This window comes from Gastrolobium bilobum, unplaced genomic scaffold (genome assembly GCF_033153095.1).
Source record: "Gastrolobium bilobum isolate Gb01-03AN ecotype WA unplaced genomic scaffold, APGP_CSIRO_Gbil_v1 utg27207, whole genome shotgun sequence".
In the NCBI taxonomy this organism is placed as follows: Eukaryota; Viridiplantae; Streptophyta; class Magnoliopsida; order Fabales; family Fabaceae; genus Gastrolobium; species Gastrolobium bilobum.
In genome coordinates, this window is record NW_026895489.1 from 18,251 (window position 1) to 162,429 (window position 144,179).

General features: G+C 39.3%; 1 protein-coding gene across 1 annotated transcript; it reads left to right on the forward strand.

The window, feature by feature from the left end:
- Positions 1-9,426: 9,426 nt before the first annotated feature.
- LOC133313818 (DNA replication ATP-dependent helicase/nuclease JHS1) lies at positions 9,427-71,170 on the forward strand. The gene is made up of 34 exons (XM_061515220.1): positions 9,427-9,843; positions 10,472-10,643; positions 10,736-10,944; positions 11,162-11,224; positions 11,880-12,062; positions 12,150-12,203; positions 12,284-12,345; positions 13,947-14,079; positions 15,902-16,012; positions 16,162-16,258; positions 16,399-16,481; positions 17,070-17,129; positions 21,775-21,930; positions 22,073-22,128; positions 22,215-22,272; positions 22,349-22,459; positions 22,534-22,590; positions 35,631-35,765; positions 35,888-36,130; positions 37,619-37,693; positions 37,867-37,982; positions 38,064-38,136; positions 38,241-38,345; positions 38,460-38,627; positions 43,539-43,608; positions 43,693-43,844; positions 49,624-49,701; positions 50,251-50,343; positions 50,440-50,577; positions 61,673-61,712; positions 61,804-61,877; positions 62,579-62,716; positions 62,952-63,071; positions 70,946-71,170. Exons 1-34 carry the CDS (start codon positions 9,427-9,429, stop codon positions 71,102-71,104), a joined length of 4,059 nt encoding a protein of 1,352 aa, XP_061371204.1. The 3' UTR covers positions 71,105-71,170.
- Positions 71,171-144,179: the final 73,009 nt, after the last annotated feature.

Below are 144,179 nucleotides of genomic sequence, written 5' to 3' on the forward strand. Positions count from 1 at the left end.
CACTAAATCCCTTGCTTTATCCCTTTTTGGTTGTTGTGATATATTGTTGATGTACATATGAGTAAGCCATTGGGCGGAGTAATCTCCAGAACCTCTGGGTTACTGAGATATATTCGTATATCTCACCCCATTTTGGGGACTTTATTTCAGGTAGTAGCAATGGGGCAGGAGCTGTGGGCAAGAGGCCCATAGGATGAGCACGTGGACATAGAGCCTATTTTACATTTTGAGGCCACTTGGCCTAGGCTAGACTGAGGGCATGAACATTTTATATTGATTTAGGATTATGCATATTGTCATCTTTGTTCATGCTATATTTTGTCTAAGTTTAGTTGATGATTTACCATGTTTATTTTGAGGATTCATTATGTTGTAATTGGAGATTTATTTGTACTATGTTTCATTGGAGGCTTATAATTGTAATATTGGACCTTGTGTATTATTGAAGATGATGTATGATGAAACGACATTAGGCCTATTTTAGTTGATGAATTATGTATATGTTTAAAGAATGCATGTAATTGGATCTAAGTGATTGAAATGTTTTAAGTTTTATAATTTGAGAAATAAAATATAAAGTGAGCAAATGGATATAAATTATGATGGATTGTAAGAGCACCAAGGCATTACTGGTCTTTAAGTGCCACTCGTGTCTATTAGGTACCCTTGATGATAGATAACACACTTTTACAAACAAAAGTGGGATATGTTGGAAAAACAAAGGAGATGCTGCCGAAATTTCTATAAAATCGCAGATTCTGGGTGAACTTTGGGAGAACATATCTCTCTCCACAGAAGTCCAATAGGGACGTGCCATACACCATTTTGAATATTAAGATGTCAACTATATTGTGTCAAAATTTGGGAACCATAAGAGTAGTACGCTAACCTGTAGAAACCATTGAACCATGACTGTCCAGAGATCCCCTGCACTTGGAGCTGTCGGGACCTATTTTTGGGAAATTTATTCCCATCTCAATTCTTGGTCAAATTAGGCCCATGACATGTCAAATTGAAGCTTGAGGTGTCTAGTTTACTGTATAAAATTTGAGAGTAATTGGTGGAGTGGTTTGTCGGGAATCATGGAAAGAGTGAGGACTGTTTGATGTCCTGTTTGAGGTTGGCTGGCAGTTTTGCTTGTCTAGCTTCAAACGGTGATAACCGGAGCAAACGAGAACTTTATGGAGTGTGTGATAGTTTGTTGGAAATATAATTAAGTATAGAATAACATACTAAAAGATGAGAGATTCATGACTCATGGATTTTCTGTAGTATCTAAAAGACTGAACCATATTTGGATAGGTAAAAATCGTAAAAGTGAGATTTATGCTAAGTGGGTTTATGGGCACCCCTTAGTGACTTGAGAGAAGTATTATATGATAGTTAGGCAATTAATATTATTATTCCACATTTAGTTTTCAGTTATGGTAACAACTTTTATTCATTGCGCTTTATTATTATTCTAAATGCTCGTGTAATGAAAATGAAAAAGTTTACTCGCATTTTTATAAATGAATTGCTTTGATTATAATTGCGCTTAATATCATAATCAATGTTAACAATACCGGTGTACAACGGGCTGTTACACAAGACTTATACAAAATGTGCATCATTAAGCTATAAACCACTCATTTTCATCATATCATGTAATTCTCTAAAAAGTATGATTACATTTACATCAAAACATTAACCAGTGCTATATGTTACACAGTTATTCTCCAACACCATCATTATTGGTACCTGAAATGTAATCCCCAACATGGGGTGAGTTAAAAATATTAGTAAACTAAGGGTCCTTAGAGGCTCACTCCACCCTATAGTTCACTTCATGTTTATCAGCAGTAAAATAAGTATAGCATATCATACATCATATCATCTCGACTCGTAGAGAAAACTTGCAAGTGAAACATATGTCTCTTTGGTATTTGACTATAAGGAGGTCATTATTGGGCTGCCTCCAAGGGAAGTTCCCATAATATGATCCTTTCATGAGAAACATATGTCTAATAGGCATTAAGCCTCAAAGAGTTCCTCAAGGGCTCACTCCAAAAAAAGTCCATACATACAATGTACTTTGAAGAGAAACCTCTGTCTCTTAGATATCTGATCTTAAGGAGTTCCTTAAGGGCTCACTGCAAGGAAAATAACTGCATCTATACATAATCTACTGGCCAGAGATATATCTCATACATACAACATCATTACTCAATCATTATTCATCATCAATCTCATAATGCATCATACCATGTTCTTATACTACAATGCACATTCATCACTTAATCATTACTTTAATGGAGCAAGGTAGAACAAAAGAGGGATTAACCCTAAGGTCCAGAAGTTTAGCCTTTTGTAGACTTTTGTCTCAAAATCTTCTCTACCTCAAGGAGAGAATCACCAAATTTTTATACCAGGATACCTATTCCAGACGTGTGCAGGTGATCATCAATACATATAACATATAAAACATTAAGTCAATGACTAAAATCTCCACATAAATACTCAATCATAATTTCACCCTTTTCTTTAGGGTTCAAGAGACTAAGTCTCAATTCGAAGATGATTCCAATGGATGTTCCTCTACTAAGATATCACTTGGCTCAGCTCTACATCATCAACAACACAAAACCAACCATCAAATCCATCCAAATCTCATGAATTTTGAAATCACTATTCATCAAAACTTAGATTTGTCAAAACTTCATGAAAACTTGAACAAAGTGGAATTTACTCACCACAAATCTCTTCACAAGGCTAAGAGAAGAACTTCACAAGCTCAAAGGAGTTAAAACACTCTTGAAACTCCAAGAACCAAGAATCTCTCAAAACATTGAAAAAGAAGAACTTCCTCTACAAAGCCTCTCTATCTTGAAACTATTTGGTGCGTTTTGATCCTAATGAATTCTAAGCAACTTTCACTCAAGAAGCTAAGTTTTTCATCCACTCTAGCTCACTCTAAGTTTTGAAGCTCACTAACCATGGAAGATATCGATTTGGTGAAGATGATTGTTAAAGGAGTTGTGATATTTGTGACTTAATGATATGATTAATTCACTTAAACATATGTTGACAAAGTCAACAAAACACATATGGTTAACTACCAAATTACACTTCCTTTCATATTTCTCTTTCTAACCATGACTTAACATTTTAAACATGTGATTACCTCATAAACATCATAAATTAATTTCTTACTAATTAATCTCAAAGTTTCATGTAACATTTGCATATTTGCCAAAAAAACTTACAGTAATTGCACTTTTATCTCATAATTAGATCTGTTAGCTAATTAATCTCTTTTTAATCATGGAAAATTCTTAATTACTCATTATACAGGTTCAAGTTATTATATAATACAAGCCAAATTATAAGATTGGTTTAACTTATTTTTTAAACATTACAAGGCTTGGCCTAGCCTATCAAGCCTATCAAACCTTCAAAAATGGCATATTGCACTCCGTAAAATATATGTTAAAATATTAAAAAAATTAAAAAATTAAAAGATATTATTTTATTAAAAAATATAGACTTGTGGCTTGATTTCTAAAGCCTTTGTAATGAGGTCAAGGTTGTACTATTTTAAAACGAGCCTAGCCAAGTCAGGCCAAAGGCAAACAAAGTTGTAGGTCCTTGATAAGCTGGTTGATCCATTTACACTCCTAATCTTTAGGGTGCAAATTGATCTAATTATAGCATGAATAGGCATCCATAAAAGAGAGAAGGCCAAAGTTTGAGGAGTTGTCAACAAGCTAGTCTATATTCGGAATATGATATTAGTCCTTTGGATAGACCTTGGTGTAATCTACACACTTGCGTCACTTTCTATTTGCTTTCTTCACCAGAACTATATTGGAGAGCCAAATAAAATACTAGATCTTTTGAATGAAGCCCACCTCTCAATATGCTTCACATTATCTTGTACTACCTAGCTATGATATGGGGAAATCTTCCTTTTATTCTAGGAAATTGGTCAAGCACTTCGATATATAGAAGGACGATGACTGTAAAAGTTTGAGCCTAAACCTGGTATATTTGCTACATGCAAATAGGTCCCTATTTCCCTTTAAAAATAAGATTAACCTCTCTTTGAGTCTGGGCTTTAGAGTTCCTCCAATCTTCGTGTGTTGTTCCTCTAGCAGGCTCATGTGTTTCGACTTTTTTTTTCCTTCAGAGTATGCCTCCAGCATAAATATGATTCTAAGTTAAAAAGAGAAAGAATCTTGATCAATCTTGAATAAAAAGTGCTATAATTGTTATTAAATTGATAAATCCCAATCAGATACCTTCTCATTGAATTTCTGTGATTTTTGTAGGAAAAAGTACTATAAAAAAAATGAATTTTAAGCACTGGAGAAAGCTGAAGACAGTGCTCCCGCGCTAGTAGCGCGGGAGAATTCCTACATACACAGTTTTACAGCGCTACAAGCGCGGGATCCGCGCTAGTAGCGCGGGATTCATATACCTTTGTTAATTGTGTCGCGCTAGTAGCGCGGGAAGCACGTGACAGTTTTTAATCAGGATTCAAAGTGTATCTAGAGGAGATTCTAAACAAAGATATGATCAAGATTTGGGACCAAGGAAACAAAGTCTATAAAAGGAAGACAGAGAACCCTTAGACAGACATCTTTGGCTGGAGAGAATTGTGAGAATCAGAGAATTCTTGGAGACTCACGCTGGAGATCAAGATTCAGACGGAGTTGAAGACTGAAGACCATTGATCCTTCATCTTCTTCTTCTTTTTCCTTCATGAACAATTTTTCTTATTTTAATTTGTTTAAGTCAGACATGAATATATCTGGCTAATTTCTTTTTGTAGTTGGGATCCTGGACCCAATGTGAATTCTTTATATTTCCTGTATTGTTTTTATAAGTTAATTAGTTACTTTGTTTTATTCTGCCTGTGTTAATTTTTTCATATCCTTATTAGAACTGATCACTCTAATTATAGGGATTTGAGGGTTAGGGCTCACAATAGACATATTGGAGTTTTAATCTGGACAAGGGTAGAATAACAATTTGTACATGACTTAGACATAGGCTTACATAGATTGCAAACTTTTAATTCATTTGCTTAATGCTTGATTCAAGAGGAATTACTAGGACACTAGGATTCTAATTGGGTTAAAGGGTTGAAATCACTAAGGCATTAGAGTTCAACTATTTTATAGGAAAATAATGAATTGTCTGAACAAACAAATTAGTTAATTATAAAATATAATATTGGAATATAATGGAGGACCGAAGGTGAAGTGCATCCTGGCTACAGTTTTGTTACAATTTTTACTCAATCTCATACTTTTTTGTCATTATTGATACTCTTGCATGTTTTTAAATATTATTGTTTTTAAAATTCTATTTTTAAATTTACAACAACCAATGACTTTCACAACCAAACCAATTTTATTTTCCAATTAAAAAGGAAATAGTTAAAATTAGTCATTGGTGCATTAATCCTCGACGGAACGATCTTTACTCATCACTTTTATTACTTGAAACAAACGGTATACTTGTCGATTTCGCAACAAGTTTTTGGCGCCGTTGCCGGGGATTAATTACGCCAATATTAATTTTAACTTTTGATCTTTGAGATTGGAATTTTTATTTTATTTTGTTACTAATTGATTTCTCTCTTTTATGCGAGGTAAAGCTAACATCGAACCTTTAAAGGTTGATCTAGAAATCGAAAAGACTGCAAAGAAGAACCAGAAGCTCACCAAGCTAAGGAAGCAAGAAGAATCCTCGAGTTCAGAGCCAAAAGCAGAACCCGAGATGGCAACACCTAATCCACCACCGTAGGAAGAATTGATGTATTTTTCTTGTTCACGTCATATTTTTATTTCCTAAGAATACTGATCATAATTTCGCGTTTAACGGTACAATTATACCGCGGTTTTTACACCGAAAAAGTCATTATTCATCAAATTTTCCGAAACTTGCCTATCCACTCAATTTTTCGTCCTGAATCCATTTCCGGCATTATTTTTGCCATTTGAGATCTTTTTGTTATAAAGATCTAAACATGTGTTTTTAATGCCGCTTAAACTACTAAACTCCAATTAATTCTTAGACTATTTAGAAACTCCAAATTTTAACATTCACTAATGTCCTTTAATTGCCCTTGAGTAGATGAATCCGGAGTTTTCCGGTTGTTCAGTGAAATTACAATTTTAAGCTGTTAAGTGCATTGTGGGAACGCTTCCCCAAAACCATAATTTCAATCAATTTTCATCAGAAATCATAATTCTTAGTCTTTTGTACCATTTATAACTTATTTCCAAGTCTAGAGCTTATAATTCATTCGGCGCGCTTTTCAGTGCAACTATACCGCTGTATTTTTACCCGGTAAAAAACTATTCATCAAATTTCCAGAAACTTGCCTAACCACTCAATTTTTCGTTTTGAATCCATTTCCAGGGTTATTTTTCCCATTTGAGACCTTCTATTCACATTTCATTTCCTAGGGTTACGTGTTTGGCAATTTACCGTTTTACCCTTTTTACGTATTTTGACTCCGAATTCAGGATTTTCACTAATCTTACCCTTAAATCCATATTTTAACTATAATTATAGTTTTTAGAATTACGAGGTGTTATATCCAACAAGGTCACAGATCTATTTTCATAATATTCTTACCATTAATAATCATATCCTAGCTTTTTAAGTCGAAAGGAACACTATTTCTTTTTTGTTTCGCGTACTGAAGGCTTCTTTCAAAGCTTCAAACACTACATACCCTAGATTCTTCTGACTTAGATTCATTTTACAAATGTTCCCAAAGTCCATTTAAGGGTTCTATAGCATTAGAATAGATTATGTCCAAGCAAAATGACATAAAACTTGAAATATGCAGAATATCCGGATATTCCTTGGGGATATATCCGGATATCAATATCCAGATATCTCGGATCCCATATCCGGATATCATATTCGGATACTTCGTGATAGAAATGCAGAAATACATCCTTCACAAAAAAATCCATCAAGGTTCCTCTTTTTCATATAACAGAAGTTCAAGGTCACGTTTTTAGGTATATTCATGCTAGTGGCTACCTAAGTTATCATACTTACTCATTTTACAAGTCCAAGACTCAATCTTTCTTAAAAATCCCTAGAACAAAGGTTGAAACATATACCCAAAGCTCAAAACATAATAAAAGAGGTGTCTTCAAGATGAAAAGCCCACCCTTTGCTACTGCCTCACAAGGTGTACGAATTAAACTCAATAAAATAGGGTCCTTGCTTCCTAAAGGTCACTCCTTGATGCTCCAAAGGTGTGAAAATGGTACCAACTTCGCATTACCAAGATGGCAACCCTAAACTCTCTTCAAAACAGAAGTAAAACTCTTCAAGAAATGGTCTTTCTCCCTCTCAAGGCTTGTTCTGAAGTATCTACAAGGTTGGGATGGAAGGAGGAAGAGGAAAGATGGAGTCTTGAGGGTTTCTTGAAACAAAAGTCGTGGGAGCTATGGTGAAGAGCAAATGGAAACCATGTAGTGTTTTGAAAGAGTGACTACGTGAGAGTTATAAAACCTAGGATTGAGTGCATACTTTAAGGTTATATAAGTGTGCTCACTTAACCTATCGATATTAGTTCCAACACCTATGTTAATTATTTTTCTTTCAAACTTTATAATATCAACGTAGTTATTTTTCTAGGAATATGCATTTTTTATTTCTATTTTTCGGGTCACTTCGCCGGTACACATTTATATAGCGAAATATACAGTATTTTCACTTTTCTTCCAAAAAGCAGATTTATAGTAATTATTATAATTTCACTATAAATTATCCAAGGTTAATTATGGAATATTTCCTAATCTCATGATTAAAGTATTAAGATTCATAATTTAGCAGTGCAGGTTCTTACATAACCTATTTGAGTTAGAGTATGGCTTGGTCTGGCTCATTTACACCCATACCAAAGATGATGAGAAGACTGACTTCATCACTAAGAAGGATAGTAATTGCTACACAGAGATTCCCTTCGAGCTCAAAAACACTGGAGCTACTACCAGTGGATGAAGAAAAAGATGTTTGAGAAATATATTAGCAATGTCATTGAAGTCTACGTTGATGTTCAAGAAATTAAGTATGTGTTCAAGGAATTCATGACAAGTAATGACAAGTTAGTTATGTAATTAACATGATAACATGGACAAGGATATAATTTATGCCAAACAAGTCAATTAGGACCCCAAATGTAATTATAAGAAAAGATTATGGGTCAAAGTCTATATATGGTAAAGTTGACCAATTTGTAAATAGACGAAACTTTGTCTAAACCTAATTTTAAAGTCAAATTAAGGAAGTTTAGGAAAATCTATTGGTTCAAAGTGATGACATTAGTGATTGACTGTGTTTTGATTTTAAGTTATTAAGTTAAGAAATTCAAAGGGACTCATTAGGCATTTTTAACAAAGTAGTCAAAATCAATGTTTCTCTGAACACTTAAGACACCTCACAAACCACTAAGTCGATCCATCCTTCTCCTTTCCCCTCTTCAACCAGCAGCTTTGATAACTCTCTAGTGGTGAGTTATTTTTAGGCTTTATTAACATGATTTAGTGCCATATTAATATTATATCATAATTCGCTTAGAATTGCATGATATTAGCATTAATCTTATCTCTTTATGATTTGATTAAGTAAAACATTTTATAAAACATTATACTACATATTATATAGGCTTAAATGTTTCTAAAGTGAATGCAGATAAGTTATTTACATTCGCTCCCAAAACGATGTTGTTTTGGTTGAAAAATTATAATGAAAAAGACTATTATAACCCTAATAAATTATAATTACAAAAATACCTTGATTTTTATCTAAAAATGACGTCATTTTGGGCCCAATGTAGATAAGTTATCTACGTTGATTGTAGAAAAAGTGAACCCTATTATATAATATTAAAAGTTTATCAGAAAGATTTCATATTATATGTTAGGGAATTACTTTTCTTATGTTGCATAAGAGAAGTATTATCTTCTACACTCATATTCTTTAAATGGGTTCCATATTTTTTTTCTTTCATCTCCAATTTTTTTCATATTTTTTTTTTCTTTCATCTCCAACTTTTTTTTCTCTTTTATTTATTGTTTGAATAAGAAATAATACTTCTCTTATGCAATATAAGAAAAGTGTTACCGTATATGTTATCGCACCATGTCAACTAAAAGGGGGGCCTTTGTTTGGTTATCAAAAAAAAAAAAAAAACGGGGGCCTTTGTTGTATATAAAAGAAAAAAGAAAAGAAAAGAAAAGAAGGGAAGCGGAGAAGCCCAATGACCGATACTGTTAAGGCGGGAAAACAAAGCATATAAATTCACTCTCTTATTTTTTTTTTCGTTTTTTATGTCATACCTTGTCTTGCAAAACTGGAACTGGAAGAAGCAGTGGAAGATCGAGTAAGTAGAAAAAGTAACAACCCTAAATGCCTCCGAGGAAGAAACCCAACTCTTCTGCTTCATCTTCTTCTTCGTCTAAGAAGCCGAATCTTCAACCTTCCAAGTTCGGCATCCAACACTTCTTCGATCGACACACCCTCCTCACCTCTCAGAAGCTCCAAGCCAACAATGCAAATCCCAATACACCCGTTGTCGGGGTTCCCACCTCCGAGGTTGTTTCCGGTACCTCCAAGGTTGTTTCTAATACCTCCGAGGTTGTTTCCGGTACCTCCGTTCCTCTCCGACGCGGAAAACCTAACGACGAAGAGGGTCCAAATTCGCAGAATACTCCGCCCGAGAATTCGGTGTCTTGGAGGACTAATGCGGCAGAGACTCTCTCCGAGGTGTCTCCAGAGATGTCCAAGTCTCTCTCGCTTAAGCGCTTCAAATTCTCACCTGGGATGGTAAACTTTCTTTTTGTGTGTTTTTTTTTTTTTTGAACCACAAGTTTGATTGAAAACGAATGACATGGGCGACTTCCATTTTGTAAAAAAAAGTTGAAGTGATGAACAATTTTTTTGCTTAGATGCCGTTCAAGCCTGGTCGTTTAGCATCAGTATTTACTATTCAGTGCACATATTGGCCATTTACGAGTTGTCTGGCATTAATGGAATCAGTTTAGTTTTCTTTTATTTTTTTGTCTGACTAATCCCGTTCGAGTAATGTTGAACCTATTCGGCTTTCCCAAGACTATTTTTTCTATTCTTGGGGCTCTCGAGACATTTGCTTAAGGGGAATAAGTTCTTTACCACTTGAACTAATGGATGTTGGTGGAATCACATAAATTTAACCGTGCCTGTGTTTAAACTACTTGATTAATGTACGTTTTTTACTTCACTATTACGTTTTTATTTTAACTCAAATTGCAAATTTTAGTCTTTATTTTGGCAAGTATTGAGTGGGTGTATTTGATAACTACATTTTTTATGCATGTGCTTGTGTGTGAATGGTTCTTTGTGCATTGTGTTATTTGTTTCTTCTTCCCTCCTATGTTTCTGAAATTAGCTTTGTGGACATATATTTTGGGGATAGTTTGTCAAGCAGAGCCAGGATGATGGGGTTGATGAGGTTACATGGAAGATATCCCCGATGAATGAAAGGCTCCAATCAGTTTCAAAACACATGCCTAATATAATCAAAGCTTTGGCTGACTCTTCCAGAATCAACTTTTTGCCAATTCGCAGCTGCTCAGAAGATAAGGCAAGTTTATGAGGAGCATGTTCTTTTAATTTGAGACTTATTAGTGAATAAGATTGTGGTAATAACGATGCATGGTGCAGACTTCTGTGGATAAAGATGGCAAAGTTGAAAAGTTTCTTACTTCACCAACTCCTAAGGCTTCTGCAAAATCTCTGGTGTCAACGAGTAAGTTAGGCTTGAAAAGAATAAACCCAGGCCAAGATGCTGATTTTAACGTCAATGCAACTATTGTGAGTAACTCTGGAGTAGCTGGTGGACAGAGTCCCTTCAGAACTCCACCATCTTTGTCTTATAGCCATGATAAGGTAATTTATCTTCTAGTTATTGGTCCTTACGTCCTGCTCATGGGTTGCTACTATTTGTTTTGTAGAAAAATGGACACTTAAGTGTTCCTTTTCCTTGGTTGAGTTGATTTATTAACTTCCTCCAACTCTTCAAAATTTGTTATCCTTCTCATATATCAAATTGCAAGCTTGAGTTTGTTTTCTTTTTACTTTTTTAATGTTGTGTTTGTCAGTGTAGCTTGCCAAAGATATTGAACATGGTGGACCAGCTGATCAGCTTTACTTAAGACAGCACAAAAAGGTTAGATCTCCCAGTTGATTTGTGTTATAGCAATTCATTTAGACCCAGCTGAACTACTGAGAGGTCCCCTATAATTACTACCAAATCAAATTGGTAATTTGCAACACCTTCTGGGAACAAAGTAGATATATTCCTTTTGATAAAGTAGAGATATAAGAAATAGTTGGATCGGGAAGAAGAAGAAAATGATTTAGTATTTACTTTGGAATAGAAATGATCTAATTTTAGTGAAACATAAGTCAAATGTGTGACATCCCAAACCATAAGGCACAATCCAAACCATGCCTAGAGAGGAAAAATTTGAACCCAAATTTTTTGGAAAAGCATTAAAATAAACAACCAGAATTAATTACTTTAGCACACAGTGGTGCGTTAGGATACATACCTTTTTAAGTTGTCAATTTTGTGTTGCTAAAGTTGTACAGGAAACTACTGTTAATATCACCATTCAATTAAAAGTAGTTTATTTGAATGTTTTCTTTCCCTTACAGCTTCAGGAAGGATACCTCTGAAGTATACATTGCCACACTTTTTTTGTGTGGGTTTCATAAAGGAGACTTGTGACCTATTGCTTATTATTCTATAAAATGATTAAACTTCAGTAGTTCCATTATAAGTGGAAGCTACATATTAATATAAATATTTATTTCTATAGGCATTGCTTGAACTGTTAGATCAAGTTGAAGATGCCATTTCTGTTGACAATGCTACAGTTTATAATAAAAGTACTTATTCCTCTAAATCTCAAAATGGAATTGCTGATAAGCTCCCTGTCCGAGCCAACCATGCGGGAGAAGTTGTTAGTGTTTTCTCCAATACTAATTATTTGGTTTTGGAGGTATGCTTTTTTGAATAAAGCTCTGTTTTACTGGTTCTTCGGAGCACAAAAAATGAATTCTCATTGGCTTTCTGCAATTTACTTTAGGTGTCTGATAAACGTAGGCCTGCTGAATCATCTGCTGCTCAATGCCCATACAAGGTCTAGTGAAGCTCATTGCTACAATTACTTACTGCTGCTAAGAATTTAAGAAATGATTTAGTTGATCCACTGCTTTCCAGGTGCTACGTTTACTAAATGAACAAACTGGAGAAGAGCGGGCTGTAAACTTGTGGGATGAGTGGTAAGCTGGTGTGCTCTAATGTACTTGAGCTTATATCAATGTGTCCATCCTTTATTTGTGGCATTTCTGTCCTATGTATTGGGAATATCGAAATGTTTTTTGATATTGTTTAAATAGTTGCTGTCATAGTTATAGTTATTGTTCTTTATTTTAGTTATTGTATATGCCTGTCAAACTTATACTTCGGGATGTACCATTGTACTCGACCTTGTTTTTATATATTTAATAGATGTAAGGTGCTAGACACTTGACTCCAACAAATTAATTGGTTTTTTTCTCTCTTGATCCTTTCTCTGTCTACCTTTACATTGACATAGTATCCGTCGTTAACGGGGGAAAACCCTAACTGCTAACTGTAACTCTCACCATAGGAGATTTTGTTTCTCTGCTTCCCTGCAGTAGCATGTTTCTCTCTGTTCTCTTGACTGTGCCTCTCTCCATCCCACAATTCAGTCTTCTTTTATCATCACATGCCACAGGATCAGCTTCAAGAGTCCTGATATGTCAGACACTGAAGTTGTATATTCTCCATCCTCTGCATGTGGCTGCCATCTACCGTTGTATTGTCCCTTATGATATGTGGAACAATATTGACCAGAAGCTACTACTGATTTTTGCCCTTATTAGACTTTTTGAGCACTCGGCTATGGTTTTATATATTAATGATGGTTAGTGTTGGTACAAGCATAGAAGATTTTATGCTGTAACCCTTAAAAGCTCTGCCATGAGTGTTTGTGAGTGGGGATGGGAAGATGTGCCCCACTTTGTCACGTCTAGTGCGATAACAGCCGCTCTGGCCACTATTGAGTATTCACTATCTTGCAAAGCATATATAGGTCGATTGTCATTCCATTCAGGAGAAGATATTGTAGGATGCATTGCTACTTGTTTTGTCAATTCTTCTAATCACCAACTAGCAGATGTATTTACTTAGTGTCTCTGTGGTACTTGGGTTGGCTACATTCTTAACTGGCTTGGTGCATTTTTTATGCTCTAGTTTGAGGGGGGAATGATGAAATAGTAGCTGTCATAATTATTGTAGTTATTGTATATAGCTGTACGCAGCCTCATTTAATACCATAGAGTTAAGGCACCAGACACTTACGTGACTCCAATTACAGTAATTGGGTTTTCTCTATACATCTTTTGTTTCTCTAGTTTTATGGTTATTTACTCAAGTTCTTATAATCAAAGCACCCTTAACTAAAGTTTTCGAGTTCTCAGTTTTGTTTTGTCCTGCCTGTTAATTTTTTTTTTTTCATAATCATATTTTGTTGAGATATATAAAACCATTAATGTAGCCTCACCCAACAGCTTAAGCTCTTGGGTTGAATTGGTTCTTTACATAGTATCAGAGCCTCGGTGTACCGGGTTCGATCCTCACCGCCCCTCCACTTTCTTTCTAGTGGAGTTTCTTTCTTCGCACAGGTAGGTGGGCCTGTGCATCGTCCACCCTTCAAGCCCAGTGAGCTCTCGTGTGAGGGGGAGTGTTGAGATATATAAAACTATTAATGTAGCCTCACCCAACAGCTTAAGCTTTTGGGTTGAATTGATTATTTACATATTTCTAACATCTCTAATTCCTTTTCTGAACTATGCAGGTCTTACAGTGTAATTGCACCTGGAGATACTGTGAACATAATCGGTCAATTTGACGAAGGGGGAAATTATGATATTAATCATGATAATAATTTTTTGATTATACACCCAGATATTCTGGTGTCTGGAACACGGGTAGATAGCTTTTTACTCTCTCAACCATATTACATATTTCTGTATGTGACTTCAGTTTCCTTAATTTACTACAAGAAATACAATTTAGGTGATTTGTCAGAATTTTATTTGTGAACAATTATTTCTTACACTCTAATTATGCAACTATATCTTATCAATTTTTCTTTGTAATAAGACTCTTGTCTATTCTACTGTGAATCTGCTTCAAATTGCGATGAACTTTATGTTTATGATTAGTCACATGCATTTTTGTTTTAAAATTCATGACTCGTTTACTTTCCTTGTCAATGGTTGGTAAGAAATATTAAAAGGTTTATATGTTTCTTCCTTTTCTAACTGGGGAACAGAGTTACTGTGCTTTACTGCACTTGTTTCTGGGTTTTTCCACATGTTTGAATAGAATGTTGGGCGTATTGTTACCTCATCATCCACTTTGCAGTCTCTCTTTGCTAGTCTGTTAATAATTTTAGCATTTTATTTAAAGGAAAGTAGAAAATAATGTAATGTTAAGTAATATTGAAGATACTACTTAGTTAAAAAGAAAAAAATTGTGACAAAAGTATGTGTCCTAAATACTCCACTTTAGTTAAACCAAAACTACATTTTTTATTTGATTTATAAAAAAATGGTGCAATTCCAACCAGACAGAACTTTGCGACCTCTTTTGTTGGCGATCACCTGATCATACCCCAAAAGATGGAGTTGCATAAGATGACAATGCACGCACTAGCTTATGGCCCACAAAATTGTAGCTTGTGCCACTATCAATTAGAACCAGCACATTTTGCCTTTAACTATACCCTAATGTTCATTGTCATGGGCTGTGTCAAATCACCAGCGAAGAATAGTGAGAACCCTAGCCACTGGAGATCCAAATTTGGAACAGATTCTGTGTTCCCTGCCTCCTGCACCATTGCATTTGGCCCACTGTTGTCGCCCCCACCTTCCGTTTTGCCCTCATCGAGGATGGTGAGCTGTGAACTTTTTGCTTGGCATTTGTGTCCAGGAAAGAAGGCAAGTCACATTGGAAACACCTTCCTTCATCTCACCTGAGTAAGAGGGATTTTTGTTCACTGAGGATTATGAATGAGTCACTTTACGACCCCTTGAGTGAGATACATTGGGTTTAGAAGAAGAATTGGCCCTTGTCCCATTTGGTCAACAGTATCCCCTTTGTAGACCCAGTACCGATACCTTCCCCCTCACTTTGGGTTGGTTCCTTTAAATTATCACCTTCATGAGAACCTGTATGTCTCCAAGATTTCGATTGGTTTTCCCGTTCCCTTGTTGCAAAGCCTCAATTGATCGTTCTAGAGCCTCCACCCTGGCCTAAATCATAGCCATTTCCCTCAAAAGAAATCTGGTCGGTTGGACCACTGTAGCACTAAGAAGTAGCATAAAAATGGCCACACAGCAACACCGTAAGAAAAGAATCTTTACTGAATTAAAGGTGAAAGATTAAAAGAGCCTAGCTCTTTACAAGGGATAACTGTCCCTTCACTCTGAGATCACCCTCTGTTCTAAACAGAAAAATGCTCGGAAGTCCCTCTACCAAAATACAACTCCCTATTTATACAATATCACCCATCACTAAACTAACTAACAAACTCGTAGGAATATACCCTCCAAGTAGCTGGCTGACCTCTTTGTGAAATACCAACCGTAACATACATTCATTGCCATTCATGGTCTGAACTGTAAGAACTACACTTTCTTCAGGCTGGATTGTCTGTGGTGAATGCCCTAATATGCAGTTCAATATATTATATGTGTTATATGCATGTGTGTGTTTATTTATTCCTATTACAAACGTATATTCCAGGTTGCTGCCAGTTTTAGTTGCCCAAGGAGAACAGTCTTAGATGAGAGGCTAAAATACAATGAGTACTCAATTCCAGCATTAACTGGAACCTTGCTTCACCAAATTTTCCAGGTCTCTAAAATTCATACTTTACTCTGTAAGACATTATATATATTCATATGCTTTCTCATACCTACAAATCAGGCATTAAGCTTCGGTTTCTTTTGCTTCATCATGCCTTTTTTTTTTTCTTTTTGATGCGTTTTGGTTTGTTGCTGCAGGCTGGGCTTACAAAAGATGATCCTACAGTAAACTTCTTGGAAGATTACACAGAAGTGGTAGTACAGAGAAACATTGAAAGTTTGTATGCATGTGGAGGTGTGGTATTGTGTCTTTATGTGTATCATGCATTTATATGTACATACATCTCATTTATAGTTTGGAACTTAATCAACAAAACTTTTTCTCTTTTGAGTGTTGACTGGAGCATTAATTTCTTCTGCATGTGAATATTGCAGTAAATGAAAATGATGTTCACAAAACCTTGATTGATGCTATCCCAAGAATATTGAGTTGGATCATGCTGTTCAAAAATTCGGAGGTGCGTCATATAATTTGTGCTTTCTTTTGAAACATTATTCATGATCATCTTTTGGAATGGAAGGAATTCCTTTGCTGTTTCCAAATGTAACTGTCATTTTGAATGTCATATGGTATTTCTTTTTACCTTTTCTAATACATATAGTTTAATATTTTGTTGAGTAGAAATTTTAATGGTTATAGAGCTTAGAATCGTATCCTAGACTTCGTGCTAATTATTTTAGATATGTTCAATATTGGAGAAAGAGATTTTATGCTATCGTCTGTCAGGATGAAAGAGGGTGGATGGAAAGTTAAGGCTGTTTTGAAACTAGCTTCTTGTAGGATATATTTTGGCAAGAAATTTTGAGTTGCAGATCCCATTTAGTGTTGCATGGATAAGCATTCATATAGTTGTTGCCTAAGTACTCAACAATAAGATGTGTAGCTGTCGTATCCCCAGCAAAATGTGCTACTCTTTTTTTGTGTTTTTTTTTTCTTTAATAATACTGGTTTTATAGGTTCAAATTTTATTTCTTAGTAAAATATTTAGTCATCAACACTTTTCCTTTTGTCAAATAGTGTGACTGATCACATAGGGTTTTGACAGGAAAGAAAAGACCCTAATGTTGGATTTGATGATGGGCGGAAGAAAGTTAGCATATCTGAGGCAAGCTCTAATCTGGTCTCGTGTTCGATTATCTGATCTTTCTTGGATTATTATGCAAATGTATATATACATGATACATCTTGTAGATGGAGTACAATATAACTAAACAAATTGCAAGGGAGCAGTTTATATTCCAATACTTAAGTGCTTATTTGTCACAGATATGCATCTGCCTTTTCAGTTTGGTTATTTTGGAGGATACCTTGTAGTTGTTTTAGTTGTACCTATTCTCTCTTCTATTTTGATATAATTTTTATCTGAAGTCAAAAGAAAGTCTAATTGCTTGTATTTTGCTTAAGCAGTCTCTGCTAGTTTTGAGCATAAATGTTTGATTGTGTATTGCATACATATCCATCCCAGATATGCTAAAAAATGCATGTTACAATGTCCTTGATATTGTATGTTCCATAAAATGAACTTTCTATATAATTTTAGAGGCATCTGTGAATAATGTATATTGAAAAAGGTTTTCAGTATATAGATTTTGAATAATTACATGAGGAATGAGGAGTATTTATACAAGAAAAAATAGTTAAGCATGACTCAGCTATGACTCACCAAACCTAATCACAATCATAAGAATGACTCAGCTATGACTCACTAAACCTAATCACAATTAATCCTAACTAATAGGAAATAAAAACAATCAATCCTAATTAATCTTAATTATTCCTAATAAATAAAAACGGAAAAATATTTGAATTTGAATTCTGATTTTCTACACTCCCCCTCAAGTTGGGAGGTAAATGTTGATCATTCCCAACTTGCCAATCAAGTCTTCAAAGGCTGGCCGGTGTAGGCCCTTAGTGAGAATATCTGCAATCTGCTCTTTGGTAGGAATATACACCATACATACACTTCCATCATCTATTTTTTCTTTGATAAAGTGGCGATCAACCTCCACATGTTTTGTTCTGTCATGGTGAACTGGATTTTGAGCAATACTGATAGCAGCCTTATTATCACAATACACTCTGACAGGTGGGGAAAAAGAGATCTTCAATTCCTCAAGGAGTCTTCTTAACCAAATTCCTTCACAAATGCCATGGGCTAGAGCCCGAAATTCTGCTTTTGCACTGCTTCGGGCAACAACTGTTTGTTTCTTACTTCTCCAGGTCACAAGATTTCCCCAAATATAGGTGCAATATCCTGAAGTGGATCTTCGGTCCAATGCAGAACCAGCCTAATCTGCATCTGTATATATTTCAATCATCCTCTTGTGTCCCCTTTTAAAGAACAATCCTCGACCAGGGGTGTTTTTGAGGTACTTCAGAATTCTATAAACTGCACTCAGGTGTTTTTCCTTAGGAGAATGCATGAATTGACTAACCATGCTAACTGCAAATGCAATATCAGGCCGAGTGTGAGATAAGTAGATCAACTTCTCCACCAATCTCTGATACTGCTCTTTGTCAACTTCTTTCCCATCTTCGATTCCCAATTTAATATTGGGTTCAACTGGAGTCTCCGCTGGCTTGCACCCAAGCATTCCTGTTTCTTGTAACAAGTCTAGAATATATTTCTTCTGAGTTAAAGAAATTCCTGCCTTACTTCGAGCAACTTCCATGCCTAGGAAATATTTGAGAGATCCAAGATCCTTCAGTTCAAACTGATTAGCTAAACATTTCTTCAAAGAGCTTATCTCCTCGCAATCATTACCTGTGACAATTATGTCATCAACATAAACAATGAGAATAGCAATTTTACCACCATTAGAGTGTTTTAAAAATAAAGTGTGATCAGTCTGAGCTTGGAGGAATCCTCTTCCCTTAACAGCTTGAGTAAACTTCTCAAACCACTCTCTAGGAGATTGTTTAAGACCATAGAGAGACTTTTTCAACTTGCATACTGAATCGTCTCCATTTTCAAAACCAGGTGGTGGATCCATATAAACTTCTTCATGTAGATCACCATTCAAGAAAGCATTCTTTACATATAATTGTTGCAAGGGCCAACCAAGATTTGCAGCAAGTGATAAAAGAACTCGGATAGTATTAAGCTTGGCAACAGGGGCAAATGTCTCTTGATAGTCTATCCCATGAGTTTGAGTAGTCTGGCCTTATACTTGTTGATGCTGTTATCTGCATTAAACTTTATTGTGAACACCCACTTGCAACCTACTGTTTTCTTTCCTCTGGGTAATGCTACAGACTCCCAAGTTCCATTTTTGTTGAGTGCATCCATTTCTTCAAAGACTGCATTCCTCCATTTTGGATCATCAAGTGCTTCTTGGATATTTTTTGGTATTTTTGTACTGTCTAACATAGTGTTGAAAGCACGAAAACTTAGGGACAACTTTTCATATGTGATATGATGAGAAATAGGATGAGCAGTACAAGATCTAGTACCTTTTCGGAGAGCAATAGGCACATCTAGGTTAGCTGTATCAGTGTTGCTGGAACTAAGACTCGAGTCAGAATCCTGACAGTCGTCTAGAGGCTCCTGAGGTGATTCTCGCCTGTTGTAAAACTTTCCCCATTTCCCGGGAGGATTTCCATTATCTGACACATTAACTCCCCCTGTCTTTTGCATAATGACTCCCCCTGTCTCCAACGGCAAAGGCAAAACAACAGAATCATTTGGTTTCCAAGACTTATCTTCATCAACCCCAATAGACTCCCCCTGAAGAGAAGTCGAAGGAAAAAAAGATTGTCTCTCATCAAATGTGACATCCACAGAAACAAAGACCTTACGAAGTGAAGATGAGTAACACTTGTAGCCCTTTTGGTTAGGAGGATATCCTATGAAGACACATTTAATGGACTTAGGATCGAGCTTGGACCTTTGATGGGGAGGAACATGTACAAAAGCCACACAACCAAACAACTTGGGAGGAAGGGAAGAATGAGCCCGGAAAGAAGGAAAGGTATGGGTAAGACAAGATAAAAGAGATTGAAAATTTAGGACACGAGAAGGCATCCGATTGATGAGGTATGCTGCAGTCAAGACAGCTTCCCCCCACAAATATTTAGGGACATGCATGGTAAACATAAGAGCTCGAGCAACTTCAAGGAGATGTCTATTTTTTCTTTCAGCCACCCCATTTTGTTGAGGGGTGTTAGGACAAGAACTTTGATGAAGAATACCATGCTGGCTGAGATAGTTTCCAAGAACAGAATTAAAATATTCAGTACCATTGTCAGTTCGAAGAATTTGGATAGAGGTCTGGAACTGAGTTTGAACCATAGCATGAAAGTTTTTAAAAATGGATGCAGCGTCAGACTTATCCTTTAGAAGGTATACCCAACATACCCTAGAGTGATCATCTATGAAAGTTATAAACCAACGAGCACCAGAGATATTTTTTTTCACGGGCTGGACCCCGTATATCACTATGAATCAAGGTAAATGGAGAAGAATCATGATGGACTCTAGGAGGATAAGAAACACGAGAATGTTTTGCAAGCTGACAAATATCACAAGAAAAAGAACTGAGATTTTTATTGATGAATAAGCTTGGGAACAACTTCTGAAGATAAATGAAATTTGGGTGTCCTAACCGACGATGCCACAACAAAACATCATTACAATCATCAGACAAACATACCGAGTGGTTCACAAAATTTTTTCCTTCACAAGAATCTTTTTTTAAATAATAAAGTCCTTCTTCCTCTCTAGCACTGCCAATCATCAGCCCCGAGTCCTGTTTCTGGAAAACACAAGTATTGATAGAAAACTTGGCAACACAATGTAACTCAGACGTAAGTTTGCTGATAGAGATAAGGTTACAAGTAAGAGAGGGAACATGAAGGATTGAGTTCAAAGTAATGTGTTCAGAAAGTTTAATGGATCCTTTTCCAGCAATAGTAGAGAAGCTGCCATCTGCTGTTCTTATTCGTGATCGTTGATAGTAAGGGATATAAGAACAAAATAAGGTTGCATTACCTGTCATATGATCTGAAGCCCCTGAATCAAGAATCCATCGACTACTATTATCAACATGGAACGCTATACCTTGTTGAGCAACATTGCTGGATGGAAATTTACTTTCAATCAACATGGCTGCGTGTGGTAACGCGTAGGGCGGACGCTCCGTCCTTTCTCTAGCGCGTGGCTCAGCAGAATCCGATGGTCCTTCTTGAAACATGTAGATCGGCTCCTTCTGTTTCGAATGGTGCGGATCTTGGTCGGAAATGTCGCCGGAAAAATTTTCCAACGACTGCTGACGACGGTGGAAAGCTGGGATTTTGCCTTCTACAGTGATTGGTAGCCTTACTTTGCTCTTGGGACTTTGTAGGAAGGGAAAATAACCTTAATAATGGTTGGAGGTTGAGTTTTCCGGCGTTGTGCCTCCGGTTTGAATGTGGTTGTGGTGGCTGAGTTTTCTCAGCACCAACCTGCTCTGATACCATATTGAAAAAGGTTTTCAGTATATAGATATTGAATAATTACATGAGGAATGAAGAGTATTTATACAAGAAAAAATAGTTAAGCATGACTCAGTTATGACTCACCAAACCTAATCACAATCATAAGAATGACTCAGCTATGACTCACTAAACCTAATCACAATTAATTCTAATTAATTACAATTAATCCTAACTAATAGGAAATAAAAACAATCAATCCTAATTAATCTTAATTATTCCTAATAAATAAAAACGGAAAAATATTTGAATTTGAATTCTGATTTTCTACAATGTAGGTAATTGATATTGAAGAGATGGCATGGGCTCCAAAATATGGTTTGAAAGGGATGATTGATGCTTCGGTGAGAGTGAAAGTTCAATCAAGAAAAGATGAACCGGAGGAAAAGATCATGCCGATAGAGTTCAAAACTGGAAAAACACCAAATAGCCAGGCAAGATTCTGGTCCTCGCTTCTATTCCACCATAAAAAGTGAGATCAGATAAATACTCCAATGAACACTTTTAAGACACTAGTAAGATTATTAATTATTTATGGTATTCTCCACTTACAACTCTTGCATGTCATATCTTCAGTCATCAGTAGAACATAGCGCCCAAGTGATTTTGTACACTCTCCTGATGTCTGAAAGGTGCAAACTGTTCATTTCTAACAGCATATATACTGAAGAAATTTTCTGAAAGAGTTCTTTTATTCATTTTGTGAATATGTTAATAGGTACCAGAAGGCTATTGATTCTGGTCTTCTATATTATCTCCAATCAGATCAGACACAGGTAAGATTATGTTGCTTTAAATTATCCGTTTCTCTTTGTTAAGAAGGTAATATGATTTTAATTGCTATGTACAAAGGGCATTATGGTTCAAAGATCTGACTTAGTTGGCTTAATAATGCGACGTAATGAGCTAGCAAGTGATATTCTTAAGGCATTAACCTTACAACAATTACCACCAATGTTACAGGTATGGTTTTTTCATAATGTATTTTTAACAAATATATCAGATTGTCTTTATAAGTCTTCATTTTGTGATTGTAGAGTCCTAGCATTTGCAGAGGTTGTCGCCATCTGAATGTTTGTAGCATTTATCATAAGGTACTTCTTTAACCTGGGAAGTGTAGCAATTTAGCATAAATTTATACTTGCTTTTGACATGGACCCTGGTGTGGCTGTATCAAAAATAATTGTTTTAAATTTCTAAATCATGATTGTTGGAAATAATATTAGTTTTATTATTATTAGTTTATTATTCTAGAAGGTTATTTGGGCTTAGCCCATTAGGTCATTTAACCTCTTTAAATAGAGGACTCTTGTATAGTTTCATACACAATTAAAAAAATACAATTTACCTTCATATTATTTAAGTTGGTACCAGAGCTTGTGTTCTGGGAAACCCTGCTTCCGCAAACCCTGCCGTGCATCATACCGGCAACCTTCTTTTCACTCCTAATCCCTATTTAGTCACCAACTTTTTGTTCTCAACCTCGTATCATCAGGAAAAACATCGTCAGCCTCCGTTCATCGCCGGAAACCACCATCAAACCACCGTCCGCTACTGTTCACCGCCGTCAGAGACCTTTTCCGACGACTTTTCCTGCCAACCACCACGCGATCAGAAGCGTCTCTGGCAGGCGACCTTGTCTGTGCAAGCCACGTGGTCATCGGAGAACCCACGCGCCTCCACGCGCCAGTGGACTGTTCCGGCGGCTGAAGCACTTTTCTGGCGCGTGAGCCACCGTCCGGCCACCTTTCCGGGACGGACAACCACCGTCTTGCTCGCCTCCTTGTCCTCTTTCTAGATCTGGTCTCCGTTCGTTGTGGGTCCCATCCGTTAGGAAGATATCGACGAAAAACCCGCTGTTTGGACGATTTTTTGGCACGTTTTTGCGCGATTTCTTGCTTTCTTGCGGTTCTTTGCTATTTTCTGGTCATCTCCTTCATTCTTTGTGATGGAGGGCTCAAGTAAAGCGCTCAACATCTCCGGTACTAACCCATCTCCATTCTTTTCTCGGGCTAGTGATTCCAATTGGAACAGTGGACGCGGTCTCGGACGTGGCCGCAGACAGAGGCCTCATTGCAGTTATTGCCAGAATCTTGGGCATTTTGAAGAACGCTGCTATAGGAAGTACTCTCATTTGAAGCCACCGACTGCCAACTTTGCTCAAACTAATGCTACACCACCTTCTACTGGATTAGTAACTCTTTCAAGTGCCGACTATGAGGCACTTCTCAAGAAGGTTTCTTCTCAGCATCCTACTCAAGACACTGGTAATCATGTTGCTTGTTTTTATCAATCATCTCTTGGACCCTGGATAATAGACTCAGGTGCTACTCATCATCTTTGTGGTAATAAAGATTTCTTCACTTCACTTTCTTATTCTAATAACCTACCCCCTGTCACTCTTGCTGATGGCACTAAGGCTCCTGCTCGTGGAATTGGGGAAGCCAACCCAACTCCCCTTTTAAGTTTGAGTTCTGTTTATTATATACCTGACATTCCTTTTAATTTAATCTCTGTTAGCCAGTTGATTCATTCTCTTTCATGTACTATTACCTTCTCTAAACAATCCTTTTCTATGCAGGATTCGGGTACGGGGAAGACGATTGAAGCAGGCATTGAGTCACGAGGTCTCTACTATCTGATTGCACCGCCTTCTCCAGTAGCCTGTTCTCTCACAGAGTCTCCTGAGCTAATTCACAGCCGTCTGGGTTATCCAAGCCTCTCCAAGCTTCAGCATATGGTTTCCTTTTTATCCAATCTTAAGTCTTTAAATTGTCATTCTTGTCAGCAAGGAAAGCACACTCGCTCCTCCATTGCTAATAGAGTCAATAAAAGAGCTGATGTTCCTTTTCCTATTGTTCATTCTGATATTTGGGGTTCGAGTCGAACAATGTCTGTTTTGGGTTTTCAGTATTTTGTCACCTTTATTGATGATTTCTCTCGTTGCACTTGGGTTTATTTAATGAAAAATCGTTCTGAATTATTTTCAATTTATCAAAAATTTTGTGCTGAGATAAATACTCATTTTGGTGCTTCTATTCAAATTTTGTGCAGTGATAATGCAAAAGAATATGTGTCTCTTGAGTTTTCTAATTTTTTAGAGAAACGTGGGACGTTACACCAGACCACTTGTCTACACACTCCACAACAAAATGGAGTGGCTGAACGTAAGAATCGACATCTGGTTGAAACTGCTCGTATCCTACTAATTCATATGAATGTTCCACTTCGTTTTTGGGCAGATGCTATAATCACCTCTTGCTTTCTCATCAATCGCATGCCCTCTTCCGTACTCAATAACGAAGATCCACAGTGTTTTATTTCCAGGAGCACCTTCCTATCCTCTACCTCCACATGTATTTGGATGTACCTGCTTTGTTCATGATCTTACTCTAGGAAAAGATAAATTAACATCCAAAGCCTTTAAGTGTATTTTCCTTGGATATACTCGTTTTCAAAAGAGGTATCGTTGCTACTCTCCTTATCCCAAGCTTTATATTGTCTCAGCTGATGTCACTTTCCTTGATCAACAATCTTTTCATTCTATCCCATCTCAGATAACACAAGTTGATCAAGTTCTTCCTGTTCCTTGTCTTGATTTGTCTTTACCAGTTGCAGGAGACTCTATCCCGGAAGAGCAACCCCTTGCCTCCATCTCTGAAGACTGTAACACCCCGTATATATCCGGCAATGTTATCATAATATCGTATTAAGCTGCGCTTAATAAAAAAAAATGCGGAATTACTTTTTCTTTTCAATTATGATGCCATTAACATTACCAGCTTGCTTAATAATCAATTAATAAAACATCGCCTGTATGTAATTACAAATAAACAGCTAACTGAAATATCTCATAACATAGATAATAAACGTGTGGCTCTAGTCACGGAACTACAACAACGTAGACCGGACCGTCTAATAGTTTATACAACTCCAAATCAAAAGCACTAACATAAAGTGTCATGGACAATCCCCATGCTCACTCAAATAAGGCAACATGCCCAACATCAGTCTCAACAACATCATATCATAAATAGCGGAAAACATAAACAGCATCCAAATCCAGTCATGCTAACAAATAAGCAGAAACAACAAAATCAGCTAAGCTCCGGCCTCCTGCCGCCTGAGGCATCAGTACCCATACTACCTGATCCTGAAATAAGCATTCCCCAAACGTGGGGTAAGATCTCTAATCTAGAAATCTCAGTAAGTCAGTGAGTCCTCAAGGATCTTCCACCCCAAGCTCACTTACATGTGCAATATAAGTTCAAAAGCAGTTTATCATCTCAAAAACAATGCAATGCAGCAGATAATCATGTCACGTGTGTCAATACTAATCTACTGGCCAGAGACAGTGCAGGTATACGTCTATCACCTACACACCGTGCAAGTACCACTTGCATTCACCCCGGTCCACCATCTTGTATGGCGTTACATACTCAGGCTTCCCGACAAGATGAAACAACACATGCATATTAAAAGCCATTACATGTAAAGTTCAATCAACATATCAAATATCCAAAAGCATGTACACAACATGCATAAACCATACCCCCATGGGACATGGTGGAACCACAACATGTACACGTCGTGGATGTTGGCCAGGTTCGGAGGCAAGGCAAGCCGGTAGGCAACAGGTCCTACTCTACCAAGAATCTGGTATGGCCCAATAAAACGCGGGCTCAGCTTCCTCACTCAGAGTGCCCGTCCAACACCCGTGACAGGTGAAAGTCTCACAAACACGTGCTCACCCTCTCTGAACTCCAGTGGTCGATGCTTGACATCGTAGTAGCTCTTTTGACGATTCTGCGCCTGCTTCAGCTTTTCCCTGATCATCTGGATCTGCAGGGTGGTATCTTGGACAAAATCCAAGCCAAACAACTCACGATCCCCAACCTCCGACCAGCAGGTAGGTGTACGACACCTCCTACCGTAGAGCGCCTCGTAGGGTGCCATGCCCAGGCTAGCATGGAAACTGTTGTTATACGAAAACTCCACCAAAGGAAGGTACCTATCCCATGCCGAGCCCTGCTCCAACGTGCAAGCCCGCAACATGTCCTCCAAGGTCTGGATAGTCCGCTCAGTCTGAGGGTGATAGGCAGTACTCAATCTCAACTGCGTACCAAAAGCTTCCTGCAGCGCCTCCCAGAACCGAGATGTGAACTTCGGGTCCCTATCACTGATGATACTCACGGGCACCCCGTGAAGCCTCACAATCTCGCGAACATACAATCTGGCCAACTGCTCTGTAGTGAAGCTCACCTTCACTGGAAGAAAATGGGCAGACTTCGTCAGTCTGTCCACAATGACCCATATCGAGTCACAGCCAACCTGAGTCTTCGGCAAACCCACAACGAAGTCCATGGAAATGCTCTCCCATTTCCACTCCGGAATCTCAAGAGGTTGAAGTTTACCAGACGACTTCTGGTGTTCAATCTTCACCTTCTGGCAAACCAAACACTTGGACACAAAGATAGCAACATCTTTCTTCATGCCTGGCCACCAGAAGTTCTTCTTCAAGTCTTGATACATCTTAGTAGCACCAGGGTGGATAGAAAACTGACCCTTATGGCCTTCTGCCATAACCTCTTCTGTCAACGGACCTCGAGGAACCACAATCCTCCGCTGGAACAAAAGCAATCCATCATCATTCCAAGACATACCGTCTTGGTTCTTCACATAATCCAGACACTCTCTCTGAACTTGTGCCTCTTTAATCTTTTCTAACAGCTCGTTGACGACATCTGATGCTTCCAACCCGAGAAGTACGCTCGCACACGGAGCGGTCACTGCCAAGTGGCGGAACTTCTCAACCACGTCGAAGTTACCAAGTAGCAAACTGGATGAACTACTGGATTTCCGACTCAAAGCATCGGCTACCACATTGGCCTTGCCAGGATGATACCTAAGCTCAAAGTCGTAGTCCTTTATGAACTCCATCCATCTCCTCTGCCTCATGTTCAACTCCTTCTGGTCGAACAGGTACTTCAAACTCTTGTGGTCACTGAACACCACAAACCTCAAACCAAAAAGACAATGCCTCCAAATCTTGAAAGCAAACACAATCGCAGCCAACTCCAAATCATGAGTCGGGTAGTTCTCCTCATGAGACTTCAACTGCCTCGAAGCAAAAGCAACAGCTCTACCAGACTGCATCAGCACACAGCCTAGCCCCTTTCCAGAAGCATCACAGTAAAGCTCAAACTGCTCCTCAGGATCAGGAAGGATCAACACTGGTGAAGAAATCAATCTTTCCTTCAACTCCTGGAAGCACGCCTCACACTCGTGAGTCCACACAAATGGAGTCTCCTTTCGGGTAAGGCGAGTCAAAGGGAGAACCATCGTGGAAAAACCCTTGATGAACCTCCGATAGTAACTTGCCAAACCTAAGAAGCTCCTCACCTCCGTAGCTGTCTTGGGTCTCTCCGAATCCAACACGGCCTCAATCTTGTTGGGATCAACTGCAACTGCATATGCTGAAATCACATGCCCCAGAAACTTGACTGATTTGAGCCAAAACTCACACTTGGAAGGTTTAACATAAAGCTTTTTCTCCTTCAGCACTTGCAGAACTATCCTCAGATGCTCCACATGCTCCTCCTCAGTCTTGGAGTAGATCAGAATATCATCAATGAAGACAATCACAAACTGATCCAGATACGGCTTGAAAATCCTGTTCATGTAATCCATGAACACTGCCGGCGCATTTGTGAGTCCAAACGGAATCACCAAATACTCAAAATGACCGTATCTCGAACGAAACGCGGTCTTCGGGACATCCTCCGGCTTCACCCGAATCTGATGGTATCCGGACCGGAGATCAATCTTGGAATACACACAAGCACCCCTGAGCTGATCCAACAGATCATCAATCCGAGGAAGAGGATACTTGTTCTTGATTGTCACCTTGTTCAACTGCCTGTAGTCGGTGCACAGTCGCATTGTCCCGTCCTTCTTCTTCACGAAGATGACCGGTGCTCCCCAAGGAGACACACTTGGTCTAATGAAATCTTTCGCCGAAAGATCCTCAATATGCTTCTTCAGCTCAGCCAACTCCGGTGGCGACATCCGATAAGGAGCTAAAGAAATCGGCCCCACACCGGGCAACAAGTCAATGAGAACTCTATCTCCCGCTGTGGCGGAAACTCAGGAATCTCCTCAGGAAACACCTCAAGGAACTCCCCCACCACAGGAATGCCAGTGATATCCTCCTGTGTCCCACTCACCAAACCACCCAACATGACATAACCCAATGCCCCTGCTCGCAGCGCTCTCCTGACCTGCAGCAGTGAAATGTATGGCGAGGAACTAGCTGTGGAATCACACGGAGACATCACCACGCGCTTTGCACAACAATCAATCAATGCACAGTTTCTAGACAACCAATCCATGCCCAGAATAATCTCAAGGTTGGCCATCGGCAACCCTATCAGATCTACCGAGAACTCACGGCCATCCCACTGAAACGCTACATCGCGATGTACAGTGGTAGAATCACAAATCTCTCCGGTGGCGGTAGTCACCCGCAACGGTGGAGAAAGCACAGCACTGGGCAACTCAAGCCCCAAAGCAATCGGGGTAGCAACAAACGAATGAGTAGCCCCGGAATCAAAGATAGCATCCACAAAAGAATCACCAATAGACACAGTACCTCTGACAAGGTTCGGAGCGCGGTCCGACTGCTGCCTATCTAGTGTATACACTCTCCCAACAGAATGTGGCACTGCAGGTGCCGAAGAAGATGCCATCGAAACCATCTGCAAAGGAACTTCCTGAACAGCTGCAGCTCTCGCCGTCGACGACGGACAATCTCTAGAGAAGTGGCCCTCCTTGCCACACTTGAAGCACAACAACTGCCCCGTAGCACAGCGTCCCACATGCTCCTTCCCACATCCCGAACATCTCGGAGTGGTAGGAAGCCTAGCAGAACTCCCCTGATGTGAAACAGCTCTCTTGAACTGACCAGGCGCCTGCCTAGTCGCTAACTGCTTTCCCTTCCCCTTATCAGCAAACCTCCTGTCCTTCCAAGAAGTAGGAGCAGGAGTGGAACCACCTTTTCCCTTGCTCTCCTCAACCTTGGCCCTCTTGGCCTTGCTTGCCACGCAAACATCCTCGATGTCCTTACACTGCTGAACCAGTGTACCAAAGTCCCTCGAAGCAGCACCAGCAAGATGCTCAGCAATCACCTCACTAAGTCCCCTGCGGAACTTAGCTGCCAGAAACAAAGGAGTAGGAGGAACCATCCGGAAGTGTGCAAACTTCACTAGCTCATTAAACTTAGCCAGATACTCATCAACAGACATCGAGCCCTGTACCAAACGATCAAACTCTCCCTGCTTCCTCTCCTGCGCATCATAGGGAAAGTATCGGCCCAGAAAGCACTCCTCAAAGAATGGCCACGTCATGACACGGCCCTGCCTCTCAAAAGCACGAGAGGTGTGCTTCCACCACTCATGGCATCGCCCTCCAGCATGTAAGTCGAGAACATCAACTTCTGTGGGTCTGTACACTGCATGACCCGAAAAATCTTGTCCAGCGACTCTAGCCATCTCGCAGCAGCAATAGGATCCAAAGACCCCTCAAACACAGGTGGCTTATGCTTCCTGAAAGCATTCAGCCGGCGATCGATCACATCACGTTCCTCAGCAATCCCCACAAGGGGCTCCCCCGTCTCAGCGGCATGAGTAGCACTGCCGATGTGACTATGGCTCTCCTCCTGAATACTAGGTGGAGGCGGTGGCGGTGGTGGTGGAGCATGGCCTACAGCAGGACCAACCCTCATCTCCTCCAACATGACTCTCATCATCGTCATGTTCGCCATCCTGTTCGCCTCGAGGACTTCCTCAGTGGTCCTCCGGTTCGCTTCACGAACCTCAGCTGCGGCTATCCGGTTCACCTCGCGAACAACTTCCATCATTGCCGCGTTGGCCACTCTAGCGGCCTCCTGATCGGCTAACCTAGCCGCCTGCATCTCAGCCAATGCAGTCAGGATGGGATCGGATTGATCCTCAGAAGTCTCTCATGTTCTCCCGGACCTTACTATGACTCTGCACAAGTTACACAAATTATGAGTTGATCAGGCCCACGCAATGTGATCACATATACATCATTATAACAAAATTCGACGGAGTAAACACCAAGACAGACACAACCAAACAACCTAGCAATTGCAATACATACAGGCTTTTCCCTCGAACCATTGCTCTGATACCATAAATGTAACACCCCGTATATATCCGGCAATGTTATCATAATATCGTATTAAGCTGCGCTTAATAAAAAAAAATGCGGAATTACTTTTTCTTTTGAATTATGATGCCATTAACATTACCAGCTTGCTTAATAATCAATTAATAAAACATCGCCTGTATGTAATTGCAAATAAACAGCTAACTGAAATATCTCATAACATAGATAATAAAAGTGTGGCTCTAGTCACGGAACTACAACAACGTAGACCGGACCATCTAATAGTTTATACAACTCCAAATCAAAAGCACTAACATAATGTGTCATGGACAATCCCATGCTCACTCAAATAAGGCAACATGCCCAACATCAGTCTCAACAACATCATATCATAAATAGCGGAAAACATAAACAACATCCAAATCCAGTCATGCTAACAAATAAGCAGAAACAACAAAATTAGCTAAGCTCCGGCCTCCTGCCGCTGAGGCATCAGTACCCATACTACCTGATCCTGAAATAAGCATTCCCCAAACGTGGGGTAAGATCTCTAATCTAGAAATCTCAGTAAGTCAGTGAGTCCTCAAGGATCTTCCACCCCAAGCTCACTTACATGTGCAATATAAGTTCAAAAGCAGTTTATCATTTCAAAAACAATGCAATGCAGCAGATAATCATGTCATGTGTGTCAATACTAATCTATTGGCCAGAGACAGTGCAGGTATACGTCTATCACCTACACACCGTGCAAGTACCACTTGCATTCACCCCGGTACACCATCTTGTATGGCGCTACATACTCAGGCTTCCCGTCAAGATGAAACAACACATGCATATTAAAAGCCATTACATGTAAAGTTCAATCAACATATCAAATATCCAAAAGCATGTACGCAGCATGCATAAACCATACCCCCATGGGACATGGTGGAACCACAACATGGCTAAACCGAGGACACGAAAGCTTACCTTGCAAGCTAACTCCAAAAGCCAAGAGTCCACAGCTCAAAGTCCAAACACAGCAGATTCACAATCTGTTATGGACCAACAATACATCAACAACATGCACCACAAGCATACAATATTAAGACAACGCCTTTTCATTACGTTTTCAAGTATTAAAGCTTCTAACAAAGCCACAAGCCCTTAATCCCATGATTCTGGCTTAGTCCATTAAATACAGAAGTTCAACTTCATCAATCTAGGGTCCACAAACCCCCAATAGCCTACTGTACACACAACACAGCTACTGTTCTACGAAATCCCAGAATATCCGGATATTCCTCGGGACCATATCCGGATATGCAATATCCGGATATCTCACTGGACATATCCGGATATGCAATATCCGGATATCCAGAATCCCATATCCGGATATCTAGTATCCAGATATCCCAAAACCCCATATCCGAATACACATATCCGGATATCATATCCAGATATCCCATATCCGGATATTCCACGGGCAGATATCCGGATATTTCACGACAGAATGCAGTTTCTGCATTTTCGTGAAGATATCCTTCCAAGGTTGGGTTTTTACCGATATTAAACACCTAAACATGCATTTCTAGGTGTGTTCAACATTACCCCACAACAAGCTATCATCTTTTGACCTTAACATGCATCAAGCTTTCATTTTTAAGCATTAAACTCAAGATCAAAGGTTGGTATACATACCAAAGGCTTAAAACAGAGAAGGAGATGCTCTTGGAGCTCAACACAGCCCCTCAAGTCTGACTCAAGAAAGATGCACGAAAATGGCTTCACAAGGGTTGGTTCTTCTCACCAAAGGTCACCACTTGGACCTCCAAAATGCCATAACTATGGCTTTCAGCAACCACACCACCCAAAACCAGCACTCTCACCCACACACAGAGGATGGAAACTCAGAATACACCCTCACACTTCCTCACCATGCATGTTCTTAAGTGTAAACAAGCTCAAAGAGGGAAGAAATCAAGTAAAGGTGACAACTTGAGTTCAAAAATGGTGAAAGGAGGCAATGGAACAGTAAACCACCCTCAGCCCACCAAGTGCCTCACGTAGGAATTCTGGTATGCCTAGGGTTATGTGCTAAAATGCATATATATAGCCACTTAGCCATAAAACACACAGTATTAACTTTAATTGCTACGCTTAGCATTTTAATCCCAAACTTTGGATTATGAAACTACATAATTTTCTAAGATTTATCATATTTTTCTTACAATTTTCTGAGCACTTTTCCGGTACGCGCTTTTCCAAGCCAGTACCGGTTTCCAGCACCAGTTCTCATTATCTGGACTTGAAACTCGTTTTACAAGTCCTACATATTATTCTAGTAATTATCATGCACTTACATTAGTTTTTCCGGGATACTTTTTCGGCACGCATTTATACCGACTAGCAGAACCGGTATCTGCACTTTTCTTCCGAAAAGCGACTTTCAGCATTATTACTCACTAACTATAATTATTAAAGCCTCATAATAATGATTAGAGTCAATTATGGAATCATTTCCTATTTTCTCGTAATTTATTAATTAAATACCTTAATTAACGGTGCGGGTTCTTACAAAGACCATCCTTTTCTCACCTATCAGCGTCGTCAGCCTGCGCCTCCAGCGGATTTGACCCTTACTGACTCACCGCCTGCTGCTGTCGACTCTTCCCCTCCGAATCCTCCATCAGAGATTACTCCCATTGCCCTTCGCAAAGGTATTCAATCCACTCGTAACCCTCATCCACTTTATAGTTTCTTGAGTTATGATAGACTTTCTTCACCACATTTTACTTTTGTTTCTAGTATCTCGTCTATTTCTATTCCTAAAACCACAGATGAAGCACTCTCTCATCCGGGTTGGCGTCAAGCAATGATTGATGAAATGCAAGCACTTCACTCCAATGGCACATGGGATCTTGTTCATGCTACTCCTTGAAAGTCAGTTGTCGGTTGTCGATGGGTATTCACTGTCAAAGTTTGTCCTGATGGCACTATTGATTGCCTCAAAGCTCGTTTGGTGGCCAAGGGATACACTCAGATATTTGGTCTTGACTATGGGGATACTTTTTCTCCTGTTGCCAAGATGGCATCTGTTCGCCTATTTCTTGCACTTGCTGCCATTCATCAATGGCCTCTTCTACAACTTGATATCAAAAATGCATTCTTACATGGTGACTTGCAAGAGGAAGTATATATGGAGCAACCACCAGTTTTTGTTGCTCAGGGGGAGAGTTCTGGCATGGTATGCAAGCTTCGTAAATCTTTATATGGCCTGAAGCAGTCTCCTCGGGCCTGGTTTAGTCGCTTCAGTTCCGCTGTTCAATCCTTCGGTTTAACCCGAAGTAAAGCGGATCATTCTGTCTTCTATCGACATAGCTCTTCTGGCCAGTGCATCTCTCTTGGTCTATGTTGATGACATCATTATTACTGGCAGCGATCAAGCTAGGATTGATCAGTTAAAGAAGTACTTATTCAATCAGTTTGAGACCAAAGATCTTGGCAGACTTCAATATTTATTTCTTAGGAATCGAAGTAGCACAGTCTAGGAAGGGCATTTCCATTTGTCAAAGGAAGTATGCACTGGATATATTAGATGAGACTGGTATGTTGGGATGTAAACCCATTGATACACCTATGGATCCTAATATTAAGTTATTACCTGGACAGGGGGAGCCATTGGCAGACCCTGGTCGTTACCGCCGACTAGTTGGAAAGTTGAACTATCTTAATGTGACAAGACCAGACATCTCTTTTTCAGTTAGTGTGGCAAGTCAATTCCTTGACTCTCCTTGTGACTCTCATTGGGATGCAGTTATCAAGATTCTTCGATATATCAAAAAGGCACCAGGAAGAGGTTTATTATACACTAATAAGGGAAATGCAGAAGTGTCTAGCTATTCAGATGCTGACTGGGCAGGTTCTCCTTCAGACAGACGATCCACCTCGGGGTATTGTGTTCTCCTCGGAGGAAATTTGATCTCTTGGAAGAGTAAGAAGCAAACTGTGGTTGCCAGATCAAGTGCAGAGGCAGAATATCGGGCCATGGGAAATGCGACCTGTGAGCTCATCTGGCTAAAGCAATTGCTTAAGGAATTACATCTCTGTGAACAACGGCCCATAAAACTCATTTGTGACAATCAAGCCGCATTGCACATATCCTCTAACCCAGTCTTTCATGAGAGGACTAAACATATAGAAATTGACTGTCACTTTGTTAGAGAGAAGATTCAGTCAGGCGAGATCGAGACATCATTTGTCAATTCCAGTGATCAACTTGCAGATGTTTTCACCAAGGCTCTTAGAAGTCCCCGAATAGATCATATATGTAACAAGCTGGGTGCTTATGATATATACGCACCAGCTTGAGGGGGAGTGTTAGAAATAATATTAGTTTTATTATTATTAGTTTATTATTCTTGAAGGTTATTTGGGCTTAGCCCATTAAGTCATTTAACCTCTTTAAATAGAGGACTCTTGTATAGTTTCATACACAATTAAAAAAATAGAATTTACCTTCATATTGATCTAGTTAGACATGTTTAAATGCATAGGGCCGTAGGGGACTAAGAAAAAATTTCCATAGTCGAATTTCTATATATAAATAAAAATGTACATTTTGGTAATTGCATTTGTACGTCTAAAGTTAAGAAACCTTACTTCAAATTGTACTATTTTAATAAATTCAACCATTAGCTAATTTCTATTGCTGCTTTGTTTCCCTTCCAGATCATGATTATTGAAAGTAATGTTTCTGTAATTTAGCGTCATCTAGCATAGACAGGCCATGATCACAAATATATTTGGCACTATGTTATATAATATGCACTGGAGTAATTGGGATACTAAAAACTGGAAACAATATATGGAGCTCGTCATATTAATTGCTTAATTTGAGTAAGGATCTACTCCAGATGATACATGTATTCATTTTTTTGTGGTGTCTTATAATAAAATGCTTTAGGCAGATGGTGGAAGCACAAAGAGCAGTGGATTGGGAGATATGTTTGATTCTCATACTAATCACCTGACATCTTCTCATTCTAAGTTTCTCTGCCATTGGGATCATCTGATTGACTTAGAAGCTAAAGAGACTGAGGTGCAATTTTTAAAATTTGTGTGTTTTAGGTTTTCTCCAGAGTTTATTCTTAATTAATTTGTCATGTTTTAAAAAAGCCTTCACCTCATTTTTTCTTTATTTCTCTCCCTGTACTGTATCAGCTTTTAAAGAAAGGGGTGTGGCGATCACATAGTTTAAAGGGTCTAAACAGTGGCGGCGTTTCTTCTGTTGTTCTTGATGCTTCACAAGGAATTCCTTATCAGAAATCTCTCAAAGATAATCGTTTCATTTATCGTTTTGTACAACAAGATACTTCTTGCCTCTCTGAAGTTTCTGATGGTGATCCTTCTAGTACTTCTTTGAAAAACAATTTAGATCTCACACTTCGAAGTGGAGACTATGTGGTATGAATAATTTTCCCTTATTTTTTTTGAAATAAGTGAATCTTGTTATGTGATGTCTGCATGCTTGACAAAATCAAAGTAGTTATTTTTGGAATGTGATGTGGAGCAGCCACACCTAAAAATGCTGTAGAAGCATAGCGGATCGTGGAGTAGTTGCTATGATTAACATTGCAGACTATGGAGTTCCTAAGTATGTTTAGGAAATGGAAAGAAAAACACTGGCTGTTCCAAAATATTTATGTAATAGATGGAGAACATAGAATCAGACCATAGACAAGTAAAACAGAATGAATTTGCCGTACAGAAATACAAAGAAAAGAGAACCACAGACAAGACATTTAAAGTTGTTGTTGGAACAAGGTAGATGTTAAGAGTAATGAATTAAGCACGGGTTTAGTGGGCTTGAGGGTAATTATTTCCTTTCGTTCTATCTTGTACTACGCCGTACTACTAGCCTAGTTTACTGTATATAAAATTATAAATACATGTCCCACATCCACATTCGGTACAATTTTCTCTTAATTCACATGTTATCACGAGCTCTGTAGTTTTTCTTTCCTGCTTTCCTTTTTCCCATTTCCCCCCTTTCTCACCCATAAAAAGGAATTAACAGCAGCATCGTTCGTGACTTCGATCAAAAACCAAGCTAAGGTAGCTGCTGCTGTGGTTTGAATTGCCTTGAACTTGGTTTTCCATGAAAGGAAAAAACTCATAGAAGCTGAATGCCACTTCATTTGGGAAAAGTACAGCAGGGACTTATATCCATTGGACATGTTAGGACTGGATAACATATTGTTGACATCCTCATGAAGGCACTAAATGGAAGTAGTGTTAACTATCTATGTATCAAGTTGGGCATGATTAACAGCTATGATCCTACTTGAGGAGAATTGTTAAGAGTAGTGTATTAAGCACTTGTTTAGTGTGCTTGAGGGTAATTATGTCCATCCATTACACTATGATGAAACCCAAACAATTCAACAGTTTATTTTACTCAAACAAATGGGATACAACCCTTTACAGACACCAATGCTCGATACCACTGTGATGACACTGGCTGAAACTAACCAATGACTGCCTATTCCAAGAACTGATCGTTACAGGGCTGTCTGCAGCACCTCTAAACCCAACCCCAAAATTCTCTCAGTACATGAATACCTCCCTGCATTCCCCCCTTTTCCTCTCATGTACACTTCACCACTGTCCCCAAGGCGTTATTCCAATAAATATTAGAAATTGGTATTACACTTAATACAATCATTTTTGTGTTACTTTGCTTGTTCCTTTCCGTCAAATGGAAACTTTTAATGCCTAAGCCCGTATGTCTGTCATGCAAACATTAATGGATAGAGATTATTGCTGCCTACCTTAAAATGGACACTAATAACTGCCTTTTCTGAAACGGTTGTGTTATGCATTTTATTTCAATCACTGCTTCATATTATTATCTTTTAATTAGTAACTTTTTTTTTTTAATATATATTTTAGATACTGAGCAATGAATCTAGCCATCAAACTATTGCAAAAGGGGTGATCTCAGATGTTTGTCAGACCCATGTATCTGTGAGTATAATAATGACTGTTCCCCTTCTGTTTGATGTTTACTGATTTGAACCTAAAGTTAGTATTTTACCTCCTATAACACAGCCAAAGACAAGGTTGCTTGATTTTTGGTTGGACAGTTTTGTCTTACTGAGTTCATACTTTCAAATAATTAATTTTTAAAATTCTTCTAGGTTTCCTTCTCTAAGCGCTTACGAATTCCTGGGAGGTCTTCCACTACACATGATCTCCTTCAACAGGTTTGGAGAATTGACAAGGATGAAGTTGTGACTTCATTTGCAATTATGAGGTGCTTCTTTGACTTATGCTTTATTCAAACATTAATTTGCAAGGTGTCTCCTGTGCTGGTATTAATAATTATTTTCTGAAGGTTTAATCTTGTCCAACTTTTTCTACAAAATGATCAAACTGCTCATCTGCGGAGGATGATTGTTGACCTTGAGGTGAATTACTTGCTACATTTCTGTATGCCTTCCCCTCTCCCAAAATTACCATCTTTACTAATCACTTGCTCCTTTTCTCTGTCCTAATGGCATGCTGGCTGTAGGCTCCTAGATTTGACAGTGGATCTATAGCTAGCCAGGATCCGGCAATATCCTATGTATGGTCAGAGAAGAGTTTGAATGATGATCAACGTAGAGCAATTCTCAAGGTTTGCAATGAAGCTTAAATTTCATGAATTCATTTCCTAAATTTATTCCGCAAGTTGGTTAAGTTTATCATTAAAATGATTTTTTTATGGCTCTTCTTTGTTACCAATTGTTAGATACTTACGGCAAAAGATTATGCGCTTATATTGGGGATGCCCGGAACAGGGAAGACATCCACCATGGTTCATGCTGTGAAAGCCTTGTTGATTAGAGGCACATCCATTTTGCTGACAGCCTATACAAACTCTGCTGTTGATAATTTACTCATCAAACTAAAAGCACAGGTATTAATGCTTGCAAATTATAACATCATCATATATCATATCCATTGATTAAATTGATTACTTGTTGCATGAAAAGCATGCACGCCATTTACTTGAATTGTCCTCTGTAAAATATTCTGCTCAGGGCTGAAGACGATATGATTGATTGATAAAATATGAAAACTGAGTACAATAAATAACACTAGAGGATGGAGATAAATAATAAATAACAACTATTCTGCAGTCATTTACTTCTATTCTAATTTTACTTGTATGCCATAATTCTTTTCTGTTAGAGATATAATATAAAATCATTCATGTGTCTTCATCTAATAACTTAAGCTTTTGTAAGAGTTGGTTCATGATATGATATCAGAGCTTTTATGATCAAGTGGTCTACAGATTGATCTTGGCCTTCATGATATGTTAAGTCAAGGAAAAACGAGAGACTTTGATGAAATCCTTGTGTCTCAACTACATAACGGGATAATTACCATAAGTACTTCATCCTGACTACCCTATTTACATAATTAGCAAGATACTATTTATATAAGCCTTTGGTCACACTAAAATCATTCATGTATCTTCAGTAATAACTCAAGCTTTTGTAATAGTTGATTCGTGATATGATGTTAGAGCCTTTATGATCAAGTAGTCTACAGTTTGATGCTTGCCTTCATGATATGTTGAGTCAGGAGAAAACAAGAGACATTAATGAAATCCTTGTGTCTCAAGTTCTCAACTACACAATGGGATCTGGATAATAAGTACATATACCACTAATATCCTAATTATTATAATTACTTGATTCTAACTACCCTATTTACACGATTAGCAAAAACTGTCATATGCTGGAAGTCGCTTGTGCCAATATGTTCATCACAATTGTTCCTAAATGTTTATGGGGAGAAGCTGTTTTGACAACATCTAATGTGATAAATAGTTTACCCTCCAATATTCTTAATTTCCTAGTACCTCTTAGTGTGCTTCTCGAGTTCTTTCCGAAAAGCAGATTGTTCACCTCCTTCCCACCCCTTGAATTTATAAGGATTTGGGTAAGGAAGGAAGAAGAGAGAATTGAAAGACTGAATAACAAGAAATTAATATTAATTTGATATGAAGGATATATATAATACTAATGGTAGACTTATATTCCTAATTAAATAAAGAAACAAATCATTAAGTATAAGGAAATATGGATATCAATCCTAAGATATATCTAAGATACTCTAAATGATTTTAAAGATATAGTTGAAAAAAGAGATGGTCTTATTGATAAAATTGTGTATTACATCTGTACAATTGCTCTCTATTTAAAGAGACTAAATAACCTAATGGGCTAAGCCCAAAGAAGATTCTAGAATAAAAATAAATAAACAAATACTATTATTTACAACACTCCCCCTCAAGCTGAGGAATAGATATTTATCATTCCCAGCTTGCTAGTAAGCTCTTGAAACCTTTCTGAGGGAAGTCCCTTTGTTAGAATATCAGCTAATTGACGTCCAGAAGGGATGTATGGAGTGGTGATCAACCCGCTATCAAGCTTCTCTTTGATAAAATGGCGGTCGACCTCAATGTGCTTAGTCCGATCATGTTGAACTGGATTATGAGCTATACAAATGGCGGACTTATTATCACAAAATAACTTCATAGGTCCTTCACATCTTATTTTAAGATCACCAAGTATAATTCTCAACCACAATAGTTCACAAACGCCTTGAGCCATAGCTCGAAATTCAGCCTCAGCACTCGATCTGGCAACCACGTCGTGCTTCTTACTCCTCCATGTCACTAGGTTACCACAAAGAAACATACAATAACCAGTTGTAGATCGACGATCAGTTACGGATCCAGCATAATCAGCATCAGTATAAACTTCTAAAGAGAGATTGCCATTACGCCGGAACAACAGTCCTTTACCAGGAGTGCCTTTAAGATATTGAAGAATTCTCTCCATTGCCTGCATGTGTTTTTCTTTTGGATTATACATGAACTGACTTACAACACTGACAACATAAGCAAGATCTGGTCTAGTATGAGCCAAATATATCAGTCTCCCAACTAACCGCTGATATTGCCCTTTATCAACTGGAGGACTCTCCTCTTCATAACCCATCTTGTGATTCTGCTCAATAGGAGTACTAGAGGGTTTACACCCAAGTTTTCCCGCTTCTTTAAGAAGATCAAAGACATATTTCCTCTGGCTGATAAAAATTCCTTCCTTTGAATGAGCTACCTCTATCCCTAGGAAATATTTCAATCTCCCAAGATCTTTAATTTCAAACTCAGAGGCTAGCCGTGCTTGTAGAAAATGTTTCTCAGCAATATCATCACCTGTTATAATAATATCATCAACATATACAAGGAGTACAGTTAGCTTCCCATTTTGGGAGTGCTTGAAGAATAGTGTGTGATCTCTTTGACTCTGTTTATATCCTAAGGTCAGCATAACCTTAGTAAATCTCCCAAACCAGGCACAAGGAGACTGTTTCAAACCATATAAAGCCTTTTTTAACCTGCAAACTTTATTTCCTCCATCCATAGAGCCAAAGCCAGGTGGGATTTCCATGTAGACTTCTTCTTCTAACTCACCATTAAGGAAAGCATTCTTCACATCAAATTGATTCATATCCCAGTTGTAATGGGCAGCAAGGGACAACAAAGCTCTCACAGTATTCATCTTTGCAACTGGGGCAAAAGTTTCTTCATAATCAATGCCATAGGTCTGAGTGTAACCCTTGGCAACTAACCGAGCCTTATATCTCTCAAGAGTACCATCAGAATTATATTTCAAGGTATAAACCCATCTGCACCCTACTGCTTTCTTTCTATCAGGTCTATCAACAACCTCCCATGTTTTATTTTTCTCCAAGGCATTCATCTCATCTTGCATGGCTCGAGTCTAATTCTCATCTTTTAATGCTTCATGTACTGATTTTGGGATTGAGATAGAATCTAGTGCTGAAATAAAGCTTTTGTGCTGCACGGAAAGGTTAGTAGAAGAGACAAAATGAGAGATAGGGTGTTGGGTACAAGATCTTTTCCCTTTTCTTAAGGCAATAGGTAAGTCATCAGAGGTACTGGGTAAGCTATCAGAAGCAACGAGAAAGTCATTAGATGCAACAATATTAGGTTCAGAAACAGGAGAAGTAATAATATTAGAATCAGAAACAAGAGGGTTGGGTATTCAACCTCCCTTCCTTCTTATGTTTTTAAACAATGTACATCCAACTTGTCGTTTGTGTAATTACTCCAGAGCGGCAAGAAACCAAAAGTATCTTTTATTTTTCAAGTAGAAGAGTTGTATCTTCATAACTTAAGCGTTGGCAAATGTCTATGCTAGGTGTAAGAGGAAGAACAAATAAATTCGGATCTTATGGTCACATTTGCGTTCCTTGTCATGTCTGAAGCAAGGAGACCTCTTGAATAATGTCTTATTCAAGAGACACATACTCAGCTACTGTACAATCCTTTCTGCCATGTTTACTACTTGGCCAAGTGTAGGAAAAATAGATATAAATTAATACCTAGCTAAGCATAATGGAACAAATACAACTGCAATTAAACTGACGAAGAGAAAGAGAATAGTATTATGATACGAATCTCACCCCAAAAGTTAGCTTAAGAGGTAGAAGAACCCAAAATCAATATAAACACCACATTAGTCACCCATATAACCAATGTGGGACTCCAAGTCCCATACCTTGGAGTAGGATTGTAACATTCCATCACGCTCCGCAGCCCTGGCTGGCTTTGCACTAGTCTTTTACTATCCTTGGGCGAACACTGCAATGCCAGCGTCACCACCCGCACCGCTCTATTGCAACTGGGAGACATAGTGGAAGGTTCTGATACCAATTGATAGGAACTGGATCAGAAATGAAATTAAGAAAAAGGAACAAGAATGTTTTGGCAAGAAGCTTCTGGATTTTCTGTATTAATGAAAGATTCAAGAAACAAGTACAGTGCTACAATAATAGAAACTTTCAGCTACTCAAAGGAAACAACAGAAATGACAATTGCAGAGAAAGGTAATTTCAGTACATTCGAGAGGTACTGACTCTCCCAATCCCAAGTCCAATATTTCCCAAGCTGCCTTTGCACACTTCACATTTCCCCTCTTGTACTCAGCCTAACCTCCTAAAATATTCTAAAGTTAGTTATGTCACCACATTGGTGGAGCATAATCCCCTACAACCCACCTTACATACATACACCTACATGAGTATATATATTCCTATCATATTGCTGGAAATGCAACTCATGAAGATAATTGGAATGATAATCAGCCTGAAGAGCTAGTTGGAGTGTTGCATGACCAAAGAAGAAGAAACTTTGATGGAATGATCATCTGCGTAAATTTCTTGGCAAACAATTATGCACAACAAGAACTAAAATTGTTCTCCAAGTTCATCAATAAATAACATTTGGAAGCTTCTAACCATGAGAAAACTAAGGAGACCCAAAAAGAAAAAAAAGAAATTGAAATTAAGGTTTGTGTGCATCACATCAAATAGAGAATTCATCACTGGCATGACTCATCAGTAATGCAGGAGAAATCTACGTCAGTATGATTCACAATCGGAGATGCATAAATCATTTTCAGTTTATCACTAGTTCATCACTGAATGACTAAACTTTTCTTCCTCGTACTCAAGCACTTGTTGGTTTGGCTGTCCTAACTTTACCTCTATCCTAATTTTTAAAGAATTGTTGGTATCGCTGTATCATATAAGTGTCATATCAAATTCCCCGCATCCCTGCATTGTTGCATAGACTAAATCGATTTGATCATTGTCTTGCATGGAATACTGAATTTTCTTTGTTGATGCGGGCCAGTTTACTATAATATATCATAGTACCTTATATTGTTAAATTTCTAGTTTTTACAATTCATGTTGCATATCATTGCAATATAAATGGATGCAGGGCATTGATTTTTTACGTATTGGAAGACATGAAGCAGTGAATGAGGAGGTCAGAGGACACTGCCTCTCAGGTTTGCCAATTTCTTGCTTGTACTCTCCCTTTTAATTTGTCATAATATTTGTATTAAATCTTTTGACAGAAGTTTCTTTCTCAGCAACAAATGTACGGAGCGTTGAAGATATCAAAAGAAGGTTAGAGCAAGTCAAAGTTGTTGCATTTACTTGTCTGGGCATTTCCAGTCCCTTGCTTGCCAACATGAGATTTGATGTATGCATTATGGATGAAGCTGGACAGACAACTCTACCAGTATGTTTCTTATCCTTTTAATATATTTTACAGGACATATGTTATACTCATTATGGACATATGTAGATACACTAATATGAAATTGGTATTCAAAGCTGAAAATCTTATGGCATCAACACCAATATTCAGTCTTTGCTACTGATATATAAACTGTGGAAAAACAGTCAATTTAGATCTCTGCATTCATATATTTTCAGGAATCAGAAAGCTACAATGTAAGGTCATTGGCCACACATTACTTTGGCCAACCAAATCCCATAGTGATTGGGTATTAAAACGAAATCACCCGATCTTGAGTGAACACAAAATAGGTCTAATCAGATGATGGAACCTAGAAAAAGACACTACTAAATTCATTAATAATGGAGGCATAGCCTCTTTTTACATACACTAATACAATATAAAATGCAGAAAATAAGCACCAAAAGATCTCACTCACTCTCAAGCCAAAATACCTAGTCCAAAGAGATCCCAAGAGATCCTTTCCCAAAACCCCACTCCAAATATTCTGAATACATGCCCCCTCACCTACCACACTGCCTACCTTTTATCCTATATTTTAGGAATATTCTAGAATAATTCTATAACAAACTAACTAATTCACTACTTTTAGGCCCATGACCCATCAATACTCCCCCTTTAAAATTCACCTTGTCCTCAAGGTGAGTGAAGAGTACAAGTCGTGTGAGAGAATTTCCACCTGGGACCCATTGTTTGAAGCACCTTGACCACATTGGCAGATTTAATTTCTCACCCCTTAACTTGGCAAGACCTTCCCCTTCCTTTTGTGCTAAGACCATTGTGTTAGCTTTAAAACTTGTATTGGCAACCCCAACGTCACAACCCTCCTTTTCACCTTTCTCCCTAGCTTGAGGCTCAGTCAATCCAACCATGCTGATTACAGGATGAGTGAAACAGGCAGCTGGTATGATTAAATGGTTCAGCACTTGATCTCTTCCAATGACTTGTTCAACCACTGAATTTCCTTGTGCGCTGGCATCATGTGCAAGCTTCATCTTGCCATTGGTATCACCAAAACAATATAAACGAGGCATCATATTTAGATTCCCATTTGCATCAATTACTTGCATGAGCTCATCCATAGGAACAAAACCACGCTGTGTTACAACATTAGTATTCTCCAATCCGAGACCTTGTGGGAATGGAGCCCTTCTAGTTGCTATCAGTGCAGCATCCCCCATACCGAGGACGCTCAACCAAAGAGTTTCATTGTTCTCCATGACTTTACTTTCGCAGAGCTGCCCTCTCCCTTTAAGCTCCAGGGTGCAGATTCCCACCAACATGGCATGGATGTGCTGGCTATGGGAGACCTGGTTTGTTGAAGAAGGTGCCTCACATTCAAAGTATAAATCTCTTCGACCTTTGTCAATAAGCTCCTCCGGCAGCAACCCTCTGAAGCGTGCTCCACTATTAGCGTTAGGGCTGCTATTTCTATCTCTCTTATTGGAATGCAACTACAGACCCTTTTGTTTGAAGGGTTTCAATCACACCAAGACCATTTGATGTGCTAATATTAGTTAGGACCCCATTTGCTGTGCTAATATTGTTTGGGCCTAAGCTGGTTGGCCTATTACGGGTTTCCTGAATGTTGGGCCTGTTTATCGAATTTTCCTCTTGGTCTATCACATTGGTCTTTGAAGGTTGCCCAATTGAAGATCCATTATTTCCCTTTCCTCCTAGCCCAATTGTTTTACTTAGGCCCATTTTCCTTAGCACTTTGTGTGCTAAATAATTAACCAGAGAGGGCCACATATCAGAATGGGTATTGGTCCCATATGACAAAGCTGATCGTGATGGATATTCAACTCCAGCCCCATATTCGCTTTGGTCTGGTGCAGCTCCACACCTTTCCAGCCCCACATCATGTTCCTCCATCTTTTGCATCGATCTCATCTCTTTCCGCAAATCTGCCACTGCATGCAAGTGCATTTCTACCTCAACATCTTCTTGTTCCTCGTGATCTTCTTCATCGTCTTGCACTTCTTCTTCTTCTTCATTTTCTGCAATTTTCCTTCCTTTGTCTTTTCATTGGATTCTTCTTCTTCTTCTGCATCGTCTTCTTGTTGTTCTTTGTCAGCCTCTACTTTTTTTTTTGTACGTCACTGTTTCCTTATCTTCTTCGCTGATTGGTTTTTCTGCTTCGCGATCTGGTTCTTCATCTTTGCGTCGTTCTTCTTCGTTTACCACACAAATCTCAGGTAGATATTTAATTATAAATGCTTTGGTAAAATCCCACAATTTTGCATTAGGATTGTTAAGATTCCAAAGCCTAGACCAGTAGAACGCACATCCTTTAAGCCCCTTCAGAGTTTCTGCCAATTGTTCATCTTTTTCCTTTATTTGTTTTTCTTGAAAATGTTGATCCATAGCATTTTGCCATCCCCAAGCATCGTCTCTTTCTCCATAAAATGTTGGAACCATTGTATCAGATCTGGATCTGTTGCTCGATTTTTTTTTTCCTTTTTTTTGTTGGATCTGGACCAGAAAGCACCCCTAGATCGAAAGTGCTCTCATACCAAGTTGATGGAACCCAGAAAAAGACACTACTAAATTCATTAACAATGGAGGTATAGCCTCTTTTTATATACACTAATACAAAATAAAATGCAGAAAATAAACACCAAAAGACCTCACTCACTCTCAAGCCAAAATACCTAGGCCAAAGAGATCCCAAGAGATCATTTTCCAAAACCCCCCTCACCTACCACACTGCCTACCTATTATCCTATATTTTAGGAATATTCTAGAATAATTCTATAACAAACTAACTAATTCACTACTTTTAGGCCCATGGCCCATCATCAGACTAAACATGGAAGCAAAATAGAGAGGATAAAACTAATATTTGAATACTGGTGCTCACACAGAGAAATACACTTGACTAATATGTTAGAGTATAAGTTGAATTGGTTCTTTACAAACAAACCAATGGAGACATAATATAATTCAATAAGGCTTGAGTTGTTCTTCTCCTATCCCAATTGTTGTCATCTTATCAAAGTTTAACATTGGCAAGTAAAAAGTTAGATGTAATTCCTTGAGGAGCTTCCATATCCACATTATTTCACATTTTCCAAGTGCTAGAGCATGGAATTCTACCTTTGGACTACTCGCAACCACGAATTGTTATCCGTGTCTCAAAGTTATTAAGTTTCCCCATACAAAAGTGCACTAGTCCGTAGTACACCTCATATAAACCACTAAATCGGCCTAGTCGACATTTGACTTGCAAAATGAAAGTCAAAATAATCCCTTACCAAAGGTTATTTTAAAATACCTAAATATTTTGTGCATTACCTCTAAATGCTTCTCGTACAATTTGTTCATGAATTGACTTGCACCACCAACTAAAAACCCGATATCCTGATGCCCATGAATTAGGTATATCAACTTCCTCACAAGCCTTTGATATCTCTCATTGTCAATATGGAAATTTCTTCTTTGAGATTGTTATGCAACCACCAATCTCGAGGGTGTACCATAGGCGTAACCCCAAGGGATCTAATGGAGAGGGGGAATAGATTTTTAGTGGAAAAGGTTGCTTAAAGGAGAGAGAAGGGAGATTGTGAGGGATAACTTGTTAATGGATGAAAGTATAGGAGAGATCAAAGCCTCTCAAATGTTTTGAAACTATCCTTTTATTTTCGTTTTCATCAGTTTATTTGTTCCATATTCCATTTTGGCATCACTCTGATACCAGAATACAATGATCAATATTATTGATCCTGGTATCATAGCTTCTTATCAGAGAGTTATGAATGGTCATCATGCGAACCATCAAAAAGACCCTCACCCAACAGTTTAAGTTTTTGGGTTGAATTGGTTCTTTACATGGTATCAGAGCCTCAGTGTCACAGGTTCGATCCTCACCGCCCCCTATTTAACTAATAATTAATTAAGTCTTGTGGAGTTTCTTAGCACAGGTAGGTGGGCCTGTGCATTGTCCAACCTTTAAGCCCAGTGGGCTCTCGTGTGAGGGGACGTGTTAAAAAATAGTATAAACCATTAAAAAAACTATCACCTAACAGCTTAAGTTTTTGGGTTGAATTGGTTCTTTACAATGATGCATGCTCAATTTGTAACGTTAGAGAAAAGGTTGACATAGTGGATTGCAGCGAGAGAAGGTCGGTTCCGCATAGTTGAGGAACGTCGGGAGGATCTCTTACAACTCCGAGGAGCGATTTTGAACGAAACTCACCGAGAGATAGACGATAAGACTGATAGGAATCCAGAGAATGAGACACCTGGAGAATTGAATGGGAATGAGGAAACAAATGGAAGATTTGAAAGGATTCTTGAAACAAGGGATGATCGGGGACGCTATTTGGAGTTACCCATCTTCAACGAAGATGACACATACAGGTTACCCATCTTCGATGAACATATTAGTGATGTTAGAGATATATAAAAACCATTAATGTAGCCTCACTCAACAGCTTAAACTTTTGGGTTGAATTGGTTCTTTACATGGTGTCAGAGCCTCAGTGTCCTGGGTTCGATCCTCGTCGCCCTCCATTTTCTTTATGAAATTTTTTAGCACAGGTAGGCTGAGCCTGATGCATCATCCACCTTTCAAGCCTAATGGGCTCCCTTGTGAAGGGGCGTGTTAGAGATATATAAAAATAATTAATATAGCCTCTCCCAACAGCTTGAGCTTTTGGGTTCAATTGATTCTTTACAAGTGAATAGAAGTGACTATTGGCGGTGATATTGGCATTGGAAGGCATAACACTCAATTGGCATCAATTGTACGAAAGCTGCACCAGAGACGCAAATTGGGCCATGTTTCGAGATATAATATTGCACAAGGTCCAACACTCCATGGCTCAAAACTCATACGAGGTATTTCTCAACTTTTGTTAAACGAGTTTGGCTGCAGAGTACGAAGAGAAATTTGAGCGAGAGCCTGGACCCATTTGCCATGTTGACGAGGAGATGCTCCATGGTGTATGGTTGAATGACCTTCGCAACTGCTGAGTTGAAGTTGCACCATGTCAAAGCTCTAGTGAATTTTATGTACCTAGCACAATTGGTCAAGGAAAAGAACGTCACGAGCAAAAGAGGAAGATCAAGATGAACTTTCTAGTGGAATTGGTTGTGGTCAACTCCTCGGAACAGCCCACTACAGGAGGATTTGGTTGGTGGCCCTATAAGATGAATAATTGATCGAGAATTAGCTCATTGACCTGTAACAAGATGAAGAGTGGATTATGCTTCAATTGTGAAGAAAAATTTCAACCTAGGCATGTGTGCTAGAACAAGCAGTTCCACTTATTATTTGTGGAGAGGATGAAAGCGATGGAGACTCAGCTGAGGGAAATCCAGACGAAAGGGAGCTGGAGGACAAAGCTTTCTGACTTTCGCTTTATAGTTTGATGGGGCTGACCTCCAATCATAATCTATGGCACAGCTTTGGGGAAATAGGAATTCTACTCCCATGGATTAACTTCTTTACCACCATCCATCCTAGTAAATGTGAGAATCCTTGCCTATTTCACACTGCATATAAGTGCTGAATTGCTCATACATCTTGTAGCTTATTTAGTGTTGTACTTGAGCCATACAGTGTGTTATGATCTAGCATTAATACTATTGTATCATTGATCAATATAATGAAGATTTGACAAAGTGCATGTTTGTTGCTGACTGCCTAACACAACCTTCCTTATTTATCCGGATATGTAAAATAGTAAGAATTAAGAAAAAGAAATCAATTATTCATTTGTACGTAATTATGTTGCAAATATTTCCATTGCAGGTGTCCTTGGGCCCTCTAACATTTGCTTCGATGTTTGTACTTGTTGGGGATCATTATCAACTCCCCCCAATTGTCCAGGTATGCCTCTTAACTATTCGTCACATTAAATAAGGTATTCCTATACTTACTGTTTTGTTAGAATTAGTTAGAATTGTTAGTGTAGCATTTGAAAACAATAGGAACCTTGGAAAATACTTTCATATTGTTTAATTGGTATTGTAAATATATATATATATATATACATAGGATAGGGATCTCTTGACTCTGGTGTAAGACTTAGAAGTCTTATTCTCCATCTCAACCGTTGATTTCCGTCCATCTAACGGTTATAGTTTATTGAGTTATACAAATTAATTAATTATTAATTTCAAATAAACTATAACCATTAAATGGGTGGAAATCAATGGCTGAGATGAGTAGTAAGACTTCTAAATTTTACACCGGAGTCAAAAGATCCCTCCCCATATATATATATATATGGGAACCGTCTTATCTAAGAAAATTATTGAGCTAGGTCCATATATTTTAATTAAACTGTACAATTTGGATGATTCGTAAATAATATTAAGTGGATACAACTTTCACTGATATTTCCGTATTTGAAATTTTGTACCTGACAATTCATAGAGTACAGAGGCCCGAGAAAATGGCATGGGGATAAGTTTGTTTTGTAGGCTCTCAGAAGCACATCCTCAGGCAATTTCAGCTTTACAGAGTCAAGTATGCTGCAGCCACTACACATTAGATTTCAAACTTTGGTTTTTCTTTTTTCTTCATTCTCTATCATCGTCACTTACTAAGTTAAAATATATACAGTACCGCATGTGTCAGGGGATTATGGATTTGTCAAATGCCTTGATATATGGTGACAGATTGAGGTGTGGTTCATCTGAGGTAGCTAATGCAAAACTAGAGTTTTCTGGATTAAACTGTGGTTTGTCTTGGCTAGAAGATGTAAGGCTATTCTTTTTCAAATTCTCATTATCTTATCTGTGGAGGATTTGCATTTATTGCTGTATTTTGTCTATTAATAGGAGCTTCTTCTCATTGATGACTGGATTAATTTTATTTATTTTTTGTAGCACCTTTATCCTAAACTAGTTGACCACGGACCCCAACTAGTTTGGATTAAAGGTGATGTTGATATTAGATGCTTTTTGTTTCACTTTTCTTTGTCTGCTTAATTATGCTATATTTCTTATGCAGCTGCTTCTTTGTTAGACCTTTTCCCCATCCTTTTTTTACTCCATTCTTATTGGATGAGTACTGGCTACTGTGGTATGCAAATAAAACTCATGAAATCCATTGTCTAGCTTAGTTGGTGTTATCTTGGGTCAAGACTCAAGATGCATGGCTATGCACCAACTAGTTACAGACTTGTCAAAGTGAGTTAAGTCATATATTGACTGTAGTTCCACTTACTTGATACTTTTGTCTGTGATACAACCTGATCAGATAATAGAGATAGAAAAGAACACAAGGAAGCTTTTGGCCCAGAATCAATTCTGGATTTTTCTGTATATTGGTTAAGAAAAAGAACTACAAGTTGCCGAGATACAGAAATAAGAAGAAAAAACTCAGCAATGGCTACTGCTACGAACCAAAGGAAATTATTATTCAACATACTCAAGAGGTGTTGAGATCTCCCATCCAAAGTTTCCAAATTCCAGCCTGCTTCTTTTGAAAATAACCTCTCTGTTTATGCTAATGTGTGATGTGTGTTCACTTGTCCTCCGTCTCATTTCCTCTAACATAGTTGCTAACAAAATTGCCCTTCCAAATATTCCTTCCATTCACCGTAACGGCCTTTATGGTGACACAACAACTAAATTGATTTCAACATTAGCCCCACTCTTCTACCATATACTCTAAATGGAGGTATCGTATCAATACTTCCCCCCAAAGTTTCACCTTGTCCCCATGGTGATGATCAACCCATGAAAACCTTGACTTAAGAGTCCCGCAATGATGATCGACCTTTATAACCCTTCAAGGAAGGAGGAAGAGTCTCCTCAATCTCAACCTTTTTCTAGGGGGAAATGCCCTCGCCTGTTAATCACCATTCTCTAGTACTAATCGACCTGGAAGACCTACGCCTAGGAAACGGTCTAGGTTATGGGCTCGTGGAGTCTGACCTTTCAGCCATTCTAAAAAATGCAGAAAAAGAGTGTTCATCAGACATTTTCTCAAACGGTTAGAAAACTCTTCACAAAACACAAAACCAGAAACACAAAATGCCTAGGAAGAACGAACTTCTCAACAAGAATGCAAATGAAAACACAAAACTTCAAACACTCAGATATTCAGAAGATTTCCAGAAATGCAAGCGAATGAAGGAAAAAGAAGAAGAAAATACTTGGTATTTATAGTCGAATTATGCTAAAGTGCAGTAGAGTTCTTCACAGGAAACACTGTAAGCAGCTTACTTGCAAACATGTAACGAAAGGCAACACGTAACGTTCCCTCCAAAACCCTGAAGTTTAACTTACGAAAAGTAACCAAAGGGTATATGCATAAAAGCACACCAAAGTGAAATAGTTTTACAGCAAAGTGTGACACGTGTCAGCAGAAGACCAAAGGGTTAATACATTAACCCACACGTAATAAAGGCTGCATTTTATGCTTCTAACAAGTTAAAATCTTATCAGCCATTTCTTAAGCGGCGAAATGATGGATTACCAAAACCCTCTCAAGTGCAAATGTTAAGAATACGTGGCGATATCTCGCCACAAATCAACATCTCTCATAAACAGTGCATCTTGCATGAAGAATACATCTCGCTCCTCATGCCTACAGCATAAGCAGCAAGCTGGGGGATTTATGATCTGGACCTATTACATGCGAGATAAATGCTCAATCCCTTAAAGGCTCAAGAGCCCCGAAACCCCCAGTGACTTAGCCATCAAGGCAAACTCAAACACGTTTTGAAATGTAGGGACTCTCTTACATGCGAAAGATAATATCTTCCATTGGAATCCCATTACTCTTTTGCAACTGGCTACATGAAGAAATCTAAAGTTTGAATAATGATCTTTTCAACCAAATCTCGAGTTCCATGATCTTGTAAACTTTTTTTGAAGTCGATCCATCGGCTAGTGCGGGCGATAATGGTCTCCCCTTTGGCATAACACGTGACGATCGTTGTACCTATCTTTTCCCCTTTTTGAGATCGTCCTCCCGCTTCTTGATTTTGAGCTTCTTGTCAATCTCGTCCTCGATGGGAAGGTTATGGCAGTCCTAATTTTGAGCTTTTGATGTGGCGGCTGGTCATGGAGTGGCAACGAGTGATGTCCTTGAAGGAATCAGAAAATATATGGCTATAGTGTGGAAGCCTAGCGAAAAAGGATGGGCTAAAGTAGAAGATGTACATGGGTATCTCACCAGCTAACGATGTCTGGAATGCATTGATTACATACATTACAAATCCATAATTTTTTGGACATTAGAAACCTTTTGGGCCTGACCCATTTGGCTGTATTCTTGTAAACTTGACCTAGCTTGTTCCTCATTCAATTGTTTACTTAGTTGCTTACGTCCATTGTTGAATTGTGATGAATCTTCCCCCCTCTAATTTGCATCAATTTTCTTCCTCCTTGGTTGCAATGCACAACACCCTGCACCCCTGCAAGAAGAATTAAATCTGGCGGATCTGGTGATGGAGGTGGGTCAACAACCACCGCTAGTGGTGATGTGACTGGTTCTCCCACATTACGACTTCCTTTGATTGCCAAATTTTTCACCTTTCGTCACGATCACTTCTTCCTCGTGCTTTGTCATTGCCAAATCGAGTGGCTGATTTTTGTCTATTGCCATGGATTCCCCTTTGTTGCCCCCCTTTTGGGGTTTCGACAGCCTCCGTGTCATTCTCTTGTTTCTCTCCAATGGTCTCTGTTTCATGCCAACTGAACACACGTCCTCTAAGCCCCTTAACAGCCTTTGTCAACTTCTCATCGTCAAGAATTCTTTTTGACTGGAAATATTTTTCCAGATAGATTAGCCATCCCTAAGCTTCATCGTCTTCTCCATAGAACTCGGGGACTTCCCTTCCAGGTCTCAGGCGATCCTTTAAGTGTTGCAGAGCTTTATCCAGGCCCAACAATTTTTTTTTTCTTTCTTTTTAAATCATCTTCTGAATTCTCTCTTCTTAGTGTGGCCATGGTTCACAGAGCTCCTAGATCGGAAGCTTTGATACCAATTAGTTAAGTTCCATCACTGAATTCATAAACATTGAACAATAATGAACTATTGAATTGTATTATAAACCAAAATCTCCTCAAATTTACAATATAGTTAAGTATCGGTTACAACATAAAATTGGAAAAGATTACAATAAAAAGAACAATGGAAAGGAAATTTGCAGAATAACCCAAGATAGGTTTAGAGCAATTGGAGAACCTTGAGGCTCTGTTTGATTACTGTTTTTAAATGCAGTTTTTTAGTTTTCAGAACAAAAAAACAAAAAAACTCATTTGGTAAGGCCTGTTTTGTAAAAAAAATAATTAAAAAATTGTAACTATTTTTTTGTTTTCAGAATCTAATTTAGAGAACTCTAAGTTGTTTTTGTTTTCTGTTTTGGTTTTTAACTTTCAAAACAAAAAAAACATAGAAAACAACTGTTTTCATAATTATTCTACAAAACAATTTTAAGAACAAAAAAATCAAAACACAATCAAACAGGCCTTTAATCTCTCGCAAAACCAAGTGTTAACTTCCCAAGATGATTCCGTAATGATCCACCCTTTGCTATTAGTAACCAACCTCCTGTGATGCCATCCGTGTGACTTTAACCACTTGATTTCCCTCTAACCAATTGATGCTGACTTAGCAATTATTAGTGGGGCTGTAATCCCTTACTTTTCTTCCCCTTATATACCCTTTCAGATTTATTTATCGGCACAACCGTATCATCCATCCTTAATTGTGTGTTTGATTGTTTGTGATCTATCAACCGATATCAAAGCTCTCGATTTGGGAAGTTTGAATGGTCAACACAAGGGCAAGATGGATACTCACTCAAACTCGTTGGAAAACAGATTCTGACAATGACAACTGCTAAAAATATAAAAATAATAAAAAATATATGTGCCTTCATCTAATAGCTTAAGTTTTTGGGAGAATTGGTTGCTTGACAAGGCACATGAATGGTTCTTATATTACATTTCTAGCGCAAACCCTCATGCAAGAGCTCCACAAGCTCACGTATCATGTGTTAGGAAGATTTTCCACAATATTTATCAGAAGAATGGGCACAATAAGGATGGAATTCTATACTACTTGGTCATAGAGGTTCTGATACCACTGCAGGTGAGTCTAGAGAAAGCTTATGGAGAGGAGACCATCACCAATGAGCTAAACAACAATTGACCACAATAAGTGAATTCAACATCTCAACTTAAAACCTTAAGGTATTGGGTTCATGGGTTCTTCTATTTATATGATCAATGCGAGACTTCACGACTCATAAATTCCCAACAATTTCCCATCAAGCGGCAACTTTTTTGAGCATTCATGGGGTTACCAAGAAGAATTTGACAAGTCTTGTCTCTATAACATAGGTCCGGAGGCATATTCTTAAACACCAGCCACCATCTACAAATACTTTCCTGAGCCATTGACTAGGTTGGCCTAGCCAATTGCCATTGTCTCTAATATTATTGTTACGTGGCCAAAGCATCAAAACTAACGAATTTTATTTATTTTCCTGGAATAGAAACTAGTAGCCACTGAGTTACCTACATGCAATGAATAGGATTCTCCATCACCTTAAGACCATCAAACAGAGGACTATTATTTCTGAAAGAAGGAAAATTTTCTTTTGAGGTGTATACTAACGCAAAACCTGACCTAAAAGCTTGCAGGCTAGCTTTTTAATTTTTAATAAAATAATATATTTATGAAGGCTGCCAAAAGAAAAGCAAAAGCTCCTAAAAAATTGTTTGAATCCCATAACAAGACTCTTGTTTGTAGACTACACAAAGCTCTTTATTGCCTGAAACAGGCAAAGGGCCTGGTTTGATAAACTCAAGGATACTTTATTTCAGTTTGGATTTAAAGCTAGTTGTTGTGATTCATCTTTATTTATTCTTCACACTTCCACTCACTGTATTTACATTTTGGTCTATGTAGATGATGTAATTGTGACTGGCAATGATGCTAAGTTTATTCATCAGCTCATTTTTCACCTTCATTCTCAGTTTGCTCTTAAAGATCTTGGAGAGCTTGACTATTTCCTTGGTATTGAAGTCAAAAAGCTCACTTCAGGTGCTCTTCTTCTTTCTCAATCAAAATACATCAACAATCTTCTAATAAAGACTAACATGATGGATGCAAAGGGTATTTCTACGCCTATGCCAGGAGACTGTAAGCTCTCTCGTTATGGCGCTAATTATTTTTCAGAACCTTTTCAATATGGAATTGTTGTGGGTACTTTACAATATGCAACTTTAACAAGACCCGAAATTACAACAAAGCTTGTCAGTTCATAAGCCAGCCCCTTGAAGAACATTGGAAGCTTGTTAAAAGAATTCTCGGATATCTTAAAGGCATCATTTCCTTTGGTCTTGTTCTCCGTCCTACTGATTCAACTACTGCCATGCCCCTGACTGCATTTTGTGATGCAGATTGGGGAAGTGTTCTTGATGATCGAATATCTACTGCAGGTGCTTGAATCTAATTTAATTTCTTGGTGGTCTAAGAAACAAAGTCTTATGGCTCGTTCTAGCACTGAAGCGGAGTATAGGAGTGTAGCCTTGACTGCTGCTGAATTGATTTGGATTCAATCTCTGCTATGTGAACTCCAAATTAATTCACAAGTTCCTCTTGTTTTCTGTGACAATCTCAGTGCTGTTGTTCTTTTCTATAATCCAGTCTTACATGCTAGGACTAAACATACAGACTTGGATATTTTCTTTCTTCGTTAAAAAGTCATTGCAAAGCAACTTCAAGTGTCTCATGTCCCAGCTTGTGATCAGATTGCAGATACATTTACAAAACCTCTGTCTGCAGCACGCTTCACTGATCTTAGAACCAAACACATGGTTCTGGATTCAACACTGTTTTCATCACACCATGAGTTTGAGGGGGTGTATTAAGGATATTATAGTCTTTTTGTATTTTCGGTGCAGTTTTACTGCTTGGTTTTTACCTCAATTAATAGTTTCTAGAATAGGTAAGGTGTACTAATTCTAGAACTTACCTTTGTTGCTTTATTGCTGAGCTGTCCTGTGCAGCTCCAATATTTATCTTATTGCGCTGTTCATCTTTTGTATTAATTAGAGAATATACAGAACACTTTACATTTTGACTCTTTTCTATTTTCTCTCTTTTTTCTTTTCTCTTCCTTTTCTTTGAAGCCACAGCCTCTGCCTACTTGTCTTAATGCAAATTTGAAGATGCAACTTACCTTTGTTGCCCTGGTGGATACCAAATACTCAAAGGAAAGCATGTTGGAAGTCTTAACTCAATGGCAAGATGGTACGAACCAACAGAGATATAACAAGGATTTAGTAAAAGAAGAACAAACCCAGCTTTATATATAAAATGCTTCCAGAAATGTATTACAGAAAGATAACTACAAATACCCAAGCAACTCCAAACTTACTACTGAGGCAAATTGGATAACAATTCCAATTAAACTCCTCTTACAACAATAAACTCAGCGATAAGGGAAATCAGCAATGCAAAATAAGAAAGATAGTTGTGAAGCAGTTGGAGAGGCTCCACTCTCTCCCAAGGAATCAATTCCACTCTCTAAATTCTGGATATCCATTCTCTTTCTTCCTCCACGTTATTTATCCATGCTTCACCCACGTTCTCTTGTGTTCCCATAATCGGTTGTAACAAACTTGCTGAGTCAGCAACACTTTTGCTACTTGGGCTATCAGCATTGGAGACCTTGCTACTTGGGCTTGGGTCAGCAGCCCAAATTCTTCTATGCTTGTCTCTTTTGTATACCTTGTTGGGTTTGGAGTGGGTTGTATCACAAGATTTTCCTACTTGTGCGAACACTTGGGAGCTATATGAAGACATACGCAATTAGTTTCCTCATTTTCACCTTGAGGGCATCGTGTGACTAAATTTGGGAGCTATTAATGTGTCAATTATAACTTAGGTATATGTTAAAAAAGAGAAGCATAGTGTAGACACTAGGACCTTAGAGGGTACCAGAAACGCATGACAAGAGAGAAAAAGTGATGTCGTAGGAATTCTATTAATGAAGAGGGAAGACGAGTTGGAAATCTTAACTCAATGGCTAGACTTTCGTAGCTTCTACTTTAACATGTCTTGGCCGAATGTACGTATAAACAATGATTTATGCAATTCATTATGTTTTCTTTATTTCAATCACCAATTGATCACATCACAACCTTAACTTCACTTAGGCATCATGAAAAAAACATGCACTTCACATTTATTCAAGCTTGGCCGAATCTTACATCAAAGGTTAAGTCATCCATTTTGCATTTTCTTAACATATATTCACTTGATTTAACTTCAAATCATCAATCAAACATTAAATAACTTCAACACAACATGAAACCCTAATTTTCCTAATGATGGCCGAAGCATACACTTAGGGTTAGGTTATTTATCTTTCCATTTTCAAATCTCTTTTGATGATCTATTTACTTTAAATGATTAATCCATCAATTTCCAACACAAAAACCACTTCAAACAACATCACAAAACATCCATGAAACTTCATGCAAACAAAGGAAATCCTAGGTTTAGAAATCATTTTCCAACCAACAAAATTAACATCAAATACCTTGTATAGCTTCCTTTTGAAGCTTTTCCAACATAAAAACCAAGCAAAAGTTCATCCAAAACACAAGGGGACAACAACTATATCCAAGCTTTAAGAGAAGATATCTCACACAAAACAAAGCTTTCAAGTGTATAGATTGAGGGGTTTTGCTCACAAGGAATCTGTTTCATGTTGAAAGTTTCTTGAAATAATGGCTAGAAATCAAGTTCTTTCAAGCTTTTCCTCACCATGTAACTTTCGGCCAAGGAAGAAGAAAGACGAGGAAGATGACATGAAATGAGAAGAAAAGAGAAGAATGACCACTTGTACAATTTTTAAAGACTTAATGCTTAAGTTTCTTTACTTTTTTGACTTTTATCACTTAAGATATTTATCAAACCTTTAAGTTAGCTTCCAAATGAAGACACACTCATGTGCAACTCACAAATGCAGCGTGGAAATGCAAGAGAAGATGAAGGAACCGACTTATGCATAGTGAATAAGCTTAGAACACAATTTTTGACATTTTCAAAACATAAAGTAACTAAATTCTTATTATTTTTAACTTTACACATCACACACTTGAATTTTTGACCAACTTACATGCAATTAGATGAATCATGTGTGACATGTAAGGAAGAAATCAAGACAATTCATTTTGACCAAGAATTAAGCTTAATTGTAAAGTTTAAGCTTACTTTTAATATACTTAATCTTTGACCTAATTCTTTAAATTATCCTACACATCCTCTTATCAAATTAAACATACTTCAAGTACCTAAAATTCACCAAACAATTTTACTAGACTGACAGATTTTAGTTCAGACCTAGTTTGTTAAATTACCAAAATACCCCGATTATCACAATTTTGGTATTTATGTCTCTTAACACAACTTATACTCTTATTAGGTCTTAATTGACTTGTTAGGCATGAATTGTATCCCTCTATTCATTATTATGACAATTTCATGATTTAACTGTTAGAATTATTGTAACAGTTACAAAATTCATACAATGTCTCACTTAAACCTCTATTTAACATATCTTGAGAATTAGGATTGTTATACTTACTGTTTTTGTCACAGCCAGGGAGCTTAATGCCTGTTTGTCATATCTTATTTTTAGCTTCTCTTCTCTTTAAAAGTATAAGATTAGCCAAACATGTTTTTGTTAAGCTCTTATTATAAAGTTTTTTTTTTTTTTTACAATGAAGAAAAAAGCTAAAAGCTAAAAGCTCCTAAGAGGAGCTTTTTTTTAAGATGTATGTCAGCTTTTTTGACTCCTCATATTTATTTTACAACTTTACCTTTATTCTAAACTTGTATTTATAAATTTTTCTTTACCGTAATAATTTATTCTAGTAATAAATTATTTTATCTTCCTTCCCTTAAAACCATCCGAACAACTTTATATAATCACCAAATAACCTTTACTTTATTTTGTACGCTCTTTTTTTCTTTCTTTCTAAATTTAGCTTAAAAGTAGCTTTTAGCTTAAAAAAAAGGTGCCAAATAGCTCTGTTGGGACGCCACTGGGGGAGCCCAATTAGGGGAGATTATATCCACACATCAATGGGTCCAAGTGACAAACCCACAACAAAGGGGTCCAATATCACATCTAAACCTAAAATCTTAGGACATTGGGTTTATGGGTCCTTTCACTTATATGTACAATGCTTAGCCCATTCTTTTCCAATTTAGGACTTTTTATCACTCACGGTTGAATTCCCAACAATCTCCCCTTCAAGTGTAACTTCTACAATTGTCAACTTCCCTTCAAGCAAAATCTTTTTCGAGCATTTATGGGGTTACCAACCAAGAGTGGGTCAGTCTCTTGGTCCAGAACATGTGTTTGCGCACCCTACAAACCCGAACACTAATCATCATCTCCAAATACCTACACCCAGGCCAATCAACCATTGGCTCTGATACCATTGTAGGGCAGCGACTAAGAGGAGTCCAACTAGGGGAGAGTACCTTCCACACATGAATAGGCCTAAACAACAATCCCACAACAAGGGGGTTCGACACCATATCTCAACCCAAATCCTTAAGGCGTTGAGTTTATGAGTACTTTCACTTATATGTGCTATGCTTATAGCACTATATACCAGAATCAGTTATGGTTTTTGTAACATCTCGGGCACTGACAAGGGCAGGTGGTAGATATTCCTTTGGCACGTGGGCCGGGCTATACCACCAGTCCAGATAAAGCCCAGTGTGTGGAGTTCAGACCGCTAAGGTGGGAGGGGTTGTGACAGTAAAAAAGCTCCTGGTAGGCTTCCAGCGGGAGGGGTACATGAATGAGTCGAATCAACACCCGAACGAGAGGGATCCAGAGGCTGTGCAGGTATGGAACTGTATAGTTGAGGATAGCTTAAAGGAATTAATGTGTACTACCTATACCAACAAGATGTATCTACTTTTTGGTAGTCCGTAATTTAAGAACTCTATAGTTAAGCATGCTTGACTTGGAGCAATTCTGGGATGCGTGACCTCCTGAGAAGTTTTCTTAGGAAGAAAACACGCTGAAAAGTCTCGTATTGGTTTGTGGGGACATTCATTGATTCTTCAAGCAACTGAGCGTTACAGTTTTATTGAGTTCAGTTTAGTTATGTTAATTTGTTGCTGTTAAGCTTAGTAGCTTCTAGCCTTTTACACCATCAAATGATGTACTCTACAATCAGAACAATATAGATTGCCTAATATGAATACAGTTCGGTTCAGTTTCTCTCAACCTCACCTATCATTTTCTTTCACTTTCCTGCACTTCCTCAGTTTCTTTCATGGAATCAAGAGCTTGAATGGTCCATTCCATGGCAGGCTCTCCATCCTTGAGCAACCCTATGCCTCACCAGCTCCTGTGTCTGTTCCCACTCCTACGGTGACCTCCAGTCACATTTTTTCACTTGGTTATAGTGAGCCTTGATGAGAAAACTCATCTGGAAACAGCAAGTGGTACGCACCCTGTACCAGAGTCAGTTGTGATTCTTGAGTTTTGATGATGTGTAGTTGTTAAGCTTTGTAACTTCTACACCTATAAATAATGTATTCTCTAATCGGAAAAATATAGATTGTATAATACGAATACAGTTCAGTTCTGTTAAATAATGTACTCTCAGTGTTTCATTAAATCCTTTCTTTCATATGGATGAGTAAAGTTCCATTTAAATAAAATTTTGAGTGAGTGAACTTCCAAATCTTCTTCAATGGAAATTTTTTTTATGACTGTCACAATTAACAATACTTATGCTGAGGTAAAATAAATTATATTAAGTATTTCTGTTTGTATGAACACATGCAGGTTTTGAATCCAGGAAGGCCAGTGATATTTATTGATACTGGTTTGTAAATATCACTTCTTTTTTCATCGTTTATCCTCAAGGTCATTGTGAATGGGATTGCTTATATAAATTTCTATTTTTCCCATCTTAGACCAGTTGCCCGCTTTAGAGGCAAGAGATCAGAAGAATGTAAATAACCCCGTTGAAGCTCACATAATTGCCGAGGTATGTCATTTTCAAGATGATACATTTTTTGTAGGAAAAAGACCTAGCCAGCCTGGCTAAGTGTTGGACCATGGAAATTGATTCTCAACATATTTCCTCTTGAGAGTTGGTAACGTGTACTGTGAAGGATTATTTTTTTCCAGAAATATCCCTCCTTACAAAGTGCATTGATGGTTTGGATTAACCAAATAAAAGTAATATAAACCATTATTTGATATTACGTTACCAATATTTTGTCAAAGTGTGTCAACCAAACAAGGAATATTTTGACTAAATGTTAATATAATCCATAATTAATCATTGATATTAATGCTAGAGAGACAATAAACACTGAAATCATTTTAAACATTATGGATGGGGCTGCGTGCAATAGCAAAAATAATAGCTTTATTGTCTCTAAATTTTCTTATTACTTGCTTAATATCCTCTATGCGTGGTCAATACACTTGGACATTGTATTGGTTGACATAAAACTTATTCACTTCATTTTATTTTAGTTAACTAGCATCATCAATGCACTTGAATATTTCGGGACCAAAATCATCCTTTATTGGTAAATATGATGGTGACCATCTGTTCTTGGAAATAGGTTGACATCCAAACCCAAAAGTAGAACATTGTGTGGGTTGGTCAAATTGGTCCCTTTCCGTGTTTTGATTAAAGATTCACGCTGTAAACATTTTTCCATTCATTTTATATAGGTTGCTAAGGAATTGGTTGCAAATGGAATTGGAGGAGAACATATTGGCATTATCACTCCCTATAATTCACAGGCAAACCTCATCCGGCATGCTGCTTGCATAACTTCCTTGGAGATACACACCATTGACAAATACCAGGTAAGTCTGAAGCAAATATTAAGAATTATGCCAACAATTAGGCCCTTGAACTTGTGAGCCTGCATTACAAAAATCCAGTCCTCTTATACAATAGTGTAGTGTTTACCATTTCATTAACATTTACGGCATATTTCAGGGGCTTCTGTCTTTTCATTTCAATTAAGTTTTTTGTTCTTTAAAAAAACATGATACACATGGATAATGATACATATAAATTCGTCGTCTGTTTGTACAGGGTAGAGACAAGGACTGTATATTAGTGTCTTTTGTAAGATCTAGTGAAAACCCAACAAGTTGTGTTGCTTCTTTGCTCGGAGACTGGCGCAGGATTAATGTGGCTCTTACTCGTGCCAAGGTAGCTTTGTTATGCTCAAACACTCTTTCTACCTTTTAATTGAGACTATTTCACTATATGATATAATAATTAAGCATCATTAATCGTGGTATGGTTTTTGTTTGAATGAATGCTTATATTAAAACTACAAAAGAAGATTTGTATATTATTGAATCGTATAATATCTGTACAAGAGCTCTCTATTTAAAGAGTACTGAAAGACCTAATGAGCTAAGTTCAAAATACACTTCTAGAGTATTCTAGCTAATACAAATAATAAATAGATAAATTCTAATATTTACAACACTTCCCCTCAAGCTGAGGAATGAATATTTATCATTGTCAGTTTGCTAGTAAGCTTTTGAAATCTATCATTAGGTAGACCCTTAGTCAAGACATCAGACAATTGATGACCAGAAGGGATATATGGAGCAGTAATCAGGCCATTATCGAGTTTCTCTTTGATGAAGTGACGATTAATCTCAATATGCTTGGTTCGATCGTGTTGGACTGGATTGTGGGCTATACAGATGGCTGATTTGTTATCACAGAATAACTTCGTAGATCCTTCATATCTCACCTTGAGATAATCAAGAATGATTTTCAGCCATAATAACTCATAGATCCCTTGAGCCATGGCCTGAAATTCCGCTTCTGCATTTGATCTAGCAACCACATACAATAGCCCAAAGTAGATCGTCTGTCAGTCACAGATCCAACATAATCGGCATCTGTATAAACCTCTAAGGAGAGATTTGCTCCTCTCTAGAACAATAATCCTCTGCCTGGTGTGCCTTTCAGTAATTGGAGAATCCTGTCCACAGCTCGCAAGTGTTTCTCCTTTGGATCATGCATGAATTGACTAACTGCATAAGTTAGTTCAGGTCTAGTATGAGCTAGAAATATCAATCTTCCGACTATTCGTTGATATTGTCCTTTGTTAACTGGAGGGCTATCAGTTTTACTTCCTAGTCTATGGTTCTGCTCAATCAGAGTACTGGAAGGTTTGCATCCGAGTTTCCTCCTTCTTTAAGGAGGTCAAGAACATACTTCCGTTGACAAATAAAAATGCCTTGTTTTGAATGAGCAACTTCTATCCCCAAAAAATATCTCAGATTTCCAAGATCTTTAACTTCAAATTCAGCTGTCAGTCTTTTTCTCAAAGCACATTTCTCATCTATATCATCTCCTGCTATAATCATATCGTCAACATAAACTAGAAGGACAGTGGTCTTACCTTCCTAAGAATGTTTAAAAAAGAGAGTATGATTTCCTTGACTTTGCTTATATCCCATTGAAAGCATAACTTTGGTAAATCTTCCAAACCAAGCACGCGGGGATTGTTTCCTTGCTGACAAGACTGACAATTTAAAGACTTAAGACTGGATAAAAAAAGAATCATATGCTGAAGCTTGGAGAGGCTTGGATGACCCAGACGATTGTGAAGCTGAGGAGACTCTGTGAGAGAACTTGCTACTGGAGAAGGTGGTGCAATCAGATAGTATAGACCTCGTGACTCAATGCCCGCTCCAATCGTCTTCCCCGTACCCGGATCCTGCATAGAAAAGGATTTCTTAGAGAAGGTAACAGTGCATGAAAGAGAATGAATCAACTGGTTAACAGAGATTAAATTAAAAGGAATGCCAGGTATATAATAAACAGAGTTCAAAGCTAAAAGGGAGTTGGGTTGGCTTCCCCAATTCCACGAGCAAGAGCTTTAGTGCCATCAGCAAGAGTAACAGAGGGTAAGTTATTAGAATAAGAAAGTGAAGTGAAAAGATCCTTATTACCACAAAGGTGGTGAGTGGCACCTGAGTCTATTATCCAGGGCCCAAGAGATGATTGAGAAAGGCAAGCAACATGATTACCAGTGTCTTGAGTAGGATGCTGAGAGGAAACCTTCTTGAGAAGTGCCTCATAGTCGGCAGTCGGTGGTTTCAAGTGAGGGTATCTCCTGTAGCAGCGTTCTTCAAAATGTCCAAGATTCTGACAATAATTGCAACGAGGCCTCTGTCCGCGGCCACCCTGTCCACGGCCACGGCCACGTCAACGACCGCGTCCACTGTTCCAATTGAAATCATTGAAACGAGAAAAGAAGGCAGTGAAATCGGTAGCTGGCACATATGTGGGAGCTGTTGATTTATCCTTAAGATTCAAAAGACGTTGGAAAGTGTGTGACAAGCTAGGAGTTCCAGCACTAGGTAGAATATTCTCACGAACACTTTCTAACTCCTCGGAAAGACCAGAGAGGGTTGCGACCATAAAGAAGCGCTCCACCTGCTTCTTGTATGCAAAGGCATCTGCAGCATGAGGTAGCATAGCTAAGAATTCTTGCATCAAAGAACGAATCTTACCAATATAAGTTTCCATTCGAGACTCTGGTGATTTGTGCAATTCCATTATCTGATAAACAATGGAAAAAAGCTGTTGAATGTCATTGGTGTAAAGGTTTTTAGCTTCCTCCCATACGTCATAGCAGGTCTCAAAGGGAATGAAAATGTCTATAATTGTCAGATCAATGGACTGCCAGAGGATACTTAGCAGCTGAGCATCAGTCTTTTCACATTCAGGTGTCTGATCGGCAAACTTGGTTGTGAGATATTGATCGTATCCCTGACCAGTAAATCAGATCTTAACTGAGGTAGACCAGGTATTGTAAGTAGCAGATCTGGTCAGTTTCATTGTTGTAATGGAGGGGGTAGTACTGGAGATGACCCCAATAATGTTTTTGGACGCACTACCTAAGCCTTCCATCACAAAAAATATAAAAAGAATGACCAGATAAAAGCAAAGAACTGCAAACTCACAAGAAATCATGCAAAAGTAAACAAACAGAATGTCCAAACGTACGAAACAGTGCTGGAAAGAGACCCACAACAGATGACCAAATAAAATAGAATGTTTTTGACTGATATCTTCTTAATGGACGAGACCCACGACGAACGGAGAACAAATCTGGAAAGATGAGAAAAGGGCGAGTCGTTCTATGCTGGATTCACCGGAACAGTGCTCACGCGCCGGTGACAGGCGGTGCGTGAGCACCACGCGCAGTAAAGGTCACCTGCGCGTGAGCTGGCCGCCGGTAATGGGCCTTCCACAGAGTCGGTCGCCGGAGGAAGGAGAGCCTGATCGCAGGTGTTCCGGTTGAAATCGTCGTCGAAAAAGTTTTTCGGTGATCGTGAACAGTAGCAAACGGCGGTTCTGACGGCAAACGGAGGCTGATTTCTGACTAACTAAGGTTGAGGAGGCTGGTTTCTGACTTTTCAAGGTTAAGGATAAATATTTGGTGACTAATTAAGGGTTAGAGCTAAAAAAAGGTTGTCGGTATGATGCACTGCGAGAGAAGGGTTTTATGCGGAAGCTAGGTTTCCCAGAACACAAGCTCTGGTACCAACTTGAAAGTTAGAATGTGTATTGTATTCAATTGTGTATAGAACTGTACAAAAGACCTCTATTTAAAGAGGTTAAATGACCTAATGGGCCAAGCGCAAATAACCTGCTAGAATAACAGAATAATAAATAATACAATGCTATTTAATATTATATTATTTCTAACACTTCTATACTGTTCTCCCCCTGAAGCTGATGGTGTTGAAAGCAGGACTCAGATTCATGAAAGCTAACATCTATAGAGACAAAGAATTTACGACTTGGAAAGTGGTAACATTTGTATCCTTTCTTGTTGGGAGCATAGCCAAGGAAGACACACTTAAGGGATCTAGGTTCTAATTTACTCCGATGGTGTTTATGGACATGGACAAAGGCAACACATCCAAAGACACGAGATTGGAGACTCTGCATAATAGGAACAGAAAGAAAGAAAAGTCTTGAGATCAACAGGACTTACATGGCCAAGGATTCAGGAGGGTAAACGATTGATCAAATAAGCTGCAATTAATACAGCTTCTCCCCAGTCAGAGTTGGGCACAGATGTCTGAAACAACAATGCTCTGGTGACTTCAAGCAAATGTCGATTTTTCCTTTCAGCAACCCCATTCTGTTGAGGGGTATATCCACACATATGAGCTCATGAGTCATTCCTTTGTCTTTAATAAACTGGGAAAGACGCTGATTAACATATTTTGTACCATTATCTGATCTTAAACGTTTGATACTTTTACCAAATTGGGTTTCAATCATATAATAAAACTGAATAAACAGCTGTGTCACTTCTGCCTTATCTTTCATAAAAAATATCCATGTTATCCGAGTATAATCATCAATAAAAGAGATAAACCATTTAGCACTAGAAACATTAGGGACTTTGGAAGGTCCCCAAACATCAGAATGAATAATACAACCATTTAGCACCATTATCAGAATGAATGATGTTTTGCAAACTGACAGACATCACAATTAAAAGACTCAACAGACTGAGATACCAACAAAGACGGAAACATAGACTTAAGTAAACTAAAAGGAGAATGACCCAAGCGCTTGTGATGAAGCCAAATAAGAGAATCTGAAGTAGACTGACGAGTCATCAAAGTTTGAACCTTGGTACCTTCTGCAGCAAAGTCTGGAACCAGATAATACAACCCACTCTGCTCCTTAGCAACTCCAATCGTCTTTCCCGTGGTGAGATCCTGAAAAACACAATGAGTAGGGAAAAAAGTTACAGTGCAATTCAAATCTGTAGTAAGCTTATGAGTAGAAAGGAGATTGGTAGAAAGTTGGGGAACATGGAGAGCATTCTTGAGACACAAGGAGGGTTGGATTTTAATGTTAGAACCTGCAACTGATGTGTGTGATCCATCAGCTACGACTATAGTACAGATACCAACAGTAGGATTATAAGAAAGAAAAAGGTCAGTGCAGCAAGTCATACGATCAGTAGCACCAAAATCCAAAATCCATGAAGTTTTGAAATCAATACAAGAAGCAACAAAAGAATGAGTGCATGAGTTCTTACCAGTCATAGCCAAAGTACCAGTACTAGAAGGCTTATTGAGAGATTCAAATACAGACCTAAGTCGTTCCAATTCCTCATGACGAATAGTAGTAAACTCACCAGGCAACTGAAAGGTCTCATTCACAGGAGAAATGTCTGAGGGGGAAAAGAAGGACTGACCACGTGAGGTTGACTTACCAAGCTTCTCCTGAACCTGTTGCTTTCCATGAAGACGGTAACAAACCTCTTTTGTGTGACCTGTTCTTTTACAATATTTACACCAACGTCCCTCTTTACTAGGCTTAGGAGGAAAAGGCCTTGGAGGTGGCTTAGCTGAGACCATAGCAGACCAGTCAGTGGTCTCAGAATCAGAAGGAGTTGGAATAGTAACTTTAGATGAGAGCATAATAGATCTTTCAGGCACTTTGGTATCCATTATGACAGCCCTGCGACTTTCTTCACCCCTGACAGTGTGAAAAACTTAAGAGAAAATAATTTTCCTTACCAAGAATTTGAACTCGAATAGAGTCATATTCTGAGTTGAGACCACAAAGAAAATCAAAGATCCTATTGCGTTCAATGGAGGTGGTCAGAGTGGCTGCATCTTTGCTACACTCCATCTTCAAACTCTGGTACTGATCAAGCTCAGTTCATAACCCATTCATAATACCATAATACCCTGTTAGAGAGAGAGAGAGCCTTGCTTGGTAGAAAAAAAATCCTATTCCTCAGGTCATAGTAGGTGGCAGCATCTTGCTTCTTTGAGTAAGTCTATCTAAGAACATCCTAGATCTCAAGAGCGGTAGGTAAGAACATGCAATGTTGACTAACCTCAGGAGTCAGAGTTCCATAGCCATGTCATAATAAGAAAGTCTTCATCATCCCAGTCAGCAAATTTTGGATCTGTTTGGCAGGAGATGGTCCTTCAAGATGAGTAATTTTATGACGCTTTTTAAGGATGGTACGAACTTGCTGGGACCATTGCAAATAATTTTTCCCATTAAGATGGTAATTCTAATGAAGCGTGTACCATATGATTGACTGGTTGAAGTATCTTCAACATCCGACATAATCAGGGATGGAAAAATTTTCTAGTGGCTGGTGGCGATGAACAGTAAAATAAAATAAATTTCTCTTCTGGTTGTTTTTTTTTTATGAACAATACACGTGAATAGTGCGCGTGAATAGTGTCGAGTGAACAGTACGGTTTTTTTTTAGCTGTTCCAGTCGTCTGATGAAAAAGAAACCTCCATAGAATGATAGATTCGAGAAAACAGAATGATACAGGGGTCCTCATGGTCCAAAAGGTCTTCGGAAATTTTTTTCCGGCGACAGCTTTGTGGTGGCGAGAGGCAAATAGGGTTTGGTTTTTAAAGGTGGTGATTTGAGGAAGCAGAGCCCTCAGAATCGAGAGCTTTGATACCAACTAGAAAAGAAGATTTGTATATTATTGAATTGTATAAGATCTGTACAAGAGCCTATTTACAGAGTATTGAAAGACCTAATCGGATAAGTCCAAAATACACTTATAGAGTATTCTAGCTAATACAAATAAATAGATAAAATTCTAATATTTACAACATTAAATAAATGAAAAGGGTCTTTCACTATTTTTTCTTTATATATGTTGAGATATATAGTCCCACATTGGTTGTATGTGCAACTAATGTGGAGTTTATAAGACCTTGGGCACTCCCACCCTTTGAGCTAGCTTTTGGGGTGGTGTATCCCAAGGTTCTTTACATGGTATCAGAGCCTTGTGTCCTGGTCCTGGGTTCAAATCTCGCCGCCCTCCACTTTCTTTCCGGTGGAATTTCTTTCTTCGCACAGGTAGTTGGGCCTGTGCATTGTCCACCCTTCAAGCCCAATGGGCTCTCGTGTGAGGGGGCGTGTTGAGATATATAGTCCCACATTGGTTGTATGTGCAACTAATGTGGAGTTTATAAGACCTTGGGCACTCCCACCCTTTGAGCTAGCTTTTGGGGTGGTGTATCCCAAGGTTCTTTACAATATAATTCATAATTTTATCATGAAGAGAATTTCTCTTGAAATAAAAAATTCTCTTACTTTATGTTCTAGATAGGTGGTTTGGGCCCTTTGTGAAGCCTACTTCCACCAGCGTTACTGGACAAAGTTCTTGTCACCAATATTTTGCCCCTCTGTAAAACCAATTTCCACTACCAGTAATGTGCATGTCCCCACATTTGGCACACACTCACTTGCAGGAACCACTCACTCATCATACATGTTCTAGAACGTTTCACAACTACCTACATATACCATTTTCGTGTCCTAAAAGGAAGGACCTATGGCCATTTGCATTCTCCGCCTCTTACCTACACTCATCCTAGGACTACCGGTGAATGCACCACCCTTTTTCTCCACCTCATAACATGGCAGAATACACCCATTTGGCACCTTAGAGAGTTGGCAAAGTGGGTTGAATCTGATGGGCCTCAACTCGCCAAAACAGGTCAGGGCGGGTTGTATATTTCAACTTGCCAATCCAACAAAATTCACCCCGCATGTAGGCGGGTCAAAATAGGTTAGTGGCGAGCCAGAGGTTAGAGTTGTGTTTTCTTTTCTTTTCTTCTGTTTTGATTTTTTTTCTTCTCAATTCAACTTGTTATCTTCATATATGTCATACTTCACCAACATAATCATGACTTTAGTGCCATATATATTACGTTCGACACATTTGACTTTGTATTTCAATATGTCGTAATTTTGTTGCAAAATTGAAACATATATGGTTGCATCCAATGGTTAGTTTTCTATCATTACAACTCAAGGTTGAATTGAACAAAACAAAAAGACAAGCATTTCCCTGCAATATGGTACTCTCTTCTGTAGCATTAACAGTTTTTTTTTTTTTTTTTTTCTAATAATTATCACGAACATCAATTCTTTTTTATGTTCACAGGAATATTTCTTTACTTGTTATGAAGATGTTTAATTTTTGACTTGTCTCATATAAGTAGTTTTGTATGCTTTGTGCTTATAGAGAAAGTTGATCATGGTGGGGTCTCGTAGAACTCTATTAAAGGTTCCGCTACTGAAGCTTCTCATTAAGAAGGTTGAGGAGCAATCTGGAATTTTAAGTCCGTCTAAGAAGGATATCTATCGAAAAGGTGAGCTGAAGAGATGTTCCCAAATGAGATGACGAAAATTCTTTTCCACATATTTTGACGGTTTGTGTAATTGTTATCATATAATCTTCTAGATGGTATGAGGCGTTTATCACTTTTGGTGTATAATTTTTGTTTTTCCAAAATAATAATAATTGATTATTCTTTTAATTGTGTAAATAAAAATATAAAAATGATAAAATTGCAAATACGTTTGATTATTTGAAAATTGGAAGATAAACAATATTTAAATTGCAAAAACAATTTTTTTTTATTATAGTTGCCTTCAAATACCTTCTAACTTTATGCTATCTACTTATAAATCACTTTAAATATTCTTAAATATTTCTGATATATTTTTTATGTATATCTTTTTAAGTATTTTCAATTTGTAATTATAACAATTAAATAGTTATAATTCATTTCCAACATTTTTTTATTTATATATTTTATATCTCAAAATAAAAAATCCAAATTGAATATCTAGTGCAGTGGAGGGAACTATATGTTATCTCCAAATATCTTTCCTGAGATAACATCATCACTACCGAACACAAGATAGTAACGTCTTATATGAGTGAATGGCTGTTTTCTTTTAGTTGGGTACAAAAGTGGACTAAACAATGGGGGTTCAAACTAAAACAGTCAACACATGACGATATTAAATCCAATAATGTTGCACTTGAAATTTGAGCGGATTGAACTTTATTCAGTCATCATAAGCTTAAAAAAGGTAATTTTTTTATTAAAAGGAGCCATAAAATGTGCTTAAAAGTAGAGTGAAACCAACTAATTATGTTTGGAAATTTTCATAATGCAGAGTGAGATATCCATAAACGGAACAAGCTGTGGCAATCATCTAAGAAGTGGAAAGAAATTGGTTGCAACCACTCTAGGAAAACGAAATTCAATCTAAAGGAGTGAGTAAAATTTCAATGGTAGAGGACTCAAGGAAATGAAGTTATTGTACAACCTCCCGCTAGTAAAGTGTATTGCCAACCAAATTAACAATACATCTCTCTACGGTTGAAGGGCAGCCAACTAGATCAATAGTCTACAATTTTTTATAGATGTTCAAGAAACTCCACATTAACATCCCTTTCACCGAAGCCATCTCCCAAAAGGCCAAATATGGCTTGTTTTTGTAGGAAATATTTGCAAACAAGAAAAAATTGGAGGATCCTCTGCCATTCTTCCGGAAAAATTACCACCTAAACTAAATGATACAAAAGAGTTTCATTTTTCCTTGCCCTATTCGTAATTCTTATTTTGAAAATGCTTTCTGTAATTTAGGTGATAGTGCCATTATTTGATTTCAAGAAACTAGGTGATGCGGACCTCAGCCATGCAGTAACTGAGATGGAGCAGGAGACACATGGGGAAGGAGACATGGAGACACGAAGGGGAGGGAGGAGACGTGACCGACCAAGGTGGATGAAGGACTATGTCTAGAAAGAGTAACGTGGCAATCAGATGTTCTATGGTCTGATTGGGTTAGTTGGGGTCTATAGACTGAATTGGGTTAGTTAGGGTCTTGGGCCATCTGTCTTGCGAGCCCAGTTAATAAGTGAGAGTCTTAGTAAGGTTTCTGGGCCTATAATAGGAAGTAGCCCATTTGCATTGTAATTGTGTCTTTTAATAGTCAGAGAGAGGGAACCGTGGGAGGCATGTATGTTGATAGGCATAACTGCTTTCTTCTCTTCTTCACCTCAATTTCTGGAGTTGCTGGCACCTCGAATTGCCATAGAACTTGTAACCGTCTCGTTTCTTCTCAATTGACAGTAATAAAATACAGATTTGAATTAGTGTCTATCACTAGGTATGCAGGAATCAAAGCTTACAAATGTCTTGGCTTGTGAATTAGTGTCTATACCTAGTGTCTATCACTAGGTATGCAGTCCAAATATTAGTAGACGGTGGTTCTACACATAACTTCATACAGGATCGGCTTGTGAAGTTCTTGGGCTTGGCCATCCAACCTGCAAACCAAATTTCAGGTGTTAGTAGGGAATGGGGCTACCCTAGACTGCATGGGAGTGTGTCAGAAGGTCACCATCGAAGTGCAAGGATATCAGTTCTTCCCTGACCTGTATGTTTTGCCAATCCAAGGTGCGAAGGTGGTACTCGGTGTGCAGTGGTTGTCGGAATGGGGTGATGTCACCATTAATTATAAGGAGTTGATTATGAAGTTCAAAATGGGGGAACAGTCAGTGGCGATACAAGGGGAACCCAACATCACAGTCGAAGCCATACAGCTGAATCAACTGAGGAGACTCACTCCCTCTGATTCCATTGCTTATTGCTACCAAATGCATGCGGTAGAACAGGAAATTACAGCTCCTTCAGTCAGGGGTGATGATCTGAACCCTCGAGTTCAAGATCTTTTAAATGAGTTCCAAACAGTGTTTTCCATTCCCCAGGGATTACCCCCACCACGGAAAGAGGACCACCAAATACACCTGGAGTCAGGAAGTAAAGCAGTGAGTGTTAGACCTTATAGGTATCCTCATTTTCAAAAAACCGAAATTGAAAAGATGGTCAAGGAGATGCTAACCAGTGGCTACATTCGTCCCAGTTTGAGTCCTTTTTCTTCACCAACTTTACTAGTTAAAAAAAAAAGATGGCACGTGGCGGTTCTGCGTTGACTATCGGGCCTTGAATCAGGTTACTATTCCCAATAGGTTTCCCATTCCTACGGTGGATGAAATGTTGGATGAATTATCAGGGGCTGCTGTATACTCGAAGATGGATTTGAGATCTAGGTATCATCAAATCCGTATGGCTTCTCAGGACGTCTATAAGACTGCTTTTCGTACCCACGAGGGTCACTATGAATTCGTGGTTATGCCCTTTGGCCTCACAAACGCCCCTGCCGCTTTCCAAGGGATAATGAATTCAGTGCTCAAAGAATTCCTTAGACGATTTGTGATTGTGTTTTTTGACGATATATTGGTTTATAGTCGAACCATGGAGGAGCATTTGGGACATTTGAGGTCGATTTTGGTGTGTTTAAGGGAAAACCAGCTGTATGCTAAGATGACCAAATGTGCTTTTGCTCAAGGGGAGGTAGAATATTTGGGTCATGTGGTGAGTGCAAGTGGGGTACGTCCTGATGGGGGAAAAATTCAAGCAATTCTCGAATGGAAGACACCTAAAACTATCAAACAGTTGAGAGGATTTTTGGGGTTGGCGGGCTACTACCGCAAGTTTGTTAAGGATTTTTCTCAGATTGCTTCACCTCTCACCAGTCTACTACAAAAGGATGCTTTTATTTGGACTGAGGGGGCTACTCGGGCTATGGTTCAACTACAGGAAGCCTTGTCACATGCTCCTGTTTTGGCTCTCCCAAATTTTGCAGAACCCTTTGTTCTGACCACGGATGCTTCAGGTACTGGAGTTGGTGCAGTCCTCAGCCAAAGAGATCAGCCAATTGCATTTTTCAGTCGAAAGATGTCCCCCAAGATGCAACAGTCCTCCACATATGTCCGAGAGCTGTTCGCCATCACTGAGAGTGTAGCCAAGTTTCGGCAGTATCTTCTGGGAAATCGCTTCACCATCAGGACTGATCAGCGAAGCATCCGGGAATTGATGGCACAAACAATTCAGACACCAGAACAGCAGCGCTTCTTGGTAAAACTATTGGGGTTTGACTACACTATAGAATATTACCCAGGAGCTGTTAACAAGGTGGCCGATGCTCTTTCCCGCGTTCATGAAGGTGACAAGGAAGATCCTCGGGAAGCAGCTACGGTTATGACCTTGACGAGCCTTGTAAATCCCCTGCTTGACCGAATCAGAGAGGAGGTAAAAAGTAAATCAGAATTAGTGAAATTGGCAACACAAATTCAGGAAAAAAAAGAAGGAACTGAACATTACTTGATACGTGAGGGGTTAATATACATCAAGGGACGACTGGTATTGCCCTGTGATTCTGACATAAGAACCACTGTCCTCCATGATTTTCATTCTACGGTCATTGGTGGTCACGGAGGGGTACGAAAAACTATGCACAGAGTTTCCACTCACTTCCATTGGACCAACATAAAACTGGACGTTCAAGAATTTGTCCGCACTTGCCCGGTGTGCCAAGTGACCAAATACCAGTCGTTGTCTCCGGCGGGGTTGTTACAGCCTTTGCCCACCCCACGAGCAATCTGGGAGGAGCTCTCCATGGACTTTATCGTTGGTCTTCCTAACTCCGACGGCAAGACAACCATCATGGTAGTCGTTGACCGTCTATCCAAGTATGCCCATTTTTCGGCTCTGGCTGGAGGTTTCACTGCTGTTAATGTTGCGTCTGTTTTTATTTCTGATATCTGCAGGCTCCATGGCCTTCCCAAGGCTATAGTCTATGATCGTGATCGTATTTTCCTTAGCAAGTTCTGGACAGAGCTTTCACGACTCAGTGGTACACGTCTCCACTTTAGTACAACACACCATCCCGAGAGCGACGGGCAAACAGAGGTTACTAACAGGGGCTTGGAGCAGTATCTTCGCTGCTACGCCATGGAAAACCCCAAAATTTAGGGCCAATTTCTACCCTGGGCTGAGTTTTCTTATAACTCATCCTTCCATCCTTCTATCGGATCCTCACCGTTCCTAATTGTGTACGGGCGTATTCCCCCAACAATTCCACCGTATGAGCACGCCACTTCACCCATCGAGGCTGTCGATGCCCTGTTATCACAGCGGGACTTTGTAGTTCGCCAGCTGCGGGAACAACTCCATCGTGTAAAACAGAGGATGAAGAAGCAGGCGGATAAATTTTGTATGCTATTTCATGCTCTTCATTTGCTTTATTAGTTTATAATTGTCTATTTTTTATGCTCTTTATTTTTTTAATTTATAATTGTCTCTTTTTTTGCATGCTTTTTTTATTCTCTTTATTTGTTTTATTAGAAATTTTCTTATAATTCATTATTAATTTTGTATGTTTTTGTGCTCTTTATTTTATTAGAATTTTTCTATGTTGTTTAGAAACTTAATTAGGGATTAATTTTGTCGTGATGGCTTGTTAATCTCATTCTAAAAGATAAAGAAAGGCAAAGAATCCTAGTTTAACATACTAAAAGATGATAAATTAATGATAACTGTGTCACGCCCAGTAGTGAAAAAATAGAAGCATGTTCAGTGTTAGAAAAATTGTAAAAGTGAATTTTATGCTAAGTTGGTTTATGGGAACCTCTTGGCTACTTCAAATATGTGTTGTATGATAATTAGACAATTAGACTGCCACTTCCGCGTTTAGTTGTCAGTTGTGATCACTGTTTGTATCATTACGTATTATGGTTGTTTTAAATTGCATACATAATGAAAAGAAAAAAGTTTACTCGTAATTTTAAATAAATTGGTGTGATTGTAACTGCGCTTAATATCATAATCAATGTTAACAATACCGGTGTACAACGGGCTGTTACAACAGACCTTATAACACCTCGCATTTCTAAATTACATATTAATATATTAAACATGGATTAAAGGGAATGATTAGTGAAAATCCTGAAGATTATGTTAAAATACAAAGGAAGGGTAAAACGGTAATTAGCCAAACACGCAACCCTAGGAAGGTAAAATTGAGTAGGAAGTCTCAAATGATAAAAATAACCCTGAAAATGGATTCAGAACAAAAAAATGAGTGGTTAGGCAAGTTTTGAAAAATTTTGTGAGTAGTGTTTTTACCGGGTAAACATACCGCGGTACAGTTGCACCGTAAGCGTGCCGATTGAGATTTGAGCACTAGGTTTGGATATAAGTTATAAATAGTATATATGAATAGGAAATATGATTTCTAATGAAAATTGAAGGAAATTAGTAAGTTTGGGGAAGCGTGCATACGACGCGCGTAATAGCTTAAAACTGCATTTTCTCCGAACGGCCGGAAATCTCCGGATTCATCTGATCACAGGAAATTAAAGGACAATGGTTAATGTTAAAAATTAGAGTTTCTAAATAGGTTATGAAATTATGGACGTTAAGTGGAATCAGAGGGAAATTCGAATTAGTTTGAAATCGCGTGAGGTGGCGGTGGGGCCCACCTCACTTAAGTCACTTAAGTACACATTATGTGTAACTACTACTCATTATCACTCTCATCACTATTTCTCTCTCCAAGGGCCATGAGTTTCATCCAAAGGGGGGGGGGGATTTTTCAAGCTTGAAACTCCATCATCCAATCACCAAAATCGAAAAAGATTGTCACCAATCTTCAAGTAAACGACGATCCAGACTCAACCATACCATCCATTAGCCTTGAAACCCTCTCATTTGTGAGAAAAAAAGGAGAAATCAGACACGAAATTTAAGGAGTTTTTGTGATTTTGGAGTTGATTGCTCAAGCCATTGCTTGGAGATCAACTGGAGGAGCCTTGCGACTTCATTGTGGGTAAGTTTCAACACCTTTCATGGATTGATTGATGAATTTAATTTCATGAAAACCTAGGGCTTGTATGCTTGATTTATGGAGTTAGAGAGCTCAAAATGAAATTGTGTATTAGATGAATATGCCTTAGAACGATGTCTTGGAGTGATATATGTCATAAAATTTATTGGTGAAAATTGAGTTTTAACTTGGGAAAAATTTGGTGAAATTCCATGACTTTGTGATGTTGGTTGATTTTAGGATTGTGTAATTGAGTTGTGTTATGGTTGTATGAGTTAATAATAGGATTGTATGAGGTGAGGAGTAGAAGAATTGGATTGAAAAACCCTTGGTGTGTGGCATGGTGCATTTCGGCCTTGAGAGAGAAAATGGGAATTGGAGGTTGTGAAATTGTATGATTGATATGTTGGGTGGTTAAATGTTAATTAGAAGGGTTGTGTTATGGTTGGATGCTTTGGAAATCAAAGGAAAAAATGGTGAGATTGTTGCGACTTTAGCAAGTGTACTAGTCGTACGAGTAATAAAATGATAAGTAAAGATCGTTCCCACGAGGATTTGTGTTCAAACACCAACTAACCATTTATAATTAAGTTGAATAAAACAAGAATTCATTGAATGCATTGATAATTGTCACCAGAATTTGAATTATATTTGGAATTGGTAAAATAACTAAAATGTGAATTATAATTTTACAACAAGTAGTAAGAAATCAATGTCCCTCAACCATAAACTTATGTAAGAATCAATCCAATTATGAATTGTCTCCCATGTGATGTCAATCAACCTTTTTATTATCACCAAGATGTAATTCCTTACTGTCTTGGTTGATACATTAATCAAGAACCCCAATCCCTTGGTAATTCCATTCTTAATACAGACATTAAGCACTAAGGTTTGAAAGATTACATCAGAGTCCTAGTTCGAATCCCTTGAATAATAGAACACTGATGATGAAATTTCCAGTTAGAGAAATAATGTAAACATTCCTGTTCTACACTACTCCCTTAATGGAAATAATTGACAACGACAATTTCATATCATCACATAAAAGATAATCATAATATTCAATCAACCATACATAAATTCATCTTTAAGTTCCGTTGAAATCCAACTACAAAGGACTCTACTCAGACATAGGAACAAAAATAACAAGAGAAGGAGAAAGATCAAACTCCATTGTCATGTTGTTGAATCTTCAATCTTCAATCACAATTACATAAAGTACACTAAACTAATACAAGACTAAAACCTAAGGAATTTTGAATTTCAGAGAATGAAAAGTCAGATCTGATCTGATCCCCCATTTTTTAAGTGTGAAGACCCCTTGCCCTTTTATAGTTCACAAGTTCAAAAACTGAAATAACATCCAGAAACTGACATGGGCGCTAAAATGTTCATTGTTGGACGTTTTAGCGCTCAACTTGACGGATGCCTAACCGCTTTTAACTGTCCTCAGCACTAAAACATTTCATCATTACCGCTAAAGCGCACACTTCCAGGGAATTTTGGCATTTTGTTGAACACCAGATCGCTAAAACACTTGACTTGACCGTTTTAGCACTCGAGACCCGCATCTTTTTGAACAGCAGAGTGCTAAAACGTTTGCTTTGGCCGTTTTAGCGCTCAACACCAGCACTTTTTGGCTACATTTTGCAGCAGAGCGCTAAAACGTTTACTTTGGCCGTTTTAGCGCTCAACACTTGAATTCTCCAATTTCTTCTGAATCTTTTTCCTTCTCTCTCTTGCTTCTTGAGATTCATTTTCCTACAAGAACAATGTAAATTTTTAACACAAACTTCAGAACTTGTATTTAGGACTTTCCAGGACATTAACCCTATTTTCCATCCATTTAATCACATAAATTAAGTTAATTCATGCTTTAAAACCTTATAAACCAAGGGTTTATCAGAGATTATGTAGAAATAAATGGAAAAATGATGTTCGGATGATGTAAAATGAAAAGTGGCACCTAAAGTGACATTGTGGTAACCTTAGGATGCTTAAAAAAAATAAAAAGAAAATAAAGAAAAATAAATTGCAAATTTTCACTTAAATGGCCGAACCTCACTTGGTGGGGGAGGAAAAATTGACGTTTTGTGAATTTGGTGGTTTACCGTGTCTGATGATCCATATATGGTCGTTGTAGGTTACCTCCCGTGGATTTGAACCTTGAATCGTGAGCTCGGTGGGTTGCCCTTTGTCCCGGACCAAAGGAATTGTGGTTAGTATTTTGAACCACGTATTTATGCTTGATAATTGGCGTGTAATTGGTGAATGGAAAATTAATTTGGAATGTCTTATGTGTAGGCATTTCTGTTTCTGTACCTAGCTCAGAAAATATATTACGTTGGAGCTGTGGGAGAAGATTATACCGGTAATCCCTTGGTACTGGGGTTTGATCCCCTTGTGTGTTCCACCATGCCCGTTGAGGGTAATGGTAGGAAGTGTATGTAAATAATGTAGGATAACATGTTCATGCATATTGTATGTGTGGTGATACATAGGATGTACCGTGTCTCTGGCCAGTAGACTGTTTGCCTTCGGGCGTTACGAACTTCTACTGGATAGGTCTCCGTGAGGGAGTTCCAGTTGACCTGGGGTTGTCGTGTGTGATCCGGATAGGAGCACACTAGGAAGTCTCAGGTGGATATGGATGGAGGGTGCCTTGGTTGATGTTCTGGGAATACGCCTTGGTTTGAAACCCGTAGGCTTATATGCTGAGCCAATAGGCTGGACGTTGTGTGGTTTTGGCATTGACCATTCCAGCTTCGTCGTATTTTGTACCTCTATGCTCCCCTATTTCACTAAATCCCCTTGCTTTATCCCATTTTCAGATGTTATGTTGTATTATTTATATGCATCGAAGTGAGCCATTGGGCGGAGTATTCTCCAGAACCTCTAGGTTACTGAGATATATTCCTATATCTCACCCCGCTTTGGGGACTTTATTTCAGGAGGTAGCAGTGGTGTCGGGGTGACGGGCAAGAAGCCCGTGGTATGAGCAATAGGACTTTTCCCCATTTTGCATTTTGTTGGCCATTGGGCCTAGGCTAGACTCAGGTCATGAACAATGCATATGATTAGGATTATTGTTATCATTTTGTTCATGATGTATTTTGTCTAAGTTTAGTTTTTGATTATCATGTTTTATTTTGGAGCATTTATTTTGTATACTTGAAAGAAGATTGTAATATGTCTATTTGGAGTTGTAAATTGTAATATGGAGCATTGATGTAACAATATGTAATATGATGAAAGGGAAATAGGCCTATTCTAGGATGTGAATGATGCTTTATTATTTCAAGAATGCATGCAATTGGTTCTTGTGATTGAAATAAGTAAATTGAGAAAGGAAGCATGAATATGTATATTGATTAAATTGGTTATTGTAACACCCCGTATATATATCCGGTAATGTTATCATAACATCGTATTAAGCTGCGCTTAATTAAAATGCGGAATTACTTTTTCTTTTCAATTATGATGCCATTAACATTACCAACTTGCTTAATAATCAATTAATAAAACATTGCCTGTATGTAATTGCAATAAAACAGCTAATTGAAATACCTCATAACATAGATAATATAAGTGTGGCTCTAGCCACGGAACTACAACAACGTAGACCAGACCATCTAATAGTTTATACAACTCCAAACTACAAGTACTAACAGAAAGTGTCATGGACAATCCCCATGCTCACTCAAATAAGGAAACATGCCCAACATCAGTCTCAACAACAACATATCATTAATAGCGGAAAACATAAACAGCATCCAAATCCAGTCATGCTAACATAAGCAGTAAAACATAATCAGCTAAGCTCCGGCCTCCTGCCGCCTGAGGCATCAGTACCCATACTACCTGATCCTGAAATAAGCATTCCCCAAACGTGGGGTAAGATCTCTAATCTAGAAATCTCAGTAAGTCAGTGAGTCCTCAAGGATCTTCCACCCCAAGCTCACTTACATGTGCAATATAAGTTCAAAAACCGTTTATCATTTATCATTTCTAAAACAATGCAATGCAGCACATAATCATGCCATGTGTGTCAATACTAATCTACTGGCCAGAGACAGTGCAGGTATACATCTATCACCTACACACCGTGCAAGTACCACTTACATTCACCCCGGTACACCATCTTGTATGACGCTACATACTCAGGCTTCCCGTCAAGATGAAACAACACATGCATATTAAAAGCCATTACATGTAAAGTTCAATCAACATATCAAATATCCAAAAGCATGTACACAACATGCATAAACCATACCCCCATGGGACATGGTGGAACCACAACATGGCTAAACCGAGGACACGAAAGCTTACCTTGCAATCTAACTCCAAAAGCCAAGAGTCCACAGCTCAAAGTCCAAACACAGCAGATTCACAATCTGTTATGGAACAATACTATATCAATAATAATGCAACACAAGCATATAACTTAAAGAAAACGCCTCTCCTTACGTTTTACGTCTTAAGGCTCCATACCAAGCCATAAGTCCTTAATCACAACGATTCTGACTTAGTTCATTAATTACAGAAGTTCAACTTCCTCAATCTAGGGTCCACAAACCCCCAATAGCCTACTGTCCTCACAACACAGCTACTGTTCTTCGAAATCTCATAATATCCGGATATTCCTCGGGACCATATCCGGATATGCAATATCCGGATATCTCACTGGACATATCCGGATATGCAATATCCGGATATGCAATATCCGGATATCCAAAATCCAATATCCGGATATCTATTATCCGGATACTCAAAACCCATATCCGGATATTCATCGGGCACATATCCGGATATTTCACGACAGAATGCAGAAAATGCATTTCGTGAAGATATCCTTCCAAGGTTCCATTTTTAACACTTACTTACGTTAAAGCATGCATCTTTATACTGATTAAGGTCCACACCCCAGTTGGTTACTTGATTTATCCTTTAAACATGCAAAGATCACACCTTTAATCCATTAAAACACAAGCTCAAGGTAGGTACAACTCACCAAAGCTCAAAACAGAGGTTGGAGGTGCTCTTGGAGCTCACAACCAACTCCCAAACTCTGACTTGGAGGAGTGCACGAAAATGCACAACAAGGTGGTTCCTTTCTTCCCAAAGATGACCACTTGGAGCTTCAACAACCAAGAACAAAACCTCTACACTCCAACCTACTAACTCAGCCCTCTCACAAGCTTAACACAACCACCAACACTCAGAAAGAGACCAACAAAGCAGTCCGAAAGCTAGCTCTCACCCTCACCAAGTGTTTAGAAAGAAGGAACAAGCATCAAAGGTGATAACTTGGCCAAGAAATGAAGGGAAGAGCAATGGAGCACTATTCTGGTCAGCCTCCACCAACAACTCACGCTGGAAATTCTGTTTTCTAGGACTATGTGCCCTTAAAATGGGTATTTATAGCACAAGCCACTTAAACACACAGTATTATCTTTAATTGCTACGCTTAGCATTTTAATCCCAAATTTTGGATTCTGAAACTAGACATTTTTCTAAGAATTATCATATTTTTTTCGTAATTTTCTGAGCACCTTTCCGGTACGCGTTTTTCCAAGCCAGTACCGGTTTCTAGCACCAGTTCTCATTATCTGAACTTGAAACTCGTTTTACAAGTCCTACATATTATTCTAGTAATTAACGTACACTTATTATAATTTTCCGGGATACTTTTTCGGTACTCATTTATACCGACTAGCAGAACCGGTATCTGCACTTTTCTTCCGAAAAGCGACTTTCAGCATTATTACTCACTTACTATAATTATTAAAGCCTCGTAATAATTATTAGGGTCAATTATGGAATCATTTCCTAATTTTACATAATTAATTAATTAAATACCTTAATTAACGGTGCAGGTTCTTACATTCACCCCACCTTTTTAGGATTTTGACCTCAAAATCAGAAACATACCTGGTCGAAACTTGGGGTATTGCCGGAGAAGCTCGTCCTCACGCTCCCAAGTACACTCCTCAGGAGTTCTTCCGGTCCACTGCACCTTGACCATCGGAATGATTTTGCTCCTCAGCTGTTGCTCGCCACGATCGAGAATCTTTAGTGGTCCGACGAGAGTCTTTAAGTTCTCCCGAACTTCCACATCATCCGATTGCACCATGTGCGAAGGATCTGCTATGTACCTCTAAAGCTGAGACACGTGAAACACGTCGTGGATGTTGGCCAGGTTCGGAGGCAAGGCAAGCCGGTAGGGAACAGGTCCTACTCTACCAAGAATCTGGTATGGCCCAATAAATCGCGGGCTCAGCTTCCTCACTCCGAGTGCCTGTCCAACACCGGTGACAGGTGAAAGTCTCACAAACACGTGCTCACCCTCACTGAACTCCAGTGGACGATGCTTGTCATCGTAGTAGCTCTTCTGACGATTCTGCGCCTGCTTCAGCTTTTCCCTGATCATCTGGATCTGCAGGGTGGTATCTTGGACAAAATCCAAGCCAAACAACTCATGATCCCCAACCTCCGACCAGCAGGTAGGTGTACGACACCTCCTACCGTAGAGCGCCTCGTAGGGTGCCATGCCCAGGCTAGCATGGAAACTGTTGTTATAAGAAAACTCTACCAATGGAAGGTACCTATCCCATGCCGAGCCCTGCTCCAACGTGCAAGCTCGCAACATGTCCTCCAAGGTCTGGATAGTCCGCTCAGTCTGTCCATCAGTTTGAGGGTGATAAGCGGTACTCAATCTCAACTGTGTACCAAAACCTCCCTGCAGCGCCTCCCAGAACCAAGATGTGAACTTCGGGTCCCTATCACTGATGATACTCACGGGCACCCCGTGAAGCCTCGCAATCTCGCGAACATACAATCTGGCCAACTGCTCTGTAGTGAAGCTCACCTTCACTGGAAGGAAATGGGCAGACTTCGTCGGTCTGTCCACAATGACCCATATCGAGTCACAGCCAACCTGAGTCTTCGGCAAACCCACAACGAAGTCCATGGAAATGCTCTCCCATTTCCACTCTGGAATATCAAGAGGTTAAAGTTTTCCAGACGGCTTCTGGTGTTCAATCTTCACTTTCTGGCAAACCAAACACTTGGACACAAAGATGGCAACATCTTTCTTCATGCCCGGCCACCAGAAGTTCTTCTTCAAGTCTTGATACATCTTAGTAGCACCAGGGTGGATAGAAAACTGTCCCTTATGGCCTTCTGCCATAACCTCTTCTGTCAACGGACCTCGAGGAACCACAATCCTCCGCTGGAACAAAAGAAATCCATCATCATTCCAAGACACACAATCTTGGTTCTTCACATAATCCAGACACTCTCTCTGAACTTGTGCCTCTTTAATCTTTTCTAGCAGCTCGTTCACAACGTATGATGCTTCCAACCCGAGAAGTACACTCCCACACGGAGCGGTCACTGCCAAGTGGCGGAACTTCTCAACCACATTAAAGTTACCAAGTAACAAACTGGATGAACTACTGGATTTCCGACTCAAAGCATCAGCTACCACATTGGCCTTGCCAGGATGATACCTTAGCTCGAAGTCGTAGTCCTTAATGAACTCCATCCATCTCCTCTGCCTCATGTTCAACTCCTTATGGTCGAACAGGTACTTCAAACTCTTGTGGTCACTGAACACCACAAACCTCAAACCAAAAAGATAATGCCTCCAAATCTTGAAAGCAAACACAATCGCAGCCAACTCCAAATCATGAGTCGGGTTGTTCTCCTCATGAGGCTTCAACTGCCTCGAAGCAAAAGCAACAGCTCTACCAGACTGCATCAGCACACAACCCAGCCCCTTTCCAGAAGCATCACAGTAAAGGTCAAACTGCTCCTCAGGATCAGGAAGGATCAACACAGGTGAAGAAGTCAATCTCTCCTTCAACTACTGAAAGCACGCCTCACACTCGTGAGTCCACACTAATGGAGTCTCCTTTTGGGTAAGGTGAGTCAAAGGGAGAACCATCGTGGAAAAACCCTTGATGAACCTCCAATAGTAACCTGCCAAACCTAAGAAGCTCCTCACCTCCGTAGCTGTCTTGGGTCTCTCCCAATCCAACACGGCCTCAATCTTGTTGGGATCCACTGCAACTCCATTTGCTGAAATCACATGCCCCAGAAACTTGACTGATTTGAGCCAAAACTCACACTTAGAAGGTTTAGCATAAAGCTTTTTCTCCTTCAGCACTTGCAGAACTATCCTCAGATGCTCTGCACGCTCCTCCTTAATCTTGGAGTAGATCAGAATATCATCAATGAAGACAATCACAAATTGATCCAGATACGGCTAGAAAATCATGTTCATGTAATCCATGAACACTGCCGGCGCATTTGTGAGTCCAAACGGAATCACCAAATACTCAAAATGACTGTATCTCGAACGAAACGCGGTCTTCGGGACATCCTCCGGCTTCACCCGAATCTGATGGTATCCGGACCGGAGGTCAATCTTGGAATACACACAAGCACCCCTGAGCTGATCCAACAGATCATCAATCCGAGGAAGGGGATACTTGTTCTTGATTGTCACCCTGTTCAACTGCCTATAGTCGGTGCACAATCGCATTGTCCCGTCCTTCTTCTTCACAAAGATAACCGGTGCTCCCCAAGGAGACACACTCGGTCTAATGAAATCTTTCGCCGAAAGATCCTCAATATGCTTCTTAAGCTCAGCCAACTCCGGTGGCGACATCCGATAAGGAGCTAAAGAAATCGGCCCCACACCGGGCAACAAGTCAATGGAGAACTCTATCTCCCGCTGTGGCGGAAACTCAGGAATCTCCTCAGGAAACACCTCAAGGAACTCCCCCACCACAGGAATGCCAGTGATATCCTCATGTGTCCCACTCACCAAACCACCCAACATGACATAACCCAATGCCCCTGCTCGCAGCGCTCTCCTAGCCTGCAGCAGTGAAATGTATGGCGATGAACTAGCTGTGGAATCACACGGAGACATCACCACGCGCTTTGCACAACAATCAATCAATGCACAGTTTCTAGACAACCAATCCATGCCCAGAATAATCTCAAGGTTGGCCATCGGCAATCCTATCAGATCTACCGAGAACTCACGGCCATCCCACTGAAACGCTACATCGCGATGTACAGTGGTAGAATCACAAATCTCTCCGGTGGCGGTAGTCACCCGCAACGGTGGGGAAAGCACAGCACTGGGCAACTCAAGCCCCAAAGCAATCGGGGTAGCAACAAACGAATGAGTAGCCCCGGAATCAAAGATAGCATCGACAAAAGAATCACCAAAAGACACAGTACCTCTGACAAGGTTCGGAGCGCGGTCCGACTGCTGCCTATCCAGTGTATACACTCTCCCAACAGAAGGTGGCACTGCAGGTGCCGAAGAAGATGCCATCGGAACCATCTGCAAAGGAACTGCCTGAACAACTGCAGCTCTCGCCGTCGACGACGGACAATCTCTAGAGAAGTGGCCCTCCTTGCCACACTTGAAGCACAACAACTGCCCCGTAGCACAACGTCCCACATGCTCCTTCCCACATCCCGAACATCTCGGAGTGGTAGGAGGCCTAGCAGAACTCCCCTGATGTGAAACAACTCTCTTGAACTGACCAGGCGCCTGCCTAGTCGCTAACTGCTTTCCCTTGCTCTTATCAGCAAACCTCCTGTCCTTCCAAGAAGTAGGAGCAGGAGTGGAACCACCTGTTCCCTTGCTCTCCTCAACCTTGGCCCTCTTGGCCTTGCTTGCCACGCAAACATCCTCGATGTCCTTACACTGCTGAACCAGTGTACCAAAATCCCTCGAAGCAGCACCAGCAAGATGCTCAACAATCACCTCACTAAGTCCCCTGCGGAACTTAGCTGCCAGAAATAACGGAGTAGGAGGAACCATCCGGAAGTGTGCAAACTTCACTAGCTCATTAAACTTAGCCAGGTACTCATCAACAGACATCGAGCCCTGTACCAAACGATCAAACTCTCCCTGCTTCCTCTCCTGCGCATCATAGGGAAAGTATCGGCCCAGAAAGCACTCCTCAAAGAATGGCCACGTCATGACACGACCCTGCCTCTCAAAAGCACGAGAGGTGTGCGTCCACCAATCATGGGCATCATCCTCCAGCATGTAGGTCGAGAACATCAGCTTCTGCGGATCTGTACACTGCATGACTCGAAATATCTTGTCCAACGACTCTAGCCATCTCGCAGCAGCAATAGGGTCCAAAGACCCCCAAACACAGGTGGCTTATGCTTCCTGAAATCATTCAGCCGGCGATCGATCACATCACGATCCTCAGCAATCCCCACAAGGGGCTCCCCCGTCTCAGCGGCATGAGTAGCACTGCCGATGTGACTATGGCTATCCTCCTGAACACTAGGTGGAGGCGGTGGCGGTGGTGGCGGTGGTGGTGGAGCCTGGCCAATAACAGGACCATCTCTCATCTCCTCCAACATGACTCTCATCATCGTCATGTTCGCCATCCTGTTCGCCTCGAGGACTTCCTCCGTGGTCCTCCGGTTCGCTTCACGAACCTCAGCTGCGGCTATCCGGTTCGCCTCGCGAACAGCTTCCATCATTGCCGCGTTGGCCACTCTAGCGGCCTCCTGATCGGCTAACCTAGCTGCCTGCATCTCAGCCAATGCAGTCAGGATAGGATCGGATTGATCCTCAGAAGTCTCTCGTGTTCTCCCGGACCTTACCATGACTCTGCACACGTTACACAAATTATGAGTTGATCAGGCCCACGCAATGTGATCACATATACATCATCATAATAAAATTCGACGGAGTAAACACAAAGACAGACACAACCAAACAACCTAGCAATAGCAATACATACAGGCTTTTCCCTCGAACCATTGCTCTGATACCATAAATGTAACACCCCGTATATATATCCGGTAATGTTATCATAATATCGTATTAAGTTGCTCTTAATTAAAATGCGGAATTACTTTTTCTTTTCAATTATGATGCCATTAACATTACCAACTTGCTTAATAATCAATTAATAAAACATAGCCTGTATGTAATTGCAATAAAACAGCTAACTGAAATACCTCATAACATAGATAATATAAGTGTGGCTCTAGCCACGGAACTACAACAACGTAGACCGTACCATCTAATAGTTTATACAACTCCAAACTACAAGTACTAACAGAAAGTGTCATGGACAATCCCCATGCTCACTCAAATAAGGCAACATGCCCAACATCAGTCTCAACAACAACATATCATAAATAGCGGAAAACATAAACAGCATCCAAATCCAGTCATGCTAACGTAAGCAGTAAAACATAATCAGCTAAGCTCCGGCCCCCTGCCGCCTGAGGCATCAGTACCCATACTACCTGATCCTGAAATAAGCATTCCCCAAACGTGGGGTAAGATCTCTAATCTAGAAATCTCAGTAAGTCAGTGAGTCCTCAAGGATCTTCCACCCCAAGCTCACTTACATGTGCAATATAAGTTCAAAAACAGTTTATCATTTATCATTTCTAAAACAATGCAATGCAGCAGATAATCATGTCATGTGTGTCAATACTAATCTACTGGCCAGAGACAGTGCAGGTATACGTCTATCACCTACACACCGTGCAAGTACCACTTGCATTCACCCCGGTACACCATCTTGTATGACGCTACATACTCAGGCTTCCCGTCAAGATGAAACAACACATGCATATTAAAAGCCATTACATGTAAAGTTCAATCAACATATCAAATATCCAAAAGCATGTACACAACATGCATAAACCATACCCCCATGGGACATGGTGGAACCACAACATGGCTAAATCGAGGACACGAAAGCTTACCTTGCAAGCTAACTCCAAAAGCCAAGAGTCCACAGCTCAAAGTCCAAACACAGCAGATTCACAATCTGTTATGGACCAATACTATATCAATAATAATGCAACACAATCATATAACTTAAAGACAACGCCTCTCCTTACGTTTTACGTCTTAAGGCTCCATACCAAGCCATAAGTCCTTAATCACAACGATTCTGACTTAGTTCATTAATTACAGAAGTTCAACTTCATCAATCTAGGGTCCACAAACCCCCAATAGCCTACTATCCTCACAGCATAGCTACTGTTTTTCGAAATCCCATAATATCCGGATATTCCTCGGGACCATATCCGGATATGCAATATCCGGATATCTCACTGGACATATCCGGATATGCAATATCCGGATATCCAGAATCCCATATCCGGATATCACATATCCGGATATTTCACGACAGAATGCAGAAAATGCATTTCGTGAAGATATCCTTCCAAGGTTCCATTTTTAACACTTACGTTAAAGCATGCATCTTTATACTGATTAAGGTCCACACCCCAGTTGGTTACTTGATTAATCCTTTAAACATGCAAAGATCACACCTTTAATCCATTAAAACACAAGCTCAAGGTAGGTACAACTCACCAAAGCTCAAAACAGAGGTTGGAGGTGCTCTTGGAGCTCACAACCAGCTCCCAAACTCTGACTTAGAGGAGTGCACGAAAATGCACAACAAGGTGGTTCCTTTCTTCCCAAAGATGACCACTTGGAGCTTCAACAACCAAGAACGAAACCTCTACACTCAAACCTACTAACTCAGCCCCCTCACAAGCTCAACACAGCCACCAACACTCAGAAAGAGACCAACAAAGCAGTCCCAAAGCTAGCTCTCACCCTCACCAAGTGTTTAGAAAGAAGGAACAAGCATCAAAGGTGATAACTTGGCCAAGAAATGAAGGGAAGAGCAATGGAGCACTATTCTGGTCAGCCTCCACCAACAAATCACGCTGGAAATTCTGTTTTCTAGGGCTATGTGCCCTTAAAAATGGGTATTTATAGCCCAAGCCACTTAAACACACAATATTATCTTTAATTGCTACGCTTAGCATTTTAATCCCAAATTTTGGATTCTGAAACTAGACATTTTTCTAAGAATTATCATATTTTTTTCGTAATTTTCTGAGCACCTTTCCGGTACGCATTTTTCCAAGCCAGTACCGGTTTCTAGCACCAGTTCTCATTATCTGAACTTGAAACTCGTTTTACAAGTCCTACATATTATTCTAGTAATTAACATGCACTTATTATAATTTTCCGGGATACTTTTTCGGTACTCATTTATACCGATTAGCAGAACCGGTATCTGCACTTTTCTTCCGAAAAATGACTTTCAGCATTATTACTCACTTACTATAATTATTAAAGCCTCATAATAATTATTAGGATCAATTATGGAATCATTTCCTAATTTTGCATAATTAATTAATTAATTACCTTAATTAACGGTGCAGGTTCTTACAGTTATAAACTGGAAGGGTTGTAAGAGCACCAAGGCATTGCTGGTCCTTGTGTGTCACCCAATGATTATTAGGTACAATTTGAGGTTAGAGAACACTTTTGTAAATTTGGGATTTATTGGAAAAACAAAGGAAACTCTGGTGAATTTTCTAGAAATTGGCAGAATATAGGCAAACTTTGGAAGAGCATATCTCCCTCCCCAGAGGTCCGATAGGGGCGTTCCATATGCCGTTTTGAAGCTTGAGATGTCCTATATTTTATGTTAAAATTTGAGGAAATTCTGGGTTGGACGTCGGCCTGTAGAAGGCAGAGAGAACGGACTACTCATTTAGCCACTGCACATGTGGCTTATCTGGAGCGAGTTTGGGAAATTTAGTCCCGCTTCTTTTCTTGGTCAAATTATGTGTATGATATGTCAAATTGAATCTTGCAGTGTCTAGTTTACTGTATTAAAATTTGGGAGAATTTGGTTGACAGTATTTTCCAGAATAATTGATTGAGTGAAGGCATTTTGGAGCCATTTTGAGGTTGTTGGCAGATTTGCTTGTCCAACTTCAAACGGTGATATCCGGAGCAAACGAGAACTTTATGATTCATGTGATAGCTTCCTAGAAAGGTAATTAAGTCTCGAATTACATACTAAAATATGAGGGGCTTGTAGAATGCGGTTTGTCCGCAGAAATTCAAAGACCGAACCATGTTCGGATAGGTAGAAAACGTAAAAGTGAGATTTGAGCTAAGTGAGTTTATGGGAACCCCTTAGTGACTTGAGAGATGTAATATATGATATCTAGTTAGTTTAAATAATTATTCCACAAATATTTTACAGTTATAGTCACAACTTTTATTTATTACGCTTTTATTGTTTTAAATGCTCGCGTAATAAACGGAAAAAGTTTAATCGCATTTTTATAAATGAACTGCTGTGATTGTAACTGCGCTTAATTTCATAATTAATGTTAACAATACCTGTGTACAATGGGCTTTTACATTTTATGGTATCAGAGCAGTTTTGTTAGGGAACTCTAATAATGTATAACTATATTTTCTGTTGCATAACTATCTGTGAACTATTTATGATTAATGTATACGTGATTCCTCAGTGTGGGTCTGATCAGCTCATTCCTTTGTGTTACATGTACAAATATCATGAGTAGGGCTCGAGGTCGCCGTGGAACTCGAGGTGCAGGTCCTTTAGCACCAGATCCTATTACTGCAGTTCTGAATGCTCTGTAGGAAGAGACTGCTGCAAATAGAACAATGACCGTGAACCTGATGAAAAATAATCAGGATATGATGCATGCCTTCATGATTGAAATGAGGGCAGATAAAACTTGGCATAGGAGGAATGATTCTCCTCCACATACGGCTACGGTGACTCCTAGCAGTACGCCATATGTTACACCTCATCAGGAGGAGAGTGGGGCTAGTTGTCATTCTGAGGAGGCTAGTCGCCATACTACTGATCCTACTTATATTCCTGAGCTTCTATGGATCCTACTGTTGTTGCTCAGTCCTCTGGTGTTACTGGGCAGGTATTTGCTGGTACTGATGAGCAGAGGCTCATATCTTTCAGAAAACACAAACCACCAGCATTTCAGGGGTCAAGGGACCCGAAGGTAGTGACTACCTGGTTGATGGGAATGGAGAAAATATTTCAAGTTATGAGGTGCCAGGATCCGCAAAGATTGCTTTACTCTGTTTATATGCTTGAGGGGGATGCCCACGAGTGGTGGTACAACGCATCTCGCCCGTTTACTATTCAGGGAGAAGAACTAACTTGGGCCTTATTTGAAAGATTATTCCATGAAGAGTATTTTCCCAGGGATGTTCGGGAAGCCAAGCAGGGTGAATTTGATAAATTGGTACAGGGTACCATGATTGTTGATGCTTATGTGGCTAAATTTAATGAATTGGTTAAGTTTGCGAACTACGGGGGTATGATGCCGACTCCTGAGTTTTTATCTGCTAAATTTCAGAGAGGCCTTAATGAGAAAATTGCCAAGAGGATGTCTAATACTGCTGTTAGGATTTTTGCTGATCTGGTGACCCAGTGCAAAAGGGTTGAAACTCTTTATGGCAGGTATCCGGAGTCTAGTTCTTCGAGGGAACAGGAAAATAGGAGGATATCTGGTCCTTCTGGTAATAATAATAGAGGTGGTTACCATCACAATAATAACAGAGGTAGGGGGTTACAGGTAAGGCAGCCTCCTGGTCAATTCAAGAGGGGTGGTGGTCAGAGGAGCGGTTTTAATGATAGAAATTCTACTCCGCACTGTGATAAATGTAAGAAGTATCATCGGGGTCCTTGTACTGCGGCTCCGAATTCTTGTTTTAAATGTGGTAAAGTTAGGCATTTTCCAGGGAATGTTATAGCAATACTGGGCAGGCTGCGAATCTGCAGACCTTGCCATCTGCTCCTACGATTGAACGCGTATATACTACTAATGAGCAGCAGACGGAGAAGGTACCTCATCTGGTTAAAGGTATAATTTTTATCTCTAATATTGATTTGTCTGTTTTATTTGATTCGGGAGCGACGAATTTGTTCATGGCGGAATATGTTGCTAAGGGGTTGGGGTTAAGAGTAACACATATGATTCCCCCTATGCGTATTACTACTGCTACAGGAGAGGTTAGTGATTCCTCCTTTATTTGTAAAGAGGTTGGGTTTATCTACGAAGGCAGGGGTTACACTATTGATTTGATTATCTTGCCCCTGGCCTCTGTTAATTTGATTTTGGGTATAGTTTGGTTGTCTCAAGACTGCACAATGATTGATTGCTGCGGCAAGAGGTTGTTATTATCTCACGAGAAGCCCTCAGTTTTTCCGTTTCCTTTTATGTCTGTCTGTCAAACAATTAAAGCCTTGAAGGCTGGTGATCTGGGTTATGTTTTCTTGGGTGGATTGGTGGGTGATAAGGAGATAGAGATTTCTAGTATTCCGGTGGTTAATGAATTTGTGGCAGAATTCCCACCTGAGAGAGAGAGATTGAGTTCTCGATTGAATTGTTTCCTGGTGTGGGGCCTATCTCTTTGGCTCCATACTGGATGTCGCCACTGGAGTTGGCTGAGTTGAAGAAACATATTAAGGAGTTAACTACAAAGGATTTTATCAGAAGGAGTGTGTCTCCGTGGGGAGCACCAGTTATATTTGTGAAAAAGAAGGATGGAAGCATGAGATTGTGTACCGACTATCGGAAGTTGAATAAGGTCATGTTAAGAACTGATATCCATTGTCACGTATTGATGATTTGCTGGATCAGTTGAGGGGTGCCCTTGTATTTTCTAAGATTGATCTCCGGTTCGGATACCACCAGATCCGGATTAAGCCGGAGGATGTGCTTAAAACGACATTCTGTTCTAGATACGGACACTACGAGTATCAGGTGATTCCTTTTGGGCTTACTAATGCCCCTGCAGTGTTCATGGATTATATGAATCACATTTTTAAACCTTATTTGGACCAGTTTGTAATTGTGTTCATAGATGACATTTTAATTTATTCTAAAAGTGAATAGGAGCATACGGAGCATCTGAGGACCGTGTTGCAGATATTAAAGGATAAAAAGTTATATGCGAAGCCATCTAAGTGTGAATTTTGGTTATCTGAGGTGCAATTTATGGGTCATGTTATTTCTGCTAGGGGTGTTGCAGTGGATCTAAACAAAATTGATGCAGTAATTGACTGGGAACGACCGAAGACTGTGACTGAGATCAGGAGCTTTCCGGGTCTTGCTGGTTATTATCGTAGATTTATAGAGGGGTTTTCCACAATGGTACTGTTGTTGACCCGATTGACACGAAAGAATACTTCTTTTGTGTGGACCCAGGAATATGATAAATGTTTTCTGGCTCTTAAAGAGAAATTGACTACTACTCCTGTGTTGACTCTTCCCGATCCAAAAGGTGAGTTTGTATTATACTGTGATGCTTCCAAGAAAGGTTTGGGGATTGTGTTGATGCGAGAGGGGAGAATGGTTGCTTATGCTTCTAGGCAGTTGAAGCCTCATGAGGAAAATTATCCGACGCACGACTTGGAGCTTGCTGCTATTGTGTTTTCCTTAAAAATCTGGAGGCATTTTCTGTATGGAATGAAATTTACTGTGTTCAGTGATCACAAAAGTTTGAAATATTTGTTTGATCAGAAAGAGCTGAATATGAGACAACGGAGATGGGTGAAATTCTTAAAAGATTATGATTTTGAGCTGAAATACCATCTGGGTAAAGCTAATGTGGTAGCAGATGCCTTGCGTAGGAAGTCTGTCAGCGTGTCCCAGCTGATGATGTGGGATAATGAAGTGATTGAGAAATTCTGGGATTTGAAATTGACAGATATCTTTTCAGGTAGGATGGATGAATTTGAGTGCTTACGAATTGAGAATGAGTTACACGAGAAAATTAGAGAAACTCAGATACGGAATGACAGTATCAAGTATTTGAAAGGGCAGGGTGGTATATCTTTGAATGAACAAGGGTTATTAATGTACCAGGGTAGGATTGTTGTGCCCAAGGAGTTAGCAGAGGAGGTAATGGTAGAGACCCATAAGGGTCAGTATGCTGTCCACCCAGGTACCATAAAAATGTATCAAGATTTAAAAGAGAAATTCTGGTGTCCTAGAATGAAGAAGGATGTTTCTGAGTATGTATCAAGGTGCTTAATTTGTCAGAAAGTAAAAATAGAACATCAGAAACCTGCTGGTTTACTTCAGCCATTGGATATACCAGAGTGAAAATGGGAGAGCATCTCTATGGATTTCGTTGTTGGTTTGCCTCGGACTCAGGCTGGTTACGATTCAATTTGGGTTATAGTGGACAGGCTTACGAAGTCTGCACATTTTCTGCCAGTGCGAGTGTATTTCTCTACGGAGAAATTAGCAAAGTTATATGTAAAGGAGATTGTAAGGCTCCACGGGATACCAGTTAGCATTGTTAGTGATCGAGACCCGAAATTTACTTCTCTCTTTTGGGGAGCCTTGCAACAGGCTTTTGGCACTCAGCTCAGGCTGAGCACTGCGTATCACCCGCAGACTGATGGCCAGACTGAGAGGACCATACAGACACTTGAGGATATGCTGAGAGCATGCACATTGGAGCAGGGTAATGCTTGGGACATGTACTTATCATTGGTGGAATTTTCTTATAATAACAGTTTTCATTCCAGTATGGGCATGGCACCATATGAGGCATTGTATGGACAGAGATGTCGTACTCCTACTTGTTGGACTGGGGTAGGTGATAAAGAGAGATTTGGGCCAGATTTTGTGCAAGAAACTATAGCACAAATTGAAATGATCAGAGAAAAACTTAAACAATCATAGAATCGGCAGAAAAGTTACTATGATAATAGACACAGACCGTTGGAATTTGAAGAAGGTGATCATGTATTTGTGCGGTTATCTCCAGTTACGGGTGTTGGCCGTGCATTGGGTGTGAGGAAGCTGAGTCCTCGTTTTATTGGGCCGTATCAGATAATGAAAAGAGTGGGATTAGTGGCCTATCAGCTTGCCTTGCCCCCACAGTTATCGAATTTGCACGATGTGTTTCATGTTTCGCAGCTGCGGCGTTATATTCCGGATAAATCACATGTGGTGATACCGGATGATATTGAGATTCGGGAAAATTTGAAGACTCCTGTTGGTCCTATTGATGTCCTTAACCGGAGTGAGAAGAGGCTGAGAAGTAAGAATATTCCAATGCTAAAGATTCAATGGGAAGGACGTACACCTGAGGAGGCTACTTGGGAGCGGGAGGATGAGATTCTCCGGCTGTATCCTGAGTTAGCGGACATGTATGACTTAATTTTGCGGACAAAATTTCAAAAAGGAGGGGTGAATATAACACCTCGTGTAACATTCCGCGAATTTAGGAAGTTATATAATTTCTATTTGGAATAGGAGAGCATATCTTGAACTCGAATTATACATATAATTGAGTGGAATTAATTTGAGTTATGGAAATTATTTTAGTGCATGCATGCTATTAGGAATAAGTAGGTATATTTTCTGAATTCGAGTACTAGTTAAACGCATGTGATTAATATTATTACAATGAATAAACTCCATTAGTTAATAATTAGAGGGTACATAAAATAATAAGTCATGGGTTAGTTCATAAGATAGGAGATCCCTTGAACATAAATTTTTGGACCCAATTCTCTCCATGGCTGACGGCCCAAGAGCCATAAGTGGGGATTATGTTCAGCCTTAACTTCTTAGGAATCCTCACACCTTATCTTAAGAAACTTACAAGGCTGTCTACTATTGGTCTAGAAGCTCCACATGGAAAGCTTATCCACCCTTGTAATTCCTTGTTATGCGCATAGGTTGGTAGGAAATTCTGTTTGCTTGTAATCTTATACAACCTCAAGTCAGCCTTGTTAAGCATATATCCAATGAGGGGAAGGTAGTCAGCATGCATGGCCTCCTATTAGTTGAAAATCACACCTCTCCTTATCCTCTCTTCCCCATTGTGCGCATGGTGGGAGTAAGGCAAAGTAAAATTCTGGTCCATTGCCAAACACAATCAGTCCCACCTTGGTTATTTCTTTTTCTCTAAGCATCTAACTAAGTACCCACTCAAAACTTAGTGTTCTTCAAGTATCAATTAAGTCAGAATCAGGACCCTACCTCCCATTTGAAAGTTGGAAATGGCCTTGAAGGCCGATGCATGCTGGAGGGAAAAACAAAACTTTTTCATTGCGGAACACACATGCATTATATCTCATCCCCTCATCCCTTTCTAAAAAACCGTGAAACTCCAAGGGGAAGAACACCAAGAAATTGTATCTCATCTTCACTTCCCTTAAGCCGCGAGCTCCATGAGCAGGGAGCAAAAATAACTAAGCATCTTCTCCTTACTTCCTTGTTCAGCCGAAGATCCATCCTAAGGAGGTGAACTATTTTCTCTTCTCCTTGTCCATCTCAACACAAATCGATCCTCATTGAGGGTTTCCCTCTTTTTGCATGTGTATGATTTTTCCTTGATTGGATCCTTTCCCCTATTGCATGCAGCTGAAATCGATTTCTAGGAGCATTGGATGAGGGAGGTTGCTGCTCCGTAAATGAATTGCTAGTTGTGTGTACTTGCAAGGAGGTAACACCCAAACCTCAAGCTTCTCCTCCACGTCACTGTTTCGGTTTACATGTGTATTTTAGGGGAATTATTGTTTTGTCATTCCTGCTCTTTGCTCTAATGGTTCAACCCCCACATGCATGTTAGGATGATATTTTATTTTGGCCATTTCCCTTCCTTTAATTTTGTCCTTTCGAGCAGCTATAGGACTTGATGCATGTAAGCTAAAACCGAATTTTGTGAACTTGAAAAATAGCTTCCCTAATGTTGTTAGACCAGTCCTTGGATTGGAAAAAATGGTTAAACCTGGCATGTATTAAAATTGTATGGACAGTTTGCTAAAGACCTTGTTCACTCACACCTAAGCTTTGTAGAAAATATTTTGTAAATAGATAAATTATGTGCCCCTAGTTTCTGACCAAAACCGAACTTGCATGTGTAGGTTATCTTGGGAATTTTTTTGTTACTTGCTAGCAATTGATAGAATAAATTAAAGCAGAAAACCATTAGCTTTGGAAGCATGGTAAATCGAGTAAAATACAAGAATAGGCAGCATGGAAATTTCGTGCATTTGGTAGGAAAAATACTGTGGAATTTTGACTTGGTATCCGTTGTTTAGGTGCGCGTAATTCTTAAGAGAATGGACTGAATTTTGGGTGATACACTTGGTTTAAAAGTTGGACACATCGAGGTAAGTGTTTGGTGGTGAAGCCTATTGTGACTATTAGCTAGTGCATGAAATTTTGAATTGTTGCGCACATGTGCCTACGTATATGTATTCTGTTAAATATTATTTGCAATCTGCCCTTTTGACTTGGATTCATTGAAATTCTGTTTGGAAAAACTTGCTATTCAAAATGTTGGTGTCAAAAATCCATGAGAATCATGGTACTCTGATTCAAATACTCAGACATGATCATGAACATCATAAAACTGCATTTCTCATTTGTGTGAAGCAAAACATGTCATAGCATACAACATTATGCATTCAGTTTCGAAACCGAAGTATTTGATAAAAGTAAGCATATGTTTGAGCATGCATCATATAGGCATCCCTCAGGTACCAGGGAGAAGGAACCGTGGCTCAGTTCGCATAGGTCGCAGTTGGAATTCCCCTCTGTTGGGCCAAATGGAATCTCCACTTTGTTAGTTAGTTAGTACGTGCACTGCAGTGCTATGAACGTACATTATTCTGGCGTTATATACGCATCCTGATTTGTATTCTGGCGTTATATACGCATCCTGATTTGTATTCTGGCGTTATATATGCATCCTGATTATATTTTAGCACCTGTTCTGGATTTAATTGTTGGGGCGACTGTTTTGGAATTCTGTATCTAGATTAATACTGTTGCACAACTGGTTATGCTATCACACTACTGGGATTTTTCTCACCCCTTCTGGGGCTCAATTTTTATAAAATTGGAGGAGGACGAAGAAGCATTTGATGACGTAGTTATTTTGGATATTTGTTGTTGAGTGCTGCTGTTTAAAACCATGCTATTTGCCCGCTGTTTTATTGGCTGTGTGCTGAATCTTGAGGTCATGTAGTATTTTAGAAGTTGACAAATTAAAGTTAGTAATCTTTTTTGGATTATTTTGTAGCCTGATTGTCGTATTTACTCAAGGCTTATGTAATTCTGGAGTTTATTTTGTCAAAACGATTTCTGTCTGTTTTAAATTCTGAATTTTGAAACTGATTTAGCGAGAACTTTGCAAGTTCTGTTTCTGGGGCTACAGACCTCCGATTGACATATAATTTATATGCGCGTAAAGTCCCAGATGTCTAGTTTCAGATTATATAAATTTTATGTCAAAAGCATGTAAGCCCGGTTTTATATGATTTTTGTAAGTCAGGTAGTTTTTGGAAATTTGCACTGATTTATCGAGTACCTTGCGAGTTCTGTTTCTGGATCTATAGACCTCCGAATGAAATAATTTTTATATGCACGGAAAATCCTAGATGTCTAGTTTCCTTGTATCAAAGAAATTTTTTTAAGCTGGTGAATTCCATTTGATACGATTTTTACAATACAGAAATGTTTTCTGAAAAACTACTATTTCAGCAAACAATGTATTTTATAAAGTTCACACTGTTTTCGTGTGCAACCAGATTTCATTATAAGATTTTATTTCATGACTTAAAAATGCAGTTCAATATTTGATTCAATTTCGCTACGACTCTAATCCGCTTAGCAGACATCTCCCTTGGATGCATACATGGGAGGGTGTCACACTAAATGGTATCAGAGTAGTTTTGGTTCATGGTGTTTTGTATGAATGTTGTGTTGCTTGCTGTTTGTATATGTTCGCTGAAGTGCTTGCTATTTGTATGTGTTTGTTGGATTGTTTGCTGTTCGAAAATAGCTGTTGAATGACTTGCTAGCTAAAATTGCCTTGTACTTTGGGTGCGATGGTACTGGTAGTGCCCGGTATTAAGCATGGTTGTGCACACTCCAATGCTAGGTGGTGAGCGTGATCAACTCACTGTCACGCAAGATGTGTGTGCACAATCATGGTGATCACAGGGTATACTTGTGCTTGAGCACTATGTGTGGAATATTAAGCTGCTACTTACATTAATAGGGTTTCCTTATTGGAAGTTGTTGCGCACATAAAATTTAGTTGGCTTGGTCCCATTTAGAAATCTTGTTTCTCATCGCATAGATCCTTAATCCTTCAGTATTGGGTCTCCTTTATGTAAGGTAAGGCTGAGAACACCTGCAACTCTGTTAGCTTTATTGATTTCGAATATATCAACTAAATCTTGGTATAGTCTCCTTTTTTTTCCGTACTCATAATCTTGCAATTATGTGAGGTGAATGCTCAATTGATCGTTGAAGTATATTCTGATTTCATTCTGTAAATATATCTGACATATTGGATTGATCTGTATAATTTTGATCGCTTTTAGACTTACATTTAGTTTATTGTCTCTGGTTATATTAACAATTGTTTTATGGTGACTTTTTGAAATGGTCAGTCTAGATCTTTAAAATTATATTGGAACTGATTGTAGATATAAAGAAAGGTTATCTTGGTTGGTTTTAGAATATAGTGGACTAAACAGGTAATTTGTGATTACATTGAGCTACACCTTATTTAGCTTGTCTTATTATATTAACAAATTGACACTCTGCTAAAATTACCACTCGAGTAAGCATCAGAAGGTTCTAAATGAGCATTAATGAGATAATTGGACTGAATTGATATATTGGAATTTGACTGTTTATAAGCTTTGACTGCTATAAGTTCATACCTTTTAGTTTCATTTAATTGTGGGTTCGAAAAATGGATATCTGCAGATACATAGGACCTTAGGTTTGGTTTACTTTATGAATACTATCATATTAATTTGGTCAATTTAGTTTCACTGCTTCTGATCAATATTTATATTTAAATCGCCAAACATTTGGTCACATGCAATGTTCTTTAAAGCCGCATGATTCAGTTTTCTTGCAGAGTGACTTAAAACTGAAATTGTTGAGCAGTGCATTGTGCTTGGTCGCTGACTTAATTTGTTTTGAGTATATACTGTTAAAGTGATGTCTGAAATACACTTGATCTTCCTTGGTTAGCTAAAGTGAATTGAAAGAAAGTATGTTTTGATCAAATACTCTGTGCCTGATGATGTGCCTCTGGCAAGTGTGGTTTTTCCATGTTAAAATTGATAAGAATTGGGTCATAAGAGAGCAATTTAAATGCATATTAGCTATTTATATTGATTCTTTCTATATCAATAATATTTACCTTTTGGTTGTGTTTTTACATGAAAAAAAGGAGTGAAAATTACAAATTACAAAAAGCTTGTTGACGCGACTCCACACATAGGAAATTTCACCGGGTGCTGCGTAGGCCAAATACCAGAGAATTGGCGCTAGTTGGCGCCAGATTGTCGCAAACTAGCACCACACATATCAAGCACCAACATTATGGCGCCACTAGGCGCCCAAAAGTAAGTAAATGGCGCCAAGTGGCGCCCAAAGACAAGAAAACTGGCGCCAATTGGCGCCCAACAACAAGGAGGTGGCGCCGGTCCACGCAATCGGTTCCGACTTTTCGTATTCGAGGCAGCAAGTTGGCGCAAACGTGCGCCAAACCGGCGCCAACTGGCGCCGGATTGCGAGAAAATAACACCGTCTTTCCGCGGGGGTATTTTTGGAAGAAGGAAAAAATAAGTTTATAAATAGGATCCTTGTGCTAGACCTAGAGATCGGATTCAGACCTAGTCTTTTGAAGGAGGCCGACGGCAGAGCTCAGAAGGATTCTTCCACAGTTCTTTTTCTTCATCTATTTCTCTGTAATTTTATGCTTTTGAATATTGAATTATTTTTAGCCATGATTATGCTTGGCTAGTTTTCTTTTACTGTAGTTAGGGTCACGAGCCCTGTGTGAACCCTTGTTACGATGGATTGATTTAGTTTTATTCATTTATATAATTATCTTTGTCTCTACCTTGTGCGTATTTTCCATTTTCTTTATTAGAACTGATCAATCTGATAGTTGGGAATAGTTTGAGGGTTAGAACCCTAAATAGGAATATTGGGGTTTTGATCTTGAAAGGGGGTAGGACAACAATTGGTATGCATGCTAGGAATAAATGTGTATTTAATTGCGGATGCTTAAATTATTGCGTTTATTGCTTAATACCATAAGGAACATTGCAAGGAATCGGGGTTCCAATTGGGGATTAAAGGGTTAACCTTGCAAGGAATTGAGGGTTAACTAATAAATATTTTTAGATAATAATTTATCCGAGTAATTATATGAATAAATATTGTGAATCAATCCAAAGTAAGAAGTGAGGATCATAAGGTGAGTGCGCTCTAGCTACAATAGTTTTCTCATATTTTTTTAAAATCAATTCTCATTGTTATTGTTTTATTTCTCTTAAATAAAAATATAAAAACAAGTCTTTATTTTTATTTCTTATTATTACTCAAAATCAATTCGCAATTGTTCCCAACTACAAACCGAGTTTTCCAACTTAAGGGGACTGGTTATTGTAGTACTTGGTTTACAATCCCTGTGGAGACGATACTCTACTTACTCATTATATTGCTTGTGCGATCGGTATACTTGCCGGAGAGCATCAAGTTTTTAGCGCCGTTGCCGGGGATTGCTAATTCCAATATTACAAATAACCGTTGATCTTTGAGATTGGATTTTTATTTTTTATTTTATTTATTTTATTTTATTTTGTTCTATCGTATTTTGTGTTAGCAGGTGCTACTAACATATTTTTTCTGAGTTTTATGCGAGGTAGACCTCCTCCTACAGACTTTGTAATTGATCCTGAAATTTCAAGGACTGAGAGGAGACTGAGGAAGGTTGCCAAGCAGATAATTTGGGAAGACTTCAAAAGCATACCTGTACAACCAAAACAAGAAATGGCAGGAAACAACAATGCTGATGGTGGCAGAGGCCACAATGCAAATAACCCACGTCCACGATTGTTGGACACCATTCTGACTCCGGTGTTCAATAGGCCAAATTCAAGTATAATCAGGCCGACGGTGGAGGCAAATAATTTTGAGCTGAAGCCATCTTTGATTACTTTGGTGGAAAGGGTTCAGTTCTCTGGTGCTGAGGAGGAAGATCCTCATTAGTTCATAGATCTATTTCTGATGATCTGTGACACTACCAAGCACAACGGAGTGTCGGCCGATGCTGTAAGGCTTCGATTATTCCCTTTTGCTGTTAAGGGAAAAGCTCTCAGATGGATAGAAAGGCAGCCAGCTAATAGTATCACAACATGGGAAGACTTGTCATCAAAGTTCTTTGCCCATTTCTTTTCTATGGAAAAATACAACCAGCTGGTGAATGAAATCACAAACTTCCGCCAACTTGAAGGAGAATCACTGTGTGCAACCTGGAATAGATTCCAGGAACTCATCCGAAAGTGTCCGCACTATGAAGGAGACGATGACAGAAATGTGGCAATATTCTTGAATGGCATCTCTCCTGAAACAAGGTTGGTGATTAATAGTGCAGCTGGAGGTTCTATTCGGAAAAGTACTTCTGAACAAGCCATTGATTTGATAATAAAGCTGGCAAGGATTGAGAATGAGAGTATACCAGCTCAATTAAAAAGAGGAGTGATAAAGCTGGAAAGCAATGATGTTATGCTTGCTGAACAAAAGCTGTTGTCCAAAAAGTTTGACAGCTTGAATGAGAAGTTTGAGAAAATGCAAGTGTCCAAGGTTCAATCAACTTCTGTGGGTTGTGAATATTGTAAGGAAGCTCATGAGTCTAATGAGTGTCCTACTCTCATGGGTGATAATCCACAGCAGTTGCAAGTAAATGGGGTTTGGTATGAACAGAAGCCCCAAATTTTTTTTCTTCAAGAAATCAGAATTTTTCTTCTGGAAGTAATTTTCAGAAGAGAGGTCAAGGAGGTGGTCTTGACTACAGTTCTAACAATTATATGCAACCTCCTCCTGTTCCACAGAAGGAACTTTCTGATTTGGAGAAGTTAATTGGACAACTGGCTCAGCACTCCAATACCTTTATGGAGGAGACTAGAGCCAATACAAAGAACACAAATGCTTTCTTGGAAGAGACTAGGGCTAATACCAGAAACATGAGTGCTTCCATCAGAAATCTGGAGAATCAAATTGGCCAGCTGACCAAGCAAGTTGCTGATAGAACTCAAGGTAGTTTCCCTAGTAACACCGTCACCAATCCAAGGGAGGACTGTATGTTTGTCACCACGAGAAGTGGTAAAGTGGTAGCAACTCCAGAAAAGCCGAGAATAATTGTGGAAGCTGAAAAGAAGCTGGATACTGCAGGAGAGCAAGAAAAAGACAAAGAAATTGAAAAACCTGCTGAAATGGAGAAGCCAGTTGAAAAGAAAAAGTTTGAGCTGAGTCTTGAATATGTGAGAAACATGGCACCTTATCCTGAAAGGTTCAAGAAGGATGCTCAGAAGCAACAGTATGCCAGGTTCCTTGACATATTCAAAAAGCTTCACATAAATCTTCCATTTCCTGAAGCCTTGGCTTGCATGCCTAATTATGCCAAGTTCATGAAGGACTTGTTATCAAGAAAGCATAAGCTGCAGGAATGCCAAACTATAACACTCACTGAGGAGTGTAGTGCCATTATACAGAAGAAGTTCCCACCCAAACTCAGTGATCCAGGGAGTTTCAAAATTCCTATTGAATTTGGGGACACAAAAATTGGCAGAGCAATATGCGATCTTGGGGCTAGCATTAATTTGATGCCCCTTTCTGTTTGTAAATCTTTGGGGATCACCGAGTTGAAACCCACTTTGGCATCTCTTCAGCTTGCTGATAAATCTTTGAGGAAGCCTAGTGGTATTATTGAAGATGTTCTTGTGAAGGTGGACAAGTTCATCTTTCCTGCTGACTTTGTAGTCTTGGACATGGAAGGGGGAGCTGAGATGCCTCTGTTGCTGGGTAGACCTTTCTTAGCCACTACTAGGGCACTAATTGATGTTGAAAACGGGAAGCTTAAGCTAAGAATGAATGATGAGACCGTTACCATCAATGTCTTTGATTCTCTAAAACAGTCTTATCACAAAGATGATTGTTTTAGTCTTGAAGTAAAAGAAAAACAAAGTGCAGCGGATGATGCCAAGGAAGATGGTGCCATTAAGGTGGAATTGGAGGAGCTTCCTCAACCTCAAAAAAATGTCTTCTTTGGTAATAAGGAAGCGGTGATTGAAGCACTGAAGGAAGAGGAAATTGAATTGAAAAATAAAGATCCCTCTTCCCATACCAACAAAATCCCCAATGAGGATGATGACAAACATGAGAGAAAACCCAAAAGTAGGCGTCATCCTATACTGAAGAAGGTATTAAGAAAGGAGGTGGTCAAAATTTTTGATACGAGTTGGAAGAGACACAGGAAGCTGAAGTTTGTCAAGAGACACCGAGATTCTATATCTCGGAAAAGTCAAAACTTCAAAGAGTTCTTAACATGGCTACATGGTTTGGAGCAAATCTGGGAATGATGGTCTCATACACCAAGGCAACCAGTACCACCGGACCTTCCGTTTGCTGAGTCATCCCACTCTGCTGAGGGGGATGACATGGAGGGTTGATTATATCTCCTTGCTGATGGAGATTTTGTATATTAGTTTTTTTTTTTTCTGTTTCGTATTTTTCTTTTAGTTACTTTGTGTTAGTATATATTTCTCTGATGTTTTAATGTGCGCATTATAGTTTCTTCTATATGCCACTGTTTGTTCTATTGTGCGGGTTTTTCTTCTTTCTCGTGGTTTAATTATTGCTGAGGACAGCAATTCTCTAAATCTGGGAATAGTAGGCTTGCACCTGAGAACTGCTGCAATTCTTCTATTAGGGGAGATATTCTAACTCTTTTAATTTTCTTAGTTATTTTTATAGTATTTTGTGTGCTATATATATATATATATATAAAATTGAACATGTTTTCTGAGCAAGTCCCAGGTTTAGATATGCTTTCCCTAGTTAATTTGCCTGATTCATCCTAGGAATCATGTTTTGTATGAACTTCTGGCATAATATTGTATTGGCATGAGTAGATTTCATGATTGCTCGTTTGTCTGAATTTTGTGCTTGAATGATTAATGATGCCTGATGTTCTTTTGGAAGTCTAGCTTGACATCATAGCAGCAAGTTGGCGTAAACGTGCGCCAAACCGGCGCCAACTGGCGCCGGGTTGCGAGAAAATAACACCGTCTTTTCGCGGGGGTATTTTTGGAAGAAGGAAAAAATAAGTTTATAAATAGGATCCTTGTGCTAGACCTAGAGATCGGATTCAGACCTAGTCTTTTGAAGGAGGCCGATGGCAGAGCTCAGAAGGATTCTTCCACAGTTCTTCTTCTTCATCTATTTCTCTGTAATTTTATGCTTTTGAGTATTGAATTATTTTTAGCCATGATTATGCTTGGCTTGTTTTCTTTTATTGTAGTTAGGGTCACGAGCCCTGTGTGAACCCTTGTTACGATGGATTGATTTAGTTTTATTCATTTATATAATTATCTTTGTCTCTACCTTGTGCGTATTTTCCATTTTCTTTATTAGAACTGATCAATCTGATAGTTGGGAATAGTTTGAGGGTTAGAACCCTAAATAGGAATATTGGGGTTTTGATCTTGAAAGGGGGTAGGACAACAATTGGTATGCATGCTAGGAATAAATGTGTATTTAATTGCGGATGCTTAAATTATTGCGTTTATTGCTTAATACCATAAGGAACATTGCAAGGAATCAGGGTTCCAATTGGGGATTAAAGGGTTAACCTTGCAAGGAATTGAGGGTTAACTAATAAATATTTTTAGATAATAATTTATCCGAGTAATTATATGAATAAATATTGTGAATCAATCCAAAGTAAGAAGTGAGGATCATAAGGTGAGTGCGTTCTAGCTACAATAGTTTTCTCATATTTTTTTAAAATCAATTCTCATTTTTATTGTTTTATTTCTCTTAAATAAAAATATAAAAACAAGTCTTTATTTTTATTTCTTATTATTACTTAAAATCAATTCGCAATTGTTCCCAACAACAAACAGATTTTTCCAACTTAAGGGGACTGGTTATTGTAGTACTTGGTTTACAATCCCTGTGGAGACGATACTCTACGTACTCATTATATTACTTGTGCGATCGGTATACTTACCGGAGAGCATCACCTGACATATAGGTTGTTCAAACTCTCTTGATTAGGACATTTTGTTTATGCCATAACATGAATCTATTAAGTGTTGTTCATTATTTCCTCGTTGTGCTGCACAGTATTTGAATCCAAAAGAAAACTATTATTTTTACCATAAATATTGACCCTTAAAATTAGCATCTATCCATTATATGATCTGATTGAACTATTAACGGGGAAACAATAGATCTATAATTTCTTGTTCCATGTTAAACTCTGGGATAAACTATTCTCTCGATTTAATTGCATGTGTGCTCAAACTTCTAGATATAAATTAATACGAATCTTCTCTACTTTTTGCTCATGTTTGTTGGGGAGCTGTTAATCGTTTGTAGATATGCCCTAGAGCCAGTTACTAGTTAGAACTTTCCTGTTATACTTGCATAGTTACTTGGGCATCTAACATAAAGACTGATTATGTGATATAAAAGTTGAATTTAACGTGAGCTCCCTGATGTTATTTAATTGCTATTTAACAGGCATAATATTCAATCTTTAACTTGAATACACTGTTGTAAGTCCCGTGCTTAAAAGTTTGATATTTGTTTTGTGTACATCATAATATAGTGTTATTATTTTTGAGACGCCTTTATTGAATGGATGTATTGCTGCTTGTATGGATGAGATTAGTTATCTGTTTAAGTGAACTTTGGATTTGGTGTCTTTCTTGCATGAGGTCTTGTACCGTTCTTTCTAACTTGTCACTCTAAGTAGAAATTTGACTGTAATTAGGATTTTGAAAGTTATTGTTGTGAACTTGAATTATGAAAGCATGGTCAGTTTTGGTGGATCACGATTGGTAGCTATTCCGAAAGTGTAACGTCTATTGATGATCGGAAAGTTCATGTCATAGTTAATGGATCCTCTGATCAGTGGAGTCAATTACATCTGAGGTACCTAGGACATCGAAAAACTCGAGGAAGTTTCCTCATATGGGTGTTTTGACGAACTGTATCAGGGGTACCACTTAACATGATATGTATGAAGAGCATGATAGAATTGTTTAGTTGTATGCATGATTGGTTGGTATCCGTGTTTTGTTGAATACGTTTTAAAAAGAATAGACTTTGTGACCCTTGATTCTAGGAAAATATTTAGATAGTAGCTAAAGAATAAGTGAACAGGTTTAACATCTCATGTGGTCATGACAATTAGGAGTTAGTACCTCGGAGTCTCCATATCCCAACTCGTGTTCTTATAATTCAGCTTTCTCTATAGATTTTAAAACACACAACTTTCATTGTATGTCTCTTCCTCTCTCTTACCTTAACCATGTATTTCGAGCCGAATTAGAGGTGGTTCTTAAATCATGTGGGCCCGGTAAAACCAGTACCCCTCCATGTAAATTTTCTTTTTCGTAAAACAGTGTCAAATATTATACTACTCACTTGATTGATACTTTAGAATTTTATTTTACTTCGAAGGTGATATAGACTCAAGTCCTCAGAAAATAAGAGCATTTGATGGAAAGTTAATTGGATTCTCGGTATTGAAGTTTTATGATTTCATGAAGATTTTTCTCATTTGAAATTTGAAATGTGATGTGTTCTGTTTTACTTGCTTGACTTCCTGAAGGTTTCTAAGTATAGAATTCTGTCTGTGATGTTATCAAGTAAGGTAATTAATGTCGAAGTCTGAATATAATGCAAATGTGGGATGTGTTAGTGAGTGAACTGAATCTTTATCATTGATAAGGATTAAGTTAGGAAGTAATGGCACTCCTAAATTGTAACATGTACATTGCAAAGACGAAATATTTGTAATTAGAGGTCCTAGTTAATTAGCCCCTATGTTTGCGCAAGTAATAGGAGGTGATATTACTTCATTGTTAAATGGAACCCTACATTCTAAGGAACCTCTTCATTTAGGCCACTGACTTGTTAATTGCATTTTTATATGAAACATTTAAATTTATGATCAGTTGAGTAGTAGTATGGTGTAACATCAAGGGTGAGTGATGATATAGGGATTTTTGAGAAGCCATCTGTCTATTGTCATGTTCTACTTCATATGCTGTAATTTTGAATCGGGTGAATAAAAATTTTGATCACATATGCTCACACTAATTTAGTAATTTGTTTATTAAAGTTTTCCTTTCCCTTCGAGTTTGTTGTATTTGCGCTCTCTATATGTTTTATGAGAAGGGTAAGAGAGCAAGGGTGCAGAACATCATTACAGAAACCTGAAAATTGTCCAACCCTTCCTTAGAGTATGTTTGGGGTAGGGGTTAGAGAAATATGGAATAGAATGTTTATCAAATTTTTTTTTGTAACCATACTTCATATTTGGGAATCTCTTAATACATGATAAATTCTGATTATTGAATCTTAGTTATTGGGAACAAGGATTACTATGCATATATGTGTTTATACAGGTGCATTCATTACGAGAAGATGGTAGATAAACTATGTCTGTTGGGTATGTGAGGAAGTTTGGGGACAAACTTCAAAATAAGGCGGGGAGAGTGTAACATCCCGCGAATTTAGGAAGTTATATAATTTCTATTAGGAATAGGAGAGCATATCTTGAACTCGAATTATACATATAATTGAGTGGAATTAATTCGAGTTAGGGAAATGATTTTAGTGCATGCATGCTATTAGGAATAAGTAGGTATATTTTTTGAATTCGAGTACTAGTTAAACGCACGTGATTAATTTTATTACAATGAATAAACTCCCTTAGTTAATAATTAGAGGGTACATAAAATAATAAGTCATGGGTTAGTTCATAAGATAGGAGAGCCCTTGAACATAAATTTTTGGACCCAATTCTCTCCATGGCCGACGGCCCAAGAGCCCTAAGTGGGGATTATGTTCAGCCTTAACTTCTTAGGAATCCTCACACCTTATCTTAAGAAACTTACAAGGCTGTTTACTATTGGTCTAGAAGCTCCACTTGGCAAGCTTATCCACCCTTGTAATTCCTTGTTATGCGCATAGGTTGGTAGGAAATTATGATTGCTTGTAATCTTATACAACCTCAAGTCAGCCTTGTTAAGTATATATCCAACGAGGGAAAGGTAGTCAGCATGCATGGCCTCCTATTGGTTGAAAATCACACCTCTCCTTATCCTCTCTTCCCCATTGTGCGCATGGTGGGAGTAAGGCAAAGTAAAATTCTGGTCCATTGCCTAAACACAATCAGTCCCACCTTGGTTATTTCTTTTTCTCTAAGCATCTAACCAAGTACCCACTCAAAACTAAGTTTTCTTCAAGTATCAATTAAGTCAGAATCAGGACCCTACCTCCCATTCCCTATTTCCTCTCAAAAACCGTAAGCCCTAGAGATAGAACACAGAAGAAAAAAATTACATCTCATCCCCTCATCCCTTCCAAAAAACCGTGAAATAAGTGTTCTTCAAGTATCAATTAAGTCAGAATCAGGACTCTACCTCCCATTCCCTATTTCCTCTCAAAAACCGTAAGCCCTAGAGATAGAACACAGAAGAAAAAAATTACATCTCATCCCCTCATCCCTTCCAAAAAACCGTGAAATAAGTGTTCTTCAAGTATCAATTAAGTCAGAATCAGGACTCTACCTCCCATTCCCTATTTCCTCTCAAAAATTGTAAGCCCTAGATATAGAACACAGAAGAAAAAAATTACATCTCATCCCCTCATCCCTTCCAAAAAACCGTGAAATTCCAAGGGGAAGAACACCAAGAAATTGTATCTCATCTTCACTTCCCTTAAGCCGCGAGCTCCATGAGCAGGGAGCAAAAATAACTAAGCATCTTCTCCTTACTTCCTTGTTCAGCCGAAGATCCATCCTAAGTAGGTGAACTATTTTCTCTTCTCCTTGTCCATCTCAACACAAATCGGTCCTCATTGAGGGTTTCCCCCTTTTTGCATGTGTATGATTTTGCCTTGATGGGATCCTTTCCCTTATTGCATGCAGCTGAAATCGATTTCTAGGAGCATTGGATGAGGGAGGTTGCTGCTCCGTAAATGAATTGCTAGTTGTGTGTACTTGCAAGGAGGTAACGCCCAAACCTCAAGCTTCTCCTCCACCTCACTATTTTGGTTTACATGTGTATTTTAGGGGAATTATTGTTTGTTTTGTCATTCCTACTCTTTGCTCTCATGGTTCGGCCCCACATGCATGTTAGGATGATATTTTATTTTGGCCATTTCCCTTCCTTTAATTTTGTCCTTTCGAGCAGCTCTAGGACTTGATGCATGTAAGCTAAAATCGAATTTTGTGACCTTGAAAAATAGCTTCCCTAATGTTGTTAGACCAGTCCTTGGATTGGAAAAAATAGTTAAACCTGGCATGTATTAAAACTGTATGGACAATTTGCTAAAGACCTTGTTCACTCACACCTAAGCTTTGTAGAAAATATTTTGTAAATAGATAAATTATGTGCCCCTAGTTTCTGACCAAAACCGAACTTGCATGTGTAGGTTATCTTGGGAATTTGTCTGTTACTTGCTAGCAATTGATAGAATAAATTAAGGCAGAAAACCATTAGCTTTGGAAGCATGGTAAATCGAGTAAAATACAAGAATAGGCAGCATGGAAATTTCGTGCATTTGGTAGGAAAAATACTGTGGAATTTTGACTTGGTATCCGTTGTTTAGGTGCGCGTAATTCTTAAGAGAATGGACTGAATTTTTGGTGATACACTTGGTTTAAAAGTTGGACACATCGAGGTAAGTGTTTGGGGGTGAAGCCTATTGTGACTATTAGCTAGTGCAAGAAATTTTGAATTGTTGCTCACATGTGCCTACGTATATGTATTATGTTAAATATTATTTACAATCTGCCCTTTTGACTTGGATTCATTGAAATTTTGTTTGGAAATACTTGCTATTCAAAATGTTGGTGTAAAAAATCCATGAGAATCATGGTACTCTGATTCAGATACTCAGACATGATCTTGAACATCATAAAACTGCATTTCTCATGTGTGTGAAGCAAAACATGTCATAGCATACAACATTATGCATTCAGTTTCGAAACCGAAGTATTTGATAAAAGTAAGCATATGTTTGAGCACGCATCATATAGGCATCCCTCAGGTACCAGGGAGAAGGAACCGTGGCTCAGTTCGCATTGGTCGCAGTTGGAATTCCCCTCTGATGGGCCAAATGGAATCTCCACTGTGTTAGTTAGTTAGTACGTGCACTGTAGTGCTATGAACGTACATTATTCTGGCGTTATATACGCATCTTGATTAGTATTCTGGCGTTATATACGCATCCTGATTAGTATTCTGGCGTTATATACGCATTCTGATTATATTTTAGCACCTGTTCTGGATTTAATTGTTGAGGTGACTGTTTTGGAATTCTGTATCTAGACTAATACTGTTGCACAACTGGTTATGCTATCACACTACTGGGATTTTTCTCACCTCTTTTTGGGGCTCAATTTTTTTAAAATTGCAGGAGGACGAAGAAGCATTTGATGACGTAGTTATTTTGGATATTTACTGTTGTGTGCTGCTGTTTAAAACCATGTTGTTTGCCCGCTGTTTTATTGGCTGTATGCTGAATCTTGACGTCATGTAGTATTTTGGAAGTTGACAAATTAAAGTTAGTAATCTGTTTTGGATTATGTTGTAGCCTGATTGTCGTATTTACTTAAGGCTTATGTAATTCTGGAGTTTATTTTGTCAAAACGATTTCTGTCTGTTTTAAATTATGAATTTTGAAACTGATTTAGCGAGCACTTTGTGAGTTCTGTTTCTGGGGCTACAGACCTCCGATTGACATATAATTTATATGCGCGTAAAACCCCAGATGTCTAGTTTCAGATTATATAAAGTTTATGTCAAAAGCATGTAAGCCCGGTTTTATATGATTTTTGTAAGTGAGGTAGTTTTTGGAAATTCGCACTGATTTATCGAGTACCTTGCGAGTTCTGTTTCAGGAGCTACAGACCTCTGAATGAAATAATTTTTATATGCACGGAAAGCCCAGATGTCTAGTTTCCTTGTGTTAAACAAATTTTTTTAAGCTGGTGAATTCGATTTGATATGATTTTTACAATACAGAAAGGTTTTCTGGAAAACTTCTATTTCAGCAAACAATGTATTTTATAAAGTTCACACTGTTTTCGTGTGCAATCAGATTTCATTATAAGATTTTATTTCATGACTTAATAACGCAGTTCAGTATTTGATTCAATTTCGCTACGACTCTAATCCGCTTAGCAGACATCTCCCTTGGATGCATACAAGGGAGGGTGTCACACCTCGCATTTCTAAATTACATATTAATATATTAAACATGGATTAAAGGGAATGATTAGTGAAAATCTTGAAGATTAGGTTAAAATACAAAGGAAGGGTAAAATAGTAATTAGCCAAACACGCAACCTTAGGAAGGTAAAATTGAGTAAGAAGTCTCAAATGATAAAAATAATCCTGGAAATGAATTCAGAACGAATAATTGAGTGGTTAGGCAAGTTTCAAAAAATTTTGTGAATAGTATTTTTACCGGGTAAAAATACCGCGGTACAGTTGCACCGTAAAGCGTGCCGATATGAGTTTTGAGCTCTGATGAAAATTGATAGAAATTAGTAAGTTTGGGGAAGCGTGCCTATGGCACGCGTAACAACTTTAAACTACATTTTCTCCTAACAACCAGAAAACTCCGGATTCATCTGATCAAGGGAAATTAAAGGACAATGGTTCAATTTAAAAATTAGAGTTTCTATATAGGTTATGAAATTATGGACGTTTAGTGGAATCGGAGGGAAGTTCGAATTAGTTTGAAATCGCGTGAGGTGGCGGTGGGGCCCACCTCACTTAAGTCACTTAAGTACACATCATGTGTAACTACTATTCATCATCACTCTCATCACTCTTTCTCTCTCCAAGGGCCGTGAGTTTCATCCAAAAAGGGGGGGGGGTTCAAGCTTGAAACTCCATCATCCAATCACCTAAATCGAAAAAGTTTGTCACAATTCTTCAACTAAACGACGATCCGGACTCAACCATACCATCCATTAGCCTTGAAACCCTCTCATTTGTGAGAAAAGAGGAGAAATCAGCCACGAAATTCAAGGAGTTTTTGTTATTTTGGAGTTGATTGCTCAAGCCATTGCTTGGGGATCAATTGGAGGAGTCTTGTGACTTGATTGTGGGTAAGTTTCGACACCTTTTATGGATTGATTGATGAATTTAATTTCATGAAAACCTAGGGCTTGTATGCTTGATTTATGGAGTTAGAGAGTTCAAAATGAAATTGTGTATTAGATGAATATGTCTTAAAATGATGTCTTGGAGTGATATATGTCATAAAATTTATTGGTGAAAATTGAGTTTTAACTTAGGCAAAATTTTGTGAAATTCCATGACTTTGGGATGTTGGTTGATTTTAGGATTGTGTAATTGAGTTGTGTTATGGTTGTATGAGTTAATAATAGGATTGTATGAGGTGTAGAGTAGATGAATTGGATTGAAAAACCCTTGGTGTGTGGCATGGTGCATTTCGGCCTTGAGAGGGAAAATGGGAAATGGAGGTTGTGAAATTGTACGATTGATATGTTGGGTGGTTAAATGTTAATTAGAAGGGTTGTCTGATGGTTGGATGCTTTGGAAATCAAAGGAAAAATGGTGAGATTATGTAGAAATGGAAATTGTGCCTAGAGTGAAATAAATGGCAAAATGATGTTCAGATAATGTAAAATGAAAAGTGGCACCTAAAGTGACATTGGGGTAACCTTAGGATGCTTAAGAAAAATGAAAAGAAAATAAAGAAAAATAAATTGCAAATTTGCACTTAAATGGCCGAACCTCACTTGATGGGAGGGAGGAAAAATCGACGTTTTGTGAATTTGGTGGTTTACCGTGTTCTGATGATCTGTATATGGTCGTTGTAGGTTACCTCCCGTGGATTTGAACCTTGAATCGTGAGCTCGGTGGGTTTCCCTTGGTCCCGGACCAAAGGAATTGTGGTAAGTATTTTGAACCACATATTTATGCTTGATAATTGGCGTGTAATTAGGGAATGGAAAATTAATTGGGAATGTCCTATGTGTAGGCATTTCTTTTTGTGTACCTAGCTCGGGAAATATATTACGTTGGAGCTGTGGGAGAGGATTATACAGGTAATCCCTTGGTACTGGGGTTTGATCCCCTTGTATGTTCCACCATGCCCGTTGAGGGTAATGGTAGGAAGTGTATGTAAATAATATAGGATAACATGTTCATGCATATTGTATGTGTGGTGGTACATAGGATGTACCGTGTCTCTGGCCAGTAGACTGTTTGCCTTCGGGCGTTACAGACTTCCACTGGATAGGTCTCTGTGAGGGTGTTCCAGTTGACCTGGGGTCGTGGTGTGTGATCCAGATAGGAGCACACTAGGAAGTCTCGGGTGGATATGGATGAAGGGTACCTTGGTTGATGTTCTGGGAACACGCCTTGGTTTGAAACCCGTAGGCTTATATGCCGAGCCAATAGGCTAGACGTTGCGTGGTTGGCATTGACCATTCCAGCTTTGTCGTATTTTGTACCTCTATGCTCCCCTATTTCACTAAATCCCCTTGCTTTATCCCGTTTTCAGATGTTATGTTGTATTATTTATATGCATCGAAGTGAGCCATTAGGCGGAGTATTCTCCAGAACCTCTAGGTTACTGAGATATATTCGTATATCTCACCCCGCTTTGGGGACTTTATTTTAGGAGGTAGCAGTGGTGTCGGGCAAGAAGCCCGTGGTATAAGCAGGAGGACTTTTCCCCATTTTGCATTTTGTTGGCCATTGGGTCTATGCTAGACTTAGGTCATGAACAATGCATATGATTAGGATTATTGTTATCATTTTGTTCATGATGTATTTTGTCTAAGTTTAGTCTTTGATCATCATGTTTTACTTTGGAGCATTTATTTTGTATACTTGAAGGAAGATTGTAATATGTCTATTTGAAGTTGTAAATTCTAATATGGAGCATTGATGTAACAATATGTAATATGATGAAAGGGAAATAGGCCTATTCTAGGATGTGAATGATGCTTTATGATTTCAAGAATGCATGCAACTGGATCTTGTGATTGAAATAAGTAAATTGAGAAAGTAAGCATGAATATGTATATTGATTAAATTGGTTATAAACTGGAAGGGTTGTAAGAGCACCAAGGCATTGCTGGTCCTTGTGTGCCACCCAATGATTATTAGGTACAATTTGAGGTTAGAGAACACTTTTATAAATTTGAGATTTATTGGAAAAACAAAGGAAATTATGGCGAATTTTCTAAAAATTGGCAGAATTTAAGCGAACTTTGGGAGAGTTTATCTCCCTCCACAGAAGTCCGATGGGGACGTTCCATACGCTGTTTTGAAGCTTGAGATGCCTAAAGCCCTTCCATCATATCATGTCATGCATCAAGTACAATTACAATATTTGTTTTACAACTTACAACTTGAAACTTAAACTTTAACTTACAATCTTCCAATATTACAACTTAAAAACAAATGACAACATAAACCAAATAACATAAGCTACTAGACTTAGGCAAAATGGCATGAACAAATATGCTAATGAAGCTCATACTACATACATATGCGATGTTCATGCCCTAAGTCTAGCCTAGGCCACACGGCCCACAAAATGCAAAATGCTAAGTACTCCACTGCTCACTCTGCGGGCCTCTTGCCCGCTGCTCCGGCTCCACTGCTACCTCCTGAAATAAATGTCCCGAGACGGGGTGAGATATACGAATATATCTCAGTAACCCAGAGGTTCTGGAGAAAACTCCGCCCAATGGTTCACTTCGATGCATATAAGTAGAATAAAACAACCACTTTGAAAAACGGGATATAGCAAGGGATTTAGAGAAAATGGGGAATATCGGGATACAAAATACGACGATGCGGGATGGTAGCTACCAATACCACGCACGCCCTGTGAAACACCCTATTTTTACTAGCTGTTGTGTTAACATTGCTTGTACTTATATGTTTCTTCGGGAGCTTAATCACAGTGGAATAAATTTCGTCTTTGACTACTACTAATTAGATGGCTGCTTAAGTGTCTTATGCGGATGGTGACTTATCCTACCATAAGGCTTGGTCTTAACCTAAGTCATATAATTTGAAACCTTTAAGATTTCTTATGAAAACGTTCCTTGCATAGGTTTCTCTTTCACTTATTGTTACGTCCGTATAAGGGTAAGGCTTCTCACACTAATTCCAATCATATTAACTAAAATTATAAGACGTCTAAAGCTTAATCATGATAACCTCAAAGTATGATAGTTAGGTACAGTCATCCAAAAGTAAGTACTACTACTCAATGTCTAGAGATCCATCCAAAAGCTCATAATATCCTAACATCTCATCCAAAACGAAATACATAGCGTGCACATATAACTTGTTACAAACTAATTTAGTACAGTCATCCGACAATAAACGTAATGCATCTTTCTTTACTTCCAGGCGTACTAGTCGCTTGCCATTCCTTACCCACATCCTCATTCTTTGCTTTTACTTGAAAGGGATTCCCCAAAGAGGGGTGAGATTGGGGGTCTCAGTAAGGACTCACAGTTGGAGCAACCTCCAAACCATGATGCTTACTCCTGCAACTGTCATAGAATAACATATACAATAATAGAATGGCAAAACATTTGAACATAGTTTCGAAAATAATCATGCTTTCATATCATCATACCAATCCTTCCATGGCAATTACTCTCCATGGTCTTACGGACGAATACCCAGGGTCCTCGTCAGGTTGCCTCTGTGGTATTAGTGCACAGGCCATCATAACAAATCTTGCATGAACAAAACATTAGTTCCAAACATATCACTGTACAACATCATACAACAGATTGCAGTCAAACCACACTTTAACATAAAGGGGTGGCAACCATAGGGAAACCACTACAACAACCGTAAATCACTTACTCAATAGTCTTGTCTTATCACTTCCCAAGAGTTCAAGGTGGTTCTGGTCCTTTCTTGTTCCTTTGGTTCGGCCTAATAACATAACCATCCTTAGTACATAGTTCTAAAATTAAAGATCTAAACTTAATATTCCTCTTGACATAGGTTCGGCCCTTTTAGATGAAATGCCTTAGGAGATGATTTTCACTAGTTGTTCTCATGCATAGGTCCTATACATTTCGGCCATACATCATGATACTTAAGAAAACATTCACCAATTTCTTTTCTAAGCTTGTTAGGGTTCGGCCATTTAGGGGTGTATACCTAGAGGACATTTTTGATAACATGTTCATGGCTTAAATGCTCATATAAAATGGTTGATCCTTAAATCAAACTTTAGACTATACTTCCCCATACATCATATTCGGCCATTTTAGGTTTAGGTTGTTTAGCCAATGTTTTGAAGATTTGGAGAATGCATGCATATCATTTAAGTTCGGCCATGTAGAGATGGTATACATAGGAGAGGATTTCTAGGATGATAGATGCATGCATGGCTTTATTAGTCCAAGATCTAGTCATGTAGAGTGGTTAGGGTTCATTCTACTAGCTTGAAGAGATGAGGTCTTACCTTAATGATGATAATACACCTTTATCTAATGCTTCACACTTGATCTTCAAGGAGCCTTGAGTTGAGAGTTGCTTCCAACAACCTCTTGGTCTCTTGCTACACAAAGAGAGTGGAAACTTAGGGATCCTTAGTCTACACCAAACGAAATGAGGTGAAGCCTTTACCTTACCTATGTGGGTGAAGACAAGAGGGTTTGGAGAGCTTAGAATAATTTTGAGATGATCCTAGGTCCTTGAACTTGCTATGGCTGAGGCTTACGAGTAGAGAAGGATGAAGTGTTTGAGTATTTTACTTGCTTGGTTTGTTTGGTAAAAAGATGGCCGAAGCCAAGGTGTGAGGGAGAAGGATTCTTTGTCTTGATGCTTAGTGCTTCACGGCCTTAGAGGGAGGAGGAAGCTCTTTGCTTGTTCTTTTATTCAAGCCTAGTCATCATTTCCTTGGGGTATTAGGTTAGAGGTGCTTGAGTACTACTTGTGAGTGTGAAGGAAGCTACTCACATGCATTGGTGGCTGATGGTGCTTGAGTGTGGAGTGTGTGATAGGTCTTCTTTGTCATCCTTGTAGAAGGTTCGGCCGAATATATGAGGAGAGGAGAAGATTTGATCATGTGATCCTTCCTTGGTGGCCGTGTAGAGTGTGCTTAGGGAGAAGGGAAGACCTTGGTCTTTGGAATGTGTCATGCATGGCTTGGAGTGTGGAAGAAACAATCTTCCTTTTCTCATCATGTTTGCGTCATCCAAGGTGGGTATGGAAAGGAGAGTTGCTTTTGGAGAAAGGAAATCACATGCATGGTTAAGGCTTAGAGTGTGAAAGAAGCAACCCTCCTTCTTTCTTCCTGTTTGCATCGTCCAACGTAGGATGGGAAAGGAGAGTTGCTTTTGGTTAAAAGGAATTCACATGCATTGGTTAGGGTTGGAGTGTATCTTACACAATCTCCTACTTCATCCTTTCTTTCCTTATGTAGCGCCTAGGGAGTGTAGAAAGAAACTCTTTTCCCTTTTCTTCTTGTCAAGGCCGAGGTTGACATGTGAGGGAGGTGAGATTAATTCAAATTTTCCAATCATGTTATGACACCTCATCAAGGGTTGGTCTTTGGATTTGGGTTGGGTTTGGTGGGTGTTTTCGGCCCATTAGGTTGCTAGAGGTTGGATCATTAGTAATTGGGCTTAGGCTTGGTATAAGTGGTGAGGCCTTGGATCTTTGTGTGTATACTATTTGGGCCATGTCTTATTCAATTACTAAAATCTTCTTGCATTTCTTTGAGCTTAAATCCTTTCTTAATTAGTCTTGGCTTATTCATATTCTTAAGTAGGTTGGTTGGGCTATGACATTGTTTGGGCTTTAAACCATATTGAGCTAAGTTATTACTTATCTTAGTTAGAGTGGGTTCAAGGTCATTCTAGCTCAAGACTAACTAAGGACAATCGTTTACTGAATATGGGCTTTGCCCTTTGATTCCATTTCATTAGGCTAATTTCGAGTACATGATTTTTGGGTTATTACATCCACCCTACCTAATAAAATTTTTGTCCCGAAAATTACAATTATTCTAAGTCGGGATACTTCTGTCGGATCTCGTCTTCTCGCTCCCAAGTTGCTTCTTCGGTAGTCCTTCCTTGCCATTGCACCTTCACCATTGGAATCACTTTGCTACGAAGGCGCTTCTCTTCCTTGTCCAGAATCTTGTAGGGTACCACCGGGATCTTCAGGTTGGGTCTTACTTCCACAGTATCCGGTAGTACAACATGGGATGGATCCGCCAAATACTTCTTCAACTGGCTTACATGGAATACATCATGAAGATTTGCCAGATTGGGTGGTAATGCTAACTGATAGGCTACCGGTCCTACCCTTTTCAGAATCTGATAGGGACCGATATAACGTGGGCTTAACTTCCTTACACCAAGAGCTCTGCCAACACCAGTAACAGGGGAGAGTTTGATGAATACATGATCCCCTACTTCAAATTCTAGGGGTCGGTGCTTCAAGTCATAGTAACTTTTCTGTCGATCTTGGGCTTTTCGCAGCCTGTCGCGGATCATCTTGATCTGTTCCGTCGTTTCTCTGATCATGTCTAGTCCGAACAACTCTTTGTCGCCAACTTCTTCGCAACATACAGGTGTGCGACACCTTCTTCCATAGAGTGCTTCGTATGGAGCCATGCCGATACTAGCATGATGACTGTTGTTGTAAGAGAATTCTGCCAATGGCAGATATTGATCCCAACATCCTTCCTTCTCTAAGGCGCAGGCCCGCAACATGTCTTCGAGTGTTTGTATTGTCCTTTCAGTCTGGCCGTCTGTCTGGGGGTGATAAGATGTGCTCAATCGCAGTTGGGTCCCGAACGCTTGTTGCAATGAAGACCAGAATCAGGATGTAAACTTAGGATCCCGATCACTGATTATGCTTTCAGGAACACCGTGCAACCTTACTATTTCTTTCACATAAATCTGAGCCAGCTTCTCTGTCGTGTAAGTCCCCTTTACCGGTATGAAGTGTGCTGATTTGGTCAGTCTGTCGACCACTACCCAGATGGCATCGTAGCCTGCTTGAGTTCTGGGTAAACTTGTTACGAAGTCCATCGATATGCTCTGCCATTTCCACTCCGGAATGCTCAAGGGTTGTAGGGTGCCTGCCGGTCGCTGATGTTCAATCTTTACTTTCTGGCAGACCATGCATTTGCTCACGTACCTTCCCATGTTTCTTTTCATTCCTTTCCACCAAAAGTTCTTCTTCAAGTCTGCGTACATCTTGGTGGCTCCTGGGTGTATTGAATGTTGACTCTTATGCGCTAGCTCCATGACTTCCTCTCTCAAGAGTTTTGTAGGGACAACTATCCTCCCTTGGAAAGTAATTACTCCTTGCTGGTTCAGGCTAACCCCAGATTGGTTCCTCAGTCTCTTCAAGCAGTCGACGGCTTGCTGAGCATGTTTGATCCTTTCTAGTAGCTCGTCTAAGATTTGCTCCGCCCAATATTCGGCCTTGCATTCGCTATTTGCCACTGCTAAGTCCAAGTTCCAGAATTCCTCTATCAGTCGATGCTCGGCTATCATCATGCTTGCAACTCCTCTGGTCTTTCTGCTTAAGGCATCTGCGACTACATTCGCCTTGCCGAGATGGTATTGCAATTCAAAGTTGTAGTCCTTTATGAACTCCATCCAACGGCATTGTCTCATGTTTAGCTCTTTTTGATCGAATAAATACTTGAGGCTCTTGTGATCACTGTACACTGTTACAGTTGCGCCGTACAAGTGATGACGCCATATCTTCAAGGCAAACACGATCGCAGCTAACTCCAGATCGCGTGTGGGGTAGTTTTCTTCGTGCGGCTTTAGTTGTCGGGATGCATACCCTACTGGTCTGCCGTGTTGCATAAGTACACATCCCAAGCCTATCTTGGAGGCATCACAATATACCTCGAATGGTTCCTCCGGGTCTGGCAGCGTCAGTACTGGAGCTGTTGTCAGCATTCTTTTCAACTCTTGGAAACAGGCTTCACATTCTTGAGTCCATACGAAGGGGACTTCCTTTCTTGTTAATCGGGTGAGTGGCAACACCCTCTTCGAGAATCCTTCTATGAATCTTCGATAATATCCTGCTAGCCCAAGGAAGCTTCTTATTTCCGTGACAGTCTTTGGTCGTTCCCAGTTTACTACTGGTTCGATCTTACTGGGATCCACTGCTACTCCTTCATCTGAGATTACATGTCCAAGAAATTGGATCTCTGGCAGCCAGAATTCACATTTCGAGGGTTTTGCATATAGTTGTTTCTCCCGCAATATTTGTAGCATAGCTCTCAAATGTTCTTCATGCTCTTCCTTGCTCTTCGAGTAGATTAGTATGTCGTCGATGAATACGACCACGAATCGATCCAAGTAAGGTTGGAAGATCTGATTCATGTAGCCCATGAACACTGCCGGGGCATTAGTCAATCCGAAGGGAATGACCAGGTACTCGTAGTGTCCGTATCTTGATCTGAAGGCTGTCTTAGGGATGTCTTCCGGCTTGATTCGGATCTGGTGGTATCCTGACCGGAGATCGATCTTCGAAAACACCTTTGCACCTCTTAACTGATCAATTAAGTCCTCGATACAAGGCAAGGGGTACCTGTTCTTGACAGTCACTTTGTTGAGTTGCCGATAGTCCGTGCAAAGTCTCATTGACCCGTCCTTCTTCTTTACAAATAGAACTGGTGCTCCCCACGGGGATACACTGGGTCGGATGAAATTCTTCCCTAGCAGGTCTTCTAGTTGTTTCTTCAATTCTACCAATTCAAGGGGAGACATACGGTAGGGTGCAATTGAGATTGGTCCAGTCCCGGGAATAAGTTCAATAGAAAACTCCACTTCCCTTTCAGGGGGAAATGTGGTAATGTCGTCAGGAAATACATCCTCAAATTCTTTAACCACGGGAATGTTCATCGGCGGGGTCTCGCTTGCACCTACTAGGCCGGCTATTAGCATGAAAGTACAATCTCTTGATTCGACCGGTGGAGTATTGGGGAGTGGGGTCTCCATCATGTCTCAGCCAACTATTATACTTCGGCTGCTACAATCAATTACTACGTGTTGTTTGGCCAGCCAATCCATTCCCAATATCAGGTTCAGTTTGGCTAAGGGGAGGATTATGAAGTCTTGGTTGTATTGGTTATATCTAAATTCTCCATTTTTACATGCGAAGCGAGACATTGTCACTTCCCCCGTCGCAGAGGTAACTTGCATTGGGGATTGCATTGGGCTCATGGTTAAGTTAAAGGCTTTTGCCACATAGTCGGCAATGAAGGAATTGGTTGCTCCAGAGTCAAATAACACAGATAGTTCCTCACCACATATATTAATCGTACCTTTAACTAATTCGGCCGCCTGATCCGCCACATGTTGGTATAGCGTGTAGACTCTGCCCATTCTTGGTGCCTCCGCTGCTGGTTGTAGTTCATTCCATTGCGGACAATTTTTGATGAAGTGTCCATCTTGGCCGCACTTGAAGCATTTCATCGATCCGCTCAAACAATTTCCGAAATGTGCCTTCCTACATTTGGGGCAATTGGGAGCCCTGTTGCCATTTCCTCGAGGATTCCCGGGCCTCTTGAACTTGTTATCATCACGCCTGGGCTGCCACAGTCTGCCTCCGTTCTTCCCTCTCCATGGTCCGTTCCTAGCCATCGGAGTTCTGTGTCCGAATCCGCTGGCCTCCGCGGGTTTTCTTGTTTGTAAACCGACCGCCTCCACCTTCCTGCATCAGTTTACTAGGGTGGCCATGTCACATGTGTCGTTACCAGCTACCAATTCCGCAATCCTGGCGGATAGACCCCTTTGAAATTTCGTCGTCAGAAAATCCGGCATGGGCATGGTCCCTTGATAAGTCGCTAATCGGAGTAGCTCGTTGAACTTAGCGTGATATTGGTCCACCGTCATGGTCCCTTGCACGAGTCGGTCAAATTCGCCTTGCTTGCTGTCCCGGATTGACATGGGGAAAGACTTCTCCAAAAACATTTCTTCAAATACGGCCCAAGTAATTGCTGCATTTTGCATCTCCAATGGTTGAGACGCATTAGCCCACCAATGCTGGGCATCTCCTTCCAACATGTACACCGAGAATAGCACCTTCTGATCTTCGGTGCATTGAATCACTCTGAAAATTTTGTCCATGGCCTGCAACCATTGCACAGCCACGATCGGATCATGTCCTCCTCGAAAGGAGGGTGGTTTGTGTTTCCTAAAGGTCAGTAATAAGTCTTGATTATTTTGGCCCGCCGCTCCATGGTTTGGGTGCGGTTGGGGACCACCACCGGCTCCTTCTATGCCTGAGCCGCTCGCAGTGTTGTTATGGTTTGTGTTGTTAGGGTTGCGTCTTATTTCATTCAGAATGTTCCGAAACATTTCTCCCGCGTTTGTCTGCATCTGTGTGATGGTATCCCTTAAGGTGTTGATTTGACCTTGCATGTCCTCGGGACCTTGAGGATTGTTGCGGGTAGGTGGTCTACGCGGTGGCATATTGCTGCACATATATTACAGGGTATAACAAAGGGAGTTAGAAATTAGTCTTTTTCTCCAAAGATCAGAAAATGCTCTGATACCATTAAATGTAACACCCTATTTTACTAGCTGTTGTGTTAACATTGCTTGTACTTATATGTTACTTCGGGAGCTTAATCACAGCGGAATAAATTTCGTCTTTGACTACTACTAATTAGATGGCTGCTTAAGTGTCTTATGCGGATGGTGACTTATCCTACCATAAGGCTTGGTCTTAACCTAAGTCATATAATTTGAAACCTTTAAGATTTCTTATGAAAACGTTCCTTGCATAGGTTTCTCTTTCACTTATTGTTACGTCTGTATAAGGGTAAGGCTTCTCACACTAATTCCAATCATATTAACTAAAATTATAAGACGTCTAAAGCTTAATCATGATAACCTCAAAGTATGATAGTTAGGTACAGTCATCCAAAAGTAAGTACTACTACTCAATGTCTAGAGATCCATCCAAAAGCTCATAATATCCTAACGTCTCATCCAAAACGAAATACATAGCGTGCACATATAACTTGTTACAAACTAATTTAGTACAGTAATCCGACAATAAACGTAATGCATCTTTCTTTACTTCCAGGCGTACTAGTCGCTTGCCATTCCTTACCCACATCCTCATTCTTTGCTTTTACTTGAAAGGGATTCCCCAAAGAGGGGTGAGATTGGGGGTCTCAGTAAGGACTCACAGTGGGAGCAACCTCCAAACCATGATGCTTACTCCTGCAACTGTCATATAATAACATATACAATAATAGAATGGCAAAACATTTGAACATAGTTTGGAAAATAATCATGCTTTCATATCATCATACCAATCCTGCCATGGCAATTACTCTCCATGGTCTTACGGACGAATACCTACGGTCCTCGTCAGGTTGCCTCTGTGGTATTAGTGCACAGGCCATCATAACAAATCTTGCATGAACAAAACATTAGTTCCAATCAACCAAACATATCACTGTACAGCATCATACAACAGATTGCAGTCAAACCACACTTTAACATAAAGAGGTGGCAACCATAGGGAAACCACTACAACAACCGTAAATCACTTACTCAATAGTCTTGTCTTATCACTTCCCAAGAGTTCAAGGTGGTTCTGGTCCTTTCTTGTTCCTTTGGTTCGGCCTAATAACATAACCATCCTTAGTACATAGTTCTAAAATTAAAGATCTAAACTTTATATTTCTCTTGACATAGGTTCGGCCCTTTTAGATGAAATGCCTTAGGAGATTATTTTCACTAGTTGTTCTCATGCATAGGTCCTATACATTTCGGCCATACATCATGATACTTAAGAAAACATTCATAAATTTCTTTTCTAAGCTTGTTAGGGTTCGGCCATTTAGGGGTGTATACCTAGAGGACATTTTTGATAACATGTTCATGGCTTAAATGCTCATATAAAATGGTTGATACTTAAATCAAACTTTAGACTATACTTCCCTATACATCACATTCGGCCATTTTAGGTTTAGGTTGTTTAGCCAATGTTTTGAAAATTTGGAGAGTGCATGCATATCATTTAAGTTCGGCCATGTAGAGATGGTATACATAGGAGATGATTTCTAGGATGATAGATGCATGCACGGATTTATTAGTCCAAGATCTAGTCATGTAGAGTGGTTAGGGTTCATTCTACTAGCTTGAAGAGATGAGGTCTTACCTTAATGATGATAATACAACTTTATCTAATGCTTCACACTTGATCTTCAAGGAGCCTTGAGTTGAAAGTTGCTTCCAAGAACCACTTGGTCTCTTGCTACACAAAGAGAGTGGAAACTTAGGGATCCTTAGTCTACACCAAATGAAATGAGGTGAAGCCTTTACCTTACCTATGTGGGTGAAGACAAGAGGGTTTGGAGAGCTTAGAATAATTTTTAGATGATCCTAGGTCCTTGAACTTGCTATGGCCGAGGCTTAGGAGTAGGGAAGGATGAAGTGTTGGAGTATTTTACTTACTTGGTTTGTTTGGGAAAAGGATGGCCGAAGCCAAGGTGTGAGGGAGAAGGATTCTTTGTCTTGATGCTTAGTGCTTCACGGCCTTAGGGGGAGGAGGAAGATCTTTGCTTGTTCTTTTATTCAAGCCTAGTCATCATTTCCTTGGGTATTAGGTTAGAGGTGCTTGAGTATTACTTGTGAGTGTGAAGGAAGCTACTCAAATGCATTGGTGGGTGATTGTGCTTGAGTGTGGAGTGTGTGATAGGTCTTCTTTGTCATCGTTGTAGAAGGTTCGGCCGAATATGTGAGGAGAGGAGAAGATTTGATCATGTGATCTTTCCTTGGTGGCCGTGTAGAGTCTGCTTAGGGAGAAGGGAAGACCTTGGTCTTTGGAATGTGTCATGCATGGCTTGGAGTGTGGAAGAAGCAATCTTCCTTTTCTCATCATGTTTGCGTCATCCAAGGTGGGTATGGAAAGGAGAGTTGCTTTTAGAGAAAGGAAATCACATGCATGGTTAAGGCTTGGAGTGTGGAAGAAGCAATCCTCCTTCTTTCTTCTTGTCGTCGTCCAATGTAGGATGGGAAAGGAGAGTTGCTTTTGGTTAAAAGGAATTCACATGCATTGGTTAGGGTTGGAGTGTATCTTACACAATCTCCTACTTCATCCTTTCTTTCCTTATGTAGCGCCTAGGGAGTGTAGAAAGCAACTCTTTTCCCTTTTCTTCTTGTCAAGGCCGAGGTTGACATGTGAGGGAGGTGGGATTAATACAAATTTTCCAATCATGTTATGACACCTCATCAATGGTTGGTCTTTGGATTTGGGTTGGGTTTGGTGGGTGTTTTCGGCCCATTAGGTTGCTAGAGGTTGGATCATTAGTAATTGGGCTTAGGCTTGGTATAAGTGGTGTGGGCTTGGATCTTTGTGTGTATACTATTTGGGCCATGTCTTATTCAATTACTAAAATGGGCTTGCATTGCTTTGAGCTTAAATCCTTTCTTAATTAGTCTTAACTTATTCATATTCTTAAGTAGGTTGGGCTATGACATTGTTTTGGCTTTAAACCATATTGAGCTAAGTTATTACTTATCTTAGTTAGAGTGGGTTCAAGGTCATTCTAGCTCAAGACTAACTGAGGACAATCGTTTACTGAATATGGGCTTTGCCCTTTGATTCCATTTCATTAGGCTAATTCCGAGTACATGATTTTTGGGTTATTACACCCTGGGCATATATAAGCCTATGGGTCTCATCCAAGGTGTGTTCAAATAACCACAACCAAGGTACCCCTTCCATTCATAACACCTGAGACATTCCTAGTGTGCTCCTATCCGGATCACACACCATGACCCTCGGTCAACTGGAACTCCCTCTCGGAAACCTATCCAGTGGAAGTCCGCACTGCCCGAAGGCTACACTATCTACTGGCCAGTGATCTGGTACATATAGTACCCTCATAAATGCTCATGTATGCTCATGCAGTTCTACACTACTCATACACACTTCGTACCGTTGCCATCAACTGGAAAGGTGGAATAGAAAAGGGGAACAAGCCCCAGTACCAAGAGGTTACCTTAATTCACTTTACCACTAGCTCCGCAGAAGCTTATCCCACAACTTGGTACACAGCAGAATGCCTACACAGAGGACATTCCCAATCACTTATAGTTCAACCAATACATGCTAATTTACAATTATACATGCATTGAACCAATTACTTACCTTAATCCACTTGGTCCCGGACCAAGGGCAACTCACTGATTCAAGATTCGGGATTCAAGTCGACGTACGGAAACCTATACAATAACGTACAGCCATCAGTACGCGTCAAATAACGTCAAAACGTAAAAATCACAAAATCCTCCCCTCCCTCCTTGAAGGTTCGACCAAGCTAGTGTTAATTTGAGATTTATTTTTCTAAATTTTCTTTCTCATTTTATTACGCCTCAATAGGTTGTCAAGAGGCCAATTCAAGTGTCGTTTCGTCATTTTCGCGTCGAATTACATCAGAACGCGAAAACCGCAAAATCCTCCCTTCCTCCTTGAAGGTTCGACCCTACATGTGTTAATTGGAGATTTATTTTTCTAAATTTTCTTTCTCATTTTAGTACCCATCCTTGGGTTGCCATAAGGCCATTTCAAGTTTCGTTTCTCCGTTTTACGTCTTTTAAGCATCGTTTCGCTAAATAGTCCGCTCTAGGTTCATTTAGGTCCCTAAACACAATTCATTTCTTTGCCATTGATTCAAACACTTTCCATCCTGCTGCAAGGCTCCCCAAAATCGAGAAGTAAATTTCGGGTCTCGGTCACTAACAATGCTAACCAGTATTCCGTGGAGTCTTACAATTTCCATCACATATAAATTTGCTAATTTCTCTGTAGAGAAGTCCACTCACACTGGTAGAAAATGTACAGACTTCGTAAGCCTGTCCACTATTACCCAAATTGAATCATGACCAGCCTGAGTCCGAGGCAAACCAACAACAAAGTCCATTGAGATGCTTTCACATTTCCACTCCGGTATATCCAACGGCTGAAGTAACCCTGCAGGTTTCTGATGTTCTATTTTAACTTTCTGACAAATTAAGCACCTTGATACATATTCCGCTACATCTTTCTTCATCCCAGGCCACCAGAACATAGTTTTCAGATCTTGATACATTTTTGTGGCACCTGGGTGTACCGCATACTGACCCTTATGGGCCTCAAACATTACCTCCTCTGATAATTCTTTGGGCACTACAATCCTGCCCCGGTACATTAGTAAACCGTGCTCATCCACTGATATTCCACTTTGCCTTTTCAAATATTTGACATTGTCATTCTGTACCTGTGTTTCTTTAATTTTCTCATACAGTTTATTTTCCACCCGCAATCCCCTGAATTCTTCCACACTTCCAATAAATACATCCGTCAATTTCAAATCACGAAATTGTTCAATCACTTCATTATCCCACAACATCAACTGGGACACACTAACAGACTTTCTACTCAATGCATCTGCTACCACATTAGCTTTACCCGGATGGTATTTCAGCTCAAAGTCATAATCTTTTAGAAATTCAACCCATCTACGTTGTCTCATATTCAGCTCCTTCTGATCGAATAAGTAATTTAAACTCTTGTGATCACTGAACACAGCAAACTTCATCCCATACAAAAAATGCCTCCAGATTTTTAAGGCAAACACAATTGCAGCAAGTTCCAAATCGTGCGTCGGATAATTCTCTTCGTGAGGCTTCAACTGTCTAGAAGCATAAGCAACCACTCTCTTTTCTTGCATCAACACACACCCCAACCCTTTCTTGGAAGCATCACAGTATAATTCAAACTCACCTTCCGGATCGGGGAGGGTCAACACAGGAGCAGTAGTCAATTTCTCTTTAAGGTCCAGAAAAAACCTCTCACATTCTTGAGTCCACACAAAAGGAGTGTCCTTTCGTGTCAATCGGGTCAATGGCAGTACCATTGTAGAAAACCCCTCAATAAATCTTCGATAATATCCGGCAAGCCCCAGAAAGCTTCGGATCTCAGTAACAGTTTTTGGTCGTTCCCAATCCATAACAGCATCAATCTTATTTGGCTCTACCGCAACACCCCTATCAGAAATAACATGACCCAGAAATTGCACCTCGGACAACCATAATTCACACTTAGACGGCTTTGCATATAACTTTTTATCCTGTAATACCTGCAACACAGTCCTCAAATGCTCACTATGCTCTTCTCTGCTCTTAGAATAGATCAAGATATCGCCGATGAACACAATCACAAACTGATCCAAATACGGTTTAAAGATACGATTCATATAGTCCATGAACACTGCCGGGGCATTTGTAAGCCCAAATGGAATCACCTGATACTCGTAGTGTCCATATCTAGAACGAAAGGCCGTTTTAGGCACATCCTCAGGCTTAATCTGAATCTGATGGTATCCGGACCGGAGGTCAATCTTAGAAAATACACAGGCACCCCTCAACTGATCTAACAAGTCATCAATACGCGGCAATAGGTACCTGTTCTTAACTGTAACTTTATTCAATTGTCGGTAGTCAGTACACAACCTCATGCTTCCATCCTTCTTTTTCACAAATATAACAGGTGCTCCCCACGAGGACACACTAGGCCTGATAAAATCCTTTGCAGAAAGCTCCTCTATATGCTTCTTCAATTCTGCCAACACAAGTGGCGACATCCGGTATGGAGCCAATGAAATAGGCCCCACCCCAGGCAACAATTCAATAGAAAATTCAATCTCTCTCTCAGGTGGAAATTCCGGTATCTCATCAGGGAATACATCCACAAACTCATTAACAACCGGAATCGTAGAAATTTCAATCTCCTTGCCACCCACTAGACCACCCAAGAAAATATAACCCTGATCCCCAGCCTTCAAGGCTTTAACAGCATTACACATAGATAAAAAGGGAGACAGAGTGACAGAGGGCTTCTCGTGAGTCAATATTAACCTCTTGCCGCCACAATCAATCATTGCGCAGTTTTGAGACAACCAATCTATGCCCAATATCAAATTAACAGAGGCCAGGGGCAAGATAATCAAATCCATGGTGCAACCCCTGCCTTCGTAGGTGAACCCAACCTCTCTACAAATAAAGGAGGAATCACTAACCTCTCCTGTAGCCGTAGTAATACGCATAGGGGGAATCATCCGTGATACTTTTAATCCCAACCCCTTAGCAACATATTCCGCCACGAACGAGTGCGTAGCTCCAGAATCAAATAACACAGACAAGTCAGTATTAGAGATAAAAATTGTACCTTTAACCAAATTCGGTGCCTTTGTCGTATGTTGTACATTGGTAGTATAGACACGCCCAACTGTAGGAGCAGATGGCAAGGCCTGCAGATTCGCAGCCTACCCAGTATTATTAGGACAATTGTAGGCACAATGCCCAACCTTACCACACTTGAAGCAAGCATTTGGGGCCACATTACAAGGCGCATGATGAAACCTCTTGCACTTATCACAACGAGGACCAGAATTTCTCTCATTGAACCCACTTCTCTGACCACCACCCCTTTTAAACTGACCTGGAGGCTGTCTTACCTGCAATCCCCTACCTCTATTATTGATTTGATGGTAGCCACCTCTGTTATTATTACCGGGAGGAGCAGATGTCCTCGAAGAACCAGATTTTGGATATCTATTATAAACATTTTCAACCTGTTTACACTAAGTCACAAGATCTGCAAAGTTCCTCACAACAGTATTAGACATCCGCTTTGCAATTTTTTCATTCAAACCCCTCTGAAATTTAGCAGACAGAAACTCAGGGGTCGGCAGCACACCCCCATAATTGGCAAATTTCACCAGTTCATTAAACTTTGCCACATAGGCATCAATAGTCATGGTACCCTGTACCAACTTTTCAAACTCACCCTGTTTAGCTTCTCGGACATCCCTGGGAAAGTATTCCTCATGAAACAGTCTTTCAAATAAAGCCCATGTAATCTCTTCCCCTTGAATAATGAAAGGCTGAGATGCAGTGTACCACTACTCGTGGGCATCTCCCTCGAGCATATAAATAGAATACAACAACCTCTGGGGATCCTGACACTCCATAACCTGGAAGATTTTATCCATACCTCTCAACCAAGTAGTCACTACCTTTGGGTCTCTTGACCCCTGAAATGATGGCGGCTTGTGCTTTCTAAAAGAAATGAGTCTCTGCTCATTAGTACCTGCAAACACTTGCCCAGCAATCCCAGTAGACTGAGCAACCACAGAAGGATCCACAGAAGGATCTGGAACATAGGTGGGATCAGTAGTGTGACGACTAGCCTCTGTCGAATGATGACTGGCCCCACTTCCCTCATGCTGAGGAGTAACAGATGGCGTACGGGTAGCAGTATCCGTAGCCGTATGTGGAGGAGAATCATCCCTCCTATGTCGAGCCCTGTCCTCCCTCATCTCATTCATGAAGGCATGCATCATATCCTGATTATTTTTCATCAAGGTCTCGGTCATATTTCTATTGGCAGCAGTCTCTTCCTGCAGAGCATTCAGAACTGCAGTAATAGGATCTGGTGCTACTAAACGACCTGCACCTCTAGCTCCACGGCAACCTCGTGCCCTGCTCATGATATCTGTACATGTAACACAAAGGAATGAGCTGATCAGACCCACACTGAGGAATCACATATACCTTAATCATAAACAGTTCACAGATAGCTATGCAACACAAGATACAGTAATGCATTATCAGAGTTCCCTTACAAAACTGCTCTGATACCATAAAATGTAACAGCCCGTTACGTACCGGTATTGTTAAAATTAATTATGATATTAAGCGCAGTTACAATCACAGCAATTCATTTATAAAAATGCGAATAAACTTTTTTCGATTATTACGCGAGTATTTAAAACAATAAAAAGCGTAATAATTAAAAGTTGTGACCGTAACTGAAAACTCTTGCGGAATATTTATTTTAACTACTTTTACTTCTTACTTTACTTAGAATAAGTTACTAAGGGGTTCCCATAAACCCACTTAGCCTATTACTCGATTTTACGCTTTTACCTCTTTGAACATGGTTCACTAATTAATTTTCTGCAAACACATCGCTCACCACCAGACCTTCTCCTCAGTATATATTTTTTTCTTACTTAATTCCCTTTCTAATAAGCTATCACACGCTTTAATCGGAGCTCATTTGCTCTGGTTATCACCGTTTGAAGTTGGACAAGCAAAACAGCCAACCAACCCCAAAACCGCTCAAAACCACTCACACTTCTCGAATTACTGCACCCAATCCACTCATTAAACTTCTCTCAAATTTTTATCCTACAAACTAGACATCGCAAACTTCATTTTGGTGTATCACACGCTCAATTTGACTGAGAGACGAAGCGGGAATCAATTTCCCAAAAACTGGCCAAAACAGCCCCTGCATCAGAGGTCCCTGGATTGTCCGAACTCAATAAATTCCACAGGGCTGTGTACAACCCAGAACTGGATCATATTTTAACACCATATAGGGGACATCTCAAGCTTCAAAATGGAATATGGCACGTCCCTATCGAACATCTGTGGAGGGAGATATGCTCTCCCAAAGTTCACCTAAAATCTGCCAATTCTACAGAAAATTCGCCAGAGTTTCCTTTGTTTTTCCTTAAATCCCCAAATTTTACAAGCTCACTAATACCTCCAATAAACCTAATAATCCAATAATAATCCAATGGGTGGCACACACAAGGACCAACAACGCCTTGGGGCACTTACAACCCAATCCAGTTTATATTTATTACAACAAGAGCTTACTTTAAATCCATACATAGTTTCAATCACTTATTCCAATTTCTTGCATACTTCATCATACAAGTACTCATAACCTAAAATAGTCCTAAAGCCCTTCCATCATATCATGTCATGCATCAAGTACAATTACAATATTTGCTTTACAACTTACAACTTGAAACTTAAACTTTAACTTACAATCTTCCAATATTACAACTTAAATACAAATGACAACATAAACCAAATAACATAAGCTACTAGACTTAGGCAAAATAGCATGAACAAATATGCTAATGAAGCTCATACTACATACATATGTGATGTTCATGCCCTAAGTCTAGCCTAGGCCACACGACCCACAAAATACAAAATGCTAAGTACTCCACTGCTCACTCTACGGGCCTCTTGCCCGCTGCTCCGGCTCCACTGCTACCTCCTGAAATAAATGCCCCGAGACGGGGTGAGATATACGAATATATCTCAGTAACCCAGAGGTTCTGGAGAAAACTCCGCCCAATGGTTCACTTCGATGCATATAAGTAGAATAAAACAACCACTTTGAAAAACGGGATATAGCAAGGGATTTAGAGAAACTGGGGAATATCGGGATACAAAATACGACGATGCGGGATGGTAGCTACCAATACCACGCACGCCCTGGGCATATACAAGCCTATGGGTCGCATCCAAGGTGTGTTCAAATAACCACAACCAAGGTACCCCTTCCATCCATAACACCCGAGACATTCCTAGTGTGCTCCTATCCGGATCACACACCATGACCCTCGGTCAACTGGAACTCCCTCTCGGAGACCTATCCAGTGGAAGTCCGCACTGCCCGAAGGCTACACTATCTACTGGCCGGTGATCTGGTACATATAGTACCCTCATAAATGCTAATGCATGCTCATGCTGTTCTACACTACTCATACACATTTTCTACCGTTGCCATCAACTGGCAAGGTGGAACAGAAAAGGGGAACAAGCCCCAGTACCAAGAGGTTACCTTAATTCGTTTTACCACTAGCTCCGCAATAGCTTATCCCACAACTTGGTACACAGCAGAATGCCTACACAGAGGACATTCTCAATCACTTATAGTTCAACCAATACATGCTAATTTACAATTATACATGCATTGAACCAATTACTTACCTCAATCCACTTGGTCCCGGATCAAGGGAAACTCACTGATTCAAGATTCGGGATTCAGGTCGATGTACGGCAACCTATACAATAACGTACAGCCATCAGTACGCGTCAAATAATGTCAAAACGTAAAAATCACAAAATCCTCCCCTCCCTCCTTGAAGGTTTGGCCAAGCTAGTGTTAATTTGAGATTTATTTTTCTAAATTTTCTTTCTCATTTTATTACGCCTCAATAGGTTGTCAAGAGGCCAATTCAAGTTTCATTTCGTCATTTTCGCGTCGAATTACATCAGAACGCGAAAACTGCAAAATCCTCCCTTCCTCCTTGAAGGTTCGGCCCTACATGTGTTAATTGGAGATTTATTTTTCTAAATTTTCTTTCTCATTTTAGTATCCATCCTTGGGTTGCCATAAGGCCATTTCAAGTGTCGTTTCGCCGTTTTACGTCTTTTAAGCATCGTTTCGCTAAATAGTTTGCTCTAGGTTCATTTAGGTCCCTAAACACAATTCATTTCTTTTCCATTGATTCAAACACTTTCCATCCACCACACAACCCATCTAAGTACCATATAACTACACAAATCATCATCCAATTCATTTTTCAACATCAATTCACTCATTTTTCCTCAAAGGGTCGAATTGTGCCCTATGACACTCCAAGGGATTTCCATTCAATTTTAATCACTCCAACCCTCACACAACCTATTATATCATCATATAATCATACCACAATTCACCAAACAAAGCCTCAACACAAAATTCAAAATTCCAAAGTCATGACCTCAAAAAAATCCTAAGTTAAATTCATCAATTTTCACCAATAAATTTCATCGCATTTCTAGCTCTAATACATCATTCTAACACATTATCATCTAATACACATTTTCCAATTGAGCTCTATAACATTACAATTCCTCAAATCAAGCTTTAGGGTTCATAATATCAATCTCATGAGTCAACCATCAAAGTGGTGAAGAAACTTACCCAAATGCTAGGCAATAGACTCCTCCTACACATACTCCACCATTGGAGCATTCCAAAGCTCCATGAACACCCTTTCTCCAATGTGATCCGCGGCCTTGTGAGGGAAAGATCTCAAAATCCACTCACTTTCACGGTTAAACAAGGCCACCAATGGCTTTAGGAGGCAATTTCCAATGAATTTCAAGTCAAACTTTGTTGCATTTGGTTCTTGGATGAGTTATTAATTGAGGGGAAAAGTTTTGAAGAAAATTTTGGGGAGAAGGAGAGGGGGCTCGGGTTTTTGGCTGAAGGAGGAGTGAAGGAGGTGATGAATAGTACTTTGATGAGGTGTCTTAAGTGAATTTTAAGTGGGGTGGGTCCCACGCCACCTCACGCGATTTTAAACTCCTCTGAATTCCTCTACGATTCCACTAAACGTTCGTAAGTTCACAACCTAATTAGAAACTCTTATTTTTAACATTGACTATTCTCCTTTAATTACACTTGATCAGATGAATCCGGAGGTTTCCGGTCGTTCGAAGAAAACACTGTTTTAAGCGGTTGCGCGCGCCGCTTACACGCTTCCCCAAACTGTCTTAATTCCATCAAATATTATTAGAAATCATATTTTCTAGCTCTATAGACCATTTTTAACTCATATTTGAAACCTAGAGCTCAAAACTCCACTGGCACGTTTTACGGTGCAATCGTATCGCGACAGTTTTACCCGCGAAAAACACTATTCACTGATTTTTCTGAAACTTTCCTGTCCACTCAATTTTTCGTTCTAAATCCATTTCCAGGGTTATTTCTATCATCTGAGACCTTCTACTCACTTTTATCTTCCTAGGGTTGTGTGTTGGCTAATTACCGTTTTGCCCTTTCTTTGTATTTTGGCCTGATCTTTAGGATTTTCACTAATCCTTCACTTAATTGCTCACTTACTATATTAATTACTTGATTTAAAATTGTGAGGTGTCATAATTATGATATTAAGCGCAGTTACAATCACAACAATTCATTTATAAAAAATGCGAGTAAACTTTTTCTTTTTTATTACGCGAGCATTTAAAACAATAATAAAGCGTAATAAATAAAATCTGTGACCGTAACTGTAAACTCTTTGTGGAATAATTATTTAAACTGTCTATATATCATATAATACTCCTCTTAAGTCACTAAGGGGTTCCCATAAACCCACTTAGCTAAAATCTCACTTTTACGTTTTCTTCTTATCCGAACATGGTTCGGTATTTTAATTACTGCGGACAAATCGCATGTCGCAAACCTCTCATCTTTTAGTATGTTATTCTAGACTTAATTACCTTTCTAACAAGCTATCCCACGAGTCATAAAGTTCTCGTTTGCTCCGGATATCAGCGTTTGAAGTTGGACAAGAAAATCTGCCAGCCATCCTCAAACAGGCCCCCAAACAGCCCTCACTCTCTCAATGATTCTGAAAACTCCACTAAACCAATTGCTCTCAAATTTTTATGCAGTAAACTAGAAACCTCAAGCTTCAATTTGAAATATCATACACCTAATTTGAAAAAGAAATGAAGAAGGAATGATTTCCCAAAAACTGTTAGAAACAGCCCCATGTGCAGGGGCGATCTCCACAGTCTGCGTTGTTTACCTTTGGTTCTCAAATTTTGATGCAAGGTCTTTGACATCTCAAGCTTTAAAATGGCGTATGGCACGTCCCTATTGGACTTTTGTGGAGGGAGATATGCTCTCCCAAAATTCACCCAAATTCTGCCAATTTCTAGAAATTTCGCTAGAGTTTCTTTTATTTTTCCAATAAATCCCACCTTTGAAGGTGTGTTATCTAACCTCAATTTTGTACCTAATAATCATGGGTGGCTCAAGGACCAGCAATGCCTTGGTGCTCTTACAACCCTTCACAATTTATATCATCTAGCTTACTTTACAATTCATTGATTTCATTATAAATCCTTAAATCATTTCAATCACATTAATCTCTTTGCATGCAATTCTTTGACATAAAACATAAATTAAATCATAGAATAGGCCTATTACCCTTTCATCATATTCCATGTTTCAATATTACATCAAGTCTCCATAATACAAATTACAAGCTTCTTTACAAATATTACAATAATTCTCCAAATATACATAATGAGTCACCAAAATAAATCATGCTAAATAAATGATGAAACTTACGCAAAAAGGTGACATGAACAAAGATGACAGATAATAATCCCAACTCAAAACGATGTTCATGTCATAAGTCTAGCCTAGGCCCAATGTAACATCTCGACAAGGAGCGGCTCCTGACAGGCTTCCAGCCGGGGGTTACATGAATGAATCAAATGGACACCCGAAAGAGAGGGATTCCAAAGACTGTACAGGTATGAGATTGTACAGTTTGGGATAGCTTATAAGAATTAATTGGTACTACCTATACTAACAAGATGCATCTACTTTTCGGTAGCCCGGAACGGAAGAACTCCATAGTTAAGCGTGCTTGACTTGGAGCAATTCTTGGATGGGTGACCTCCTGGGAAATTTTCCCAGGAAGTGTGCGAGTGAGGAAAAAGCACACTGAAAAGTCTCGGGTTAGTATATGGGGATAATCATTGATTCTTGAAGCGGTCGGACGTTACAAGTGGTATCAGAGCAGGCCTCTCTTCCAGTATGGTGTGGTTCGAGGACGAACCAGGCGGAATCTAGTGGGCATGTAACATCCCGACAAGGAGCGGCTCCTGACAGGCTTCCAGCGGGGGGTTACATGAATGAATCAAATCGACACCCGAAAGAGATGGATTCCAAAGACTGTACAGGTATGAGACTGTACAGTTTGGGATAGGTTATATTAATTAATTGGTACTACCTGTACTAACAAGATGCATCTACATTTCGGTAGCCCTGAACGGAAGAACTCCATAGTTAAGCGTGCTTGACTTGGAGCAATTCTGGGATGGGTGACCTCCTGGGAAGTTTTCCCAAGAAGTGTGCGAGTGAGGAAAAAGCACACTGAAAAGTCTCAGGTTAGTATGTGGAGATAATCATTGATTCTTGAAGTGGTCGGGCGTTACACCCAACGGCCACAAAATGCAAAGTCCAATATAAGTCCATGAGCTCATCCCTCGGGCTTCTTGCCTGCCGCTTCAACACCACTGGCACTACCTGAAATAAAATCCCCAAAGCGGGTGAGATATACGAATACATCTCAGTAACCCAGAGGTTCTGGAGAATACATCGTCCAATTGTTCACTTCGATGCATATCAATAATATAATACAACATTAAAACGGGATAAAACAAGGGATTTAGTGAAGTAGGGAAGCATAGGGAATAAAATACGATGAAGATGGAATGGTCGATGCCAATACCACGCAACATCCGGCCTAGTGGCCTTGACACATAGCCTACGGGTTCCAAACCAATGAGTGTTCCCAGAACATTAACCAAGGCACCCTCCTTCCATATCCACCCGAGACTTCCTAGTGTACTCCTCTCTGGATGACACACCACGACCCCAGGTCATATAACACCTCGCATTTCTAAAACATGTATTAATATAGTAAATACGGATTAATGGGTAGGATTAGTGAAAATCCTGAAAATTAGGTCAAAATACAAAGGAAGGGTAAAACGGTAATTAGCCAAACACGTAACCCCAGCAAGTTAGAATTGAGTAAGAGATCTCAAATGATAAAAATAACCCTGGAAATGGATTCAGAACGAAAAATTGAGTGGATAGGCAAGTTTCAGAAAATTTGGTGAATAGTATTTTTACCGGGTAAAAATACCGCGGTACAGTTGCACCATAAAGCGTGTCGATGGAATTTTGAGCTCTAGGTTTGGATATAAGTTATAAATGGTATATAGAACTAGGAAATATGATTTCTGATGAAAATTGACAGAAATTAGTGAGTTTGGGGAAGCATGCCTACAGAGCGCGTAACAATTTAAAACTGCAATTTCTCCGAACGACTGGAAAACTCCGAATTCATCTGATCAAGGGTAATTAAAGGACAATGGTTAATGTTAAAAATTAGAGTTTCTAAATATGTTATGAAATTATGGACGTTTAGTGGAATCAGAGAGAGTTTTGAATTAATTTGAAATCGTGTGAGGTAGCGGTGGGTCCCACCTCACTTAAGTGACTACATGACAACTCATCCATGCCACTATTCATCATATTTTTCTTCTCCCTCTCTCCTAAAAACCGAGCAGCCCCTCTCCATGGCCTTCCCTTCCAAAAATTTCTTCCTCTTATAACTCCCTCAATACATCACCAAATCAAGCAAAGTTTGTGAGCAAATTTGTTGGAAATCATCCCCCGAACCCATTCCACTGATTATTTTCCCTTGAAACCCTATCGTTTGTGAGATAAAGGGAAAAGTCAGCCATGAATTGGAGGATAAATTTGGGGGGTTTTGGAGTTGTTTGATCAAGCCATTGTTTGGGGATCAATTGGAGGAGTCTTGTGACTTAATTGTAGGTAAGTTTCAACATATTTCATTGGTTGATTTGTTGAATTTGAGTTCATGAAACCTAGTGCGTGCATGCTTGATTTATGGAGTTAGAGAGCTCAAATAGAAGTTGTGTATTAGATAAATATGTCTTAGAATGATGTTTTAGAGTGATAATAAATGCAATAAAAATTATTGATGAAATATTTGGTAACTTAGGCAAAAATCATGATGGAAATTCAAGACTGTGTTTGGGATTGTTGTTGGGATTGTGTAATTGAATTGTTGGATGTTTGTATGAGTTAATTATAGGATTGTATAATGTGTGGAGTGGTTGAATTGAATTAAATAATCCTTGGTGTAGGTCCATGTGCAATTCGGCCATTTAGGGGAATGTAGGGTGTGATGATGCAAAAATTATGCAATTGATGTATGGTGTGGTTAAATGGTATTTAGAGGTATTGTGTGATGAGGGGATGCATGAAAAATCAAAGGAAAAATAATTGGTTTGTGAGGAATTGGTAATTGGACCTAGAGTGGAATAAATGGCAAAATGATGCTAGTATGGTGTAAAATGGAAAGTGACACCTAAAATGGTGTTGGAGTAGCATTACGATGCTAAAGAAAAATAAAAAAAAAATTTAGGAAAATATTTTGATATTTAACACTTGTTTGGCCGAACCTCACATTGGTGGGGGAGGAATTTGACATTTTGTGACTTTTGTGGATCCACCGTATATTGATGATCTGTATATGGTCATTGTAGGTTGCCTCCCGCGAATTTGAACCCTGAACCGTGAGCTCGGTGGGTTGCCCTTGGTCCCAGACCAAAGGGATTGTGGTAAGTACTCTTGAACCATGCTTGTAGAATTGATAACTTGCATGTGTTTAGTGAATGGAAATTAATTGGGAATGTCCTATGTGTAGGCATTTCTATTTGTGTACCTAGCTTAGGAAGTATTACATTGGAGCTGTGTAGAGGGGATTATTCAGGTAATCCCTTGGTACTGGGGTTTGATCCCCGTATGTGTTCCACCATGCCCGTTGAGGGTAATGGTAGGAAATGTATGTGAATAATATAGGATAACATGCTCATGTATATTGTATGTGTTGTGGTACATAGGATGTACCGTGTCTCTGGCCAGTAGACTGTTTGCCTTCGGGCGTTACAGACTTCCACTGGATAGGTCTCCATGAGGGAGTTCCAGTTGACCTAGGGTCGTGGTGTGTGATCCGTAGAGGAGCACACTAGGAAGTCTCGGGTGGATATGGATGGAGGGTGCTTTGGTTGATGTTCTGGGAACACTCCTTGGTTTGAAACTCGTAGGCTATATGCCGAGGCCAATAGGCTGGACGTTGCGTGGTTTTGGCATTGACCATTCCAGATTCGTCGTATTTTGTTCCCTATGCTTCCCTACTTCACTAAATCCCTTGCTTTATCCCGTTTTCAGATGTTATGTTATATTGTTTATATGCATCGAAGTGAGCCATGGGGTGGAGTATTCTCCAGAACCTCTAGGTTACTGAGATATATCCGTATATCTCATCCCGCTTTGGGAACTTTATTTCAGGTGGTAGCAGTGGTGTCGGGCGGCAGGCAAGAAGCCCATCGCTTGAGCATGAGGATTCTACTTATTTTGTATTTTGGTGGCCATTGGGCCTAGGTTAGACTTAGGACATGAACACTATGTTTAGATAGGACCATTCATATTGTCATTTTGTTCATGTCTCTTTTGGCTAAGTTTAATGGTTAATTCTTATGTTTTATTTGAAAGTTATGGGTTGTAAATTGTAATATGTCATTTGGAGAAGTTGTAAATTGTATATCAAGACTTGATGAAATATGGAAGTATATGTATATGATGAAATGGCAATAGGCCTATTCTAGGAGTGATTTATGTTGCAAGTAGCATGAAAATGAATATTGTGATTGAAATTGATTAACTTCAGAAAGTAAGCATGAATTATGCATAATGATTAAATTGGATATAAATTGTGAAGGTTTGTAAGAGCACCAAGGCATTGCAGGTCCTTGTGTGCCACCCAATGATTATTAGGTACAAATTGAGGTTAGAGAACACATTTGCAAATATGGGATTTATTGGAAAAACAAAGGAAACTCTCGCGAAATTTTTAGAAATTGGCAGAATTTAGGTGAACTTTGGGAGAGCATATCTCCCTCCGCAGTAGTTTGGTAGGTACGTGCCATACACCATTTTAAAGCTTGTGATGTCTTATATCTTGTGTTAAAATTTGGAAATTTTCTGCGTTGCACGTCGTCCTGTAAAAGGCAGAGAGCACGGACTGCTCATATGGCCACTGCTCTTGTGGCTGTTCTGGTGCGAGTTTGAGAAATTTATTCCTGCTTCGTTCCTTGGTCAAATTAGGTGTATGATATGTCAAGGCTGTTTGAAACCGGTTTGAGGTTGGCTGGCAGATTTGCTTATCCGACTTCAAACAGAGATATCCAGAGCAAACGAGAACTTTATGACTCGTGAGATAGCTTCCTAGAAAGGTAATTAAGTCTAGAATAACATACTAAAAGATGAGAGGCTTGTAGAATGCAGTTTGTCCGTAGAAATCAAAAGAACGAACCATGTTCGGAAAGGTAGAAAACGTAAAAGTGGGATTTTAGCTAAGTGGGTTTATGGGAACCCCTTGGTGACTTGAGAGAAGTAATATATGATATAAAAGTAGTTTAAATAATTATTCTGCAAAGAGTTTACAGTTACGGTCATAGCTTTTAATTATTATGTTTTATTATTGTTTTAAATGCTCGCGTAATAACACGGAAAAATTTTACTCGCATTTTTATAAATGAATTGCTGTGATTGTAACTGCGCTTAATATCATAATTGATGTTAACAATACCGGTGTACAACGGGCTGTTACAGGTCAACTGGAACTCCCTCCCTCATGGAGATCTATCCAGTGGAAGTCCGTAACGCCTGAAGGCAACTGTCTACTGGCCAGAGACTCGGTACAACCTATGTACCACTAAACATACAATAATGCATGAACATGTTATACTACATTATTCACATACACCTCCAACCACAACCCTCAACGGGAACGGTGGAGCACACACGGGGACAAACCCCAGTACTAAGGGATTACCTGAATAATCTCCTCCCCTTGATAGCTCCCAAACACAGTATCACCAAGCTTGGTTCACCAGAAATGCCTACACATAGGTCGTTTCCATCTCAATACCAACCAACCAACATATATGCATAAGTTCAAGACCACTTACCAAAATACCTTTGGTCCGAGACCAAAGGCAACCCACCAAGCTCACGGTTCTGAGTTCAATTTCAAGGGAGGCAACCTACAATGATCACACAAGGATCATCAATACAAGGTGAAATTCACCAAGATTACAAAACATCAAAATTCTCGCCCACCACATGGTAGGTTCGGCCAACATAGGCTATTTTCCCAAAATATTTTTCTACATTTTCTTTTAA

Coding starts and splice junctions, on each gene's coding strand:
- LOC133313818 (XM_061515220.1), top strand. CDS start 9,427: ATGCCTCCGAGGAAGAAACCCAACTCTTCTGCTTCATCTTCTTCTTCG. Junction 22,591..35,630: donor TTTGTAGCATTTATCATAAG/GTACTTCTTTAA, acceptor AAAATGCTTTAG/GCAGATGGTGGAAGCACAAA. Junction 49,702..50,250: donor AACTCCCCCCAATTGTCCAG/GTATGCCTCTTA, acceptor GACAATTCATAG/AGTACAGAGGCCCGAGAAAA.